General features: G+C 39.8%; 7 protein-coding genes and 5 non-coding genes across 21 annotated transcripts; 8 read left to right on the top strand and 4 right to left on the bottom strand.

The window, feature by feature from the left end:
• Positions 1–45,075: 45,075 nt before the first annotated feature.
• On the bottom strand, positions 45,076–49,038 carry LOC119886529 (zinc finger protein 436-like). The gene is made up of 2 exons (XM_038697334.1): positions 48,785–49,038; positions 45,076–47,576 (listed from the first exon to the last, which is right to left on the bottom strand). Exons 1-2 carry the CDS (start codon positions 48,963–48,965, stop codon positions 46,657–46,659), a joined length of 1,101 nt encoding a protein of 366 aa, XP_038553262.1. The 5' UTR covers positions 48,966–49,038; the 3' UTR covers positions 45,076–46,656.
• Positions 49,039–50,403: 1,365 nt separating this feature from the next.
• Positions 50,404–58,802, top strand: gnl3 (guanine nucleotide binding protein-like 3 (nucleolar)). Its single transcript, XM_038695743.1, has 14 exons — positions 50,404–50,498; positions 50,702–50,760; positions 50,917–51,057; positions 51,187–51,306; positions 51,403–51,483; positions 51,575–51,710; positions 51,850–51,953; positions 52,431–52,581; positions 52,798–52,885; positions 53,055–53,232; positions 53,333–53,475; positions 53,688–53,824; positions 57,802–57,950; positions 58,181–58,802. Exons 1-14 carry the CDS (start codon positions 50,486–50,488, stop codon positions 58,337–58,339), a joined length of 1,659 nt encoding a protein of 552 aa, XP_038551671.1. The 5' UTR covers positions 50,404–50,485; the 3' UTR covers positions 58,340–58,802.
• On the top strand, positions 52,166–52,300 carry LOC119887026. Its single transcript, XR_005441606.1, has one exon. It is a non-coding gene; the product is annotated as a small nucleolar RNA SNORA47 (small nucleolar RNA).
• On the top strand, positions 53,523–53,597 carry LOC119887024. Its single transcript, XR_005441604.1, has one exon. It is a non-coding gene; the product is annotated as a small nucleolar RNA SNORD19 (small nucleolar RNA).
• A 237-nt stretch (positions 58,803–59,039) lies between the features above and the next one.
• Positions 59,040–63,177, bottom strand: glt8d1 (glycosyltransferase 8 domain containing 1). 2 transcript variants are annotated; one of them, XM_038695745.1, is made up of 10 exons: positions 63,134–63,177; positions 62,783–62,829; positions 62,449–62,547; positions 62,054–62,264; positions 61,809–61,926; positions 61,620–61,704; positions 61,326–61,438; positions 61,041–61,207; positions 60,784–60,896; positions 59,040–60,236 (listed from the first exon to the last, which is right to left on the bottom strand). In XM_038695745.1, exons 1-10 carry the CDS (start codon positions 63,160–63,162, stop codon positions 60,052–60,054), a joined length of 1,167 nt encoding a protein of 388 aa, XP_038551673.1. In that variant the 5' UTR covers positions 63,163–63,177; the 3' UTR covers positions 59,040–60,051. The 2 variants fall into 2 exon arrangements, with proteins under 2 accessions (XP_038551673.1, XP_038551672.1); XM_038695744.1 differs by lacking the exon at positions 63,134–63,177 and adding an exon at positions 63,062–63,127.
• Positions 63,178–63,476: 299 nt separating this feature from the next.
• spcs1 (signal peptidase complex subunit 1) lies at positions 63,477–64,903 on the top strand. The gene is made up of 4 exons (XM_038695746.1): positions 63,477–63,632; positions 64,111–64,170; positions 64,281–64,367; positions 64,582–64,903. Exons 1-4 carry the CDS (start codon positions 63,597–63,599, stop codon positions 64,705–64,707), a joined length of 309 nt encoding a protein of 102 aa, XP_038551674.1. The 5' UTR covers positions 63,477–63,596; the 3' UTR covers positions 64,708–64,903.
• Positions 64,904–65,030: 127 nt separating this feature from the next.
• nek4 (NIMA-related kinase 4) lies at positions 65,031–73,331 on the bottom strand. Of its 5 annotated transcripts, XM_038695741.1 has the most exons (18): positions 73,058–73,329; positions 72,019–72,285; positions 71,728–71,925; positions 71,517–71,624; positions 70,740–70,894; positions 70,383–70,512; positions 69,222–69,444; positions 68,764–69,008; positions 68,629–68,679; positions 68,375–68,524; positions 67,880–68,044; positions 67,510–67,576; positions 67,317–67,352; positions 67,108–67,214; positions 66,826–66,917; positions 66,460–66,680; positions 66,253–66,386; positions 65,031–65,776 (listed from the first exon to the last, which is right to left on the bottom strand). In XM_038695741.1, exons 1-18 carry the CDS (start codon positions 73,145–73,147, stop codon positions 65,678–65,680), a joined length of 2,538 nt encoding a protein of 845 aa, XP_038551669.1. In that variant the 5' UTR covers positions 73,148–73,329; the 3' UTR covers positions 65,031–65,677. The 5 variants fall into 5 exon arrangements, with proteins under 5 accessions (XP_038551669.1, XP_038551666.1, XP_038551665.1 ...); XM_038695738.1 differs by having other exon boundaries at positions 66,826–66,914; positions 68,764–69,444; positions 73,058–73,331; XM_038695737.1 differs by having other exon boundaries at positions 68,764–69,444; positions 73,058–73,330.
• A 1,301-nt stretch (positions 73,332–74,632) lies between these two features.
• On the top strand, positions 74,633–112,818 carry camk1b (calcium/calmodulin-dependent protein kinase Ib). Of its 5 annotated transcripts, none has more exons than XM_038696321.1 (12): positions 74,633–74,774; positions 80,855–80,968; positions 97,754–97,885; positions 105,153–105,227; positions 106,362–106,500; positions 106,810–106,936; positions 107,321–107,396; positions 107,551–107,663; positions 108,902–108,980; positions 109,095–109,182; positions 109,728–109,857; positions 109,993–112,818. In XM_038696321.1, exons 2-12 carry the CDS (start codon positions 80,883–80,885, stop codon positions 110,088–110,090), a joined length of 1,143 nt encoding a protein of 380 aa, XP_038552249.1. In that variant the 5' UTR covers positions 74,633–74,774; positions 80,855–80,882; the 3' UTR covers positions 110,091–112,818. The 5 variants fall into 5 exon arrangements, with proteins under 5 accessions (XP_038552249.1, XP_038552248.1, XP_038552247.1 ...); XM_038696320.1 differs by lacking the exon at positions 74,633–74,774 and adding an exon at positions 76,881–76,966 and having other exon boundaries at positions 109,996–112,818; XM_038696319.1 differs by lacking the exon at positions 74,633–74,774 and adding an exon at positions 76,885–76,966.
• Positions 112,819–126,299: 13,481 nt separating this feature from the next.
• ccdc3b (coiled-coil domain containing 3b) lies at positions 126,300–140,628 on the bottom strand. Its single transcript, XM_038697736.1, has 3 exons — positions 139,743–140,628; positions 133,819–133,993; positions 126,300–128,912 (listed from the first exon to the last, which is right to left on the bottom strand). Exons 1-3 carry the CDS (start codon positions 140,102–140,104, stop codon positions 128,619–128,621), a joined length of 831 nt encoding a protein of 276 aa, XP_038553664.1. The 5' UTR covers positions 140,105–140,628; the 3' UTR covers positions 126,300–128,618.
• Positions 140,629–140,833: 205 nt separating this feature from the next.
• On the top strand, positions 140,834–140,906 carry trnar-acg. The gene has a single exon. It is a non-coding gene; the product is annotated as a tRNA-Arg (tRNA).
• Positions 140,907–141,472: 566 nt separating this feature from the next.
• Positions 141,473–141,545, top strand: trnar-acg. The gene has a single exon. It is a non-coding gene; the product is annotated as a tRNA-Arg (tRNA).
• Positions 141,546–143,231: 1,686 nt separating this feature from the next.
• On the top strand, positions 143,232–143,304 carry trnar-acg. The gene has a single exon. It is a non-coding gene; the product is annotated as a tRNA-Arg (tRNA).
• Positions 143,305–144,179: the final 875 nt, after the last annotated feature.

The raw sequence follows: 144,179 nt of genomic DNA, 5'->3' as shown, positions 1-144,179 counted from the left end.
TTAACCACAGGTTCCTGAAACTGCCAGAAAGTGAGGTTTTCTAGTTTCAGTAACCACTATCATACAGTTTCTCTGTCTATGATCATCCAAAGGTCAGGCTATTATAACTACTAGCTTTGAATTTAACTTGTTTTTTTATAAGAAAAGGCCACATTTCCTAATGACATAGTGTGTACGCCCAAATGTTGCAACATGTTTTAGACTGTATCGCTCTTGGTCAGATACTCTGAGCACAGAGCTGTGATCAGAACTCTGTCCCTTTAGCTGAGGCACTTGCTTTGCATATCTCATGTGTTATCACAACAGATTTTTTGCTTTTTGCATGTCATTTTCAGTGCATTTAGTCTGTACTGAAGTCATTTTACGCGTTAATGTCAGAGAGAAAAAAAATGTCAGGTGATATTTTACAGAGCAACAAAGTTCAAAGCACAGGGAGGAGGTCGGGGTGGATGGACATGTTATTCAACCAGGACACCGCCGTTTGTGTGAAACCAAAAGTCAACGTTGGCTTATTGTAACTTACTACTAAAGTAATGTATAACATAATTTATAACGTAATGTATTTAACATAATGTGACATAACCAAATTTCACTTTACCATACTATGGTGGGCATCAGTAAAGATGTTTTCACATTCACAGACAACAAATTTTTATTGATGTTACTCAATATCATGATAGGTACATAAAAAAGTCTAATTAAATTAATTTAAAATCACAAAGATTGCCTAGATCTACTGCTGCTTATTCAGCTTCCAAACACACGTTCTCTTACTATTCTCTGCCCTGCTGCTCTTGTGCAGTCTCTGCTCTCCTCTCCTGTCCAACATCAACAAACACGTGGTCAAATTAAGATTAATGTTACATTAACTAGACTAGATATGTCAAAGACACCACCAATGTTTGAGGAAATTAGAAAGCGAACCGCCACCATCGATTCTGATGAGCCCAACTTAAATGACCGGCTGTGGGAACCTGATACAATGTGTGTTTTTTGATAAATTGTAGTGTAAAACTCATGTTTAGGGATGGGTATAGTTAGGATTTTATCAATACTACTCTGGTTCATTACTCTTATTGGTTCTTTTTCATTACCGAAAGTGCTCTTTAAAAAATAAATTATTTAATAAAGAATACATTCAGAACAGGATTAGAATTTAATACACAGCTCAAAAAACTGAGGGAACACTTAATCATCACTGTATAACGTCAAGTCAATTAAACTTCAGGGATATCAATCTGTCCAGTTAGGAAGCATAAGAGATTGTGAATCAATGTCACTTGTTTTAGTGCAAATGAAAGTGACATCAGGTGCACAGGAAAAGCATCAGCAAGACATCCCCCTAAAAGGAAATGGTTTTGCAGGTGGTGGCTACAAAGAATTGCTCTCACCTTATCCTTCCTGACTGATAGTTCTCTAGTTTTGCGTTTTGCTAGTGTTCTTGTCACTACCGGTAGAATGAGGTGGTACCTGCAGCACATTCAGGTTGCACAGGTCCCCCGGTCCTCCAGGATGGCACATCCACACATTTCTGGGAGACACAGCAAACCTTGTTGTGACGGCACAAGAAGTTTTGCTGTGTCTCCCAGCACAGAGCAGGTTCACACTGAGCACATGTGACAGATGTGAAAGAGTCTGGAGACACCATAGTGAACTTAATGCTGCCTGCAACCTCATCCAGCATTACTGGTTTGACAAAAAGAAAACCAAAATGCTATTTTATCTTGTTCCTTATACTAGAGACAGTAGGACACATACCAGATAAGTTCCTTGGAAGATCATAACAAAAATACAAAATACCACTTTGTTCCAACTATCTGTGAGAACAGGAGGAGTGGTTTACTGCACTGCTAAGTATAAAAGTTTTTCTTCCATCGTGATCAAAGCATGGTGTTTTCCAGAGGGACACATTGCAGTCTCTTGCGGCTCTGTTAACATACTGTCATGTTTCCACCCCCTCATTGTTCGGGATTTTATTGGAAGTGACCTTGTTTTGGTTTGACAGCTAGCTCTGTACCAATCCATTACAACGTGTCCAGTTAAAAGACAAATAGATACAGTATGTATTCAACATCAAAACAGATTTACTTTACGTTTTGTGACCGGCAAGAATCGTGCCATTTACCAACCTTGAGAAATTGAATCTGTTTTCACGCAGCAGCCAATAAATGTTGAACAAATGTACATGAGCAATATATAAACCAACACATATAGCCTGATAACACAAGATGTAACATTCACCTTTTCCACTCTGCGGGAAGCTGACACACACTATTATAAAGATGAATATATACTGCATCGACTCTGTTGCACTTCCTCTGGTGGGAAACTTTAAAATAAATTTGTCAAGTGCCACTGTGTGACCTTGACTGTTCCACAGATGATTATAGACAGAAGACGAAGAGAAGACTGAACATGTCAGTGATGGAATTAGCAAATTAGTTCAGGGGAGTCGGTGAGCGTAGGGATGATCAACAACAGATGCCTCATAATGCATATACTGTAGTGCTGCAAGAATTAAATAGATTCTTTACTCACATACAAAGACTTTTTCATTACAGTTGCAGTACATAAAACACAGAAGGTGCATGCTTAAGTGAAGCATGAGTGTTTGAGGCCAGGGAGGCTTGATAATCCTTGATAAGAAGAGGAATGTCTGCTACTGAAGAAAAGAAGTTATTAAGATATCAAAGCATGCCCTTACAGAAAAACCACATTAATTTCACATGTGTAAAATCACATGTGATCACATGTGACACATGGACATGTGATTTTGCACATGTGCACATGTGAAATATGTGGAACACATGTTCTTTGCACATGTGTAAGGTAATTTACACATGGGAAACATGTGGTTTTGGAACATTGACATGGTGTAATGTGTGAACCCCATGTATATTCCCATGTGAAACCCATGGGATTACATGTGAAACTTGTGTAAACCATAGAAAGACCCATGTGAAACCATGGGATTACATGTGAAACCCATGGGATTACATGTGAAATTTGTGTAAATTCTGATGTTAAAACCATAGAAATACCCATGTGAAACCCATGTAAACTCTCATGTGAAAACAACAGAAACCCAGGTGAAACCTATGGGATACATGTGAAGCCCTTGTGAAATCCCACGTGAAACCTATGGGATTACATGTGAAACATATGTAAACCTAGAACTTCATGTGAATAATGTTACTTACATTTTCTTACCAACAAAACACAAATGTAAATTAGGACTCCATGAACCCCTGGACTCAAACTCTGAAACTAAGGGCAATTAACTTTTTTAGGTATGTGTTGATGGTATGAAGAGGTCCTAGCTGTGACTGAGCATCCAGCAGGAATATTATCTGTCCATACAAAGGGGGATTTCAACCCAGTGTCCTATATTCTTTTTATAAGATGCAACATGCAGATGTGTTATGATTATTTGTATTTTATAGAACTATGGAATGCTCTATGAGCGAATAGCTTATCTTTATCTATTTTCCATCGACTAAAATGGCTTTATAAAAGCACAATTCAAAGAAAATCAATTACATTTTTTTTACATGAAGATTGGACATCGAGCAAGCAGAAGTCCACTGCAAAATGGCACCATGTTCTTCTATAAGGAAGGCCTTGTGCCATGTGTCTCGCAATAAAGAAGCTAAAACAAAGTTATAAATATGGAGTGTTTATTTGCAAACAATGCAAGTATTCATTAAACTGTCCATTAAAAGGATCAACATTCCCCTAAATAAATTAAAACAAATATACAAATTCAGTGTTTATTTGCCAACTGCCAAAACTGTCCATAAAATGGGCCAAAAATCAAATAAAGGGGGCAAAACATTTATTCTGGGGAAAGAAACTTTATCTAATTGTGTGTGTGTGTGTGTGTGTGTGTGTGTTGTCTCAGTCCTCTTGGTTTTCCGCGGCAGGACTCCTGTTTGGGGAGTGAAAGACAAAATCAAAGATTAGGGCAATACCAACACCAGTCTATTCTGTCAAAGTAAAGGTTCATTTCTTTTCTATGTGGATTCTAGGATTGGTTCTATTGTGATGCCTGGTCTATGTATTCAGAATAGTCAAATATGTAAATAAGCACAGATCCTTTAGCACCAATTCATTACAGAAGTTATCAGGCCACTTGTCAGATAGAGCAGGTATATATATATATACTCTATAATACAGTGTGCCCTCTAAAAATCAATCAAAAATACATTCTATGAATAACACAATCATCAGTATCTTGGCATATACAGTATAAATAGTTTACCATGTTTCCCTCTCTGCTCGTCTCCGGGTATCTTTTAATTTTTGTGCCATGCAGGCCTTGATCTCAGTGTCTCCGATTCCTCTGTGAACTTTTTTAACATGGTCTGTAAGAAATGAAATGAAATTCTATTAAATTTACTTCAGTACTCACCAAACAAATTTGGGGTCAAAGGGCCTAATTAATTCATACCGTGTAAAATCAGAATGGGTGATCCAAGAGTGCATTATTTACACTGGCTTATGACCATTTGCACTGGAAATGGTAATGACAACAAAGCTAATACAACAGCATTTTGCCCAACAATTCTGACATCCTTACCAATTACTAGCTTCACTTTGCCTTTGTCAAGGCTCTGTCTTTTCTCTCCGACAATGCCTTTTTTTCCTGTGACGGAGCACGTTGTCATCTCTTCCACAGTAAAGATGGAGTCCATCACAGTCCTGGTGAGTTTTTTATAGCCTTCACACCTTTGGGCATATTCCATAGCGGTTGGATTCATTAAGGCAGTGACAGACTCATTCTGCAAAGATGAACAAATATTAGAATATATCCATGTAATCATAGAATGCCCAAAAAGTCCAATTCTCAGAGGTGTGGCAATAATAAACAGGTCATAATTTTGTACATGAAGTCCAATTTTTTTAAACCTCAAGTTCTCTTCAAGTTCCTAGTGACAGGCTTGTTGTTTACTGCAGCAGTGTTTCCATTTGATGTAATGTGCTGTGAGCACACAACCTGTTTGTGTGTTTTGTGGGAGGTCAGAGCGGGCATTAATAGTGGAAAACTAGAATAGCATCACTAACATTCATTTTGGACAAATAAAAGGGCAACATACATGCAAGATATGTATAATATAATATATATAATAAATATAATGAATGTAAATAAAATTACTTCTCCTGAATATGTAAGAGATACCTTTATCTCTGCTGATTGGTTAGGAAGAGGGGCTTGGTGGCTGGGTACAGGCTTAGTGGCCTGTATAGCATCTTTGACAGTTTGTGTGATAGTATCTGCCAGCCCTACAATCAAATTAATAGAAGAAATGAACATATCTTCAAAATTGCCAATTGCCAGTTGTGTTTTTTTGCTTTATTATTATCATTATCATTGTCAGAATATTATCATTGATAAAGGTCAAAGGTTTCCGCAAGGAGTCTCTTCTTCTTACCTTCTTGCAGTTGAAGATTCAATCTTCTCAACCGCCTGATCTCCTTTTCCTTGTCTTTTACTCTTAGTTTGAGCTCCTCTATCATGTCATCCTTGTCATCTGTCTATCATGACAGAGAGAGGGAGAGTGTGCACAGGAAAGAAAGAGAAAATTGAGAAAGAAGGAATGGTGGGTGAATATGTTTTTCATATATATTGCCCCAACTGCTTTTGTCTTTTGGATAATAATACATGTAAGACCTGCCATCAGGCATTTGACAAAAACGAACTAACTTACCTTGCCTCTTATTGGCCAACTAAAACATGTCCTAGAGACTTTAAATCTTGGAGAGTCGTTGAACTACAGAAAGACTAGGCCAACAAACCCGGACGCAATTTCAGACATTATGGATGGGAAACTGTATGAACAGATGTGCAAAGACTCCAATTTAAAGAAAGATTACTCTTTTAGCTTCACTTTTAACTCTGATGGTGTACCTATCTTCAAATCCTCCTCTTTTTCTATTTGGCCCTTGCTATGTTACATAAATGAGCTCCCACCTAATATAAGGAAAAAGAACATGTTTTTAGCAGGACTTTGGTTTGGTGTAAAAAAAACCATCCATTTCCATGTTTTTTAAACAATTTATCAGTGAAATGAAAACTCTTGGTTCAGCAGGTTTTGAGTGGTGTTTAAAGGGTAAGATTGTTAAATCTTACGTATATGCTATAATTTGTTCATGTGATAGTGTAGCACGGGCTGCATTACAAAATGTCAAGCAATTCAATGGCAAATTTGGCTGCAACTGGTGTCTACATCCAGGGGATAGAGTCGAGAAAGGTAAGGGATATGTTCAAGTATACCCTTATCAGGAAGAAGTAGCAGAACGCTGCCACACAGACATGATTGAATGGGGACAAAACGGAGTGGTTGGTCAAAACTTTGGGGTGAAGGGGCCCACACCTTTGATGTCACTGCCTTTTTTTGATGTTGTCTCTGGATTTATTGTTGACTCCATGCATTGCATTGATTTAGGGGTGATGAGACAACTGTCTACCTTGTGGTTTGATAGTTCTTACCATAGTGAGCCTTGGTATATAGGAACCAGAATCAATGAGATAGATAGGAAAATGAAACATTTTCAACCTCCATCCAACATCACAAGATTGCCTAGATCTATCTTAACCAGAGCCTACTGGAAAGCCTCAGAATGGCGTGCTTTTCTCTTATTTTATGCTCCAATTGTTTTGAAATCCATTCTTCCAAGTAGATTTCTTAAGCACTTCCTCCTTTTGTGCCAAGCAGTGTATGTCTTGCAAACAACATCCATTACACAGCTGGAGCTTTTCTATGCATCTCAACACCTGAATGAGTTTGTGTGTGATTTTGAGACCTTGTATGGTAGATCCCACATGACATACAATGTTCATATTCTACTTCATCTTGGTGACAGTGTCAGAAACTGGGGGCCCTTATGGTGTTACAGTGCATACAGTTTCGAAGGGTGTAATGGCTTTCTGTTGAAACTATACAATGGCACTCAATCTGTACCCTTACAGATAGTAACATCTTTTCTCTTACTAAAACAAGTAGAGAGCACTGGCAATATGGTGATGATAAATGTTCCACCTAAAGTAAGGCAGTTGTTTGACACAATGCTAGATGGCTATAATACAACTAAAAATGCAAGAAGAGTGAACGGCACTGTGCTTTTTGGAAGGGGTTACTTCAGAGCTCTCAATCTATATGAAAGGGAGGCTGTTGAACAACAAATTGGATACCCTGTCAAAGATCAAGCTATGTTTTACCACAAAGCAGTAGTTAACTCACAGATATTTCTAAGCATTAATTACAGAAGAAAACTTAAGAGGGATAACACTCTGGTTAGGATATCTGATGGCAGTGTTTGCCAGATAGTGTCTTTTGCCAATGTTAGGAGTCACGCTGGCTGTGAACATGCATTATGTCTAGCCAGAAAGTGTGTGACAAAACCTAGATTGTTTCTTCAAGGCTGCTATGGTGAATCTAGGTGCCAGATCAAGCATGTGATGTCAATACCATTTGAATTTAGTGATTTGATTGCTCTAGACATCTGCCAACTGTCCGAAAAATGTGTAGTATATAGAAAAGATAATGGTTGTTTAATTTCCTTAATGCCTAACAATTTAGAGCGAGATTAAAGTCTGAGCGGGTTACTCAGATTACAGAGCAGGTTACCAAGTGCTCCACATGGCACAAGCCAAATGTAACACATTCATTTTAGTGATTCAAAATGTTTGTTGTTTTTTCATTGTGTTTGTGAAACGTGTACCACAGACACATTCTTGTCTTCCTAGCTTCTTTGGAAAATGTAGAGTCCAACCAACATGACTTTCAATGTATATTGTACTGCTATTTTAAATTATTTACACTTTTTTGCAACTACTATAGGCAAGCTTTTATGAACCTTTGTGCACATGTTGTTGAGTGATGTCCAAGTTGATCCATGCAATTTGGTAATTATTATTTTCAGATCCACTGCTTCAGGACCATGTACCCATTTTGTTTAAATGAAGTATTTGATTTAACACGTTTCCTATATATGGGTGGCAAAATGTTTACTTTTAATTGTTTTATTATGCTATTTGATCACTTTAGGGCACATGTGCCATTATGAGAGTCTACTGAACTTCTTATGGAATTGTGTAATAGAGGATTGTTTCTTGAGCTAATATTAGTTTGTGCCATAGTATGTGATGTTGCAATCCTGTGAGTAATTCTTTTTCAATACACACTGCATTGCTTTAAAGACTCTGCATCTGGTGTCATTTCTTCATACTTTGCTAGTCCGGCTTCACTAGCACATTCTCTCAAAATAAGAGACTTTTAAAAACCTATACCCAATCAATAAAAAGTTAATGGAAAAAGCCTATACACACCTTTGTGGTGCACGTACGTATTGCCTTTAAACAGATTCCATATGTATTTATCATTTGTCAAAGATTGTCATACCCTTGTGCCATCAGTACGCAAATTAGTTCAATTGTTGAAATTGTAATGCTGAAACTTTGAAAATGTACCAGTATTTGTTACATGTTGTGGTAACATGTTTTCCACGTGTGCTCCACATGTGATTCCATATTACAACGTGTGGAAACATTTTCCACATGTGTTTGACATGGTATGTCCTGTGGTTCCATGTTTTCCACATGTGATCCACATGTTATTCCATATTACAACATGTGGAAACATTTTCCACATGTTACCACATGTAACAAATATGTAGTAACATGTTTGTTACATGTGATCACATGTAACAAACATGGGCAAATCATGTGGTTTTTCTGTAAGGGTGAAACATTCTTGGAAGGTGATACCTCACAGTAAAGCTGTCTTTTACATTTTGCATGTTTCTATTCATTTCCACTCATTTTACAGTGAATATTTCACAGCCTGTACAACATTTGTATAATATAGACTCAGTGGACAATTTAAGGTACACCTGTACAATGTCATGCAATCCACAAACTGTTTTGCAATAAACTCTCCTTTTGTGATGCCTATGGCCTTCACCTTTGGAGACCACAAACAGGAAGTCTGCATTATAAACTGGAGCCTCAGAATTTGAAATATGCGGCTCTTTTTCCAGTCAGGGAGGGTCTGGTGAAGGTGGCAGTTGCATTATGGGAAGTGCAGGATCACAAACTTTTATAATTGTCCCCTCTAGCTTAATGGAAATGCAATATCTACAGTTAACAATGCTGAAATAAGATTTAGTTCTGCACTGACACAAAGTGTTAACTGCTTTGCAAAAATGTTTGTTTTTCAACTGAATCAATTGTTAAGAAAAGATGAGGGAATTCATGGTGTTTACTTGAACTGCAGCATCATGAGAGCTCACTGTTCACTGTTTTGAAACAAAGTCCCAACCACACGTTCTACTCTCCCGCTATAATCATTTATATTCACGGCGAGGGAGGATAGAGGCTATGTTTGCATTTAGAAACAATAATTTGACAATTCGATGTGTATACATGAAAGCAATTACACAGTATTTTCTCCTTTGAGGTTTGCTGATGCTAAGACATTCTTTCTTTGTAAGGCTGAGTGAAAGTATTACTGAGATGATTTGACCTTCTTTCAAGTTTGAGTGTTCAATTTGAGAGACATCAGAGAGAATCATATGAGCGCTTGATGTCTTCACCTCCAATGAAGCTTTCAAGAAATGTCTGGCAAGATGTCCAGAACTCCACTACGATTTTATTTTTGTAGGTTTTTATTTTTTTAACTTGTAAATGTTTGGCAAACATAATAAGAAACAGTTACAACATCATGTATTACACAATCAGTGGATTCTTGAGATTACATACGGAAGGCTTTTGAATAGTTTGGGGTTGAATTTTATCATATTTTCCTAGAACTCCAGTTCATAGTTGCAACACAACCTTGACAATCTAATAATTTTTTTTATCTATTTTATTTATCCACATGGAATCAATCCTGCAGTGATGTCTCAGAGGAAATGTGTTTTGTGTTCTGCCTCTGGAAAAAACTACTTCATGCTTATTCCAGTAATTACTTACTAGAAAGGACTAGGGGTGTGCATCTTCTCTGGTCTCATGATGCGATCACGATTATCAACGATTCAATTCCTCGATGCATCACAATGCATCACCTCAAGGGTGGGAATATCTAGGCACCTCAGTTGCTACAACGCGACTGTAAAATTAATAGGATAAAGATGTATTTTTCTCACTGTTTGTTAGGTTAGGTTAACTTTATTGTCACCAAAGGGAAATTCTGCTTGGGCACAGTGCAGAGTTGCTTCATAAAAAATATCACAAAAGACATCACACATCACAAAAGACATCAACAAGAACCTGAGAAGCATCGACATGTTGTACTTCACAAGAGGAAAATATAAACACAGAAGAAAAAAGTGTTATTGTGGTTGTTGCACATTGGTCCATTGAACTGAAGTTTGTGAAGTGCATATGCTAAGGTGCTAGTATGTTTATTGCACGTTGCCCTAGTTTGACTATCCTACTTTTAAAGCAAAGTATTTAACAACAATCCAAAGAAGTAGGTAGTAGTGAAATGCAGAGTAAATCATTAACATTAGTTGCGCAGTGATTTTATTGATCATGTGTTAAGTTTAGTAGCGGCAGTTCAATCAACAGCTGCCTGTCTGTGCCAGACAGGGAGAACCACACGTCTCCGATGTGTCTGTGCCTGTCTGTTACAGTCCTCTAGATTGACATTTGTGAATCGATGAAGTCCACATCGCGATGCATATAAAAATCAATTATTTTCCACACCCCTAGAAATTACACAATTTGACTTTGCAGTTCAGCTTCCTACGACGCAACAATAACACAGCAAGCAACTTTCTCACGTCCAGTAGTGGTTAATACATTTCAGACAAAACTATAATCAGTCTCACCAGCAGGACACACATAACACCAGAGCTTGCAAATAATAATGTGGTTATTGCAATTGATGTACTATGTATTTTATACTCTTATTGTTTTACATGTTTATGATTGTGTTTGTGAAACGTGTCTTTTAGCTAAGAACACAGGGTGACACTGAAAGTGATAAAACTACTACTACTAACAGACCTCTGCCCGAGGATCTCAAGGTACGTGCCGGTGCGTATGGGACTAGAAGGTCAGAAATATAACAAGGTGAGAGGCCATGAAGAGCCTTAAAAGTGATCAATAAAATTTTAAAGTCAATTCTAAAACATACTGGGAGCCAGTTTAATGAAGCTAAAATAGGAGTAATGTGGTCATATTTCTTTGTTCTGGTTAAAAGCCTGGCAGCTGAGTTCTGGACAGTCTGGAGTCGATCAATAAATTTTTGGGTTAAACAGGTGAAAAGGCAGTTGCAATAATCCAGGCGTGATGAGATGAAGGCGTGTAAAATGGTTTCAGCGTCCTTAAAAGTTAACATAGATCGTATTTTAGATATATTTTCTAAGCTGGTGATGTTTCTAAACATGATTGCACAAGCTTTGTGGTGTGCTGCTCAAAATTTTAATTACTATCAAACCAAACACCAAGGTTCTTTGCAACAGGCTTAACATGATTCACTAGGGAACCAGCAGATGGCAGTATTTTCTTTGCCATCTGCTGAGACCCAATTACTAGGATCTCAGTTTTGTCAGTTGGAGGAAATTATTTGACATCCAATTTTTGACTTCACAAAGGCAGTTGTTAAGTGAACTCAGCATGCCAGGGTCTGTGGATCTGACCGGCAAATACATTTGTGTGCCATCAGCGTAAATATGAAAAGAAACACAAAGTCTATGTATAATGTATCCAAGGAGAAGCAGATACAAGGAAAACAAAATGGGTCCTAAGGCCGACCCCTGAGGCACACCATATTTAACTGGACAGAATGAAGAGACATAGTTGTTCACAGACACACAGAACTTCCTCTTTGACAGGTAGGATGAAAACCATTTTAGGGCAGTACCAGAGATCCCCACCCAGTGCCTCAGTCTGTCTAACATGATGTTGTGATCAATGGTGTCAAAAGCAGCACTAAGGTCCAGGAGTACCAGGACTGAGCACATGCCATCATCAGCGGACATTAAAAGGTCACAGGTGACTTTAAGGAGGGCAGTCAGCTGTGGTACTTCCTGAAACCAGATTGAAACTCATCAAATATTTTGTTATTTTCCAGTACAAAGAGCAGCTGTTTAGACACAATTCTTTCTAAAATTTTTGCTATAAAAGGTAGTTTTGAAATGGGTCTAAAATTTTGATGGAGGGATGGATCTAAAACAGGTTTTTTTAAAAGTGGGTTCACACAGGCAGTTTTATAATAATAATCAGGGACACAACCAGTAGATAGGGAGCTGTTAAAAACAGAGATCAAATGGGGCCCAACAGAATCCATTACTTTCAATAAGAACTTTGTAGGTATTACATCAAGTGGGCTGGAGGACACTCTCATTTGTGATACTGTTTTTAAAAGCTCAGACAAGTCAATGGGATAAAACTGGTTAAAACTCTCTTGTTGCCGGTGAGGGACCTCAGGGTAAGAGGAAGAGGGGGTAATATAGGCTCTGATTGACACCACCTTATCATTAAAATAAGATAAAAACAATTCACAATCATCATTACTTCCAGCTGAGGCACAAGGAGGGGCTGGGTTTACCTGCAGATCCACAGTCTTAAATAAAAACCTAGGATTATGTTGATGTGTAGAAATGAGTTCAGAAAAATAGTGTGTTGTCGCATCCTTAACCATGTTATTGTAGTTAGATAATACATCCTTCAGACTGAGGTAATGGACATGGAGACTGTTTTTTGCTCTGTTTTCCTGCATTCCCTTTTTTGGCTGCGACTGCTGTTGTTTATCCAGGGTTGCTTACGAGCTGTAGGTTTATGTCTAACCTTTAGAGGAGAAATAGTATTTAGGGATGACAAGCAAATTTGATTGAAGCGATCTGTTGTGGTGACAGCCCGGCTGACGGTGAGTGTCCTGGTTTTTTTTCTCCTTTTTATCAGTTATTCTGCTTTTTCCTTGGTTTTCTGTTCCCTGCCTGCCTTCCTGTGTTTTCTCCCCTGTATGTGCTCTCTCTCCCTCTGCTCCTGAGCCCAGCCAACGACCTGCACCTGCACCTCATCAGCCACCTCGTCAGCCTGCCACACCTGCCAGTAATCAACCTCATCCCTGCCTGTATTTCAACCCCGGTTCTCCACACCACTCTTGCTTGGTCGTCGTTGCTCCATACCCGGTGCCACCTCCACGTTCAGGCTCTCGTGTTTCTTGTTTTCTCACATTTTCCCTGTGCTTTGTCTCAGTTATCTCTAACCCTGTCTCTCCGTCTGTTTCCTTCCCAGGTTCACTCACCCTCGTCCTCCGTTCAGTCGGCTGGGCTCGTCCTCTGGACCTCTCCTCTTCGGGCTCCCCCCACGGTATCCTCCCAGTTCTCCCTTGCATCCTCCCTTCCTCGGCCCCAGTGTTCCCCGGCTCCCTTGTCCCAGTCTCCTCGGTTCCCCGTGCCAGTGTTTCCCCGGCATCCTCCTCTCCCTCCACTTAGTCCCTCAACCCCCTTTTCCCCTAAATAAACCTCCTTCGCTCAGAGTGCTGTGTTTGGGACCTCTCTGTCCCCGCACCACACCACCCTCGTAACATGATCAGTCAAGTCGTTGGTGTTGGAATCAGTCGTGGTCAGATATGTCAAGTCTACTAATTCCACAGAGGAAATGCTAACACCCAGGGTAAAAACCAAGTCCAGTGTATGACCACAGTTATGTGTTTGCCCATAGACATGTTGTTTTAAGTTAAAAGAAGTGGTTATATTTAAAAAGTCAGTTGCATAAACATTTGTGAGGTCATCAACATGAATATTAAAATCGCCACAGAACAATTTTGTCATAATTTAAAACCAGAGTAGATAAAAATTCTGGAAGTTCTGATAAAAATCCTCTAGGTGGTTTTGGGGGGTGATAAATTATGACAAATATGATAGGTTGCTGGCCACCAACTTTAAAAGAGAGAGCTACAAAGGAGGCAAATTCATTACAGCGTACTTGATGACATTTAAAATTTTTCCTGTGCATGCTCACTAGCCCACCACCACGACCACTGACCCTGGGTTGACTAAAACAAACATATTGAGGCGGACACAGTTCAGCTGTAAACTGTAAATGTCAGCCGTGGTGGCACCAGGGAAGCAGTGAGTGGTAGCGTTAGCGTTAAAGAAACGGATGTTTCTGATTATGGAGTCACCAATTATTAGTGTGGTTGGAGAGAAAAGAGGACAAGGAGATGCAGTTTGTGTGGTTCCAGAGCAGGACTGAGCAGAATCTTCTTCAACACTGCGTGCAGACTGAGGATGGAGTGTGTGAGCTGCCGAGTGTTGTGTTGGAGTAGCAGTAACAGGGTAGAGACGGCCTCCTTCAGGATCCTACGACGGGAAGCGGAGCTGACGGCTGCCGATCAGGCCCAGCGGCAGACCGGCGGCCCAGCCGATCACCGTTAGCCGCCAGTGCAGGAGATGTAGCCGGTGGAGGAGATGCAACAGTGTCGGCAGGCACTTTCTGCCAAAAGGGATCCGTGTCAGGGACACTCGAAGCCGCAGGTGCATCCGCTGGATGGACCGGAGTATCGTCAGACAGGGCTGCATAGCGGCTGGAGAGGCCGATGTGCGGAGGAGAGGCAACCCCATCCGAGCCTCTCTTGCAGCCACGGACCACCACTTCAGCCCAGGTTGACTGATGCTTCGGAGTCGAGCAGGAGGAAAGCCTTGGAAGGGTAGAGGGGTCCCATAGCACGGTGTCCTGGATGTTAGCGGTTGTGCTAAGAGAAACAATCTGTTTGGCTTGTACTGAAGCCACATCCATAAAGCCAGTCAGCAGGGAATCTTTCTCTTTGAGTTCCTCTGAAAGTTGTCATATGTCTTCCTAAGGTCAGCAATCTTTTTGTTCGCTTTTTTAAGGAGTGAGCAGTCCACAGAGTTATCTCAGCTAGCATAGTTGCCGGAGCTTTGTTGTGGTCAGTAGCGCTGATATCGTTTTTACGGTCATCTAGCTTAAAATCCATGTCAGATGACTAAAATCCTTAACCCACATAAAACTTAAGTTAAAAACTTAAGTTAAATAAAAATTATCTAAAAAATGTAACATAAAAGTGTGGATTAAAATTGGATAAAAGTCAGGTTTAGACAGAGCCTCCGACAGGTAGCTACAGACGCCAATGCTTTACGTGCAACTTTAACACAGAATGTAGAAGCATGAAATAATAATGATTGTAGCTATGTGGGGCAGAGTGTGTTCATCACTGCTTTTCTCACTTTTGTTCATTACACCCTTTTGAGCTATACACAAAGGCACTCTGACTGCACTGTCTTATTATGGATGCGAATGTATTTAGTTGCAGAGTATTATTCATCACCACATTTCATTCTCATTATACCCACTCAGGAAACAGGTTGTTTCATGTCTCAGGTTCTGGTAAACAACATGCTAATTATGCATCTTGCAGTGTTTACAGTATCTCCTTTAGCAGATCCCACATGGACCACAATAATGAACAAACACTAGCTTTGCACTTGCACAATTTTTTTTTTACATTAAAGGAGTAAATTGTGTGTGTCTCACGTCTTCATTCACCTCAGGCCCTATTTGTCAACCCTGTATCAGTTTATATACTACTAATAGTGGATGGGTGGGTGTGGAAAATAATTGATTTTTAAGTGCATTGCGATGCGGACTTGGACGATTATGAATCGATTCACAAATGTCAATAATCGATTATCTAGAGGTTAATTGATAACTTAATGTTGACGGAACGAAAAAGGTGGAAGTGCAGCTCCAGACTGTCTGTGGTGTGCACACAACGGAGACGTGTGGTTCTCCCTGTTTGGCCCAGACAGGCAGCTGTTGAGTGAACTGTCGCTACTAAACTTGATCAATGAAATCAATGCGCAACTAACGTTAATGATTTTCTCCCTCAAACTATGCAGCGCTGTAGCGCTTAGCTACTGTCCTCCGCTCATTCTTCAAAGGACAGCTACATGACAGGCAACAGTAGGTGACGGTGAAAGCCAGCGGCCAGAGGACAACATGAGCACTACGTTTCACTACTTTAGGTCACAGCGTGTCCGTTAATTAAAGTCTGTCTTTTGTTTTCCAACTGCTGATAAGCAGTTAGCGCTAACGTTAGCTAACATCTCCTCTTCAGACTGCAGTCTGGAAGCTGAGCAGGACGCTTTTGGCTGCTAATTCAAGTTTGTTTGTTGTCATTCATCCACATATTGAGTACACAATGAACGAAATGCCGTTTCTCAAGGCCCAATACAAGATTACAATAATCAACTTATAAGACAAGAAACAAACATGTAACTACACTAGACAAGACAACAAAAAAGGAACAGATATATTAAAGAGGTGGTATTATGCTCATTTTCAGGTTCAAAATCTTATTTAGGGGTTGTACCAGAGCAGATTAACATGGTTTAATTTTCAAAAAACACCATATTTTTTTGCCATACTGCACATTGCTGCAGCTCCTCTTTTCACCCTGTGTTGAAGGCTTCGTTTTAGCTATGGAGTGATGCATCTTGTCTCTAAATGATCTTTGTTGGGAGTTGCACATGCGCAGTTCCTAGTTAAGGACTACTAGCCAATCAGAAGCAGAGAAGGGCAGGTCAGCGAAAAGATGGTAAACAGCTTTGATTCAGCTGTAGGCTACATGTTGCCGACCAGGTTGGCAACATGGACTAAAGCGAGAGTTTCAGAGTGGTGAGTTATTAATCTGTAACAAAAGTATCTTTCATCCATAAAGTTTTAATTGAGCTCTGTCTCTACATCACAGTAACAACTTTATGTCCATTGACTGCTTGGAGGGTAGTTAGTGTTTGGAGAGGAGAGGTGTGCTGCAGCTCAGTGTTTTTCCACCGGTGTGTTTGAGGGCGTGTCGGAGTAGTCGCTCAGTGAGCATTATGACAAGTATTTTCATTGTGACCTCACAAGAAAGGGAAGGACTGCAAACAAGCTGTTTTCAGGCAGTTCAGAGCAGTGTTTTCTGTGGGAGATGGGAACTCACTTTGGGGTGGACTTTGCAAACCTAGTATATGCACAAAAAAGGTATATAACTCAATAAAGGAGAGGGGAAAAGCCTAAAACCATAATACCACATTTTTAAGGTGGAGTGAACATGGTTTGGCTGGAGCATTGTAAAGTGCGTAGTTCATCCCCCATCTGACTGTATACTGCAACAGCAGAGGTCAGTAATGCTGTAATAATGTAGCAATGCTATACACTTATATGAAGTAACATTAAATCTCTGCATTTCATCACTACCTACTTCTTTGGATTATTACAGATACTTTGCTTTAAAAGTACCAAGTAGGATTGTCAAACATTGAGAAAAATACATCTTTATCCTATTTGTTTTTGTTACAGGCACCAGACCTAGGGTTAATCTGGACCGGCAGCAAAGGTTACACAGGCTAGGGAGCACTGTGTAGCCACTGTGGATTAATAGAGTGATGACCAAAGTTAGCTTCTTGCTCAAGCCAGAGCTCCTTTATTTCTGAGCTGCGCATGAGCGAGCTTGTAGCTGCAGTCTCCCTAATTGATCCACAGCAGTATCAGAGCACCATCTACTGCCGAGTAATTACATTACCTTTATGTTATGACTTAGTGTATTAGGATAGATCAATTGTAACAAAAAAAATGGGGGTGTCTGTTTACATAAAACTAAACATGTAGCATTTCCAACCTACTAAATTTTACAATCCCATTGTAGCACTCATAATCGTAATTAGGTGCCTAGAAATTCCCACCCTTGAGGTGATGCATCGAGATGTCGAATTGAATCGTTGACCAGTTAATCGTAATCGAATCGTGAGACCAGTGAAGATGCACACCCCTACTAATTTGTTATTTACAATATGTTTTGAGGAGACAGGGCGGCATTGGTGGAGGCAGTGGTACTGTAACATTATAAGATAGGTTGTTGTTGATTTAGAACAGAGAAGCTGGCCAGCTGCCAGGAGCTGGGACTGAACTATTAAGAGCAGAAGCATCAAGCTTCACAGCTACTTGTTTGTCAGTGTATTTGAAATAGATATTCACAAATTACAAAAAAATAAATAAACGTAAATGTTGTAACCAAGACTGACGTCATTCATTTCAGGAGATATGAAAACACTGAGCTCTGAGCCAAGTTGGTGTTCTGTGTGACTTATTATTGACATTCACCAGGGTTCTCTGGACCATGAAGCTAATGCCTTGGATCAACGGTCTGTAAATATGGGGATCTTTAAAATCCCTCTAAATTTGGTTTCACCTTGTGGATACCTCCTGAGAAGACAAAAAACACATATCAGCTCATTTTATTACCACAGAAACATTTCCACATTAGATATTTATTACAGTTATTTTATTACATCTTTATTTCAGCATCCAGATCCTAATTGTCTATTGAAATATGTCCTTATAACTGTTCTGTATTCTTTACTGTTACTTGTTTGTTGAGACTATCATGAGTATAGTACTCGTGTCTCCTCATTGCTTTTTCCAGTGTCTTTAATTTCTTTTCCTATTTGACATTTTTAAACAAATGTATATAGCTACATTTATTGTGTGTGTTATTTCCATTAGAAGTTAGGCAGATTTGCTTACAATATAGAAATGATCCCATGTGTATATGTTGCCCAGAACCTAATATTTGCCTTTGTTTTTTCAGCCAGCCACTCTGACAGAACTGAACATCAGTGGGATACAGACTGCCAGCTGAGCCCTCACCTGTCAGCTCCTCTCCTGGTGAGAGTGAGGGGGTGAGTGTACTTTCTTCGTTGTTTGTCTTCTGAGCACAGTGCTCCTCTGGTGACCCGTCCATCAGTCTACACTGTCTCAGTCCCACATGGCATTTTAACAACAACCCAACAAACATGTGGAAGTAATACACCTCTGACTGAGGAAGCGGTCTAGATAATCAGACTCTCTACTCTCAGCAGGACCTGGCAGATTATTTGCAGCCTGTATTGGACATATTTTTTGTAATGTCTAACAGCAGTTGGGATATCACATCATCACCATCAATGTGATGAGAGAGTTTGTTACTAAGCCAGAGATTTCACAGGCTGCATACAAAAAAGTACGTGGCCCAGTCTACAGGGAGTCCCAGCACTAGATCTCGTGCCCGGGTGCGCGTTGTGCAGGTGAAGAGACAAGAGTTAACTGCTGCATCTGTGAGTCACACACAGTTGCTGTCACAGATCCATCAGATATTTAGCCCGACCAAAATGTGAACTGTGCACCACATGTCTTGGTTTGTTGTGTACAGCACTGGAAAAATTGTAGTGTGGGATGTATTATGCACTGCGTAAATTTGTGTAAGTATCAATACTCCTGCTAGTGTTAGACAACAAATTCTAGTTTTGTTATAGGCAGAGATGTGATATTTTTTTAATACTGTGATGATATTGTTTGGAGGACGCCTGTCCAATTCTCCACTGGTTTTCTCACCACAACTCAATTTCTCTCCTATGGCAATTATTTATTTCTAATCCTGGTTTGTTCCTGGTCTCTTGGACTCTTAACAGGCTCATAATTACTTGCGGCTATGGTCTGTCATATGTATATGAAACTAACGTGGCCGCTCTCCATTCTGTTACATCACGTGACGTATAACTCAAAGTAAAACTCTTTACTCCAGAAGTTACTGCAGTATATATGAACATTTTTAAAACTAATTCTAGAGAAATGTATCAAGTATCTAATAACCCATAGCTAGCATTAGCTTAAGACACATGTACCTTCTTTTTCTCCCTAGCTCTCTTTGATCAAATTAGCTTATTCCGCTTAACTAAATGGAGCAGTAGCTAAACCATCAGGATGACAAAAAAGTCTGGCTAAAAGGTATCTAGCTTATCCAACGAAGGTTAAAATGAAGGGCAACTGGACTTGGTTGAAGCTACTGGACAGTTGCCCTTCATTTTAACCTTCGTTGGATAACTATGACCTGGATGACTGAGAATCTTCATAGACATCCGGTATCTAGCTTAGTTTACCAGAGTAGTAGCTACTGCCATCTCAGACTGAAGATTGAAAACACAATTCTGTCTGATGTCCTGCAATGAAATATCTGGAGGCACATAATATTACATAAGCCCATAGCTATTATTGTCGGTATAAGTGTGATAAACCAGCGACTTGCCCAGCATATGTCTCTGTACCCCAATTAAGTAAATGGCGCTATTACAATGCTGGTTTTGATGGTGCCCATTACATCATCTGTGTTTGGCTCATTGGGAAGGGAAAGTGGCCTTGGCCAATCAGGGCTTTGTAAAGACTCTCTGGCACCTGCCAGCCTGTTTCTTGTTTGTAGTTGTCTGCTCCTGTGCTGTGTCCTGGAAAATTGAATGGCTTCAGCATCTGCTTCTGGACACAAGTATCTGTGATTTTTACGCTTAGTTTTTTTTTTTTTTTTTGCAATCCAGGACCTGGGGTTAAGAGCAATGTTTGGATTGCAGATGGATTTATTCTCCACGGCTGCTAGTGGATAGGCAGATGATGTTTGTTCTGGTGCATATGGTTAATATTATATAAGTTAAACATTTACAACATTTATTGCAAAACGGTGAAACTTACAGGTGAGGTTGTGTGAGCAAGGGGGAATAAATCCTTAGTCCAACAGAAAACAAATCCCCTAAATCCAAAGGGAATAAAAACACACAGAGGCACGAGAAACACTGGAGAAGTCAGGCATGGAAAACAATGAACTGGCACAGCGTGAAGGGGCAAACCACTTAACATCAGTGCCTTACTGACAAAACCTACCAGAGCAAAGAACACAGACACAGTAAAACAAGACCAGAACAGTAGTAAAGGAACCCAGGAACTACATAGAAACACTGGAAATAACTGAAAAACCAATTAACCAACCAAAAACCATTGACATTTTATCCTTCATAGTTTTAGTTCATCAAAAGCATTGCTATTTTAGTCTCCTTTTATGTAATAAAGTGTGTGTGTGTGTGTGTGTGTGTGTGTGTGTGTGTGTGTGTGTATATAGATATATATAGATATATATAGATATCTATATATATAGATATATATAGATATATAGATATAGATATAGATAGATATAGATGAATGCTTGTCCAAATATGAAGTTCATTTGTTAACTTAGCGGGGCCACGCCTCAACCTCACCTTTAATCATCTGTCAAGCCTATCTTTACCCGTGCTACTCAGCCAGCCCCGTTTGTCTCAGATTGCTCGACCCACCCTCCCTTTCCCTCCCCTTCCATCCATCCATTCACCTTCATCCTTCCCTCCATTTATCGCTACAGACATCCTCGTCTCCCTATCCCTTCATCGCCTCTTCTCTCATCCCCTCACCCCTTCGTCTCTTCATCCCTTCATCTCTTCCAATTCAACCCGATGCACACGTCTCTCATGTCACATCTAGATATTGTCTGGAGGGCCAGTAAGTTGCTTTCCGAGATGGAACCCCCACTCTGAGTCTCCTCTGCCCGGTCTTCATAAATCCTCAAAGACCAGCCTATCAGACAGCATCCTACTTCCACCACCACCCTTCCCCTTTACATCCATTTATTTGTCCATTTGAATTCAGAATATTCAAAACCTTTAAATGGCGTAGTCCTTGCTAGTAAAATATAAATAAATAAACTTGCAGGCTATAAACGTTACAGCAACAAGACTGTTTGGGGTACAGGTTATGTTTCACTCGAACGATAGGACAACATGATGAAGCGTTTCACTTGTCAGACCAAAATGTTTACTTATCCCAGACAAGTTACAACGTTAATTGTCAAGCTCTGCACCTTTCTCTCATAAGCTAACACATTAACCAAGCCAATGTTAACCTGGAAGCCAGGCTCATTAGCTCATTTGCAAATGCATAAATTACAAACTGAAAGTTTTTTTGTGAGGAAAACTTGGCTTCCAGCCAGGCTAAGCCACAAGCTGACATAGTGGACAGCCCGGTAACATTTGCTTAAAGTTAGCAAATGCTTAGTTAACATTAGAACTTACAGTTAGCTATGTTACTGTGGCATAAACAGCTGGGTCGTGCGCCTTCAAGTTTCTCTTACAGCCTGTTCTCATTCCAGGGCGTCAAATACCGATGCTTTCAGAAAGGGTGACAAAGCGTTGTTGTTTGACACAAAAGGTACCCTTCAGCGTCTGTGTGAGACGTCTCATACAGACTGGAAGCGCTAGCTGGCTAGATAGCTATGTTTGTGTTAAAGGCTTTGACAGCCCCCAAAGCCCCTTACCCAACCCTAACCATCACAGGGGTTTGTGCCTAAGTTTGTGACAGCAAATTGCGTACTTCATACGGACACTGAAGGGTACCTTTAGTCAAATAACTACGCTGTGATTCAGGGAATCTGCACATCCTACATCATCTGCACACATCAGTATATGACAGGGATGCATTGTTTATATTTTGACCGAGATGCACAACTAGGGGATAATGTCACACACTTTTTAAATGTCAGAGAGCCCACCACTAATGTTTTAGTCCCATCTTGTCAACAAAAACTACACATTTCATCATCATTTGTATTATCAAAATCTATTCTTTGCATCGATCAGCATGCTTAATTGGGGTATAACTCATCAGGACAAGTAGCCTACACTGTGATATTTTATAAGCTTCAAATCACACAGCACTTTCTTTTTTCCTCAACAGCCTCCGATGCCTAGTAGTTTTGTGATATTTCCTTTTTGGCTCTTGTGCTGAATTGTTTTTGGTAATGAAGGGGTGTTGTTAGGAATTGGATTCCATGGCATGTGCCTTTATTACTGACTAATCTTAGCGTCGTAACATCATAGCTGAGTGATTCCATGCTTATAATAAAACACAATAAATGCATTATCAAAGCATCGGGATTTAAAATCTTGAGTCCCATGAGCGTGTGCTCATAAAACTCCAAGCTCTTATTGGAGCCTGAATACAGCTAATAAGGCGAAAGCAAGCCTTTATGTGTGAAAACATTGCTATAAAACAAGACATATTCCCTGCCGGGCTGAGTTTATGCTTTTGCATTCCTTGAATAGATTTAAGATTTCTGGGTGAATTCTGTACCACTCTGTCCTCTCTCTCACACCCACAGTGAACTATGAGTCTGTGGTTTACCTTGGCATGTCCATCTATCATACAGATGAGTCCCCAGGAAAATGAGTTTGCCCACAATAAAGGATGTTGGGCATTAGTGGTAAGATGTAAATCGATTTATATTGAGATAGATTTTGTCTCATTTCTTCACTGAGCTCTCCAAAGTCTTAATCTCACAAGTTCCAGTCCAAGACATCTGCCAACAAGACAGTTTGAAGTGTGGGCATTCATATGAAAATGATGTGTTTGCCCTTTTCCAAGAATTAGATGATTTGCACACAGTTAGGCAAATTTACACAGTCTACATTGTAATTTGTGTCAGAGTTTCAAATGAACATGAACACTGTGTCAAAGTTGAGGCATTTATAAGGTCGAGCAGGCAGATTTATCCACGGAAAAAACAAACAAATAAGTAATTCAGATACTTGAAGGATAAATTCAAAGATTTCTTCGCCACCTAATCCGTACGTCACGTAGTTTTTCACTGTGAAATAACGAGAGATGAGAAAGCAAGCGTTCTTTTCTCATGCTGCTGTTCAATTCAGTCAAGGCTAAAAATAGCTGTTCTCCCTTATGACCAAATCACAAAATCATTCCCTCTCAGTGGTGTACTTTTATAGCCTTGCTGCTGCACCAGCATATTGCCTCCTGGCTTAGTGTGAAACCCTACTGCGACCCTCATGTCACGTCTCTCCCCCCTCTATGAAAAAACCCCATAAAGTCAAGCTTGTATTTCTCGACGATGCTGAAGTATATTAAACTGAGCAAATGACTGAAACACTGTAACATCTGCTTGTGAATTCACAAAGAACCTCTTGTACATAAAATAAGACAACAGACACGATTACTGAGAAAAAACACTAGACAGTTAAATGTTAAAATTCTCTGAGAAACGGGTTGATTGGAGAGTGATTCAAGAATGCTGCCATTGTAATTTGTGGCCTGGAGAGAGTCTCAAGAAGGCAAGAAAAACAACTTCACCAGATTGTTGCGAATAGGTGTTGAAGTGTCCAAAGAGAAGATAATACAAGCATTATTTTAAATGAAAAAATAAAATGGACACTTACAAGCATCTGATTCACCCAGACTATTCTTCTGCTGCTTAAACTGATTTCACAGACTTTGTATTTTAATCTGAAAAGTATGCAAATCAAGATGTAGCACAAACAAAGAATCTTGCTCTGCATGACAATATATCTACTCAATCACACCTCACAAGGTCATTCTGTGCACAGCATCTGATCTGGCCAGAACATGAAGGAATGAGGCATCCACCAAAAAGGCCTTTGACATTATATTGCCCTCTAAAAAATATTGCAGGATGGACTAAATTCATAGAACCATGTATGTTTTAATTCTTTCACTTTTAAGAAGCTCATCCTCACTTTATTAAGCATTTTCAGTACACAATGTGACATTCACTTTGATCATTGTAAAGGCTGCGCTCCGATCCAAAACTTTTACTGGTTGGGGCTTTGAATTGTCCCTGTTCCTTCTTTCTGACTGTATGTGAGGAAAACACATTTTATAGCCCCAAAAGATACCACAAATCTTCTGGGTTAAATATACTGCAATAAATCAAGCTGTCATTAACAGAAACTCTTTGACTTTAAACGGGACATGTGGGGAAAGTGAGCCATTGTGAAAAAAATAGGATTAGAGTTTTAGAGGCCGGTTTAGAGGCTTTGGAAATGCATTGTAAGTTCAATGTGAAACTAGCTGTACATTATTCATCAAAAGGGAACTTGATAAAACTTTTTTTGTGTGTGTGACTTTGTAAGAATAGTTTGACATTTTGGAATCCACCCACTTGCCGTTTTCAAACACAATGGCATCTGCAACAAGGCCTGCTATTAGAAGTTGAAATCTGTGAGTTTTAATACACCAATTTATTACCATTCAAAAAATTACAACTCCAATGAAAATGTACCGGTGCTGCAGTACTTACTTACTTACATCATCGTAACTTGGTTACATCTGTATCCATAACATCCATCAACACTGTCTTCTAAAGTCATTAGTCAGGTATTTATCCAAATGGAGAGCAAATCTTAACCAAATTTCTAGAAAATCGGCAAAAGAAAATAAAAAAAATATAGAATAAACAGCAATTTTATTTATTTTTATTTTAATTGAACAGGGAAAACAAACTGAGACCTGAGTATCTTTTTAGGCTATGACCCTGCACATGTTAACATGTACAGTAGACACACAAACAAGTGAATATACACTCACCGGCCACTTTATTTGGTACACAAGTTCAATTGCTTGTTAATTCAAATAGCTAATCAGCCAATCACATGGCAGCAACTGACTGCATTTAGGCATGTAGATGTGGTCAACTTGCTGAAGTTCAAACTGAGCATCAGAATGTGCCTTGTTGATGTCAGAGGTCAGAGGAGAATGGGCAGACTGGTTCGAGATGATAGAAAGGCAACAGTAACTCAAATAACCACTCACTACAACCAAAGTATGCAGAAAACCAACTCTGAACGCACAACACGTTGATCCTTGAAGCGGATGGGCTTCAGCAGCAGAAGACCACACCGGGTGCCACTCCAGCTAAGAACAGGGAAATTAGGCTACAATTCACACAGGCTCACCAAACTGGACAATAGAAGACTGGAAAAACTTTGCCTGGTCTGATGAGTCTCGATTTCAGCTGCGACATTCAGATGGTAGGGTCAGAATTTGGCATAAACAACATGAAAGCATGGCTCCATCCTGCCTTGTATCAACGTTTCATGCTGCTGGTGGTGGTGTAATGGTGTGGGGGATATTTTCTTCGCACACTTTGGGCCCCTTGGTACCAACTGAGCATCTTTTGAACGCGACAGCCTGCCTAAGTATGGTTGCTGACCATGTCCATCACTTTACGTACACAGTGTACCCATCTTCTGATGGCTACTTCCAGCAGGAAAATGCGCCATGTCTCAAAGCTCAAGTCATCTCAAACTGATTTCTTGAACATGACAATGAGTTCACTGTACTCTAATGGCCTCCACAGTCACCAGATCTCAATCCAATAGTGCACCTTTAGGATGTGGAGGAACAGGAGATTCACATCATGGACGTGCAGCCGACAAATCTGCGCTGCGTGATGCTATCATGGTAAAGGTTGGTCCAACCTGGTACTAGCTTTTGTTGACAAAATGACCTAAAACATCCCAAACCAAGATGGATAATTCAAGATAAACAGTTGCATACAACATCATCTCTAAAGTAAAGTAAAATAAAGTTTATATTTATTTATAGTGGAAATTAAGGAGGATATGTAGAGAGGTGCTTTAATAAATAAAAGAGCGTGTGGCTCACACTTTACAGAGAGAGAGTCCCATCCCCCATGCTGATATAAGATACAGTGATGTGTTACATAATAGTCACCTGTGATAAGCCTGAGCACACTATGGTAAATAGCAACCAGTAGTTTTAATGTGGTAGCTGAAGCATCTATATATATAATATCCCCAAAGTCTGAGACTGATATAAAAGTTGCCTTTTATTAAACATTTTTTTCTGTTTCCTGATGACAGACATGTCCTGTTTCTATAAAGGAAGCCTAACTTGATTTTTAATATATTCCACTGTATTTATATGCAGAAACCTGTTCAATTTCTCCACCATACAATTTGGTAATAGCACATTTATTACTAACTGGCAGTCTGGACCTAGAAAAAAACATCAGCTTAATTTTCTTACCATTTCAAACAAGTTTTAACAAAAAATGACCGTCCTTATGTAAACACATGGAGTGAACCAAATGATATTGCGAAGGTTCGGCCATGAGGCTGTTTTTATTTATTTATTTACATTTTTACAAATGTCAGTGTAATTTTGAATGACGTTTAATAACTTCCAGAAATATGTTCTGTTTTCACCTAAGCTCTTTATTACCATTATATACATTATAACTAGTTTGTTGAATCTGTATAAAAACTGGAAGCCAAAATGACTTGTTGTAGTTTTACAGGGCATTATGTGAGTTGTCACCGTGAGGTTTACCCTTTAATTGTTTTACAGATTAAACAAACACTTTCCCAAAATGTCAAACTATTAATTTAAAACCACATAGTAATAAAAATAATTTAGCTCATCCAGAGGAAACAGTGGCATTTGCCAATGTAGCAATTTTGCTGAAGGTCAATTTCATGAAGAAAACTGCTTAACTAAGACAACTGCATCAACACACTGTCTTGGCTCACCATGTTATGGCAGACTGATGTGAGATTAATTGTAAATTGCCAACGTCTTCCATGCTCAGACTTAGCCCACACAAGTCCTTGCTGTCAGCAGATGGTTTAGAGGCTTTGTTATGGCTGTTCACTAAAACAATTGTTGTCCAACATGTGCTTCACTCTCCGGCAGTATTCATCCACCATCAAGACCCTGTCACGGCTGGTGGGACACATGTATCAGGGAAGCCCAAAGAGTGAGACAGTCAGTGAACCGAAACAAGTGTTAGGGCAATTAATGAAAATATTATTTTTGAAAAAGAAGAAAGTGTATCCAACCTAACAAATGATTTATTCGGTTTATTTTCGATTGTATTTCTGTCAGTAGAAAATAGAGAATATTCTCCTTTTCCCCAGTATGCTATGACCTTTTTGCTTTGTTTTTATCCTCTCTGTTGCTCAGAAAATACCTGATAGAGGGCTAAAAGAACCCCATGAAACAATCACAAATCACTTTCTGCTTTCTTTACTCAGCATTTTCAGTCACTCCCAATTTACTTTTCTTCTCTTACCTGACCACTCACCTCTTCTGTTTCCTTCTATTTCTTCTCCTCCAGAATCAACTCAGACAGACTGAGAGCCGAAGCTCATTGTAATGCTGCACACAGCTGCACTGGAACAGAACACTGTCTCCCCTAACTGAACTGACCTCCATGTACATCTGCGGTATATGTGGATGTCATTTATTGTTTTTATCCTTTACTTTTGGGTTCAAACACCAACAGAGTCACAGCTTTGTGAGTTCTTGTAGACAAAAAAAGCCTGACAACAGGATGTATTATTTCAAATAAGTTGTTACAATGTTTATATTAGTTTGACGTGGCCTAGTTTAAACATTAAAGTGAAGAATCACACAGAAAAATCGTATCCTCTTAAATGATTAAATATATGTCTCTTGTCACTCACTAATGGGAACTTTGCTGACAGCATACCATCACTTATGTATGTTGGTGGTAGTTGAAAAGCCTTTTGTAATTTTTATACTATATATAGGACACTCTTACATGTCATTATATGCTCAGGCCAGTGGAAGTGGATTTTTGGCATTTTGACATTCTGCTGCCATGATGTCTCCAGCAACATGCCACAGATAAGTTGCAAAAACAGTCAGAATTAACATTAAAGGAAAGGTGGAAAGGGAAAATGCACTTATTGTCTTTCTTTGCAAGAGTTAAGGCAAATTTATACTTTTGTGTCAAATATATGGCGTAGGGACCCATAGTCTGCGTAGCCACATACCATACGCCGTACCGTACACAATCACCTACATCCTTAACCGACGCCGTAGCCTGATGCGCACCTACCCTACGCAGACCACAAAAACTGTGATTGGTCGGCTTGGTAGTATCGCATTTCCTCCTACACATTTGAGGCTTGTCCTTCATCCATCCAGCCTTCTCTTGTTTCTGAATTTTAGGCATTTCACAAAGAGTAACTGCTGTTCAACATCGATCAGCTCCAACTTCAAGTCTGGCTTTAGTGGCCATTGCTTCTAGTAGCCTACACCAACAACAACAGTGGCTCAACTCAAAACAGCAGCGAAGAAAGTCAATCCCACCAACTAGCATTTTTGCGGTGTTATTGCCACGCAGACACCAACGCAAGTATAAATGCTGACGATGAGAAGTATAAACTGGCCTTTAGATGGGAAGATCAATACCACTCACGTGTGTACGCTACATATGAAGCTATAGTCAGCTTAGCACAAAGACTGGAAATAAGAGTAGACGGCTAGCCCGGCTCTTTACGGTGTAAAAAATACTAATTATGTGGGAATGTTTTTTTTAACCTTTGCACAGAGCTGGGCTGGCTGTTTTGCCATTTACAGTCATTAAGCTAAGCTAAACATCTTCTGGCTAAAGCCTCATATTTAGCATGCAGACACAAGAGTGGTATTGACCTTTTTAAACGTTTTGCTTAAAATACCAAACTATTAATTTAAAAGGATGGATTTGTCCTTAAATAATTAGTTTATGATGTAAGCTCTGTTAGTTGAGCTTCCCTTCACTTTTTTCAGCCTCCAGCTGCTTTGCTTCATTCCCATTATCCAGAGAGGCTTTCTACTGTGAACGTCATTTTGCTCTTAGTGTGTTTTTTTATGTTGTGTAAAACCATCAGGAAGCTCTATATCTGTTTTACTCTGCTCTGTATGCAGCCATGGGGGGTTAGTGTTTGTTTTCATTGCTGAATATTTGGATACTTGGGCAGCTGAATTCCATAAATGATGTTTGCTGCATTTCACTGTTTAACAATATATGGCAGTGAAACAAAATGTCTTCAAATTATCTGTGTCCTTCTCTCCCCAGGTAGGTCATTGTGTCGGTGATGCATACAAAAACACTTTTACAGCGGCATTGTCAGCACTGCAGGGTTTCAGACACCATGTTGGTTATAGATTGCAGACTAGGAAAACATGCAGGACAGGAAGAGGTCAAAGTGCATGTAACATCCATCCAGGTGACCTTTAGAAATGAAAAGGTTGATTGGAGGAAGACAGAAAACCCGTCTTTTGAATCCCGTGTTAATTTACTTTGACAAAAAAAGGGATTACCTCAAGCAAAGATTAGGAGAAGATAAGCATTTCACCAAATTCAAAGTTATATTTCACACCAGGTGCTTGTAAATTATAAAGTAATGGTAAGCACTACTTCACTCTTCGGACTGTGTCTATCGAGAGCTCTATATTTCACCATACGTAGTTCGGAGCACATGAAAGGGAAATGGGATATTATACAGAGAAAAGAGAGAGCTGAAATCTTGTCGGTTTGGACAGCTGTGGGCTCCAGCAGTGTTAGCGCTGGATATGTGGTGGGCAGTGCTCTGACATTTGCTTGATATGTCACTGCCTCACAGAACAGTCGAACCACTCATGCAGAAACACACAGCCATGACTGACTGCCCCTCTCTGAGGAGCCGAGCTGAGACGCTCACAGACTGAAAGGCGTCTGTGTCTCTGCTTCAGGTCTCTCCTGTGTTTCCCTCTGACATTTTGATTGACCCACCTCGGTGACTGACTGGACTAAATGTAGAATTGCAGAGGATACGCTGAGGGATATTTGTATCGATGTGGCCAAAATGTACACTGTTAACCAGATTGTTTTTACGGTTTTAGCCTGTCACGTTTTGGCTGTGTGCTCTTTAAAAAAAATGCTAATTTCTAAATATTATATAAGTTTATAATGTAACGTGCTAAGACATGATGAAGATTTTTGCTAAAGCGCAATAATAAAATTAAAATAAACAATAATAAATATTAATCTGACAGTTTCATCTGTTTCCCTGAGGTACTGTCATTGCTAAACTGTCTGTTTATTGAATAAACTAGCAAATTGTAAACATATCTGTCATGTTTAATGAAAATGTATCTTGTAAGGGGTCGTAGACAAAATAAATGTATCTTAAGCAATGAGAAAAGATCCCTTGTACCAGCTGAACAATTAAAAATACATACAAATATCATGAATCACATACCCAATTTCCAATTATATGCCAACGCTGCACAAAATAAATGCCCACATAACGTGATAAAAGGGTAGCTGTAGGGTGTAGTTATTATGTTTCAGCCATGTAGCAGATGTAAAAATAAGAAGAGGGATACCAAAGAGGTAATAGGAAGACTGAATGCACGTAGCAAACCAAGCTTAATTATGTCCACTGAGGTTGTCTGAGGACCCCGTCCTGAACAAGGTCACTATAAACTTGTTGTGGGGGAGTTTATCATTTCGATATAAATCTCACCAGAGCCCTTACAGCATAATAATGTATAAGGCATCTGAGTACCAGGAAATGATGCAGCATATCTCAAAATTGCATAGATTTGAGGATGAAAGAGAGATGGTTGTTTTAATGGGGAGTGGAAGGGGTAGTGCATTACATTTACATTCACTCATTTGGTAGACGCTTTTATCCAAAGTTCCGTCATCGTGCAAGTTTGATTAAAGGCGTCTCATCAGTGGAAAAGCAGCAGTCTCTAAGAAAATGCAAGTTAACTTTTACCATTGTGGCTTTACAGTAGAGCTTCTTGATCTTATCAGTTGTTTGACATAGTTTTCTAAACCGCCTCTAATTGCATTCATGCTCCACAAATTTATGACTTTTATGCAAGTTTGATTAAAGGAGTTAGCTTTTACCTCCATTTCAAAAGGTAGATGAGCCCATCTTCTAAAAGACTGGCATTTCCCTGACAAAGTTAGATAGTTAGTATCCTCAATTTCTGTTCAATTTTATTTTATGGTGGCAAAATGAATCAAGCAGCTTTATGTACAGAATGGTTGTCTTTTTTTGGCTTGAAACTATTGAAGTTATACTCATTTGATATAGAGTCTATGGTTATACTGTATGTGTTGTCTCCAAATCATCATGCGGCTGTCAATAGTGTTTAAGAACCCAGCTTTTGGCAGGATGCTGGAGCTAAAGTGCAGTAAATCACTTCCATCACATATTGTGTGACTGAAATCCTTTATCCTTTCGTGGATCTCAGCCAGTTCATTTAATGGGTTAGTCTATTAATGTTATTGATTTTCAGGGTGGCTCTTTCATCGAGATAAATAACAACAGAGGGGCCCAACTGAGTGGGGCACCCCTAATCCTGATGTATTCATCCAAGTCTGTCCTCTCTGAACCTCATTGCCCTACTTGGGTCAAAGCACTGGGGTTGTTAGAGAGTATCTTCCATTATGAAGCTTCATCTCTAATGAGGCCCACTAAACCCAGTGCCCAGTGAACCAAGACTCCCTCGCCCCATCATATGATTTTTCTCTCTTTCTCTTGCCCCTTTTCTCTCCCTCTTGTACTGTCGATACAAAGTACTAGCCAGAGTAAAGGTAGGTAGTATTACAGTCATGTATCTACCAACAGTAACTTTAGAATATTTTGCCATGGGAGAATTACCTTATTTATAGTTTTGATTCACACAAAAAAGCTTGTTATTAAGTTGCATAACTTGCCCAGATGTTGCTTGCGACTGAAATTGATAACCATCTAAAATTAAACAATGTGGAAGAAGCCAAATTCAATATTGTTGGGAAAGTTGACACATGACTTTGCTTGATAAATTACATCCATTATCCAAATAGGAATAATGGCTTGAAGGGATACCAAACCTAGACAAGCAGACATTTAGAGAAAGGGGCAGACCAAGACTAGCTTCTGTGTATGACTCAGATATGTTTCATGTCACCAGCCCATTCTTCGCTGACTTAAACTGTCTAGTGAAGCAGAAAGGCCAGAAGAAAAACATCTTGTAAAACAGCATGTGATGCAGTGTATGACTACATGATGATTTTAAGTGTCTCTCTTTCACTGAAATAATTGTCTTGCTCACTCACGGTAAAACCAAACCTAAAACTCACATTCCAGCAATCATCAGCTCTGGTTTGGTCAAAATTAACCCTTAATTCATATTGTTAGGTTGTGAAAATATTTTAGATCTACACACTGTCGCTGCCTATCTAATGCCCAAGCTCCCTCTCGCTCTCCTCCTGCTTGATGCCTCTCCTGTCCCCACCTGAACTCGCTGTGTCTTTGTCAAAATAAGGATTATTATTTGTCGTCCCTGGAGTCAGACTCCCAGTCAGAGCAGCTGTAAATCACCTTCATCTGAGGGAAACTTCCCGAAACCAAATAAAGAGCAGGATGGAGCCGCTTTCGTCACATTAAACTGTGCATGTTCTAGTCTTTACACATGAATTCATAACTTCGTACAATGTTATGTAACCTGGAACCTCACAAAATAATGAAACTGTATACTCCTTGGCTTTTGCCTTTACTAAAGACAACCTAATGTAATAGAGCAGATAAGCACACTGTTTAATCCATTCCTGTCACTTTTGCTCATGTTTTTGGTTGTGAAAATGCAAATTAAAAAATCCCTGCAGCCTCAAAAAATTTAATGGTGCGTTCCATTTACCTCGAAAGTCGGAGGTCAGAGCTGGGAACGACGTCACACCCGAGTTTCAGTTAATAAGTCGGAAAACCTTGCTCGGCCAGCTGTTGTTTACAACTAGCCAGGTTAGCTATTGTTACACCGGTTGATTAAAAAAAATGCACTGTGCGTTATTTACACATTCTAAATACTGTAGCAACATGTCCACACACAGCAGTTGGACAGCACATTGTTTACAAAAATTTCTCTGAGACAGAAGTACACAGTGCTAATAAACAGTATAAACTACAGCTTTCACTAACTAACTAATAATCAGAGCAGCCATCTTGGATCACAAAGTCGGGGTAGTGCGGTTCTCCCGACTTCCCAAGTCGGAAATCCGACCTAAGAAGGCTTTCCCTTTGAAATTTCCGACTTTGGACTCGGAAATTCTAACTTCCCATATAAAATGGAACGCACCATAACACTCGCCATGCCTGGTTGCAATGATTGGACAAGCCTCTATTCGGGTAGGGTTTAGCATTACCCAAAGGTTCTCCAGTTTATTTGCTTTGTGAAATATACTGTGTCATATATGAAAATAGAACCTTATAGAATTTACTTTTCAGATATAACCAGCAAACCCCTGGAGTGCATGATCTGTTTGTCAAACTGCAGGTGGGGACACACATGTTGTTGATCTAATGCTAATCTGATACATCTAATGCGTATTTTTGTCACTGCCTGTTGATTTTCTATCTCTAACAGCATCATTAAACTCTGATGCTGGGTGATGTATTTTGCCACTTACAGGTGAGAACGGCCAGTAGGTCGAAAAATACACAAATTTCCCAGATTGCCTGGATAGGGGGATCATAAATATCACTGCGTTTGTAATGCTGGAGACTTATGGCCTTAGACACTGCATGTACATGTAAGCTGACATCAACATTAAAAGGCCGCTGTGAAATATGATGGATAAAAGGATGAGGCCTAGATGTGAAATCGGCCTTAGTTTTATTAGCTGTGCACTGAGAAAGTTTCATTATTGGTTGTCTTAAAGTATTACTTTCTGTGCATCAGTGGATCTGATCTGTTGGTTCATGATCTAAAAAAATAGATGCTTGACTGTGCAGATGAGCAATGCATTTTGATCATGCATTCCTCTCTTGAAACCCTGATGTGGTGAACTTGACTTGTTCTAGATATTTTTCTTGAATTCAGAGTAACTCTGCTGTGGGATGAACAAATGTGAGTAAGACAGAAGACAGAATCATCAGTCCTGTGTTTGTTTTTCTATGTTTTTTTCTCTTAGTCTCTCCTGCACAACAGTGGTTCTCCAAATAACTCTTAACACTGAGACTTGTTTTCATACATATTCTCCAATTTACATTCTTGTTTCACTATTATGTGTTTCACCCTGTGAGCCTCTGAACAACTGAATTTCTGGTACATCTTATATCCAAGGGTTTCCCTCCTGTTCTTTCCTAAAGCTGGCAGTAAGAGGAAGAAACATAAGTGAAGTGGGTACTGTGCTGTCAATGGTATTTGTGACTGACGTCTTTAATCTTATTATGAACAAATTCATTTCTTGCAATGCTTATTATGGATTTTCAGAGAGATTATTTATAGTAATTAGTCCACATGGCAGATCATATTAGTGTAAAGCGGCAGCCCTTTATAGCATGAGAGCCTCAGTAACGTATGAGGCCAAACTGGATAGGGAAGGACTACTTAATAATTAGTCCTTGAGTTTTAATCTGTTGGCTTCAAGAACTAATTTTATACACTTGCATACCTTTAAAAGTCTCTGATCCTTAGATCATGCATGTTCACTGTGCCAGTTCAAGGGAGACAAGTAATAAAATCAGTCATGTGAACAGTCTATTTTTGTCACCTTAATCTTAATTTCTAGTTACTGTGAAGGATTTACTGGTATGTACAGTCTCAACAGCTGGTACATATTTGCCTTCAATATACGTCAACAATACTTTGACGTGTGACCTTTGTTTAACCTGCACCTTATTAAAACAGAATGAAGATCTTTTCTACAGAAGGATTTTGCAGTAATCTTAAACAAATACAAATGAACCGGTTTTCTTGTGATAGAATATTTGTCATAAGGCATTGTATTGTTGAGGTATTCGCAATAAAAATTTAAGAAAAGGCACAGGTCAGACAGGTCACAGCAGGTGACGTAGTTGAAGCGATCAATATTTTGAGCAATATTTTTTATAATAATAGTGATGAAGCCACATGAAAAACCCACTGTACACTACCTGCTCAGCACCAAACAGCAGACAGACATAGTTGCTGGTGAACATAGTGGCGCATTTAGCAGCTAAAGAGCCAGACATTTCTGACATTTTCACTTAGGGGTTTAGACATTAATGTCTGTGTGATGTGTTATTTTGAGGGGACACCAAATTTACAGTGTACAAGCACACTCACTACTTTATATTGTAGCAAAGTGTCATTTCTTCATTGTTGTCACATGAAAATATATAATCAAATATTTACTCAAATATGAGGGGTGGACTCACTGTTGCGAGATACTGTAAATCCAATATCATGGATATTTTACACCATTTTTATACTTTTAAACAGAGATGCATCAATACAACTTTTTCTCTTGTGATATCAGGACTCCCATTCCCAAATATAAAATCTATATACTTCACTGTAGGAAACTCATTGGGATCATTTTCGTGTAAAGTAGCATTAGCCCCGGGATTGCTCGGACACATAGTTTTCAATGTTAGTTTTAGGGTAACACTGAAAGGGCAATCTAAATCCATATACCCAACATACATTTTCCTCTATATTGAAATGATTACATAAAGTTTAAATTATAATCATCTGTTTAATTATCTCTCACAGTATGTAAAAAAAAAAAAATACTGAGTTACTGAGTCAATTGACAACACATTACTGACTACACATTAGTAGTTACTGAGGAAAGCATTATTGATTGATTGATTGATTCATTCATTTTCTGGCCAGTCCTGAAATAATTTAAGCTCCTGCCAGCATACAATATATGCTTTCATTTCCCCAGTCCTCCCAGAGACGTTGTTGTAGCTTGAGATAAAACCAGGATCATACAGATACAGCCATAATCCTGCCATCTCCTCTCTGTGAGGAAAAGATCGATCTGTCAGAAAGCAGACAGACAGAAGCTGCAGGATATGTGAGGTGTGAGAAACTAATCATTATTATTATTATAACATATCATTCATTTTTTTCAGCTGGCATGTGTATGTGTGTGAGTGTCTGTGGTAGGACCAGAGACAGCTGGAAAATGAAAACATCCCCAGATATATCATGTTTGCCTTTAGCACTTTTGGATCGATTGACTGTCTAGAGTTTAAAGTTATTTATTTGTACCCCAAAATAGAGAACTCTAATCTGTGACACTGGATTTCTGTCGATTTTTGTTCAACATGTGGTGATTGGTGGTGTTACAGTGTAATGTTGAAACCCAGTTCCATTTCAGGATTAGTTACAGTTACCGCAAAACTAATACATAGATAAATAAAGCATCCTAACTTGATCATTTTCTATCATGGAGTTACAGATACAGGTTTGAGATTATTTTCATGCTTGCTAAACAATAATATAGTGATGAATATTTCTGATTAAAAAGGGCAACATTGAGGCACTTTTCCATGTCTATCCCACCTACTCAGGTAAAGAGTTTTCAAGGTTACCCCGAATCATCGGCTCATCGGTAAAAACTCTGAGTCAGTCATGGTTTGGGCCAAAATCATAACCAGCATAAAAAACATATCTAGTTCATCTGGCTCCTCCTACTGATCTTAATGCTAGTCAAAACAACAAATCACAGCCAGGAGCAGTCTCTTACGCAGCGTCAACCACTGCTCGTGCACACGCTGCGCAGCCCTTCCTCGCACATGCTCTCACTCAGTCACGCTCAATATCTTCTGCACATGGCTTCAGAAGTTTTGCAAACACAATGGGTGAGAAACAACCACCAGTAATTAAAGAGCTGCCCATCCCTCCTTTGTTAGTAACAGTGTATAGTACAAAACATGTGTGTGAACATGTCCCAGCTCCAAACCGAGTTTGGGCTCATTATGTTTGTTTCCATGGCAAGTGGCAAAGAGGCATGACAAACAATGGAGAATAACTTTTGAGGGAAGGCAGTGGCGTACTAGCCTCTCATCCCACTGTTAGATGTTGTCACAGCGGCCACTGAAGCCTCGGGCGCTTTGCCCTGGGCTACGAAGCGCTGGTGGAGCGTCTTTGATAAGACAGGTCAAAGCGAGAGGGGTCTTGGCAAGACTCTAGCCGTGGAGAGCGAGCCTTATGTGGGATGGGGTTTCGCAGGGCAACTGGCTCCTTCTGCTGCCGTCCGAACATGTGAGTTTGGTGGGAGGGGCTTAGCAGAGTGATACGAGCAGCAGAGAGACGCAGAAGGTTTTGCATTGCATGTGCAATTGTTACCAACTGTTGCTTTAAGCAAGCATGAGAAGAATCTCCAAACTGTGTCTTGTCTTTTCTGCAAATAACAAATAATCAATATTACAAGATATCATTCTCTTGCGATACATTATAGATACATTGCCACCAGGATGGTTATAATACTGAAACAGGTCTTTTCATCATGTGAACTGTAAGCGCTTTTTCGTTTCTTTGCTGAGAGTTAGACGAGTAGATTGATAACATCAAGTTCACACGAGAAGATGTCCACAACAACAGTTTGGCCATCTCGGACTGTGCTGTACACGTTGAAGAGGACAGGGGCCTGCAAATTGGTGTTTACAGAAAACCCACACACACAGACCAGTACCTACTCTTTGATTCCCACCACCCACTGGAGCATAAGCGGGTCATGACAACACTGCACCACAGAGCGGAAAACATACCAACAAGCGCCCAAACCAGATAGAAGGAACAGAACCACCTGAAGGGGGCACTTACAGCCTGTGGATACCCTAAATGGACCTTTGTGAAAACAGCCACAAGATCCAGGAAGAAAACTACAGGGGATGAAGAAAAGAAGGTCAAACGCAACAACATTGTGATTCCATACGTGTCTGGAGTGTCAGAGAAACTATGGAAGGATTTTCAACAAACACAACATCCCTGTGTTTTTTAAACCCAAGAACACGCTAAGGCTGGTACACCCAAAAGACCGCACCCCCAAGCACAAGAAAAGCAATCTAGTGTATGCAGTCCAATGCAGTGAGGAATGCACAGACCTGTATATTGCGGAGACTAAACAACCATAACACAGAAGGGCCAACTCCTCAGGTCAAGACTCTACAGTTTACTTACATATGAAGGACAGAGGACACTTGTTTGAGAACCACCAGGTGCACATTTTAGACAAAGAAGATGGATGGTTTGAAAGAGCTTTCAAGGAAGCCATCTACACCAGTGTCGAGAAGCCGTTGCTGAACACAGGATTCCCCACTTACAATGCTGTCCTTTCATCACTTCCCTGGACACTCAACTAACGTAACCTATTGGCCTCAGGTGAAGATGCCAACGATGGTCGTTCAGTCTTGGCTACAGGTAGTCCTAACGACTGTAATGACTGTTGTTACAACAGTCAGGAACAATAAGGAACCAGCAGTATCGACGATCCTGGCAAACGACCCCACTGAGGTTAAATAGCTGAGTTTCCCTACCGGTCAGTCAGAACTGAAGAAGTCCTTTGGATGAGGGACGAAACGTCTTCTAGTATCTTCAACCAAGTCCAGTTGCCCTTGACTTAAACCTTCTTTGGATTAGTACTAAGTATTAACCAACTACCAATGTAGAATATTTTTCTTGGATTTGATGAAACCAAAATTAGAAATGTTGGTTGATTAACTACTGTCTTGTGTTAATACACTCATTTATACTAGTTACACTCCCAGGCTGTGGATCTGCTGTGGACAGAAGTGGATTGAACCAGAGTCAGGATGCCATTGTGCCAAAATGTGCTGCTTCTAGACAGAATCCTTCTAAGAGAAACACCTTCCCCTTGTTCTATTTATTTACATCTATTTTATTAAAATTACTGTTGTAATATAAATATTGTGTGTTCCCTCACACAATATTGTAAAGGCGGATTAAGTATTTTAGTTCTCATAATAAATTATGATGTTTTTACATACAGAGTGTTGTCCAGAAAATAACAGCATAGACTGGGCTAACAGAAACTCTGCCTCTCTGTCTCCGGATAGGTGTGGAGTGGCTGCCTGCAGTGCCACAGCTTACAGGCTCCCCTGTCTAGTCTGAAGAGATGAAAGCTGCTCCCCTGGAGTGAAAGAAAAGTCAGCAGTTGTCTAGAAAACATGTGTATCTGACACATAAAGCTGACTAGCAAAAACAGGGACAGACCACCACATTCAGGTACAAGCAAAGCAACAAGTGCACATACAACATACACTGCACTACACATTATGTGTATGTGTTGCATAATGTCAAGGCCTCAGATTTCTCTTTCACATTACGCTGTTTTATACCCTTTAGCTGATATTCATCTCCAATGCCCTCTGATTCTAGCCTGACCACAAATCATATTTTTGAGATTTAATATTTATGTCAGCCTCATTGGCTATGCGCTGCCATCTCTTCGCTGAGTGCTTAAACTGGAGACCCTCAACATTTGAATGCGATCCCTGGAGAATACTCATCTCACCATTCGCTCTATCAGTCAGCAGCTGTCAGGCATTGAAACCTCATGAAAGCTCATAAAATATTGATGCTCTCTGCTATTTTCTTTTGCATATGAAAGGAATGGTAATTAATGTCCCCTTAATGGAAAGTTAGGAAACCACTGTCTGTTCCTAGAATTATTTTGGATAAAAGTGTCTGACAAACATAGGCTACAGTGGCCTTTTTAAGAATGTAATTGCAAAGGTGTACCAACAGACATGAGCTATGGTGTAAAAAATCAGCTCAATAGCTGCACGGTAATTAAATTCTTTTATGCCTGTTGGTATTGTTGTTGCTGTGCTGTACTCCATTCAGTGCTTGGTATTCTTACGAGTTATCTTGAAAGATCATTAAAGGTCAAAGCAAGAGAGGTTGCTTTTAAATTTATAAACGTTTTCATGCAATCTTTTTCATACAGGACAACAATCTTCCACTCAAATTTCATTTTTTGGGGGGGAGGGTTGGAGGCAGATACCTTCAGATATATCAGTAATGTATAGCTCAAAACATACGCAAATAAAGCCAAACCCCTCTGCTTGGCCAGATACCACCGGAGGCACAGTAAGCAAAAACATATATTTTTCATACATTTGAAAATGTTTCACATACTTTATGCATCAGTTACATGACTGAGTTTAGAATTACTCTCTAACGACCCTCCAGGTGAAGCTCATTGTGAAATATAATTGAATTCTTTGTCACACAGAGACACATGGATGAGTAGATTTTATTAATGAAATGCTGAAGTGGGCAAGCTTTTATGGTAACAGTTAACAGTTTTTTTGCTTTGAGTATAATGTACATTTCTGTGTTAGCAGCAAAAAGAAACGTATTCATTCAGTGGTGGGAGCTAACACTGGCATCCTCTCATGAATCCCTTTACATGGGCCATCATCTGATTTTGATGGCTGATTTGCACTGCAGGGTTCTGATTTGCCTGTGATTGGGTAATGTGTTCATGCACTAAAAAAGTAGATAGCTTATTGTCTTGGATTGTCTTGTACAACCAGACTGATTTGCCTAAAAGGGAAGTTTACCCCCATGACTTCTGTTTGGCAGCTATTGAAATTTGATATGAGCAAATGAAATGTAGTACATCAACTGCATCTCTCTCAGTCTCCTGGCTTCTTTGCACTGGACCTCCTGGCCCTTCCTGCTGCGTGCATCCACCATTTCCTGCATGCCTGCGCCCAGAGGAGACGTGGCACCTTATTGCAAATCAAAGTTTGATCTGCTAATTCGCCTTGATTTTGTAATCAGTCTCAACATTCAGGGCTGCTGGCTGACATGTCTTTAATGTCAACATAGAAGCAGATTAAATTGTTATGGCTGTGATGAATTTCACAGCAATAAGTGAGTATTCCATCGCATGTCAAGAGGCATATATCATGAAGGTGTCACAGGGGCGCCGCTAGGAATTTTGGGCCCCATGACAAAAAAATCAGATTGGGCCCCCTTTGCGCAGCTGTTGTCACCACATCTCTAGGACCCAACTGTCCCATCAAAAGCTTTACATAACTAATAATAATAATAATAATAATGCTAACTCTAATTAAAGGCTTGCAACTGTCTTGCTTCTTGAAGTTCAATACTAGTACTAGCACAATATTTACTGCTGGTGATTTGTACATGCAAGTCTGCATACAGTATGCAGTTCACTATTATATATAAAGCCACCATAAAAAATGTCCTTAAGGCAATCTTTTACTCTCTCAATGCTTTTTTATTGTAAAATTAAGAGATAAAATTCTCTTAACATTAACACCTATCTATAGATGTCATTTAAGAGCCATAATTCTATCTAAATGAATGTATCAAACTGGATTATTTTAATATTGTCTGTAACTAGGCTGAGGTAAACTACTCACTGTAGGTTGTTTAGTTTTTTTATTTATTTCATAATGATCATTGTGTGAGAAAATAATTTGTGCTTGAATTTCTGTCATTAATAAATATTTGATTTTCTTTTTTGTAATGGTAAAAAGAGCTAGAGAGGCAGAGAAATCCCCACAGACTCCCTGTAATGATGCTAACTGGAAAGTCATTAACACCATGCTGCTCACCTTCTTCACCGGGACAGGGAGGGGTACAGTTATGGGGAGACTGGGGTGCTGCTGACTCATCTGTTAAGTCTGCTAAAAGGGGCAGGGACACTGAGTTAATATGAATATCTTGCTAAACGTTTCCCTGCACTGATTAAATGTTGATGAAATGTAGGCTAACAATAGTCTGTAGCTAGCTAAAGTTAGCTTATAGTGTAGATTTCAAATATCAGCAGTTTTACAAAAATTGACGGCAAATTGAAAATGTGATCAAACGTTTTCGGAGTTGAGAAGCTGCAGTTAACGTTAACGGAGGCTACACGGCAACACAATGGAGATTTAACCCTATCTGCTAGCACGTCGGCCAATGTGCGCCACTGTAGGGTTAATCGGTCGACATGCATACAATCAATAACTTTTGGCACACACACTGTGATGGTTGTACTAAGAGTAATATACTTCGGGGGGCTGTCAGGAATAGTTAGCTAGCTAGCTCTGATTAGCTCCCCCAGGCCCAGTCACACAGACCACTGCAACCAACACAGCAGACGTGTCCAGCAACAGCTGATAATGTTCATACCTCTGTTATGCTATCATTAAATTCTCAGTAATGTTGTAAAGTTTTAACCTAAATCAAGATACATCTGGCTCGTGATGTAACTTTACAGAATATTCTTGGTTCATGAAACTTAAAATATACAACAACATTGGTATGAATTGAAACATTGCTTTATTATTATCATTAGGCTATTATAAATAAATATTTGCAGGAATTATAGTATTAATATACTATATTAATAATATATAATTATGGTATAGTAAATATTAATGCATAATGGTCACTGATTACTACATTGACAGTTGACATCTCTTTAGTAATGGTTCTTTTTTTTATTTAACAGCTATGCGTGGGCCGAGCAGCCGAAATAAACGTCATCACGTTTTGCGCACTGTGGCTTCTGCGACAAACCATATATGGAAGTTCAACTTCCGTCATGTTTGTCTGCAGGCTGCAGCTGGACCCTTCTTGATAAGCGCGCTAAGGCAGGACCAAACCATTTCATGCAGATACAGGGGGGTGGTCAAATTAATTTTATTATTATATTTGAAATACATATATACTCAATGATAATGGTTTATATAATGTATAATATAATATAATTTTATATTAGTTTTTACAAAAAAATTGGAATTGTCATAACTTTTCCCCCCTATAAGACACCCCTGAAAACATATTGTAGCACTTTTGTGAAATGACTAACTGGTGCATAAAGTTTTCAGTGACTGTCTCTCTTACTGATGTCCTCTCTTCAAGGATCTTAAGCTTGTAGGCTTCCAAGTATAAATACATCATCCACCACAACATTGCATACAACCAAATATATTTAAATAGCAGTTCAGTCAGTAAATTCATAATGTGTAGACAACAGTGAACATACAAGCTACACTCATCAGGCATAACATTATGACCACCTGCCTAAAATTGTGTAGGTCCTCTTTTTACTGTCAAAACAGCCCTGACCCGTCGAGTCATGGACTCCACAAGACCTCTGAAGGTGTGCTGTGGTATCTGGCACCAAGACGTTAGCAGCAGATCCTTTATGCCCTATAAGTTTTGAGTGGGAGCCTCCATGGATCGGACTTTTTGTCCACAGATTAGATTGAGATCTTGGAGGCCAAGTCAACATCTTGAACTAGTCCTCAAAACATTCCTGAACTGTTTTTGCTTTGTGGCAGGGCACGTTATCCTGCTGAAAGAGGCCACTGCCATCAGAGAATACTGTTTCCATGACAGGGTGTCCATGATCTGCAACAATGTTTGGGTAGGTGGTGCGTGTCAAATATCTCCAAGAATGGCAGGACCCAAGGATTCCTGCAGAACACTGCCCAAAGCATCACACTGCCTCACCCAGCTTGCCTTCTTCGTGGTGCCATGTGTCCCCCAGGTAAGCGAAGCACAAGCACCCGACTATCTAAGTAATATAAAAGAAAATGCCATTCATCAGACCAGGCCACCTTCTTCCATTGCTCTGTGGTCCAGTTCTGATGCTCACATGCCCATTGTAAGGTCTTTCAGCAGTGGACAGGGGTCCAAATGGGCACCCTGACTGGTCTACCTCTAAGCAGGCCCGTATGCAACAAACTGTGATCCCCTGTGTGTTCTGACACCTTTCTACCAGAACCTGAATTTACTTTTTCAGCAGTTTGACCTACAGTATCTCGTTTGTTGGATTGGACCACATGAGCCAGCCTTTGTTCCCCACGTGTTCTTTTAATAAACAATTCTTTATTTGCTTTTCATTTTAGTATAAATGTAGTTGGGGAGTAGTTGATTGCATTTAGCCAATCACTTAAGTAAAAAATTAAAATCTAGAAAGTTTGCCCTGGCAAATAGCAATATATTGTCAAGAACACTTGCACAAAACACTGAAATGGAAAGTACCCCACCAGGTGTTGAATATATGTTACTACACAATAAAACAAAGAGTGAATGCTTTATTATGAACCAATCTTATTTTCTATTTTTTTTTTACACATTGCTTGTCAAAATACTTCCACAGCAGTAGTAAAGTTAAAATTACATTGCTGCAGTTGAGAAAATATTTATGGTCCCCAACAGGCCTCTTCATATTAGACACAACACAGGTGTTAACATTAACCATGGCTCTGTATTCAACTGTCCTCCCCTGTGACATGTCAATATCTCATCATTGTATAGGTGCCCATGTCTCCAAAATATTTATCAGGTGATAAATAGTAAACATTTTGTGTATATTCCTGTTGAACCAGTTTGCTTAATTAACCTCTCTTGGAATAATTTAACTTGTCAAACAGGTGTTATTATTAATAACATTGTCTGCATTCTGTTTAGGAGTTTAGCAACCTGATGCATGCCGGTTCACCAAGACCAATACCGATGCTTTGTTAATGTTTTTAGCAGCACGTGTGCTTTTCCTTCAATGACAGAGAGAAAGGTCTATTCTCAGTTTTGGTAGGTACTCCAACTCAGCTGAAATAAAGCAAATCTGATTTTGAGTTAAAATTAATTCTTTAAAAGACCATTAGTCCCTTAAAACTGGTTTTATTAGTAATATTTCTAACTTTTGTAATGTCTGTATAAAGAGAATTGCCCCAGAAGCAACTGGAGGTTAGCCTCTGTACTTTTCAGAACAGCAGCATGTAGCACTGATCATCAGCACCATTTCATGTTTGATTCTTAAAGTTTGCTTTGATCACATATTATACAAGAGAATTACAATAGATACTCAATTACTACTTTATTAAAAAATAACATTTAATACGCAATGATACAACACTGTACAGTAGAGTGTGTGTGCAGGAGGCGCAAAGCTGCCCCAGTGAAGACTGTGAGTGAAGGGTTGCTGGTCAGCTGCGAGGACGTGCTGTAGTTGTCTCGTGCTGCATTCATCACACATGCAGGGTTCGCTGGTGTTCATCCAAAAGCAACAACTGAGCTTTGACACACTCTGAAGGTATATTTTATTCAGTTTATCGTTTTGCAGGACATGCATATGCAAATTGGTATTATTATTTTTTTTTTTAATCATATTTATTCCTGCAACCAGCAGGGTCAAATTCCACGGGAAACCTGAGTTTCTGACTTTTATAATAGCAGTTTCAAGTCAGACATTAGTATTTCTGGTATGCCCTCGTGTAATGAATGCAGCATTGGTCCTGAGAGGTTAAAGGTAACTGTAGAGTCTACTGTTCAGGGGGGTCAGTCAGAGATGGGCAGAGGAAGTATGTATATGACTCCATGAGAAATCAACCATCGCTTCTGAAAATCAACCACAACTGAGGCCACTCAGGAAACACCTCACATGTGAATGACTACTGTGGTGGAAAGTAAAGCACACACAAATCTTTGCAGACTGAGACCCCTGAAAAAGCAGACAGGTTCAGATAATACTGTACGGCCCTATTTTTGAGTGAATTTCTGCATCATCTTAGACAGAAGCCATAGTGCATGTCATAAATAAAAAAAATTTGAAAAGACACCACACAATTCCTATACGCATGGTAGAGTGAGACTAGTGGTATTTTACAGATTATCACATTATTTCACAAAATAGTGGCGCAGTCTCACAATAGATTTGTCCATATTTCAAACGGACAACATGAAGCACTGACATGTGAGATGGCAGTATTTAGCTAGGCAACAATGTAACAGCACTCAGAAGAAAAAGGAGGTTTAAATAAAGACTAAAATGGAAATAAGTGCCAGGTCAGACTTCTGTTTACGGGGCATTTCAGTAGCTTTTTGTTTGATGATGATGACGAACAGGCTTCATTTGTCAGACCGTCAATTCTCTAAATAACTGAGAAAATGTCACGCTTACACAGACTCTTCTTTACAAGATAATTGTCATGTCTGCAGAAGTGTAAACTTATGGATATGACGTGACTGGATACCGTGACCGTGCTGAACATTGTTGCATTTTCTTAATGCACCTCAGTTTCAAGGCATGTGTGGAAGACTTTATCATGCTATTAATATGACTAAGGAAAGGCTAGATAATTCAGAAAGGCTAACAACTCAAGGCTAATAACTCAAATTGTGTCTTTGAGATTTAATACTCGGTGTACAAGTCAAGTACAAAATTAGGTAAATGACATACTAAGCTGGCTAATACAAATTCTATTGAAGGACTATGGCGTGAAGTAGTATTAGGTTAGATAAGAAACTTTCACCAAGAGTTGCAGAAACCCTAGTTCTTGGAAAGTAGAAAAAAAGTGTCCTAATGGCAGCAATTGTAGCTTTTGTAGGAAAGTTTCCCCACATCAATAAGATTCACAAACTGGGTTGTTTAAAAACTTGCATCATTGCCCTGAGAAATATGTTCCCTCGCGGCTATGTGTCTGGAGATGCCTTTTGATTTTGTCAGAACGGCTGAAGCATTTGCCACACACAGGGCAACTGTATGGCTTCTCTCCAGTATGGATCCTCATGTGTACCTTCAGGTGAGCCATCTGTGTGAAGCCCTTTCCACAAATCTGGCAGCGGAAGGGTTTTTCTCCCGTGTGGCTACGCTGGTGCTCCTGGAGTCTGCCAGAGGAGCTGCAGCACTTCCCGCATACTCCGCAGCGGTAAGGTTTTTCTCGAGTGTGCACTTGTACATGCACATGCAGGTGGCCAATGTGACTAAACGCCTCACCGCAGACCTTGCAGCAAAAGGATGACATGTGGCCTTGTAGGGGTGATTTTTGATGGGGGCAGTCCACGGCATTGGCTCCTTGGTTGCGCATGTGTGAGGCCTGTCCTCTGTTAGCTCCGGTTCCAGTTCCCTTAGCACCAACCATCTGTCCTCCATTCTCAACCCCAATAATGTCAATGTTGTTCTCATTTGAGCAGTTTGGGTTGACAGGCGCGAGGGGCTGAGCGCCGCTGTTGGAAGAAGTAGAGCCTCTGTGGCCTCCCCCACTCTCCACCTTCACATGCCTTGAGGAGCCTCGAGAACCAGGATCCCTCTCCCTGTTCTCCACACCTTGACTCTGGGGGAGGTTGGATGTGTGGGGACCGTCCTGGGGATATTCATTTGCAACACGCGGGGGAGTGAACATGTTCTCTGGTGTGCTGCAAGAGCCGTGACTGCGAAGCTGATCATCTCCTTGGTTGGGCCGGAGATCTCTTTTATCCTTAATCTGAATAGGGATACGTTCTTCGTGCCCCATGCTGGGACTCCACTCACGTCGTGGATGCTCACCATCCTCCTCGTCCAACAGCGCCATGGATGGACGATCTGAGAACACAACAGGAGGAAGAGGTTCTAATGAAAATATTAACTACATTGCTGCAGACAGCTGTGTTCATGGCACAGTGAAAACGAAAACTTAGTTGTAGTTGAACACAAGGGGAAGTGACTATAACGCTATGGCAGAGCAACCACAGCTCATGGAAATGGCAACGCCAGCGTTCTTCTGTAAAACACCCCTATACCACACAACTTTTCCCATCAAAAATACCAAGAGCTGAACTTGACAGACTTTTACATTTTAATAGAAATGTCTAAATTGTAACGGTGTTGGTCAATGTACAATACCAGTTTACTGGGGGGTTAAATGGTACTGTACAATGAACAGTGCATCACCACAGTTTAGCAGAGGCGGTAATTCACCAAAATCCTGACACATCTTGTTTCACGATCAATGCAGGTACAAACTAATGGCCAAAACAAGACGCCCTAATTTAATGTATTTTGCTCCACTATAAAACAGTCTGGGAAACCCTGAGTACCTACATATTAGACAGTAAAACTGTATGTGATGCATACATAAAGTTTTCAACCCCTTGAACTTTTAAGAGTTGTTTAACATTAATTAAAAGTTGATGTAACTGAGACATGTGACAACATGCTAACAGAAAAAGACAATGTCAAATCTACGTAAAACACTACTACTCTACAAATTATAAATAAGAGCGCATGACATATTTACATTCATAACTTAAATAATAGCACATTTGGCAACAGTTTATCACAGTTTCAGGCCAGTTTCTTAACATTATGTGGATAAGTAACTTAGTTTACATAACGGAATAAACACACTGTGAAACAACAGGTGAATAGTGTGTATTTATTTGGTCAGTATTCACTTCAATCGGCCCCTGTCAAATAAATAATTAATTTTTTAATTAGCAGGTGAAAATGCACTTAAGTATCCATATATAGCTAAAAGGGCTAGTCGGCTAACCTAGCTGGTTAGCTAACAAACAAAGGTTGCTAACGCGTTAGCCGCTCCACAACAACAGCTGCTAACGTCAGCTAGCTCGCTAAATGCTAAGTTAACTTCATCAGAAGTGGGATAACGTCGTTTTTATGTTATTTACTGTGTTGTTACATTGGTCCTGCACGCAGGCATTTACGTTTCACCACCCCAATACAACCTCACAAACTCGGCTGAGTGGACATAAAGGGGCGCAACTGCACCGTTAGCTTTCAGCCGAGCTAACCTGGCCATATTTCAATCCCAGCGTCTCGCAGCCTGCGTCTCAGATGGTCGTTCTCCCGCTCTCTGATCGCTATCTCCTCCTGGTACTCCAAAATCGTGTCCTCGACAGATTTGTAGATCTCCTGCGCAGCAAGCATGAGACGCTCAGTCAAAAATACGTTTAAAAACTGCAGCTTGGTCATTTTCTTGGGTTGCACGGAGCTCTTGCTATCATCCAAAATGGACCAAAAAAAGATGCTCGACCCAATCACGTGACCCGGAGTTGTTTCTTCTTCTTCGTATTCTTATTCTGTTCTTTCTTTCCCCCATGATACATGATATCCTGTTTCAGTCTTGACAATATCCCTTTATGGTAGGTTATATTCCTACCTTTTAGGTTAAAATGGGTTAACACTTATCAGGTCACAGAATGTCACGGGTCACAAAATATAATGTCACACCTGCTGCTATGTGGCAGAACAAGGTGCCCTAAGAGGTGTAAGGCATAAGGTATTATTTATTTTACAAAAAAGGGTTGTATAATGTAAAATGTGTGTTATTTAGGGATGTAAACTATCTACAAAAAATTATCTATAGCTTCAAGTGCAAGTCTACATGATTTTGCACTTTCATATACAGGTATTTTTTCATTAATCAATATTTATATCAATGGCTTTATTTGTTGTTAAATTTGATATTGCATATTTGGTAGTTTTATGTTGTTATTTTTGATGAAACCTTATTGGTGATGCAACTGTAATTTTGTTGTCCAGGATAACAATCTCTATTGAACTCTAGTATACTGCATTGTTGGTGGTATAAAGTAAAATCCGTGCACTGTATACACACACATTAGAAATGTAGACCACACATGTAGGGTTGTATACATTTGGGACTTCTACAGACTACAAAGTTTGGGCTTCATGCACTGATGTCAGAGCTGGTTGGTAGTAGGTGCTTGCCCTGGGTGCCTCTATCGCTTTGTGACCACTTTCTCTATGTGTGCTTAAAATACTTTTATTTCAGCTATTCAGCTGGGTGCCACACTGTGTCCAATGTACTTCTTATGTCTCAACATCTTTTAATGTGTCTAATGCATTTGAATTATCTAACCAATAAACAATTTTGACACAGTAAATAATAGCACAACCTTGAAGTAAATCATATAAAAACTGAATGTTATACTTAAGATGTGTGGTTACTGGTGCAGGAATGTACTTCTAGACTTTGACAATGGTACTGACAAAGATACTGATCGTATTTTTGTATGCAAGTATGCTTCATTTGTGTGAGATTTTTACTTCAGTGTCAGGAAATGGTAAGAAAACGGTTAACCTTTATATTTGTATGAGCTGAGCATCATTGATTTCTTGTTCAAAAATTTAACCATGAAACCACAGTTTAATTCCATTAATAATATAATACCGTTGCAGCCATGACAAAAATAGCTGATAGAGTTCCCATAAATAGGACAGTCTTGATTCAGTGTTAAGTTAATTAAGAAAATTACATGCGTTTATGTTGACAAACACAACAAATCAACAGCGTCATCACAAAACTGACGCACTGGAGGTCTCGCAGCATGAGCTGAAAGTAACGTTACTCCAGCTCGGCAGGTGGCGAAACACGCGCAGACAAGAGCGGAAGTGACAAAACATCAAACTTGCGCACTCCTCCACGTGCGAGAGCAGTACAGTCACATTGGCAGGTCCGCAGCTGCACGATGAAACGACCAAGTAAGTGAATCCGGACAGCGACGTCCTATTAATATGTTCGCTTTTTTAAAACAGCTCTATAAAGCTAAATTATTCGGTTAATCCACCTAGTTAATAAGCTGACTGTATGATTGGCTAACGGCCACATTTAGTTTGTCTGTATTAGCTTCGTTTTTAGCTAAATGTTGAACCAACGTTAAATTTTTTTTATCTCTTTTCTTCAGAGTTAAAGAAAGCCAGTAAGCGGGTTTCATGTTCCAAGCGTTATAAAATACAGAAAAAGGTAAGTGCCCGACTTTATAACCCACTACTTTAAAGATAAAACTGTTGGATGAGGCCTGTGAGCGAGACGAGTTTGCTAACGTTGCTCATAATTTCTAACTTGTTTGGCTGAGTTTTAATGCCCACAAAGAGTTGAATTCTGGTGTTCTGTGTGTAGGTCCGGGAGCACAACAGAAAACTAAAAAAAGAGGCAAAGAAGAAAGGAGTGAGCAAACGAGTGAAGAAGGATCCTGGTGTGCCCAACAGTGCTCCCTTCAAAGAGGAGGTCCTCAGGGAGGCCGAGCAGAGGAGGCTACAGGTTAGCAGTCATTTGCTTTTCCAGTGCAGCTACCGCATCTGATGTGGATCCTGTCACCTGAAAGTGGCTAACATGATGACAGAATTTCTGCTGTTGTACTCATTGAACTTTTTTTATTTTGTCTTGTAGATTGAAGAAGAAAAAGAGAGAAAGAAGCAAGCCAAAAAGGAGGAGCGAGCCCAGAAGAGGAAAAAGGAGGAGACAGCTGTAAGCAAAAAAGCAGAACCCAAGGCCAAGAAGGCTCGGCAGGTAAAAGGCAAACACTTGTATAATCATCCATCGATTCAGAATTGAATCACTCTATTGTTGATTTACTTTTATCATCTTTTGGTCTTGTTTCCGTAGGATGGGGTTGGAAAGCGTTCAGAGAAACAGGCTGCCCCAGACAAGAACTCAAAACAGTATCTTTGCTCTGAATTAAACAAGGTAACTCCCCAATCAAAGTAAGTGTTTTACTATAGAAGGAAATGTTTTTCATGCTATTTAGAAACCGTCTGCCTTATCTCTACTTCTTCAGGTGATCGATGCATCTGATGTAGTGATTGAAGTCCTTGATGCTCGTGACCCACTGGGCTGCAGGTGTCCACAGCTGGAGGAGGCAGTACTGCAGAGGGAAAGCAACAAGAAACTGATTTTGGTATTAAACAAAATAGGTAAATGGACACGAGAGGCTACCATTTTATTTTGTAGTTAAGTACACACAGAGAGATGATGTTGATGATCTGTTGTGAATTAGAATGAAAAATGTGATGTTAAGTAAGTTTGTGTGTGTTTTTGATTTTCTATTTTTAGATCTAGTACCAAAAGAAAATGTGGAGAGGTGGATTCAGTGTTTACAACTGGAGTTTCCAGTTGTGGCGTTCAAAGCATCAACACAGATCCAGGACAAAACAGTGGTACGCGGTGCATTGTACAACAGTGTTTTTCAGTCGTGTAGAATCGCATCAGTTTTTGGATGCATTTATGAGCGAAAGGCTTCTAAACCCTATTTCAACAAATACAAGTTCGTTCTAATTCAGCTTTTTTAAATATAATGTCAAAATCAATTTAATTAATTGCAGTGCAAATATGTGATGGGCCATCTACCTGTCTGTACCTCATTGTAATATGGAGGACTGAGAAGGTTGAGCAGCTTGTGTTGTGCTGCTGTAACTGGTTATAACCTCCAAGAGTAACTCACAAACCACACCTCCTAATTGGCTCTGTCACAAGCAGAGCTGATGTGAGTGTTTGTGAACAAAACAAATTGTGTTTTTAAAATTTCAATATGTGCATGCTGTATTACTCAGACAGTGGGAGGGAGCTTCAGTCACTTCAAATGCAATGATGGTATATGAAAAGTAAATCTATATGTCTGGTTCTGTCTTCACCAGCAAGCCAAGAAGAGCAGGATAACGGCCTCTAATGAAGTCCTGGACAAATCCAGAGGAGCAGCCTGCTTTGGAAATGGTTGTCTCACTGAGCTCCTTACACGTTTTGCTGTAAACACAAAGAATGAAGCTTCACTCAGAGTGGGCATAGTTGGTAAGCACAGCTTTTTAGCTATATAGTGACTTCCTCTTTGTCAGTTGTGGATTTAGATGAAGCACTGAGTTCTATGAAGACTGTAAATCCTTTACTGTCAGTTGCAGCTCTGTGGTATAGATATACTGTACTGATTCTGGTTGTGAAGTTCTTTGAATTTGTTCATAGTACGTAGTCCAAATGTTGATGATTGATGCAATCTCCTTTTAACCTCAGGTTTTCCTAATGTGGGGAAGAGCAGTCTCATCAACACTATGAAGGGGATCCTGGCGTGCAATGCTGGCATCACGAGAGGCATCACAAAGTGAGTGATAAATAAGCATAAAACACTAGACTTACCTGTTACAAATTGGAAGCATTATGCGCATTACTGTCAGATTAAGTTTTATGACGTTGTAATTAACATATTTCTTAGCCCCTCTTATTTGTAGCTTATCCCCATAGTCAAATGTTACCTGTTACTGCCCCCTCAGATCCATGCAGGAGGTGCACATCTCAAAGAATGTGAAGCTAATTGACAGCCCCGGAGTCGTGGCATCGCCGTCCAACCCGCCAGTCTCTATGGCTCTGAGGAGCTTGCAGATGGAGGAGGGCCAGGAGAGTGTGCTGGAGGCTGTCAAGACTCTGCTCAAACAGTGTGACAAGACCCAGGTAGGAGGAGGAGAGATGTGTGACTGGTTTGATGGATTTGGGTGGTGGCGTTCTTGCAAGTTAGTGTTAATTATTCTGTCTTCTGCTCTGAATGTTTCAGGTCATGCTTCAGTACAATGTCCCCAACTTCAGAAACTCTCTGGAGTTTTTAACGTTGTTATCCAAAAAGCGTGGGTATCTGCAGAAGGGTGGAGTCCCCAATACTGAGCAGGCAGCCAGAGCTTTCCTTGCTGATTGGACAGGGTGAGTCTTTTGTATTTTCCTAAAAGATTAGGTCGGCAGCATCAGTGTGGAAATGAGGACAAAAACGCAATTCTGGATTTCATTTTGAAGACTTCAAATCCAACTCTGATCCCAACACGGTGCCAGGATAACTGCAAATATGTAATAAAGTAGAGTAGGGAGTGCTGTGTCTTGACATGATTTCACAAAAACTGGTGTTTGGTTTCCATCAGAGCCAAGCTGAGCTACTTCTGTAAGGCACAGGAGAACCACAGCCTCCCGGCCTACATGACCGATGCAGTGGTCGCTGAGATGTGGAACGGCTGGGATCTAAACCAACTGAAAACAGGCAACGAGGAAACTCTGAAAGGTAATCGTGTTTTAATTTGACTCATTAAACAACAGATATTCTGTTTCATTAGGGAGTAGGGGTGTGATGAGATCTCGCGAGATTAAATTGTGACAGTTAACATAAATTACATTTTTCACATGCTGTCAAGCCACAAATAAATTTTCTCACACAGTGAAATACAAATGTATAGCTCATAAGATTCACAGCGAATCTGCTCCGCGCTGTGAGTCAAGACAGTTTTGACCAGTGGAAATGTAGCTGTAAGAGGTTTGCAAAATAAACTTGAAGTGCAAAAACTGAAGTGCCTCCTTGCTCTGTTCGTGACTGTGAGCTGCACTTTATCTGAGCTGCTGAAGTTAATGTGTGTGGATCTGTGTTCAGATTACTGCCTGAACAAAAGTGTTTAATTTACTTATGGTTTCATATGCAACATGCAGTCGCAAACTGTGCCGGTCAAATGGTCTGAAGGGGATGATGTTAGCGGATCAATAACATAACGCACAGCAGACTAAAGGGCAGGTAGACTTCTCATCAAATGATGACGTTAGTCTCATAATATTCTGTCTTTTTGCTGGACATGAACACTGGTCAGAGAGCACATATGTGGGAGAGATTCCACAAGCAGAAAAGTTGCTGAAACACAAGGTATTTAAAGTCCAGGAGTTTCTATCTAACTTAAAATTTAATAATTTATCATTGAGGTGACTAAATCATGACGCAGGAGGGATGATATTACATTTGAAAGTCTGAAAGCAGCACAGAATGACTGAGAGCTGCACTGACTTATATTCTGTTATAGTTAGGCTATACAGTTTTGTCACCGGCCACCTGAATTTTGTGTTTTTATTTATATAATTTAAAAAATCACCATAAACGATTTCAGAGAAATTCATCAGAATGCAGGAAATAAAGTGTTTAATGCTAAAAATCTAAATATAATTCAGCATTGAAGATTTCTTTTAAAAAGTGCTAAAGTCCCGTATCAATCTCGTCGGTTAAGTGTCTCGTCACACCCCTATTAAGCTTGATTTATACTCCTGCGTAGGGTCTATGTGCTTAGCTACGCCGTAGGCTACGCACGTAGCCGTGCATTTATACTTGTGCGTCGGTGTCCCCGTCATTCTGCAATTACACCCCCAAACACTAGTCGGCAGTAGCGCTACAGCGTCCACGGTGTTGACTTTTGCCGGCCAAGCAGGCTAACTTCCGGTTTAGCGCTCCGCTAACGTGAATGGGGTTAAAATTGTAAACGTCCGGCTGGTGTAGCCTTTTCAAATGTTATCGACCGAATGGATCACATTCTGAAACAAGTCATTTCGCTCGGGTTGTGACAGTCAAATATATTGATCCACGGTGTTACAGCCGCCGTTTTGGCTGCTAGTTAGTTACTACAAAGCACGGGGTACTTCCGGTCGGCTCGGAGGCATTGCGAGGCTACCCAGCCAACCAATAATAATATCTTAATCTTTATCACAGTGCTTACGGTCCGCGTCGACGTGTAGTTACATTTTTGAGGAGGTGCACGTCAGGCTATGGTGTAGGTGACGGTGTAGAGTAGGGGGCTACGCCGTTGATTCAATGCAGAAGTATAAATTGCACTTTAGGGAGTGTGGGTGAAGGGATACCTGTCAACACTGTCTCTGTTAATTCAATGTTTTGTGGGGGGTTTTTTGTTGTTGTTTTTTTTTTTTTTTTGTATATTTCGTCTCTCATATTAGTGTTCCAGTTAACAAGTCGGAAACCTTGCTCGGCCAACTAGTTTACAACTAGCCAGGTTAGCTGTTAGCTGTTACGCCGGTCCTTCTTCTCTGACATCATCACCAAAAACGATAATAATGCATGTGCCCTGTTAGCTACTGTTGACAGGCTAACCAACCCTCCTGTGTCTGTAGCCTCTGAACTTCTATCCACCAGGGCCTGCAATGAATTTGCTTCCTTCACAGGCAAAATTCAAACAATTAGACAAGCAATCAGTGCCTCCATGTCAGTAACAGGATATGTCTTGTCCCTGTGTCCACTTAAAAACAATTCATATAGCATGACACAATTTTAACCATAAACACCTGGAGGACATAATACAACATCTGAAATCCTCCTCATGCTGCCTTGATATTCTGCCAACAGGTTTTTTCAAAAATGTGTCTAAATGCATGGCCTCAGATTTACTACAAATTGTCAACATGTCTCTCCTCTCAGGTTTTTTCCCACAGGCCCTGAAAACTGCAGTCATTAAGCCACTCTTAAAAAAGAGCAATCTAGACAGTTCACTGAGCAATTATAGGCCCATATCAAATCTCCCATTTTTAAGTAAAATCACTGAAAAGGCTGTTTTTCAACAGCTTAGTGCTTTCTTGGCACTAAATAACTGTTTTGATGTCTTCCAATCAGGTTTTCGACCACACCACAGCACTGAGACAGCTCTTGTTAAGGTCTTCAATGACATCCATTTAAACACTGACAGTGGCAGAATTTCAGTCTTAGTATTATTGGATCTAAGTGCTGCATTTGACACGGTCAACCACAACATATTACTAGACAGACTTGAAAACTGGGTTGGACTTTCTGGCACAGTACTAAACTGGTTTGAATCCTACTTAAAGGACAGGGACTACTTTGTACTACTATAGGTAATCACACATCTGAGCTGACAAAAATGACATGTGGAGTTCCCCAAGGCTCCATTCTGGGACCTCTTTTGTTTAACATTTACATGCTTCCACTGGCTCAGATTATGAAAAACAATATGTTACCATAATTATGCAGATGACACACAGATTTACATAACCATTTCACCAGGGGCTCACTGTATTGAGCAGGTCAACGATTGGATGTGCCAGAATATTCTTCAATTAAACAAGGATAAAACTGAAGTTATTGTTTTTGGAGCCAGGGAGGAACGATTGAAAGTCAGTGCTCGACTTCAATCTGTAATGTTAAGAACCACAAATCAAGCCAGAAATCTTGGTGTAGTTATGGACTCAGACCTGAATTTGAGGAGCCATATTAACACAATTACAAAGTCAGCCTACTATCACCTGAAGAATATATCAAGGATTAAAGGACTTATGTCTCAGCAGGACCTGGAAAAGCTTATCCATGCATTTATCTTCAGTCGACTTGACTACTGTAACAGTGTCCTTATAGGGCTCCCTAAGAAATCCATCAGACAGCTGCAGCTGATTCAGAACGCTGCTGCTAGAGTCCTCACTAAGACCAAAAAGGTGGATCACATCACTCCAGTTCTGAGGTCTTTACATTGGCTTCCTGTATGTCAAAGAATTGATTTCAAAATCCTGCTGTTAGTTTATAAAGCACTAAATGGTTTAGGGTCAAAATACATTTCCGATCTTCTGCTTCGTTACGAACCATCCAGACCTCTCAGGTTGTCTGGGGCAGGTCTGCTTTCTGTCCCCAGAGTCAAAACTAAACAAGGCGAAGCAGCGTTCAGTTATTATGCTCCGTATATTTGGAACAAATTCCCAGATAACTGCAGGTCAGCTGAAACAGTCGGTTCTTTTAAATTAAGACTGAAGACTTTTCTTTTTACCATTGCTTTAAATTAAATATTTAAGAATTTTCTTTTTACTGATAACTTACACTGCACTGTAACTTTTATTGTCCCGTTTTCTTTGTTTTTAGCTCTTTATTATTTTCTATTTAACTCTTTTAACCCTGATTGTAACACTGTAACTTTTATTATATTTTCTGTTTTTAAAATTTTACATATTTCCCTGTTGCTTTTGTGTTATGTAAAGCACTTTGAATTACCTTATTGTAAAATTGTGCTATACAAATAAACTTGCCTTGCCTTTGAAACTTACGACTTTGAACACGGAAATTCCAACTTCCATATCAAATGGAACGCACCATGACTTTAACATTGGGTGTAAAGAGTTAAATGGCCTCTTGGGGCCACTAGTGGGCTTTTAGACTCCAGATGTGTCAATGTACTGTAGTCTCTGTGTTGCTGAAAACAACCTGTTGCTTTTTTTTAGGTGTTAAATTCCCAAACCAGGCCAGCAGTATAGGCTTCACCTCTAAAGGCCCAACTGCAGGCCTGCTGAGTGTCAGCGATATCTCTGAAGAAAAACCCAGTGCTGCAGCCGCAAAGACAGATGCAGAGCAGAATGATGAGAAGAATGAGGTAACTAGATGGAAATGTGTTTTTTTTTGTTTGGTTTTTTTGGAAAACTGCCAGACAATACAGCTGCTGCAAATAATGCTGGAAATGAGGACAAAAATGAATGTCTTAATTTGTTTATGAAGACTTCTAATCCAACTCTGATCCAGCTGGCTGGACCCTTCTTTATTTAAAACACTGTGGATCTTAAGGATTACTGGACTTAATATTTGAAACATCTGCTCTTCTTGCAGCCTGAACAAACTGCTGTGGAAGTAAATAAAACAGAAGAACCGGAGGAACCACAGACGGCGCCACTCAGAAGCGTGCGGTTCCAGGTTGTCCCCATTGACACCAGCCTCTCTGTAGCTGCAGAGGACGACGCCTATGACTTCAACACAGATTTTAAATGAGCTTTGCCCTTCACACTGTTTCTTAACTCGTGCCTGTGGTCTGGTGGATATGGCAGACCCAGATTTGTCAGCATACATGAACATGCTGACAAAGAATCAGTGTCAGGGTGTCTTTGACCATCTCATGACCGGTTGATTGGTTGCTTCAGAATCTGTTTGAAAGGCACTGGCCAGTTGAGTGGTTTCAGGCTCGTCGTTGCGTGTTTGTGGTCCTCCTTCAAACTTTGAATCAGGACAGGGACAGTTTCCAGTAAAGGACTAACCATTTATCCTAGACTACATTTTTCAGAATTTTTGTCTAGGACTTAATCCCTGCACAGGAAACGGATTTATCTATTTAGTGGATATCCACTAACTTCTCCGAGAAGACTGCCGATTTTAAATGTGCAGAGGTAATTTGTAATATTTTGTGTTCATGCAGAATACTGTATATAAATGTAATAAACCCTCTACAAAGCCTAAATCTGTTTATTTTTTTTGCCCCTCTACTAACTACCTGTATTTTACCAAAACCATGAATTGACATTACAACTAATAGTTTCATGCAGTAGTGACATTTAAACTGCATTGCCTTTGGCTCGTAATTATTTCACACCCCTTTTACAGTAGGTAAGTATTACAGAAAACTAGACACAATCCTGACAATGTCAAATCTGGAGAGAAGAAAAACTGTTCATTGCAGACAAATAAAAAAATAAAATTTGATTGATAAAAATGTACATTTTATTTCATGTACTATACAAAACATGACATACTTGCACCAGCAAGGTGACTGCTTTTTGAGGTTTTAAAAAACAAAAATATCCTGATGGGGATGAAATGTGAGAATTTTGTGCATTTCTGCAGAGGTGCTGTTTGTTTAGTGGTCTGTATATAAAGTCATTAAAAAAACAGTTGAGCATCAGAGGCAGTACAACACTGAATTAGTGTTCATTTATGGCATAGTTAATTCATACTTGGGATAAATCAAAATGATAGTGTCCTATTAGCTTGACTGTAGTTGCACTGGATTAACAATTGAGAATAACAGAACAGAGTTAAACAGCATTTTGTGTCTGATTGTGATGGAAATGCTGCCCTAAGCACAGCTTTAACAAGATGTTAATACAAAGATCTGACAAATAAACCAATGAGCCATTAAGCATAAAAAATTAATTACTTTTCCACAGGAAGTATTGAATTGAGGTAACGAAATGAGGCATGTGCACGGCTAATATGTTCACAATTCAGACAGAAGTGAGAACTCTGAGGGGAACGTGTTTGAACAAGCTATAAACTGTGGGGTCGACTGCTTCACTGTCATGGCTGAGGTAACTACACACTCATTTAGTATGCAAACAGCGTAAATTGTCACAAGGTATCTCATTACTGCTGACTGGGACTGATGCATACGTATGTCTAATCATTTCATCAGGATGAAACACTGCTCTTACACAAGCGACTGTCAAAGCAATCTTAAGGGCGCAGAGTTTCTGAACTAAAAATATTTGTGCACTCCAAGCAGTAATAGAGATTCACTGGGTATATAAAAAATGTCTTGTGTGTTTAAGGGATTGTGAGACTGCACAGGTCTACGTGTGCGGAGGAGGACCGAACTCAAGTACAGAGCTGGGAAAAGGCCTAACTTAGTTCCTGAGATATTGCGAGGTGTGGTCCTGCTGGGACTCGGCTGGCTTGGGTGGTCGAAAGTTCCTGAAACAAAATTTTCCCGTCTAGTTGTCCCCTGTGTGTCTTCGCACTGGATGAAATTTTCCTGTGGGGTCTGGAATGAACCACTTGTCCCACACGTCAGAAAAGGATGACGTTCTCCCCCAGGGCTTATAGTGCCCGTTCCAGTGGAGGAGTTTGGCAGCTTTCACAAACTGTGGGGAGTAGCGGTTTCCGGCGCCTGTAGTACCTGGAAAAACAATGTTTTGCCATCATGTGATCATTCAAATGTCTGACACTGTTCATTGTATTTGGCTTCAAAAACATGCAAACCAAGCAAACATTCTGAAATTCTAATTAAAGAAATATGACACCAAAAAGTTTAACCAATACTTGCATCCTTCACAGACCACAGAAGAAAGTCGGTTATAACTTCTGGTACAATTAAAGCAACAGAAAAAGTACCTCAGAAGGTCTGCTAAAGGAATAGTTCAACATTTTGGGAAGTAAGCGTTACACGAGAAGATCAATACCACTCTCATATCTGTCCATTAAATGTGAAGCTAGAGAGCCAGGAGACAGTTAGCTTAGCATAATCACTTTGGAGCAGGGGGAAATATTGAACCATTCCTTTAAAATCTCTTCTCAAAATACTCACGCAGCACAAGTCTGGGCTATATACGCCCAGTACACGTGGATAAGTATGTGTGGAAGTATCGCACAAACCTCCCAGAGAAACTTGTCCACATGGAAAGCTTGATCTCTTAATGTGTTGCAGTTCCCAATCAGCAACTTACCAAGATGCCTGACGTGCCACATGGGGTCGATGGTGGAGTGACGTTTGTAGAAAACAATGAGGAGTGGGGGGGCTGTGATACTCTCTGCCAGTGTCTTACTGTACAGATCCTCCCTGAGGAAATTAACACATTCAGCTTAATGTGAACAAAAAGCATCCATGATATTAGAGTTCTGTTCAACTGATGTAAAATTCCAGACTTTTGCCTTCAGACTGCCTCATATTCACCCATCTTGTCACCAGTGTGAGTAAACGTACCGCGTGTTCAGTTCCATCCAGTGCTCCAGCTGCCGCGTGATGTTCTGGTTCCTCCACTCGGTCAGGTTAACGATGATGACCCCGGGGTTGAAGGAGCACGTGTTGGCCCTCATCCCCTGCTTCTTGATAGCCTCCTTCTTGAAGTCCAGGAAACCTATATAGTTCTTCTATTTTAAAAAAAAATCATGGTGTAATCAAAATGTTGCCACATTCACCAAGAACCTCCACATTATGATGCTCTTTATTTTTTTACATAATTGAAAAAAGTCAGCTCATGATGCCCACCTGATTTCCAGCCCCTCGAACGATGCCCTTAGCAGATGCTGAATCACAGTCATCTGAAAAGGCAGCTGCATGTCCTGGTTTGAGGTTGGTTTCATAAAGCTCCTGAATGTCCCCTGAGATCCAACAGAACAGGCATCAATTCCCTTCCTGATAATCTTTTCTCCTACTGCTCTTACATGTATATTTTTGAGAGTGTAATGGTGCTCGGAAAACACATTTTCTGAATGACAAGCAGCTGGAAAATACTACGTTTATGGCCAAGTTAATTATCTTCCTTTCATGGTGGTGTCTTACCTTGTACAATGATATCGTCATCCAAATAGATAGCTTTCTCTGCCTCGGGTATGAATGCAGGTAGATAAAACCTGGCAAAAGACAACTGAAAAATAGATAATTAAAACAATGTTTGCAAGGGATGAAGAAAGGTAAACGGTATTATGAAAACTTATTCTGGCACATTGAGAAAACACTCAGTTGTCTCACCGGTTTTGCAGCCTCCAGCGTCTGAGGATCTTTAGATATCTTCCCATTGAGGATCTCAGGCTTGAAAATAACCAACTTATACTTTATATTTTTCAGGTTTGTCTTGCTAAGCCACACTCTGTTGGTAAAACAAACAAAAAAAATCCTCTTAGCTTTGGTAAAAACAATGAGACCTGCATTAATATGCCCAAGGCAACATAATGGTATGCATGATGAAGCAAGAGAGACCTGCTTTATTGTCTTACTTTAGGTGATCCACTGTGTCATTCAGGGTCACTATTGTGAAGACGACGTTGGCTTTACTGTTCTGGTAGACACTGTTCATGGCAGCAACCACAGCACCGAGTCTTTCCTCAGCAGCTGTGATGAGGACGGGGATCTCCTCTCCTTTCCTCACCGACTCTAGTCTGAGGTCTGGAGACAACTCCGATTCAAAGGGAAGAATCATCTCCGCACCTGGATAAAGACATTTTGGGGGGTTTCACAAACTGCTTGAATTATTTAATTTTATGCACTGAATTTGTCTGATGGGATGTTGACAACACGCAAGATATTCTGATTTAAAAAGTGTACCCCACACATGTAGGTAACAGAATAGCGGACACACAGTATACTTCCCCCAGCACAAAGATAAGCACACCTGGATGTTCCTTGTGTAAGAAGTCCCTGAGGTTTAGGAGATTTCGTTGAACTATGATCAGGAAGGCCACGGCCAGCAGCACAAGGATGACCACGTTTACTACAAGATATGACAAGAGCTTATGTTTGTAATAGCAGTGGTAAAGTGTCAGTATCCACAAATCTGTAATAAGTAATGTTTTATGTAATGTAAATGGCAGCCATTGTGCCTCAGCACTGGCCTACCAGAATCTATTAAACTACTGTTTCCACACTGTGCTACAGTAACGTTTTCTAGACATAATTACACATTTCTGAGGCGCAAATAAGAAGTCACTTCATGTAACCTGACTCACCTCTCCTCAATGTCATGGCAGCGGCCGCATCCGTCCCTTCAGTACCCCTGATAAAAATATAAATTGTTACAAAAATAATAATAATAATAATAATCAGTGCAGCCCAATCTCTATTATCTGCTTAGCTAATGAGGACTGAGGTGAACCCGAGTCGCTGCTGCACCCCTGCGTGGCGACACACAACTGGACCGTTCGCAAACTACAGGCTTTTAACTGTGTGTTAATATGATTCAGTTTAAAATGTATACAGCGCAGGTAAAAGCAGCTCTTAACACAAACCAGACAGGACAGTGGAAATAATTCACGCCAGAGCCAAACTGCCAACTCAACATCAACAAGTTTATCCCTTACCACAATTGCACGTAGTAATAGATGCCCATGCGTTTGCCTGATTGTAAAATTACATTAACTTGCTGTTTCCAGTTTGTATAAAACAATTATTGTTTTTTTAATAATATGTATACATGACTTAATGACGAGAGATACCGGGTAAAAACTGTATGCTTAAAATATAATAGCTAAACGTAGTTAGATATTTTGACGTAAAGTCATTTAGGGAGGCGAACTAACACAAACCAAATGGATCATCAACATGAAGCATCCACAAGCACTTTGCTCAATTCATATTGTTTATAGATCTGTGAAACTGCGCGGCGCAGCAAACGCAACGTTAAGTTATAACACGCAGGAGTGGCTGGATGGGTCCTTCACAACACGACGTATCGGTTTGGTACCGGAAGTCAAATCGCTTCGGCTCGTTATACCGTTTGAACCAAACTCTTCCCGTGTATGCGTGTTTATTTTAAGTGAAAAGATGCTGTCCATATTCAAGTCTATTCCCACTCACATGGTAAGAGATAATTTGAGCTGCACGCTAGTCGTTCATTCTTGCTTTTCTGTCAAGCTAACATTAATTCTTAGCTAGCCAGTGCAGTTGTTAAGTTAACCTTAACGTTACATCGGTAACAGCTGCTATGCTAGCTATTGTTATAACATCGTTCAAAGTTACAATAAACATCGTTTTCTGATCAGTTGTGGCTTTAACAGAGCCACATATCAAGTGAATATGCATGTATTGTGAATGAACCTAAGTCGCCAGTTGTTGCTTGATCTTGTGGCGCACACCTGTGACTTCACTACATTGGACCTTGTTTAAGAACCGTTAGCTTGGTATTGCCAATAAATTTGTGTAACGTTAAACAACGCTATCAGACAACACCAATTTCTCACCCGCTATTTATTTTGCAGACACACTACCCTCTTTACCTCAGCCTGTACGGAGTTTGTGTTATTAAAGTTGCCTAAACGATGTCCCCCTTGTGTTACAGGATTATAAAGGCCAGAAGCTGGCTGAACAGATTTTTCAAGGAATAATACTCATCTCAGCGGTAACTAACCATGACTTCTACAAACTAGCAACTCAAAATAGGTCTACAGAATGATACTGCGTTGTTAGCCGTTATCAGGATCACTGATATCATTTGTATCGTCTCTCCAGGTCATTGGATTCGTCTACGGTCTGATCATTGAACAGTTTGGGTGGACGGTGTACATAGTATTGGCTGGTTTTGTTGTGTCCTGTGTGGTAAGTTTCTATCTGCATTGTCTGCTTCATTTGTGAAGATTTGATATAGATTTAGATGTTGTGTAGCCACAATAATTAACTCTGCTAATTTTTGTTTCTGCTAATCCATACCTCTCTGCTGCACATTGTTGGCTGTACACCATATGAAGGCTTCTTACAGTGGGCCTTCAACAGCCAAAATCATAATTTCTTCTGTTTCTGCCCTTGACTTCAGCTGACCCTGCCGCCATGGCCTATGTTCAGACAGAATCCTCTCTCCTGGCAGCCAGTTGTACCAGAGACCAGCAGCGAATCCAGCCAAAAGCCTCAGGAAAGTCTCAAGAAGAAGAAGCACAAATAACTCTGAGCTACTGTGAATTATCCCTACCTGGCTGTTAATACATCGTTTTATATTGGAAATTATTTTGAATTCTGTCTCTCAGTTTCCATTATTAGAAGCATTTGGGGGGGAAACGTTGTTACAGTGTTTATCAGTCAATAATGAAAAACATATGTGTCCAAATAATAAACATCTGATACTGCCTTTGTTTTATAAATGGGATGAGGGATTTTTTTTCTGCAGGACTTGCTGAGTATGTTACTGTGATGCATTTCTTCTTCTTTCAGTTGTCGCTGTCAATGAAATTGTTTTATTGTGGTTCTCAACATTATGGAAAACGGATATAAACAAAACAATACATTTAGGATTTATTAGAAATCATTGAAATGTTAATATCTACAATGCATCTACATTACATTATTTTGTGTTTAAGAAAATACAATACAGCAACAGAAGTGAGATCTAGTGTCTTCAAAGATACAGCATAGGTAAAAACAATTGTTCAAATTCTGTCCTGCATTATAAATAGAGTATCCACTACAAAAAGTAGAAAGAGTGCTTTAACATAACTCAAGCTTTGCATAGGAATCCTGAAAATTACAAGAATAATTCACAAATCCTGTTTGAAGAATAAGGTGGGAAAAAAACAACTTAAAAACAGTAATTTAACTTTTACTGCTCACACAAGGGCAGACATTGTGGCAATTCTGTGACAAAACCTGCAAGCATAAATGATCAATGCATGCAAGCAGGAGGAAGAAAGTAGCAACGCCACACAAACAGGGTGGTCTTTTGGCAGGAAACAAATGAACCTTCTTGTTCACAGTATAGACAGGTTTTCACTTGAGTACAAGTTTCTATTTGAGGACTGAGACGTTTCTCTCAAAGACAAAGTTTCTTGTTAAACGAGACCTGTCAAGATTCTTGCCTCTCGTGAACATGTTCTCACAAGTGGTGTTTTGGAAACGCAAATGTGTATGCAGCATTTTCTCTAAACCTTGAAGGCGTTGTCCTCAAAGAATTTCAGCTGCCTCACCATTACAGCATAAGCGTGGTACTTGTCATCCCCCATCTGATTACGAAGGCACAGCTGCAGTGAGAAAAAGGGATGCCAACTGTGATCATTTTGGAAACAAAGGACAGGTGAATTATAGTTCTTAAAGTTTGCAGATAAACTGGCTGCACTGTGCAAGGACATGTTAATCTATTTCACAGGTGTGATTAGAAGTTAGTGTTAAGTTAGTTTCTTTAGTTAAAGGGGTCCATTTAATTGTGAACAAGCAGTTTCCATATGTCTGACATACAAATTGATGAGTGCATTTGAAAATCACAGCCATTTCTGGATGTAACTTGTATCTTTATGACATATTATACTTATGGTATAGAGGTGCACAATATATTTCACTTAAGGAAACCATAATATCTCTAAGCATTGTGCACAGATGGACATAATATATTTAGTTGCTCCTACTGTACATTTTATGTTATTGACAGATTTTAGCAGTTACACCGTGGGTGCAGTATAAATGATTTGGTGTGATGTGTTTTACTTGTTAAAAATCTTACTTCTCGTTTGTTGTCATCCTCCTCCTCCATGATATCCAGGACTCTGTCCAGCAGCTTGACCCCCAGGCCCTTCACTAGATCTGTTCTCAGGTGTTCTATGGCTCTCCTTATCTTGGCTGGGCCAGACGTGGAGCCTTTAGGAGATACAAGCTGGTTAAACACAAGGAGGCTCCAGAATGGCAACAGAGTTTGACTGAAGTGTCTAACCTTTTGGTATTTCACCAAGCAACAGGTTCTCTGCTCCCTCTCGAGCCTTCCCGTGAAGCACCAGGGTGTCCCTGTACTTCTTGTTGAGTTTAAATTCCGGCAGTGCCGTAGAGCCAAATTTGCTGCTCTTTCCCACCTCGCTCACACCGTCTCCAATATCCATTCTCAGGGTTTGGGTCATCATATGGACTAAATCCTGCATGTCGCTGGATTCGGTCTTCCTGCAGATGACCCATAAATCGTGGTTTATACAGCATATATGTTAACAGAGACTTTCCAGAGCTAAAAATATAAATAGCAAAGCAATAGCGTGACTGTAGTTCAGTTGCACTTTATGTTATTTTCTGCTGTCGTCGACGCTCTCACCTTTCCCTGCAGTCTGCCTCTGAACGTTCTGTGGAACTTGTGGACGAGCTGCACTCATCTTCATCTGACCTTTGCTCCGGCAGCTTATCCTGCTGTAATGAAACATATCCCACTGCTGTGTCACAATAGTTTGACAGAGACTTCTGTTTTACATTCATTATAACATAAGTTTAGTGGCACAAGGCATATCTAGCCTTTACTGTCTTGCTTTCAAAAAGTGCAGTTCCCTTTTAACAACTGTACAAAGTACAACTGAATGTCACGGTGATGAGGTGTCAGTACCTTACTATTGGTCTCAGTGTCTGAAACGGATCTGGTAACTGGGGTGTTGTAGTGCTCATCCTTGGTGGAAGTGACATCATAAGACGCCCTTCTTACCACACTAACGCCTGTGTAAAGAGCAGAAAATTAAATCAAGAAAATCAGTCACCTACCAACTGCTACTTTTTTTGTTTTTTAATCGAGCTGTAATAATGTATAGAATATCTCACCAACAATGTGCATGTGTATGTTTGTTTCCTGGTGTCCTGAAGTATAAAAAAAATATGTGTGTATGGAAGTACATTTTCTAGGATTACTGTTTTTGATTTTTCCTTCCTTTCCCAGCTTCTACAACTTAAGTTTTACTGTTTTTTCGTTATTGGTCCAACTATAATGTTTTAGTTAGGAGAAGATAGTAAGTACCTGGTTGGCCGGCACTCTCCTGTGACTGCCTCAGTCTTCTCCTCTCTCTGGCAGATAGAGGACGATCCTGAAAATAAAATCGGCCCACATTATTTGTGATTGAAAAACTGCATCTGCTGATTTCAGCAAGAACCGACCGAGACCATCAGCCACAAGCACAAAAAGAATTAGGACAGAAACAAAGCTTTTGATATTGTCTCGTATTACATTCAAACCATGGTCTCAAATGATTTACACCTACTGAAAGAAAACTTTTAAATCATTTTTCATATTGCAGAAATGTTATGACACAGCTTATTAGGCAAAATAGATATTCAGTCTTTGCAGTAATGTGGCTGTATGCTCTGTGTGAGTGGAGGAGCACTCTCACCTGTGGCAGTGGTAAGAATCCGTCCTTACAGGAAATAACTGATGTGGAGGTTGCGGCTACACTAGCTTTCTTGCCCTCTGTACTCCTCCTGCTCCTCTTCCTCCCCTCCACGGCTGTGCTCTCAACAGGAGGTGGAGGTAAAGGTCTAGAAGCAGACACCTTGGACTAACAGAAAGCATAAAAGTCTCACATTTGTCAAATTTATTGTCTGGCCGGAGCAGAAAAATGTACTTGAAAGAGGATATTTTCAACAATCATATCTTGACTTTATCTTAGATCTGAAAATACATTTTGACAGTTCACAGCATTTAATAAGCTTGCATGATTTTCTGGGAAAAATGTTTTCCATGTTGTCCTATGAGGCAATAGCATTTAGGATAAATAAACTGAACTGCTTTCCTTTTTTTATATATTTTGATTCAGAGCCCAACAATCTTTGCACTTCCGGTTGCTAAAGCTAAGATATCTAACAGTAGCTCCTGTATCTGCCTTTACCTTGTCTTGATCGCCATGTGTCCATCTTGTGTCCCTCCCTCTGTGCTGCTGGGATACAGAAGGTTCTGATGAAAAGTACAGCGGAGTTTTGCATGGAGTGCTCAGACCCGGGTTACTGACTGGTAAGGGTGAGTCCTCCTCAACAGGATCCTAGACAGACACCAATACATTTAAACTGGCAGAAAATCTTCCCACAATTTAATTTATTCTGGCAGGAGCTGCCACAGAATGAGTACAAGAATTTTAATGCTCACCAGTGTTGGAGGAAACGGCTCCAACAGCTTTTCAGTAGATTCTAGGTTTTCCTACAAACACATCAATTAACGCATGCAAACAAATTCTTCACAAGAAAACAGCAGAAATACCGCTCTACTACTAAGAGCACTTACTTGGATTTTGGAGGTATGGTGTTGTGTCAGCGCTCCTTTGAGAAGGGTAACAGTGTCATTGTTATTGTCTACATTAGCTTCCACAACCACTCCAGTATTTCCTATATTAGATTTGTGTGCAGGTCTCCTCTCAGGGATAGAAAAAGCAGCCTCGTTCTCCACTTCTACCTTTGGGTTCTGCATGTCAGCCTCTTTCAGTAACTCCATGGTGTCATTCTTATCATCCACATCTGACATCTGTTTCTCTGCAGAGACAGAAAATGTATCCCCAGGGTTTGACATGGCCTGGGGATGAATGTCTAACAATCCATTGGATGCCCTCCTCTCATCTCCTCCCCTGCCGCAAACACCTGATACAGACTTCAGAGTGGGCTTAAGAGGGGAAGGAGGGGGAGAAGGATCGGGTTTCCCTCTTCCCTTGCTGTCTTTGTGAACAGTGTGAGCCACAGGTTCATTACCTGCCAGGTGGTGAGACACAACTGTCTGGGGCCCCTGCGCCTGTCTCTTCAGCAGGTCCTTGTCCCCTTGGAGTTGGATATCAATATTAATGTTGCTGATGGTTGCCAGGGATGTGATGCTGGCTTTGAGAGCATCAGGTGAAGAGGGTTTGGGTGGCAGAGGTGTTTGGACTGGAGTGCACTCGGTCGCGCCATTCCAGACTTTATGTTGTGTCTCTTCTTTCTGATGAAGAGAAAAAACAGAAACTATAATAAACACTGATGGTTCCCGGCATGACGACAGCTGTACAGTAATCTGAGCAATCCACTGGACTGTTTTATCTTACTACTTTGATAAACCTACACACACACACACACACACACACACACACACACACATTGAGAAAAAATATACAATAATAGAACTTATTTAGGATTGGTCATGACAACTTGGAAAGCCTTAATGCGATGTCATGTACTGTATGTTATGAATCTAAAGATATGAACATTATACATGTGTACTGATTCTGTCTCAAAATAAAAAGTTCTGAAAGGTATTTACACAATGTTACTTGAATCCAACAACACTTGCTCGCTGGCTTTACTGTAATAGAGTAAAGAAATGTGCCAGTAATATGTTTTCTACCTGCTTACTGTGACCAAGTAAAGTGCTTTCATTGAAAAAGTCAATTAATTCAGTGTCCCAATTAAACTAATTAAGCTTAGAAATATGAATGTCAGTCGTCCTTATTGCTGGCTATTTACAAAGCACAGTAGCCCACCGTTAATTAATTAATTATAAAAGACATTGTTCATCTTGGCCAATGCATTACTGTCCATGACAGCCATGTCCAAGTGACAAACCAATACTTTCAACTTAGATGATTAGGTGGGCACTTTATTTGAACTAGCAGGACTGAGTTAACCGATGACATGCTACCATTCAAATCAAAAAGTTCCTATTCATAATGAAGCTTAATTGTTGAGTATAACAGAAAGTACCTGTATGTTACTATTAGTCTATTTTAAGATCTATTATGAGAAATAAAAGAAAATCCCAGAATACATTTTCAATATGTGACAACGCAGTAATTCACCACTGAGTGATGGACATCATGAGGTACTATGGGAATATTCTAAAATATTGTGTTAAACCAGCCTCGTTATTCTGTATTCACTCACCCGTTTCACCCTGGCTAAAGGTTCAGGCTGGGCACTTCTCTCAGGTTTTAGCTGAGATGACACAACAGGTGATTTGGCCCTACAATCACCAGTGCCACCCACAGCTTTCTTTCTTGACTTGGCAGTTTTTCTGGTAAAAAACAAAAACACCTGAGTAAAGTTTAATCATTTTATCGACTGCTAGCAGCTCACTGTGACAGAGGAGCAACAACAAAGGAGGGATGGAAATCAGCATTCATATAGAGATCTATACAAAGAAAACAAACAAAAAGCATTGATTGAGGTTTTTGCATGAAACTAAAAGCTTCGAAGAAATGAAAAATAACAGCAAGCCAGTCTGCTCTCTGTGCCACCTACTCTTTAGTGGCCTCAAGGAACATGGCAATTTGTCTTTTGATGTAGGGCTGCCGGAGGACAAGTTTGACATCAGGTCTGTCTTCAGGTCTCTTGCACAGCATGCTCTTGATCAGTTCTCCCAGCTGTGGATCATACTTACTGGGCATCTGTGGCAGCTGATGAGAAAACCAGAGGAAAATATTACACACCATTGTGAAACTTTTTTGCCATAAAATTCAGAAATAATGTACTGGATTAACTAGTAGATAAACAATTATTTAACTCCTGCTCAAGATGGCTAAAACTACCGATCAATAAACCCACAGCTCTGTCTTATGTGGTTACTCGGGAAAGGACAAGACTATTTCCAACTTCAGTCTGTTCAGGGAGCTGAAAAGCAAACTTCAGAATCAGATTAATAGCTGATTTATATATCTGTTGCAAAACGATGGTTTCTGTCACCTGGAAAAGCATAAATAATTTATTAAAAATAAAACCATTCAAACCTCTCTAGTGGTGTCTTTAAAGCCAGTTCTCCCCTACTATCTCTCTCCCCACCTGACCACTGCTTCACTTCACACGGACTTTGGGGCTATCACAACTACGTCCAGATGCGCCCTCTTTCATGGGAAGCTGTCCAACACAAATCTGCTAGACTCTCCTGGACATTGCAGATGTAAAATCCCTATTTCAACTGTCATCTGGTGTGAAGCGTGTCTAGTGGAAGTGAGTGAGAGTTTAGAATAGTTTTCATCATCGTAGCATATATAGATAGCATAAAAAAAAGACAAAACCCACCTTTCCTCCTACGATGCGATAGACCAGTGAGTTCATGTCCTTGGCATTGAAGGCATGTTTCAGTGTGGACATTTCATACACACAGCAACCCAGGGCCCATACATCTGACTAAAAAAAACACAACACCCATTTATAAAGCAGCGCCTATCACCATTCATGAATAGACAGTAAGAGCAGACAACTCAATACCACAATCCAATCTATCAATTACCTTGTAGTTATAGGGTTTATTAGAGAAGAGCTCTGGACTCATGTAGTAAGGGGTCCCTATGAGCGTGCTGGCCATATCATTCTGATTCTCCAATACTCGTGCGATGCCAAGGTCCCCGACTTTGATGATGTTGGTCTTCGTCAGGAAGATGTTCTGTGTTTTAAGGTCCCGGTGAAGAATGTTCCTCTCATGCAGGTACTGCAGAGCAAAATCACAACAGTGAGTTCAGATGTTCTGTACTCGTTTAAAGAAAAATAAATTTAGGCCTCCACTTTCAATCTCACAACATACCTGGAGTGCCATGGCTATCTGGACAAACCACTCCACCACCTGCTTCTCAGGTAAGAGTTCTCCCTTTTGCTGTTTGAGTCGATGATAAAGGTCCCCGCCTTCACAGAAACCCATCACAATGTACAGCTGGCAGTCATCTCCTTCCCAAGACTCCCTGTATGTCACAATGTTGGGATGTCGTAGCTGGGACAGAAGCTGCGCCTCCTGCTCTGCAGCACGCCGTTCCCGCTTGGAGGAGGTGGTTAAATTCAGCTTCTTAATAACATACTGGGGGGGGGGGGGGGGGGGGCGCATACACACACACACACACACACACACACAATGCATCAGTCTCCTGAATTGGAAGTTAAGGAAAACATACAATGTTTGTCACCACAAAGTGAAGAAACTGAGGCATTTTCAACCAGACTGCAAAGAACTGGACCCAGTTTAAGGTTACATTTACATAATTACATTATTTTAGCTAAAGTTAATGACTGTTATGGACCAGAGATTCACAATTCCCTTCAATTTTAGTGATCCACACATGAATGATTACTTTTCAAGCTATGCAATGCTGACATTGGAACCATGAACCAGAAAAACATTTTGTTGTTTGGTGGCTTAAGTTAACTACAAATCTTCCTCTCTAAAGAAGGTGGATGACAGTCACCATGATGGTCAGTAATAATCATGCAGCTACAGCTTTTTAAGGTTATATAGGTTCAATTCAACTACTTTTAGCAACTGTCAAACTGAGTGTTATTACCGTGCAACTAAATAAAATGTTCTTCTCTAACATATGACTTTGTTGTGTTTTCCAGCGCACTGGATGCGTTAACATTATTGTGTTCGCTTCACAACATAATGTGAAAGAGCGTAACAAACCGACTTCAGCTAACTTTAAGCTATTTATCCCTTAGCGGGGTCTTTGTAGTCAAGCCTGGTGATTATAAAACTTCAAGTGAATATAACGCTAACGTTATAACGTTACGTTGCTTATTTAACGTTAAACTTTGGTGGGCTGTACTGAACTGCACAAACACTTTCCGTTTCTCACCTGTTTTCGGTCTGTTTTGTGTTTCACCAAGTGCACCTCCCCGTAACTCCCTTTACCAACGACCCTGATGAAAGTGTAATTATTCATCATTCTCCGGCCTGAAACGCTGAAACGTTACTCGACACTCCCAGCAACAAAAGCGGGTTTATTTCGTCCCATCCTTCAGCTGTACAGACGGGATGTACGTGTATGTTCGGGGAACCTTCGCTCTCAGTGTCACAGATGTGATTTTGAAAACGCAGGAAATTTGCAGCAGTCGATAAGTTTTTTCCTCACTAGGCAACCGGGAGTTCAGTGCCGACGACGCTGAGAGGGTCCAATCAGACCGAAACTCTGCTCCGTCTGCATCACAGCGCCACCAGGCGTCCGCATCTAGACACCGGACAGCCATCACACCAACCGTGCCTCACAAATACCCTGCATTCACTTGAGATAGCATTTATTTAGAAGTTTAAAAATTAATTCTCTCTTTTTGATAAACCCTGGAAGCAGTCTCCCCTCCTTTTTTTGGTGTACCTTGATTGTATCACATTGCTGTAGGATAAAGCGATCTCATTTTTTTTTTTTTTTGTTAAATATACAAGTGTAACAAATCATTTTTATCATACCCCGTTTCATTTACCCAGCAACTAAAATATCAGGCCCTGTAATTGGTAGCTTACTTGTAAATGAGATGCGTCCTGCCATGTCATATGTCAGTAATGTGTCATCAAAAAGCCAAAAAATCTTAAGCACTTGGGACAAACGAGCAAGTGGTCACTATAAACAATGACTAACTTATTATAATTGCATGGCACGAGTATTTCAACGTTATAATATATAAAAATGATCAAAAGGTCTGGTTGCCTCATATTGCATCCACTACAGATTTTTATTTTATTTCGGGCAGACCGTTTCTGTGGACTTCACCTTGCCTGTTTGGGGCCATGCAACCCCACTAGGTGGAGCACTAGACCACCACAAACTGAGAGCGCACGAATTCAGTGAAGCAAAGTGGTGCAGAGTGAAAAGACATGGGGAAGTCAGTTGTGTGGGCTTTATTTTAGGTCACAAATAAATAGATTTAATTGGTTTGGTGTTGGTTTTATTTATTTATAAGTATCTATTAAGTTTACTTAACTTACTACTACCACGAGTAGCCTGCTAATGTAATAGGCTGAGTAGGCTATTAATAGTTCTATAGCTTCTCTCTGTGTGTTTGTACACTTTGCCACTGGATCAAATCTACAGTATAGCTTAAGTAAGGGATTATGTGGTCCAGAGTTTGAGATAATACCTAGCCGCAAGTAGGCCATGATCACAATGGCTGTCATCACCATAATGTTTATTCAATATGTATTAATTAGCATATTTGTATGTGGTTACAATGCTTTGTTGTCCGTGTATATAGCTGTATCTCTATTTTTAAATTCCTATTAGTGCAGGGGCCATTTATGACAACCACCGTCAAACCACCTACTCACCTCCAAGCCCTCTATCCGAAGTACAGCAGGGAGGGTCACGTGTGGAGAGATGCGACCAATAGCTTGGCAGAGATGTTTACCTGTGCGCCGCTGCTTTGGACGGTGATTGGTCCTTTTCCTGCCCTGAGGTGACGTCAGGAGGAGCGCTGCTGGTGAGGTTGCCAAGTACAGATTCCGTGTGACAGCTCTACGAGTTAGACAGACGGGCGGACCCTGAGCACCACTGTTGGACCTCACTGACTGCTGAATTTCAGGTAGAGACCACTTCTGCTACGCTGTCATGACACAAACTTTCATTATGTCTCTTCCTCAAAGGCTAGATGGAAAGTTGAAGCGCGGTTTCATGTCAGGGGGGGTTTGATAGTCCGTTTTCAAGCAACGTTTATCAGTGAGAAACGTTAGCTAACCTTACGGGCGCTTTACATTCACTCCGTGTTATGACTTTTCGCTCAGAGGAACTTAGATTTAATTACTTTAAAGCTATAACTATGTTTACTCTTCTATAGGGGGAGACTGCTGAAGTTAACAGCAGCTGCCAGTCGCGCTATGCATACTATCATTCACATCAAGAGGACCTCAGTGTAACTGAAGCTGCAGTTTCAAGATCAGATACTGACATGAGGATTGACCGAAGTGATAGCTTACTTGTCCTCTTCCATAGAAACCAGTATAACAAGACTGCTCTCTGAATTAATACGATAAAATGAAGTCAAGTTTATACAGTCTGATCATCTATAAATAACTGGCTAATAATAACAGGCTATGTTTTGACAGAGCCCTGGTGGTGTTATTATTAATCTTTACTGCAGAAATGGCGCGAAGGTTTTCTCAGTAAACATGACATGATGCAGTATTTTTAGTGTTGACCCCTTCGCTTATTTCTCATTTCTTCTTCCCTCTTTCAGTTTCCCTCTCCCTTTCTCTGTCAACACACTCTCTCCCTCTCACAAACACACACACACACACACACACACACACACACACACACACACACACACACACACACACACACACCCCCTTCACTTCTTCATGGCGTCTTGTAAGAAGAAGTCTGCTTATCAATGAATAAGCTCATTTACAGAGGAGATTTGTTGTGGGTCATTTACACCAGCTGACCAATGAGACTGCTCTTCATAAACCTCTCTGTTTGTCAGTCAGCCAGAGGGTTCATTGGGGCCATGCAGTTTTGGGTAGGCCCCATGGCAAGCAGTTGACATCTGTTGAGGGATGGATGGTATAGATTGGATAGTTTTCTGTTTTCTGCAATAGTTGATAGACATTACAAGTTAAGAAAACAGGGAATCACAAACTGCCTTTTCACTGCTGTCTCTGTGCTCATGCTTTTAAACATATTGCTCTAGTTGCCACACAGGAAAAAGCACTCACCCACCACAGCAGAGACTTTCGATCTTTTGTCAGTTCAACCATTTGATCTAATGAATCATTTTTATTTGTGCTAAATATGTGAATGGAGTTGTGTTGGCTCCAGCTTCTTTGAGCTGCTGTATTTCACCCTGGGCAATGTGCATATCTCTTTTTATCTACAAAATTCCTGGAAAACCCCAGATTCCAAAGAGACAATAAAGCCATTAAGGTAAACCATTACAAGTGTTGGGACTTAGAAAAAGGGTTACCGTTCTGAATGCACTATACTGTATGAAAGGTGATTCATATTGTGGTTCAAATTTTAGCAAGAGCCTTGTCTTCTGTAGCTCTGAAAGTAGGGCTGAATGATAGAAACATTTTAGTTTTTGATATTGTGATTGCGCTATGAGTGGCGATTGGTGTGGGAATGGTTATTTTTGTATTTAATTTTCACTGAACAAAATAGTAAGATTTTATTTTAGTTGCAGTCTGTAAAGTCTGAAGAAAATGATTTGTAATGGTATGTTGTGATTCATATTACCTTTCTCAAAAAATTATAGCTCCTGCAATATGGATATTGCACTTGGCCTTATTGCGATTTCGATAAATTGTTCCCCATCTGAAAGCCTTAAAAGATCATAGATGTAGCTAGCTATGCACCTGACCTAACCAAGCCCTGAAAAGAAATCAAATCATTTCAAAAAGTATTTGTCTTCTTGTGTAGTGAATCTGCTTTAACAGGAATGCAGGAATTGTGTGAGTTAAGTCTTTGTTTATGAGGCGCCAACTGTGAGAAGAAAATCTCAAAAAAACAGCAATTCAATCTCTCATGCACTATAACATAGTCTTTCCCGTACATTATAACATGTGTGTGTGTGTGTGTGTGTGTGTGTGTGTGTGTGTGTGTGTGTGTTTTGTAAGCACTAAAGTGTTGTCAGACGTCACACCATTGCAAATTTGAATTTCATGTTCAAAGAACACACCCTAACTACACATCAGTTTGTTACATTTAACTGTGGTTATGCGTACGTGTGTGTGTGTGTTTCTTCTGTCTACTGCACATCACAGGAATGGGAAACCAGTGAGTACAGCAACTCTCTTCTGTAAACCTTGAACAAGTGTGAATGCTGCATGTAACATACTACTCAGGGAATGTGGTTATGGTATTGTGCATCTCCCTATCTCAAGCCTCTTCTGTCCTGTTGCCTCTTAGGTTTTGAGCAGCTTATCTTTACCCACTGGTCAAAACTGAGCTGGTTTTGCCCTCTAGCCTTCATGGTCTTACGATACCTGCATGTGTCTTTCCTCTACCACCTTTTATAAAACTTACCTATCTGCCCCTGCGTGTCTCAAACTTGAACCTTGTTTTGCCTGTTTGAAAATCAGACCCCTTCCTGATTTTGACAATGTCCTTCCTGATTTTGACAATGTCCTTAAAGCTCCACTTACTTGAAATGTGTTATTTAAAATCTAATATGATGTTGCATAATGTTAAACATATACAGATATTTGTGTCACTGAAATGAAGTGTTAAGAAGTAGATTTAGATGCATGTTGGTATTTCCTGGGTACGCAGTTTCTGCCTGTATATTTCTAAAATGAACACAACCAGTGACAAGCAAGGCTTGATGCATTCATAGATAGTGTTTAAATGTCTTTGATGTTTAAATGACTTTGATGTTCAATGCCACCCATTCTCAGTGTGTGAATTAACATGAATCTCCATGAATATCCATAAGAGCAAGGTGGGATGCTACAAACAAGCAGTATGTGAGAGGCATTTTCACTCTTTCTGGGGTTTCAGTTTCCGTCAAACTATTGCAGTTATTTTTAGCTCTTTAAACAGTGCAATTAATAAATGCTGGTCAGAAAGTGAAGATAAGTTTAGAGCTCCCACTATTATTTTCATTTTTTTAATTTGTTCATGTTTACATCTTTTCAATGTAAAATAAAAATAAAAGCTAACTCCTTCACAGTTTACTAGAGCCTAAAGTAATTGTTGAAATTGCTCTTTCTGACCAGTAGTCAAAAAGTATTTTCGGTTAAATCAATACGAAATAGGGATAAGTAAGCAGATATTCACATTCATCTCAGCAAGTGATTGTTTTTTTTACTTAGTAAATTATACAAATTGTTTCCGTATTGACCAGCCAATCAGTTACTTTCAGCACTACAAGCTCAAAATCCTATCTTTGCAAACAGACATGGGAAAGACTAAAGAATCCCAAGATGCCAGAGCATACAAAAATCTTTGCACAGAAACGGTTCTATTGTATTTTCACACAGTGATTAGTACGCCTTGACCTATTCCAGATCATTTTTTTTGAAAGCATTGGAAATAAATCATGCCTGGTTATGATCCTCAATTTCTGCAGAAAGAGACTGGTGTGAAGTTGAAAAATGGACTCAGAAATAGCCTTACAGTCATTATGTATTGTTTGATTGTCCCCAGTAAGGCAGAATTGACTGGACTTCCTCTTACTGCTTCCCCTAAGCACATTGCTTTGCATGCTGCTTTTTCATGCCTTATTTAGAGATACTTCCTTTTACTTCTGTTGCTTAAATAGCATGTAAAATGCAGTGGAGGAAATGACGAATGACTCAGATGTCAATTTAAATGTTTAACAGAAAGCTTTGTATTTTTTGTTACATTGTTCAGTAAGTTTATTTCAGATGGACACACAAATACACTGTCTGTGAATTAATACGGTATTTAAAAACAGACACAGAGTACCTCCTCAGTGGTCATGTGGGTGCATAACTAATGAATTGTACTGTATGTAGTGTATACCTGATCAGGTTGGATCATTTTTCACTGCTTCTTGGGTGTGTCCTTCTAAACCATATCCAATAACCACACACCAGATTCTTTTTTTTGTTGTTTAAAAAAACCCTTAGCTGCCACTTTCCATTAGTCACCGAAGAAACTTAGACTTTCAGTTACCAAAGCAGCTCTTTGGGGTTTCCATGACGACAGGTATGAAGCCGGATTCTGATTAGTGAAGGCGACGAGAGGGCCACCGTGTGTGTGTGTGTGTGTGTGTGTGTGTGTGTGTGTGTGCGCATGGCAGGACATGGCACATGGGAGGCTCTATGAATCCATGCCAGTGTGTGCATCAATCAGTGACTGCACCTCAATGCAGCTAGAGGTGTCCTATTAATGATAATTTATTCTGAGAAAACAGCAGCGTTAAGCCTTCCTCTGTCTATCGCTTGATTGCACTCATAAAATAATAATTCGGCAAATGAAATGGGTTGACTCTGAACTGACAGGCAAATGATAAACTGTGCTATTATATTGTCTTTTAACAAAATGGCTCCCGTGCAACCCAGAACAATATGTTAGATTGTCTCATATAGACAGACTGTGAAGTTGCCAGGCAGGCAGCAGGAACAGTGGAGGAGTGAGGTGTGCTGATATGAACAGGGCTATTTTAGTCTTCCAGGTCTCGCAATATACGCCACTTTGTGGGTTTCATGATGATAGCTGTGACAGCACGGTCCTCTGTGATCAGTCCCGCTTTTGAGAGTATGGTAAGGGCAAACACGTGAATGTAAACTTCTCCTGAAAAATGTGAAACAAAATTGAAAATGAAAGACAACCGAAGAATTAACATTGTTTGTGTCTTTTCCTAACTCTTAAAGGCTGGAGCATTTTTATAGTAATTCGTCATATCACCTTACCTAAACTTGAGCATTACACAAGCTCAGTAAAGTTACCCACACATGTGCTTCTCTTTAGACAGATCTTAAAGTTTCAGTTTGACAACAACAGTGTTACACCAAAGTAAACACCAGGGGAAAATCTTTATTTGCTGCTGTGCTTATTAATTTGTCAACTTGACCTGGGTCCGCACACATGGCCGGTATAAAAAGATGAACCTACTTCTACAGCAACAATTGGGTTACTAGAGTGAAACTGTAGTTTACTTAACCTAGTAGATATCGGTCATGCCTTTTAGCCCTCCTGACCATAAATTCCACTCTTGTTGGTTTTAAAATTACTTGAATATGACTGCAGGAAATAAATATTGCTCACATGTCCATATAAATAATCTATACATCTAGAACAGATCCTCTGCTCTGTGTGCCACGTTGAACTCCCAAAGTAACCACAACATTGCAACAGCCACGATGAAATAACCTGAGCCACATCCTTGCAGACTCGGGAGTCCGATAAACAGCAGTGAGTCAGTGTTTACATGTGACAAGTATCAGTATCAGAGTATAATGGGTGAATTGTTCAATAGCAGGTGTCATAGGAAATGTTTTTTGCGTGTGAAGAAACAGGATTTATCTGAGACACATGCAACTGTCTGTATGTAACAGACTGACCACATTTTTGCAACAATCCATTTGTAAAGTTTGTTTTAACCAATGGCAAGTTTAGGACAGTTCCTCAACTGAACTTGCAGAATAAAGGTTATTCTTTTGGCATCATGCAATTCCTTACGAAAGTTGAACAAACAATAATTCAACTTCATTATGTGACTTTGTATGAAGTGCTCTTCTCTGATACACATCCACAAGGCAAAAAAAATCAACGCCTCAACAGCTAAACCCAAGCTGTCAAGACCAAAAATTTAAATATTCCAAACACAACATAATTAAGCTCACATGGGCCCGCCTTTAACAAGTGATTCTGTTTTTGTTTTGTTTTTTTTACACTTGGTTAATGTAAAGTGCTTTGAATTGCCTCTGTGTTTGAAAAATGCTTTACGAATAAAGCTTTTTTTCCTTATAATGTCAGATGTTTTTTGGACACTGTGTCAGCACAAGTGGCAAACTCTGTAATAGATCCAATGATGTCAGTAATCCAAGTTATAAAACAACAATAATCATCATCATCATAATAATCAACCATTTAAGAAAGGTGAGCAGTATTGTATTTACTGCAGGTGGCGGATGGAGGGAGTTAAACTGTTGGTATTAACAAGCATTTCCTCCTTATCCTCTTTTTCTTCACTAGTATTGTTTCTGACCGTAACAACAAGAAGATGCCACTGGGTGACGATTGCCATCCCTGGAAAAAGAAGACTACAGATGTGAAGGATCAGTATGACTTCAAAGAGATCCTGGGAACGTAAGTGTGTCAGTGCCAGCGGCAAAAAACCCTTGTGTTTCAGCTTTCTATGGTGGCTTTTTCACACTCTGGGAAACATTGGCACAATTTGAATAAAGGGTTTGTTTTCCATTTTAAGTTATGCAATATGCATATAATGTTTAACTGTTCTCTCGGATGGACAAAATAAGAAAATTTGCATTTATTTTGTTTCTGATCCCAACACTTTTTTACGGATTTAATGTTTTTTAATTATGCAAGCATTTGCACAGGGAATTATTGCTGTGTAATGACCAGATAGGCTCGACTTGGTAAGGAGTGATTGGCCGTGAATTTATTTCTGTGCAACTAGCCTCCTGACAATGTTTTGCTCTATTTTGTAAATGTGTCACTGCTCCTGTCAGTGTCCCTAGATAAACAACTTGATGCTTAATTCGGAACACAACAGGCTCTAATATGAACCTGATGTGGTGCGAGCAGCATGTGTGTGTGTGACCTGTGTTAGAGCAAAGCCAGCAGTTGCAGCAATGCTGTTTTTCTCAGACCTTTTGGTATTTTCATGGCTCAAAACAAATGTGCTTACGCTAAGGTAGGTGGAGTGGCACAGATGAGTTTGTTGTAATGCAGATCAGGTGGTGCAGCGCTGTTTGGGGGTTTTTTTGGACTAACATTGCACCTGCATTTTCAGCTGCTCAGTCCACCTCATATTGCAATGTTAGCACAAACAGCTATTTTTGTGCTTTAGTTGAAACTCACTACAAAATATTATAAAACACATTAAAACACTGTATTTAAAGCAATTAAGACAGTCTATCCAGACTGTCCTGAGCACTATTACAGATCTTGTGACATTTTTCTTTGGGCAAAACTCTGAATACCATTTGGCCAGGTAATTAAAAGGATAGTGTCAGTCAAGTAAACAAGATTATTTGGGAGCGATCAGTCTGTATAGTCTAATGCAATTTAATACAATAATCCTGCAGTAGATTTTAAATAATAGAAGTTTATAATGTTCCCTTTTGTTGACACTGTTATCAAGAAACTTGTGGATTTGACCTATCTGACACAGTGTCAACAAACCAGCCACAAAGCATCATATTGAGAGGCTGATATTCTCCCTGCACGTAAATGATTGTAGACAGAATATTAGAAAGCTTCTCTTAAGATAAATGCAGTTCGCTGTGAAACAGCACCACTAAATATACAACCTCATAAATTACCACAGAGTTGAGTCAATACCTCTGACACAGTGTCAACAAAAACTGAACACGATACACTTCCCAAAGATAGGAGTTATTGCTGGGCTGTCGTATTGGATTACATTAGATTGTACAGGTGTGTTTAATAAACTGGTAACTCCTAAGGATCTCCCAACAGACTTTACAGACACAAGACAGCTAGACCTAACTGATCAACAATAATTTCAGATTCACAACTTTAGAAAACGTGCGAATGGACGAAACATAAGAAAATGTGTGCTATGGTTCTTAAAAATACTTTTTAGTTGAATATCTGCATTTTTCCTTATTTCCAACACTTATTGATTGACACAGTAAAGATTAACCACATGTAAAAAGTAGTAATTTACAGGACTGAGTTTTACTCAATACCAGTTCCAACCTTGGAATCTAGCCTCTCTGTCTTCCACCGTGTGTTTATGTCTGCATAGCTGTATGAGACATTTGGGGAGAAGGGGGGCTGCATTTTTACTGCGGGGTTTGAGTTTAATTTTCATTTTGAGGGCAAGATTCTTTGCTCTAAGGATTTCCCATCTAGGTGACAATGCATGAACAAAGGCCCCTTATCCCGCAGCATCCTGGGAAGTAGCTTCGTACAGTGACACATTAGACGCATTCAGTCCCATGTGTGTGCGTTGGGATCAGTCACGCTGCAGGCCCACATTTGTTGTACAGTAGAGCCGCCACAAACAAGATCTTTGCATATATATTTGTTTTTCTTTATGCTTTTGGATTTGAACAGGCATGGGTCCATTTGAATGTTGTGAAAGTGATTTTAATCAGATTTGTTTTCTAAATGTTGATTTTTAGCTTTCCGCCCTATTTCAGTATTTTTGAAAATGAAAAATGGATGACAGCGTATGACAGCGCTTGCCTTGTTGCAAGATATTGCCAGGTTATTATATATATATGCCCATATTAGCAGTACTTTCTGAGAGGAGTGTTATACGGTAGAATACTGTTGGGATATTTTACCCTGAGTTCTGTTGGACGTGTCTGTTCTGTGTCTCCTTATTTGCTGTTCTGATTTTCTTGGTGCCTTGGAATCTCTCTTAAACCTCTTAACTTTTGAGGACATTGTGTGCTGTGCGTGCGTATGTGTGGGATATCCATTTGTCTCAAAATGGTCATGCTTGGTTTATGGAGTGCATGATGGCATGCCCGCTGCTTATCACTTGTAGCCGTAACTCGTTTTCTGCATCTCTCAAGCCCAACTTATATGGCAGGAACACCGTTCTGGTAGCTATACAGTACACTTGTCCAAACCCAAATGTAGTTTGGAACCTGATACAATAGAGCATATTTCATCACCAGGACAGGACCATTTCTTTCCTCTCGAGTTCCTCCTGAGGTTGACTTGGTCCTCCTGTCTAAATGGTCCTGCTATCCATCCCACAGTGAAATGTTTCCCCAACTTTACCAAATGGGCAGACGCAATTTGGACCCTAGTTTGTTCTCAAAGAACAAATTGATCTTGAGAGTGCATGGCAGTTAAATGTAAATTTTAATCCCACTACTCTTTGTTTTATAATCCTTAAGCATGGATGCTGAGAGTCATAAGACAGGATGTTTATCCAAGGTGTCTTACTTGAAGCACCATTTAGATACACCCACATCCTTGTTAGTCCAGGATTAAGTTGTGTGAACACTAGTACAAGATGAAACCTAAGCTTGTTTTGTGAGTTTATGAAACCATCCTTATGCTCTTTAGTCACTGATGCACAGAGGGTAGAACAAATATTGTAAGCACTTAATGAAAATGAGTTAAAATCTAATGTAACTTAACCACAGTTATAAATATGTCATACCAGCTTGATGACCGCTAACCCTCTTTCCTGTCTGTATTTCTACTGTAAACTCTCTAATAAAGGCAAAATGTTAGTTACGTTTAGTCTGATGCATGAAACAATAAAAAAAATCATATAATTCGATATCGATAATTATTACGATAAATGTCAAATCCATATTTCTTTCAAGTTTAAAGGCTGAGTGAAAGTTAAGAAACCAGATGGTTAATTGTGATTGTGAACTTTTCTTTATGGTCAGAACATGACAAACACGTGATGCCAAACAGTGGATCTGAGATAGAACATTCAAAACTATTGTGATAAAAGAAAAATCAACAAATACGCATGAGTAAAATTAAGTAAAATCTTTTTTTCAGTGTCTTTTCCTTAATAAAATAAATAGGTGCTAATTCATTCATGATTCAAATGAATTAAATCAAACACTTATTGGACATGTGATATATTGTTATTGAGGAAAATCGTATTGTGATAATCATCATTATTGTTTTATTGCGCCGTCTTTACATCCTATAGTGAAAAGTGGGATATTATGTGCAGGTAAATATAGCAATATCAAGCCAAACTTGGGTTGTTTAAGTGTATACAACAACTGATGGGTGCATATGTAAAAATGTTTTCACATCCTTTAAGCCCTCTCATTGTCATACCTCCAGTCCTCCACATGCCCCCTGGTTTGGTGCTGAGCTTGTTTATGGAGAGATCACCGGCTCACCGCATGTCACTGTGAGCCGCATTCATTTGCCATTGCTGGATTGTTGTCTTGGTAACAACAGGAAACACTTTCCATAATGGACTCAAACAGTCACTATGGAAACAAAGTTTTTGATTTGCTATTAATAATCCACCACCGGGTGCATATGTGTGCTTTGTGCAAGAGATAAACTTGCTCTCTCTTTTACAAGAAAACTGAGGAAAAGAATGACACATACAGACGTTTTTCTGTAAATGTATTTCAGCCTCCATCACTCATATTTTTTTCCCATAAATGGGCTGCACTGTAGGAGCTACAAATCACCTCATAATCTAATGAAATGTTCATCATATCTCAAACAAAAAAGCCCATACGTTTCAATTTTTCAATACAGAATAATGTACAGTATATTTAAAACTGGTTCTTGTATACTTTACACTATATTCTTTGTGGCAAACCAGTGAACATCATAAAAAACATAATCACTCATTGGCCTCTGCATACAAAACCAAACAATTGTTATCCTGTTTCTATGTTTAGAAGCAATACATTTTCAGGGCACATTAACATATGTCAAATACACCATCACAAACAAATGGTCCTTCAAATGTCTGTCTTTAGTGACAAATGATAATGATAGGGGGAGTTTGAACTGTGTACCAAGGGGATGTTTGGGTTTGTGCTGTGAATCCCCAGCTGCTGCCACATGTTTTTGTAATCAAAACAGATGGGCATTAATAATGCACACACAGGCAACAGCACTTTCACCGCAATCAACTCAAATCCTCTTTGGCCGTCCCTCTTTTTTTCCATCTCTGTCTGTTACGTATGTTAATCTACCCCCCCCCCCCCCCCCCCTCTCCCTCTCTCTCTCTCTCTCTCTCTCTCTCTCTCTCTCTCTCTCTCTCTCTCTCTCTCTCTCTCTCTCTCTCTCTCTCTCTCTCTCTCTCTGTCTTTCTTTTTGTGTCTATCTCTGTCCAATCCAACCCAAAACCACATCCCTGCTGTCAGAAATCCAGCTCCATTTTGGCTCCTCAGCCCCGTCACCTGCTCTCTTAACTGTTTGCTGGCTTCACACTGTGTTCGCTGTGGAACCGGGATCCCGGTGTTTCCTTCCGCCCTTTGATTTTCAGCTGAAATTAAAGCTCTCATTATACAGGGACCAGGACACAGACAACCAAGCATATAAAGAGAACCATTGATCCTTATTGTCAATAAGACATTGTATACAGTCAAATAACAACCTACTCTTACAGTTAAATTGTTGGTAACATTAAAAACCTCTGTCACAATTATCTGCATTACAGAACACTAGCTATTTCTCAAAACATTTAAAGAAATTTCATGCATACACACACAAACCCACCCATCCAGATCTTCTTGCTTAGTAGAAAGTGTGGATTCCCTTAGCTTCCGCGGCGCTTCCCATGACTGTATTTAAAATACTGACTACACTGCACTCTCCAGCCTGTGTTGTTCAGTATGTTATCATTCAAATCTGGCTGGTTATTGATCCACAGGTCGTGTATTTGGAAATTTGATATTGATATTTTCTGTAAAAATAACTCTTTTATGTAACGGCAGAAACTATTTTTAGCATTGCACCAATTCTACTTTCTATCTCGAACAGCTCACACATCTGTGACAGGTACAGAAGGTGCATTAAGAATAAATTTTATTCTGCATCTGTATGTTCTGTAATATTAATGTAATATTTGGAATACAGTATTATAAAGATGATTTAATTCAATACAGCAAACAGCAGCTCTGTGTTGTTTTCTGCCAGCTTTAATGGTTCCCTACTGATGACAAACTGCACAAACAGGCCATGTTGCCCTTTCTGGCATTTCAATGGCTGCACTTGTTCTCATGCCGAGATCAGCAAGGGGAAATTCTCTGCATTTTCAGCCCAGAATACATTGCAAAACACAGAGACGGGGCAGGGGAGGAAGTGGAGGCTAAGCGTATGGGAGCCTGGCGTAATCATCTAAAATCATTAGGGGTGATGGATTGACCCTTGCCTGTTTCTGTCACTCATGTCGAACGGTGACCCAGCAGCCCCTGCCAGCGCTGGTCGTATGATCAGCTATTGGCCACTATTGATTTGGGAAGAGTAATATGTGTTTATGTGTGGGTGAGGGAGACAACACTTGTTCCTCTGCACTGTTGTGTACGTTCATAGAGCGCATATGTTTGTAATTGATGGTTCAGAGTAGTTCCGTGTGTCTGTCCTCTCTGTGTTTCCTTTACGAAGACCTTTGCCTCCTGTGTTCCCATCTCTCTCTCTCTCTCTCTCTCCCCACCTCTCTGAATGAACACATAGCACCCATTCATCACACAACCTCTCTTTTTACAAAGCAAGGAGCCATCTTGCCCACGGCCTGTTATTTTTGATTTAACAGACTGAAGATCTCTCATTAAAACCGTTCACGGGGATTTTTTGTGCATCACAACTTCAGAGTGAGCTTATATTCCACGTTGCCTTTTTATCCATATTCAGTGGATAAAAGACCACAAAGACAAAATACCTATGGTTTTAGTGCTTGGTATTTTCATTAGATAAGTATGCTCACAGTAGATGATGATGCTTTAAAAACAAAAAAACAGGAACCTTCTGCTCCACTAGTTCCCTCTCGCTCGTGCCTCATCAGCTTTTAACACCGATTTGCCACTCTGTCTGAGGGCTATCTGCTTCTGAGTGGAAAGGTTCAATAACTCAACACTCATTTGGGTGTATGTGTGCGACAAGAGGTGAGGCTGTGACTCGGCCTTAGTGTCAAATGCACTTGAATTAAATTGTGATAGTCCTAAGTAAATTACAAATCTCCCGGTGTTGTGAAACTTAATTGAAGGTGTGGGACCCAGCTCCAGGTTATGTGCTGTATGTACTGTATTTCTTAAAGCCATTTCATCTCAGCTTTGTGGTTCAGACCTGTGAGGTGAAACAAAATGTCAGTTCACTCAAATCATTAGGGTATAATAAAATGCAAATTCTGTATTTAATTGCCCATGTTTTGTCCTCCTCCTGGACCTCTCCGTATGTTGGAACTATTCAGAGGAAGTATAATAAACAAAATAGTTCTTTAATACTGGTCTGAGTACAGTATGTCTATGAAGTGTATGTGCAGGGGGTACAACCAGCCAAGTGCTAGATGTTACTATTAATAAACTGAGGTGCAAGACGCACTAGCATTTGCAGTGAGTCACCTAATCTAACTTATATATTTTGGACAAATGTATATTTTTTGTACTTTATTTACTTTAATAATATCTGCCCACTGTACTGTTGTAGTCAGTGCAGGTGATCAGTGAGTCAGGGTGCTACCCATTTTTTGTTTTTGTCTGCAACTTTTTTAGTTAGTTCTTAACTAGGGATGAAACGGTATGAAAATTTAATATATCACAATTATAGTGACGTGAAAATGATCACGGTTATCAGTATTATCACAGTAGTGTAAAAATGTGCCAGAAATATTACATGATAACAAATAGGTCTGTAGAAGACAGTGACAGTGAACTGCAATAAGCCCAAAAACTGACATGAATACAGAGGAGTCTGTAGCGTTTCTAAATATGCTGGTTGGTTGAATAAACTGCGTAACGTGTTATCATGTGCAGTGGACGAATAGACACGACGACGCACACAGCAACAGAACAACGTGTAGCGTTTTTATAAAGAGCAGCAACACTGAGAGCTTCAGTTTACACGCTGTTAGCAAGTCAGAGAGACAAACCAAAGCTAAAAGTTAACTCACCCTGCGTTCACTATAACATTGTTTTCTTCAATCAAGTTTCCCTCAGCACTCTCATAAAAACTCAAATACGACCGGACTTAAGAGTGACTGAAAAATCTCTGCAGCGTTGTCCTCCGCCGTGCTGTCATTGACCCAAACAAACCCACGTTGCATTCTGCGCATGCGCGCCTGCTTCTGGGAGACGATGGACAGTGTTTGCCGTGAGATTATAATAGCGCGGTTAACCGTATTATCATGGTAATTAAAATGTGTACGGTAATAATAACCGTCGGGAATTTTACCATGGTTTACCGTTAAACCGGTAATCGTTCCTATCGTTCCTAAGCATCCCTATTCTTAACTCTTTACAGTCAGTTATTAGGAGTGTACTGAAGGTTGTATATGAACCTCGTCCATTCAGAACTGAGTTAGTTATTATCACATTTAAACAGAAACAGCTTATTATAGCCAAACATAATGAAAATGCATATTTAGTACAGCAAATTGTGAATTGTTTTGAATCAATCTTCATACCAATAACATTATAAGTAACTATTGCCTGATACTAATAAGTTATAGACCTTTACATTAAATACTTACTCTGAATCTCTATTATCAGACTTCATTCGCTTCGATTGCTGTGATGTCTATCTTCCTGATTTCCATATCATGAAGAGGCAAAGCAGCCCATGACCCCCCGTCGCCATACTTTAATGTGATTCTAAAATTTAGCTTAGGTGGAGACACGGCGAGGAGCCCAGAAACTGGGTTTAGAGGGAATTTTAGCCCAGACCGACTATTCGGGTGCTATTTTTGTCGCTTCTTCATTATTCAGTGTTTGTATGCTGAGTCAGAATCAAATGAATTCAAAATGATGATTAACAAAGTAGTTCAGACAAAAGGAAGCAGTCACCTTTTATGGAGCAGATAAATCTCCCAGCAGGAGAGCTGTCCCACTTCATTTATTTTTCATATCTGTCTTTCTTTCTTTCCATGCTTCTCTTTTGTCTCTGTCCTAACGCTCCCTCTCTCCCCATCATTTACCACTAATCATATTTATCCCTTTGTATTCCCGTGATATCTCTTATTGTCTTTATCTTCCCCTGATCGTGTCTGTTTCTCTACGTAGGTGCCCCATATGCACACCACTGGCCTTTCTAGAAAAAAAAGTGAATTCTTTTTCTTTTTCCTGGCTTTGCTTATCGTTTATTACAAGGTTTGATCGTGCCTAAGCTGTAGGATGAGAGAGCGCTAAGACCGTCCTTCATTACACAATGCCCTGCTCCTGTACTGGACCTCAAAGCACAGGACAACATGTTACTGTGACTGCCGTTGTAATTCTGTCTCAGCCACTGATAAGACCAAACAGGAGTTATGAGTAAGGCTTGTGGCACGCTACTCTGTCTCTCTGTCTCAGTCTCTCTCTCTCTCTCTTTCATCTGTCTCCTCTTCATCTGTCTCCTCTTCTCTCTGCGTCTTTTTTTGCTCCAGTGCTCACACATTATTTGTGCTGAAAATGTGTGCAGACACCATCCTGGTCACCTCTAAGCTAAGCTACCTAGCATAGTAAGATCACTACAGAAATAAATGTCAAGTCCATTGTTGATTCACCCTGACAATAAATGCAGAGAGATTAACCTTTCTTTTGAAAAATTACATCTTGGAACCATTGCCAACTTCATCCCAGTCCTGAAAATCCATCCCTGCTTATGGCACCCTCAGCCCTTCAGCCCTGCCCTGACCTAATTCAAAGAGAAGCCTGTGTCTCAGCATAGCACAGCTCAGCATGGCATAGCCTGCTGTTCCTGGAATACATACACACACACACGCGCACACACACGCGCGCACACACACACACACACACACACACACACACACACACACACACACACACACACACACACACACACACACATACATACAGTATATGCCCACTGTCTGTCCCACTTATGCATCTCCATCTGCTCACAGCAATATATCCCCCTAACAATTTTAAGTACTCGTGCAGGCTTGTCATGTACATCTTCCCACAGTCTTTCTCCATTGTTGTAATCCCTTATTGCCCATATAGCCCCACATGACAAGCTGTCCGCATACTATTAGCAAACTGGCTTGAAAAGACTTGCTCTTTTTATCTCTGGTCAGAGAAACCCTTAGGGAAGCATGTTCTTTGCCTTGCAGCTTAATTACAATCCTCTATACAATTTGGTTACGGATTACTGTTTTTTCATGTGTGCGTTTTAAAGCAATTCTTTTCAGTAAGTGGACTTGAAACAGTGGAAGAGTTGGATCTATTCTTCTCTGCCATGGAGAATAAAGCACTTGAAGTCTCATTAAATGAGTTTAGGTCCACTAGGCCCACAGCTAATGTGTTAGCAGATTGCCCACATCCACCACATTATCCTTCCATTCGAGTCCTGACAAATCCTCCTGACAAAATTTAAGGCCACCTTTCGCTCTGCTTTTAGCTGCATTTTGTCTCCACCAACTCCTGAGCTAAATATTTGTGCTCGCTAGATGTTCGACATTCTTTCAGCCCCTTGCTAAGTTTATCAGAGCTTTTGTGACTGGCCTACTGCTGCGGGAAACTGTATTGTGTGAGGTGAGAGACTGAATCTAGTAAATGCACAGACAGACCAGAAAACCAAAACAATGAGCTAAACATGGCTTAGAATCTGTTTAGAGATGCAGAGTGAATTATAATTCTCTGTGTACTAGAAACTTCGGCAATCAGGACGCATCAAACGTAATTTTGCAACGGCCATTAACAAAGTCAAAACATTGTTCTACACTTGTGTAGTTTTACAGTTGTTGATGGTATTAGATAATGTTATCTGATGTACACACCAGTTGTCTAAATGTAAATTGTTAGTTGTTCCCACATTCAGATTTACAGATGACAGATGATATGTTTGTGAAGTATGTGGGAGTGGGAGGAGTGGTGGAAATCACGGTGTCCCTGTCGGACTCTCCACTGGCACTGATACACAAGGGGCAATATTTGTCTTTACGTATTTGATTGATCACTGAACTCCTGTCAATGCATCTCTTTATTGCTCCTATTTCTATTTCTTGGAGTGCACTGAGGTCGTCAGCCAAAGGACAAAGTAACTGGCAGTGAGTCAAGTCAAACATACCAGCACCATGGCAACACTCATATTTAGGAATTATTAAAACGAGAGAGAACAAAACATGATGATACCAGCAGATTATATTTTATATCAGTTAAAATTAAACTAAATTAATCCCTATCTTATTACAGTTGCGATATTTGGGGTGTAACGGTACATGTATTCATCATGAAAGATTTTCAGGTCAGAACTCAGAGATTGCAGATATATGACTTTAAACACAGGATTTAAGCAAATGCTTAGAGTGCTTCAGTACCAGTATAATTTGCTCATAGCACATAGATTTATAGGTGAATTAAAGCAAGGTTGACATATTGACTTTTTTATTTCTGACTGACCTGACACAAATGTTCGAATGGCTGGATTTTTAGAAAATAATTATGTCCCACCAGCCACTGTTAAGTGTTATATTTTTCTAAATAAATGACAAGAAATTTATCTTCTTGCTTGCCACACTGTAACAAAAAACATACTGAACCATGACTCCCACACCACAGGATATATGTTAAGAATTAGACAAATAGATTAATAATTAGAATGACTCAGTAGATAAGTGTTGTTCATATAAAAAAATATGTTTATAGCAGCTTCAAGGTCTCACGTTTCCCTAAGGGATCCAAAGAGAATTATTATGCTCCTACAATTATGTATTTCCCTTCAATTTATTTTAGATTAAAGTAAATTAAATTATATATTGCATTGGAACACTACATCTAGCTAATAGTGATTGCTTAAGTTGTTATTTATTGTGTTGGTTCACAGAGGGATTGTGGTTTGGTTTTGCAGGTCTTTGTGTTTGGAAGGCCCACAGAGCAAAGATGGTCTTTTTATGTTTCAGGGCCAGTATCACAGTTGGGTATCGCTCAGCTCTGATTGGACCAGATGGTCCTTCCCTATGTCTCTTTGACCTTTCCACAGTTACCATTTTGTCATCTGCTTACATACCTTCTTGACCAACTTCTCAGCAGGACAGATGGCGCAATTGGTTGGACATTGAGAAACGGGGGGAAAAAATACATGGCAGATTGTCAAGGAGAATGTCTGTATTCTCAAAACACTACAGCATGCGAGGAACACTCCCTATTTTTTTCAAATTTATTTTATATCAAAATCAACATCGAAATTATAATATGAAATAAAGCATGTACATGTATTTGAGATTACTTTAATTTGGCATATGTACTGTAAATATCTGCATTTGGCACAGACACATATGTGACAAAGCAGATGGTAACAAAGAAAGAAAACTGTTTTCATAAAAAGAGAAGGAACAGAGATTGAACTTCTGTTAAATCCAAGAAGAAATTACAGCTGTTACAAGAACATGACAGTGATTGCACACAGAGAGTGGGCCTCACTTGTGTGTGTCAGTAATGCTTCAAAAGTATGTTAATAGTCTTTGTTGTTGTTGTTTTTGAGCTTATCTGGTTTTATCTGTGTGGATGTAACCGCAGCCTCTTTTAAGGGTCTGTTAGTGCATGTGTGTTATGTGCCTCTGTGTGCTTTTTGTTTGCACGGGAGTGAGCCAGAATGCGTGCATGATGGCATGTGAGATCCTAATTCCTTGATTTTAAATCCCTTTGATGCACCGAGTGAGGCGTCGTGGGATACGCACATGAAAAGGTTGCTTGTAGCGACAGAAACTAAGCAACACCGAGTCTATATTTTAAGCGAGCGGCTTACTCAAAGACAGAAGAGAGTGATGTAATAAAGAGATCAAGTGAGTGAAAGAACTATGCTAATGTTTGAACTTTTTGAGCAGTGAAAGTAAAAAGGTTGCCTTTTGTCCACTGTTAGGGCAGGATAGAAAGTGTTTGGATTACAGGATTTGTGCACAATGTTGATCACTGGAAAATCTACAGTATTTTTTATTATAGGGATGCAAATATTTACTCTGAGGCGCCACACATTTAAATTGTGCTACTGTTTGTCCATATTTAAACTTTTGTGTAAAGTATTTGCACAGTGAATTTCTGAGAACATGCCCTACTGTTTGGATAGTGGCAGAAAGCGTGTCCTAGTATTGAGTGTTTACTGGCTAATAGGTGTGTGTGTGTGTGTGTGTGTGTGTGTGTGTGTGTGTGTGTGTGTGTGTGTGTGTGTGTGTGTGTGCATCCTCTTCCTGGACTCGGGTCCCTTGGTGGTGATAAGAATGTCCTGTTAGGACCAGGAACAGCTCAGTAAACACAGTTGTTTACCTTATAATCCAGATTCCAGTTGAAACCTTTGCTAGGATTAAGCTTTCAGCAAACTCACCACACTACTTAGCTGCCATCAAATATTCATCACAATTATGCTCTTCATGTTTTCTAATCCTGCACTGTGTCAGTAGCAGGGTAAACTTTGACTTTTATTGTTTTTCTCCACTAGAATGTATTTTCTGCCCTGTCTCTGTGAATTCAGGGGTAATGTTATCATTGTGGGTTGGCAATTTTATAGAGATATCAAGTAATCAACTGTAATGTCTGTCCCACAGCTGGTTCTCAGAAGATCTTCTTCTGTTCCATCCTTGCAGTAGAAACAGTATAGTCTGTAGAAAGGTTGAGCCTATGCTGCCTCTCCATCAGTGCTTGTGAAGTCGTTCTATCTATTCTATCAGATAATACAGTGGTGAGTTGTTATTGTAAGCAAATGTCTTTGGCAGTAGAACTAAGCAGACCATCGCCAGCGATTATAATTAGTGTTCTCATGCCCAGAATAAACATCCTCATTGGCAAAAAGAGATTGTTGCCCAACACAATGACAACATTACCCTGCAGTTCTCAGACATTCAGAAAGAAGGAAGTATTTTCTGGTATTATATGAAAGCAATGTCCAGGTTACAGGAAGTAAGAGGTAAAAGGCTTCTGTTTCTGACAAACAATGCACAGGCATTATCTGCAGTCCAGCCAAACTGGGCTGAGTTGGTGTTTCACTTAATTTGCAACTGCAAGCACCAATGCGCCAGAGGTACAGCCAACTTAATAAATTGTAATGTCACTTATAAATATGATAGAAAATGGGACACATTTACTGCATTATGTCATTATTTCATTATGTGCCACTGGAAGGTGTTTTCTTGAAAAATGACGACCAGACAATGGGCCATTTCCATAGCCACAGACACATTACTGTTCTCAGATTTTCCCAATGTTTGTGTGAACCACTGTTTGACACTTCCCCAGAGCCCCTTTGTCTGTCAGTGGGAGCATGGAGAATGTCAACTCAATCCTCCAGATGCTACAGAGGAATTTGCAGCACTGACAACCTCCTCCACGCAGCAGGATTTCTGTCAAAGCTAATGGCCTTTCTGTGGCAGTTTTACATTCTTGTTGAGATGTGACCACAAGGCCTCACTCCCTGGATAATTGTTACTTTGATCAGGAAATGGGTTCCGTGTTGTGTTGGCTTTGAGGTTAACAGCGGCAGGGAAGCTGTACGTAGGCCACTCTGGATAAAGGCTGTTACGGAACTAGTGATTAGATAAACATTTTGAATACTGTAAGTTAGATAGTAGTAATTACTGCTCATTTATCATTTACCCAGAGATTCTGCCTGAGGAGAAGAGATCATTTTCCAGTTCAGAGCTGACTAATGTAGTAGTAGTAGTAGTAGAATAAATATAGTTTGCCTATAAGTAGTCAAACACACTTTGGATCAAAACATCAAAATGTTCCAATATCCAGGTTCACATTGTAATTGTAAAGATAATAATAAAAACACATTTGAATTCATTCAGATCCACATTCAGTCAAGCATTAAGTTATAGTCCACTACTACTGAGCAACTACAGGGTCAAGCTACTTTATGAAGCACCTGTAAAGTACGGAAGTAAGTACCCTGCATTGTTTCTGACACATTTTGAACCAAGGAGAGGGTTCTGCTTTGTTGTCTTTTTTGTTGTAAGCATGCTTTTTTCTAAACAGCAGCTCCCTTACACTAAAGACATTGTTCATAGAGGAGTTGTGGTCTGTAGGTCATGCTCTTTCTTTTCTGGTCACATTGGCATGGAGCCATCTAGGCCTTCTTTGTTTGTAGAGCTGATAAAGCATCTGCAAACCTAGTTGTCGGGCAGTTATGGTTCCTCTCTGCTCACACATACAGCTATATGTGGCGGAAGAGATACTGTAAGACACAAGACTGAGAGCTGACAGTCACCCTATGCCACATATACAGTACATACAGTATACACACATAAAATTTTTTAACGACAAAATTTCTGGGGACATTTTTACACTTTACCAGCAGGTAGTAGTGTGAGGTTGTGTTTATAAATGATTCCCAACAGTGATGGAAGAGATTCACATGAATTTATTTTTTAAAGTTAAGTACATTTCAGAAGAACCAGAGATCTAATAATACTTCTCTTCTGATTAATCCAGTGCAGCACATTCATATCACAAGGCTTCACTATGAATTAATAAACTCAAAGAGATGTTATTGGCGTTGTAGCACTTGTTCAGTCAGACAGTCAACTGTTAAGCAAGAGAAGGCAGCCAGACTTCTTGTCAGCTACTGAAAAAGTGTTAATTAGTAACCTAATTTTGGTGAATGTTTGTGATTTAAAATAGAAATATATAAGATTGGTTTCTTGATATGTTGATCAGTCTTGAGCTCTCCGGTGAAACGAACAGGTTGCAGAAACGAGAATCTCTGCTATCTTCACAATCCATCCCATATGACGTGTTTGTGGGATACACAGATGTTTTCCATTTGGGCTAACTACTGCCTTCTTTCATTCTCTTTTTGCCCCAAGAAGGTCTTTGACCATAAGTGTATGGAATAAAATAGAGTAAGTAGATCTCATTGTGTGAAAGCTCTTCTTATTGTTTATTGTAGTAACATTTGAAATATAGCCAAATGAACAGAAAACCAGCCGTACAAATTAATATCATATCACATCACAGTAAAAGCATATGATTGACTCTCCCAGTGTAGTTAGAGCATGATATTTAGCTTCATTAATGCAGCCACATAAACATTAATAACCACTACAATGTGATTTTTAAAAAGGAAATCAACAACATTTTCAACACTTCAAAGTTTTTAATCAAATGTCATCACAAGGCATGACAATTTAAAGCAGCATAGACACTATGCTGCCTTTTCCACCAGGGAATTTATTCATATAATAAATTCGGAGGCCGCTGTAGACCTTTTTTTTTTACCATTAAATCAATTATTTTGTCACACAAAAGACGTAAAACATTAGGCGATATGGAATTTACTGTTGGGGATTTTTTATGTAATTCACACTCTGTTCGCACTTGACTAAATAAGTATTCATGTAAGAAAGTTAATTTCCTTCCTGTACCATGTCTCATTGCATATGTACTATTAATCGTATCAGTGTAATGTTCAGTGTAAACCGATAATTATGCATCAGGATTCCTTGTAGTTATTGTACAGCTTTGGATCTGAGCCTAAAATCTCTGGACCTCGGCCAAAACACACGAGTTCCTAAGAAATGTCTGCCTCCTACTGTCAAATGGGTCATGGGAAAATTATAAACATTTTTTTTTTTTTGCCAGTTTGAGTTCTGTTGCTTTACTTGTTTCCATTATTGTTTTTAGTTGGTAGGGAGACACAAAGAAAGCAATGTTGTATTTTACTGTAGAAGGCATCAGGCCAGAACTAGTAGCTGTGCATACTTCTGCTTGTTAAAACAGAGCATAAAACTATTGGTGTGTGCACTTATCTGGTTAAATATGTTTTTAAGAAATTCCTGGTGTATCAAAGATAAAGTGCAGTATTATTAGTAACTTTAGTAATGTTTAGTAAAACATGTTGAAAGAAAATGAAAGAAACCAGTTACTCTACAGTATATTCCACAGGATGATAATAATTCAGTGTGCATCACAAGGGTGAAACATTAAATTTAAGACTGTTTTGGGCCAGTATCAAAATGTGTCACCAAGACGAAACTCCGCATTTGATACTGGTGCTTCCAAATCATCCCACCAAGATGCTCCCTCTCCAAAACTTGACTCAGCAGCGACCCAAAGACTTCAGGAGGAGGTTGACGTTAAAAATAAATCCAATCTGGCATCAACAGGCTAGAACTTCTACCAGCACTTAGATGTAAGTAGCCAGGTTATCACAAAAGCCAGTTTAACATCAAAGGAGGAGTTTCCTCTTTCCAGATGCATGTGAAGAGGTCTGTCTGAACCCCCGAAGATAAATGGACTGCGGTCTGACTAACTGCCCTGTTTGTTTGTGTTTCAGGGGAGCTTTCTCTGAGGTGGTCCTGGCTGAGGAAAAGAGGACCCAGAAATTGGTAGCTATCAAGTGTATCCCCAAGAAGGCATTAGAAGGCAAAGAAAACAGCATTGAGAATGAAATAGCTGTCCTGCACAAGTAAGTGGAATGATCTGAGAAATTAGCAACAGTAGACCCTGATTTCTTTATTAGTTAATATAACATGATGTATAGTAATATATCGAATAAAACTGCATGTATTTATTAAGCCAGTCTGGATTGTAACCACAAACCTTGAGACGTTTGTGCAGCATTAGCCTGCATCTGAAAAACTAGCCACAAGGTTCAAGATGGTTTAATTGTTATCACCGTTATCTCCATCACTGCATCATGTAAGTTGTATCACATTACAAGATATCGATATATGATATTGTATCTTGTGGTAATGTGATCAACTGTAATGCATGTAGTACGCACCATATTGAACTTTATCTACTCTTCACATGGTCCCTGTGAGACTTGGATACATATATTATTCAGCAAAGAACCATCCCTTTCTCTGTAAGGGGAATTAAAAGTCCAGTTCATCCACATTACTGACAAAAAAACGTATTTTCTCACTCACCTCTATTGGTATCTAGCTAATCTGGATAGTTCCGGTTTTATTTTCACAAGTACGGTACACTAAAGGTGAATAAATAATTAATAATAATTTGTGGTGCTCAAATGACACTAATGCTGGCCGCACACTTGAGCATAATTGGGCAGATTTTGGGTCCGGTCCACCCCTCCTGACAATCGTGGGGGTGTTCCCAATACAAGGCTGGTTGGACCAGGCTTAAGTTTTCATTGGAACTACTTCCTATTGAAGACATTGTCTCTTTGAAGCCTGATGACAACATGTCATGAGGGTTAACCTTACCAGCAGCTACAGGAAAAGAGATACTGCAGTTGTTGGGTTTTTAACTTGAGCACGCACAACAATGAAAGCAAAGCACATATCAGTCAACTTGTTTAGTATAATAAACGTTAAGCTCTTGAAGATCACAGTGCTGTACAAATTGTACTGTGATCTGACCTAAACACAATTCATGTACCATAACCATTTCTAGACTTATCATGTTGAAAATATAAGTGGTTTTGCTTGTAAGATGGAGTCATATGACCAAAAACTATTGCACATGATTGTTCTATACCCAGCTCATGCTCATGTTTTCTTTCTACCTGTGCAAGAGATAAAATGTTGTATCAGAGGGGTTTTCAAAGTCTGAGACTGCGGGCCTCCTCTCAGACAAAGCTTGAGAAATGGCACCCCCACCACCACATCTTTAGTTTACTTGGTAAGTTTCGCTCAATTCCGGGATGCTTATGGGATCATAATTATAGTATTTGACATAGACACTCAACATTTGAGCCAAAATAGCCTAATATTGCTGTTTGACATAACTTCTGACTACACCAAATAGTTTTAATAAGGTCTGTCCTATGGCAGTCATTAGTTTCTCACTCTAATGTAAGGAAAACAGTTCCCAAAAACTGCTGTATCTCTGAATTCTCACACATGTAGGCTATTCTATGTGATCTCTTTTTGAACTAACGCAATAAGTAATATTGTTTCACTTCCGTTCACTGAGCCTCCCCTGAAGCTGTTTGGGGCCCCCCTTGGGAGGCCCGCCCACACACTTTGAAAATCCCTGTTGTATCATATAAAGACAAAGGCAAGAGACAGTAACACTACTTGTTATTGTGGAGTGGTTCAAACATACTTCTCTTTGAATGTGGGGAATTGCAGGCCACGGTGAAAATGGCTGATCTACATTGGGCCCCAAGTTATTTTTAGAGCTCTTGTTGCCTGGGTTACAGTAGATACAACTCCAGCCGATATACAGCTATGATCCCTCCTGAGGTGAGGACGATGGAATGAACACAGTGGGGGTTAGTTAGCATCAGGTATGGTGTAAACTGAGGTAAACTTGGCCTGAAAAATCACAGTTTGCTCTGTCTGAACTTTGGTGTCATGACTTAACACATCATCCCCACACAGAGCATTTGGTCTGACTGAGTGGTATATAAAGGCAAAGCTGCAATAATCAATATTTTTATATTAACAATAGATCAAATGAGTACATGTAACGTGACTCATAGTGATGAACCCACAGAGAGTTCTGCTCAGCTCTGCAGTCTGTCAGATCATTAGTTTGTTTTTTATTGTTCGAGATGTTACTGTTTAGATTAAGTGAGTCTCACCGCCCTCATCGGTCTCATTCAGTTGTAATTTTAAGCAAAACTGTCAATATCCTAACATTTGCTGATTTCCATTGGGAAGTCATGAAATCATCAGATTATACATATCATCGTTTTAGATTATTCAGTCCAGTTAAAGGTGTCATCATAGCCAGTTGTATTGGATACAATACCCACACCCAACCAACAACCAGTCTGATTAATAACACAAAATTGATCAAGTGTCTGTGTAAATGCTGAAAATCTAATCCCACCATCAATATACTACTCCCATAAAATTAAATTTACTGTCACTGTCTACTTTTGTCTTATCTATTCCTAAATAAATAATTTAATTGTAAGGTGGCACAAGACAAGAAGATTTACAGTGAAGTAAACCTGCACCTGTTTTTGACCGCAGGAGACACAGGAGCTCCACACAAAATGTTAATCTGTAATAAGCATTCTGAGACAGAAAGGGTGGCAGAACATTTTATGGCTTTTCTTGAATGACTCTCTTGCTGTAAATTTATCGGTGGTTATTTAATGTTTCCAACCTTGGTAAAGCAGTTGTAACAGTCTATATACAAAGAAGTCAATCAATTTAGTGTCTGATCCCCAATGGATAAACTCATCTCAGTTCTAATCACTCAGTTTGTAAGATGGCTGTCCAGCCTAATGGTAGTTTGATGTACCACTAATGTAGTTATTTGGGGTTTAGTTTAGTTATTTCCTGTTTTATTTTGAAATTCTCACCCCTTCTTATGTTTCATGTTTAACTTCACTAACTTTGTGTGTTTTCCTGCCTGTGTGATTGTCTTATTTATTTCACCTGTGTCTAGTTTTCCTCCCCTAACCCGTGTATTTAGTCTGTGTATTCCCTTTGTCCCTTGTGTTTATATTTGGCATGGACTTTTACTTTGTATTTCCTGAACCTTGCCTGTTTTGTGGATTTTGCCTGTCCCCTATTGGATTTGTTTGCCTTTGTTTGGACCACTGCTCTTGACCTACGCCTGCCTCATTATCCCTGAAAGCTTTGTTGAGTACTTGTGCCATTAAATCATTGAACTGTACCAAATCTACCTCTGAGTCTGGATTTGGGTCCTACTCCTCGTGTTACTGGGTACCCTGTTTGCACGCACTGTGACAAATGTAGCGATATGAAATAATCACATCAGTCAGAGGGCTGTTCATCCTCTTCCCATTTTATCTAGACTAAATATTTACTTAAAGACAGACATGTGCAAATACAGTGACTAAGTCACTTGTAGCCGTGCCAATCAGAGGAGTTGGTGTGAAGTTGTGTGCCGTGGATGTACTTGTTGTTAACATGGCTAACTGTACAGCAGACCTGAAACATCTGTTTGAGCTACAAATGTCAAGTGGATCCATCTCAGTTAATGTTGGACTCCAAATAATTGTGAGTTTCTGACCCCAATTTTTTGGGCCTGAAAACACTAAATGTCCCTTTTTACAAACTGTCTCACACTGTTTAAAAGTGCATGTGTGAAAAAAGCTGCTCAGCAAGTAGTGTGATTATACACTCTGTTCAATGTCAAACAGGACTTTCTGGCCCGAAGTTCTCAGGAAAGCATGATGTGGAACACAGGGCATTCATTAATCAATATCCTGAAAATGTTAACCAATGTTAGTATCTTTATGTACATTTACACAAACCTAAGGAATCATATTACAGCTTTCTGAAGTGACCTGAATTTTTAACATGTAAACCAGAAACTCAGTTCCTAATAAGGGAATATTTCTGTTCTCTTCACTTTAATGAATGAATTCCTCCTGACCAGAGAAATGAACTATCTCTGTTATTGTTGTAATAGAGGAAAAATCCTGCAAATACTCTACAGAAACCACAAGACATTTTAGAAAACACTCCTCCCACCACAGGAACTTTAAGATCCTGCACATATTGTGAGAGGCATCCATTCATTCATGGCTAGCACTGAGTGAAAAAATAAAATACAAAAGCAAGTGTGTAAAAAAGAGTGATGCCAGAGTACCAGAAGCTGTGTTTAGACTCACGGCTGTTAAACATTCAGAGATTTAGCGAGCAATAAAAAAAAATAATCTAAAAGCCTCCCTAAATAAATCAATAAACTTTGTATTTTTTGAGAAACTATCAGAACATGATTCAAGAATCAGTAGATCTGCCACTATCACCCAGGTGTCAGATGAAATCGTTACTGGCTGCAGAGCTGGCAACTCTATTCTCTAATTTGCTGACTTCTATGTTCTGCGCGATGCCCTGCGAGACCCACAGATGCTGACATATGACTCACCAGCCCTCAATAGACGTTTCGGCTCTCTGACAAGCACAACAAACAGTGTTCACCATAAGGTCTTCACCAAAACACAAACACACTTGCACAGAGATTCAAGGTAAATGCTGCACCTTTACTGCTTGGATTTGACCTTCTGTAATTGTGCACGTTCAAGCTCATGCGCATTCACACGTGTCTGCTCACTCGGCAGGTTTAATCCAGCATTCATCCCTCACTGGGTCCCTATCTCTCCGTCCACACTGAGCTAAGCAGATGAATGAAGGTGTCCATGCATTGTTACAATCTGGATCAGAGTCATTGCTGTAATCCAGCATGAGTTTAGGCCAACGCATACACAGTTACCTCCAGTACAGCTCAGACACATGGCTTTGTGTTGTTCTTTGTCTTCCTACGTTCAAGCCAGCGCAATAATCCTCAAATACACACTGAAAAAAGTATGAAAAGTTAGTCTAGTTTTTGACCATAAGTAGTGCTATGGAGCAATATTTTTGTGCGTCGGTCCCCGTTTTCTTTGTATCGTACATGCGCACGAGGACAAACATGCAGTACGCAAGTGGCATGTTTGACATCCTGACCTCGGTTTAATGCTATTCCACTGGTCCACAGTTGGTGACGTAACGTGTCAACAAACACAGCAGTGCGCCATCAAAAGAGACTGGGAGGAAATAAACATGGATATAAACAATGCAATATTTTAGATGTATTTATGATAAAGGAAATTCACTCAAGGGTACACACTATTGACTGTATATAAAGATGGACGACATGACAGTTCGCCCCAAAATTGAAGCCAAAGCATGTCACTTCATTATTTACCACCTAATCCAGTCCAAAACAATAGCTCTGCCATAAAGTTAACTTTCACAAGGAACAAACTAGATTTATTTATCATTTTAAATGCATGGTTGTATAACAAAATTAAGTTGTAGTTCCCTTTATGCTACTCTCAAAAAGCAGTACAAGGTTGTTTATTAGTCATTATACAGCACAAGGCTGCATAACAAAACGAAATTTGTAGTTCCTTGATGCTACACACACAACATACGATTAAGTGTAGGCCTATATTAAATTATGGTAACATGTAAAATAAAATAAAACAATATATACAGTTTTTAAAATACATATACATACACGTATACACCCCGAACATTCCACAGTGCATTTTTTGAATTTGCATCTGGGGTGAATATAAACAGCAGTAACCAGATGATAATATGGTTTCATACAAACATTATATACAGTAGATGGGTGGATAGATAATAAGTCATAAAAAAAGTATTTTACATGGTGCAGTGTTGTGGATGAATTAAGGAGTCTCTCAGCCTGGGGGAAGAATCTGCTCTGCAGTCTGGTGGTGCAACAGCAGATACTTCTGTATCTCTTGCCAGTTGGCAGCAGGGTGAACAGGCTGTGACTGGGTGGGGACTGTCTTTTGGTATCCTTTGGGCTCTGCAGGCACCTCACCTCACCGATATCACTGATGCTTGTTAGATGGGTACCAATGATCTTCTGAGCTGTTTTAATCACCCGCTGCAGAGCCCTCCTGTCCTGGGCCCGGACACATCCCATGCCAGTTAGTGATGTTTTCAGTTTTCAGGATGCTTTCTATTGCTTCTCTGTAAAAGTTAAGAAGAATTTGGCACGGGAATTTCACTTAAGTTCTCTTACGAAATACAGTTGTTTACATTTATTCATTTAGCTGACACTTTTATCCAAAGCGACTTACAATTGCTATACATGTCAGAGGTCGCACGCCCCTGGAACAACTTGGTGTTAAGTGTCTTGCTCAGGGACACAATGGTGGATGTCTCACAGTGATAATCGAACCCAGGTCTCCAACACTAAAGGCAAGCATCTTATCTATTAGCCATCACCACCCCAGTTGTTGTTGTTTGTGAGCTTTCCTCGCCAGCCTGGGGATGTGTGTTTAAATGCTTATAATGTTCAGTTTTTGTTGACTCTGCCATAGAGGCATTAATTCAGTCATACAGGTTCATCTAAAAGAAATTGAATATCGTGGAAAACTTTATTTTCTTCAGAAATTTAATTTAAAAAGTGAAACTTTCATATATTCTAGATTCATTACACAAAAATTAAAATATTTCAAGCCTTTTTTGTTATAATCTTGATGATTACGGCTTACAGCTCATGGAAATCAAAAATCCAGTATCTCAAAATGCATTAGAATTTTAGAATAAATAATAAAGAACAGACTGTCGACTGAGAAGAGCTCTAATCAGCTAATTAACTCAAAACACCTGCAAAGACTTCCTGAGCCTATAATCTCTCGGTCTGGTTCTGGTGCTCATAATGAACTTTCCCACGAGATGCAACTGTGTGTTTCAGCGTTGAGATTTCCGTTCAGTTTGTTGGTATTGTACTGGACTGCAAGGTCTTTTTAATGTTCTGCTCCCACCTCCCCTCCTTAACCCCAATTCATGTATATTAACACATTTAACTATGACCTCGGTTGTAAACAGAGCTGTTGTTTTGAATTGCATTAGATTGTAAAGGTGTTTCAAATAAAGTAGCCATTGAGTGTAATACAGTACATAGATGTAGTGAATCATCTTCTCACGCATGTCACTGCACCTACGGGTCTCTGGGGGAGCAGAGCACAGAGTTCAGCCAATTTGGGAGCTATGTGCCACCACACAGTGTAGCCTCCTCTGCGGTCAGCAAGAAGTACATGTGACTGGATGAAGCTGTGTGGCAGGTACATACACTGACTGTCCCAACCCCCTAGTGGGAAAGATTTTAAACTGCAGACGAGGAATTGTCATAGCACACAGTAAGATTTTTGCCACCTGCTGGCAAAATCTTGTGAAATACTAAATAAAAATGACTAGCAAAGTATTAGAAGAATAATTTCTTGCTTTTTCTTATTTCTTGTCTCTCCTTCACAGGATTAAACATGCCAATATTGTATCTCTGGAAGAGATATTTGAAAGTAAATCACACCTCTACCTTGTCATGCAACTGTGAGTATCCACGTGTGGGTTTGTGTGGTTCGTTTTTGTGTGACGTGAGTTTCAAACTCCCTACTTGTGCAATCTCCAACACACTACATGTCACCTGCCATTAATTGCACTCTGTAACACACTCACATGTGCATGAACACACACACATAAGCAAACACTGTACTCTGCCTACTCACGGACACCAGTGGGGAGTTTGCCCTCACACCTGCAGCCTGTCAGCCTCCCACCCACCTGAACTACTGAAATGTCAGGGAGAGAGAATGAGAGAAGAGAAAAGATCGGGATCAACGAGAGACTCCAGAAAATATTAATCATTTATGCATTAATCACAGTCAACAGTAAATCAGAGGGATAAAAGGCAGAGACAGAGAGGGATGGTGTACATTTGTCAAGAGAAGGACTAATGGGAAATTCTTTTCTTGAGCATGTGTTTGTGTTAGCAGTAGTAATCGCATTCCCCGGCAATATATGTGTTCCCTCATAATGGTTTTTGTATGTCCTTGCAATGTGTTTTGTGTTCCCACTGATTCATGATTCTTTCATGTAACAGCCAGTGCTTCACCACAGCAATTGATCTACGTATTTAGTTTTATTGTTTACTTGGCCTAACAACAACAAATGTTTTAAAACTGATGTAAAAACCTATAAGGGAATGGTAATGTATCGCAGGTGAGCAAAGTGACACTACAAGTCAGTTTTCCTTTACAGACTTAGACTCCCATAATTTTGACCAAAAATTTCACTTGTCTCATTTCTTCTTCATTGTGCGTGTGTCTGTGTGTGTTATTGGAGGCTCAAACAAACTGCTGCAGATTTTCTGTGGACAGAGCGAGGTCTCCATCTAGTGGCTTTTAATTATAATATCAAGCAGACTTCCTCCTGTATGTGGTCTCATTCATGCCACTGATTAACTGCCACAATAAAAAATTTCTTGGTCAAAAATAGTTTCATAGTTTCAGACTTTATCTCACTGTCCCTCTGTTGCAACCATCAACAAGTAAAATCTTTAGCTGTCCATTATTTCCAGAAACTTCAGTCCAGTCTGATTTTGGTGGTTGTTGTCTCCATTCTGTACTTTATATTTCACAAGCTTCTATTCACTTTAATGAATGTGAAACTCTCCTGTTTATCCAGGGTGTCTGGTGGGGAACTCTTTGATCGTATCATAGAGAAGGGCTTCTACACAGAGAAAGATGCCAGTAAGCTCATTCAGCAGATTCTGGATGCTGTCAAATACCTCCACGACATGGGCATCGTGCACCGTGACCTCAAGGTCAGTCCGGGGTCAAAGATGTTGAAAAGTTAGCCTGCAGTTTCACACTGTCCATTTACTGACCATGCATGAATAACCAAAATGATGCCAGGACCCCCAAACTGAAAACATGTCTTCTAAGCATCTGTCATTTTCGATTATAACATGGCTTTGTTGTTTTTGTAATCCCTTCTGTACGAGCATATAATCCTTTTATAGAGGTCAGTTATTACTATGTGCATGTGGTGCTGTTGTGTGTGCATTTGCATGATTTGTGTGATGGTAGTTTTTTAACATTTCTGGCTTTGGTTTTGTCCCTCCTCGTCGCAGCCAGAGAATCTGCTGTACTACAGCATGGATGAAGACTCCAAGATCATGATAAGTGACTTTGGTCTGTCTAAAATTGAGGGCTCTGATAGTGTGATGTCGACAGCATGTGGAACACCTGGATATGTTGGTAAAGACGTCAGACCCTGCCTTGAATTAGATAAATCTGCTTCAACTTAACAAGTTTTACATGGACGTGAACGCTGTACCTCACAATATGAGCACAGTGCCAATATTAACTACTGGCACTGTGTGTGTCTAATGTAAACTCTTTGTCTTTATTAAACACCATCTACAGCTGATCAGAGGCTCATAAAGCTTTTTAAAGACATTACTCAATTTAACGCAGTAAAAACAACAACACACGGATGCTGGTTAGTTTGTACAGTTTGTACAACTACAAAATTAACAACTTAGATATTTATAGTTAATGTACTAATTGTGCTAAACATCAAATATCAAACAGTGTTAAACAACTATCTCACCTGTATAGTTGTATATCCTGTTCTTTTAGCTCCTGAAGTGTTGGCTCAGAAACCCTACAGTAAAGCAGTGGACTGCTGGTCTATTGGAGTCATAGCGTATATTCTGTGAGTACATTTTTTAAGATTAATGCATTTATTTATAGAAAGATTTTGTTTCGAAACTGAATATGAAAAGTTACCCGCCTGGGGTGCTCCTACTAGGAAAGGTCCTTACGGTCTCTGAGGAAACATGACGTGTGTGCTCTCCTGTGTGTCGCAGCTTGTGTGGTTACCCTCCGTTCTATGACGAGAATGATGCCAAACTGTTTGAACAGATCCTGAAGGCAGAATACGAGTTTGATTCCCCTTACTGGGACGATATATCTGATTCAGGTACAGTACATGTATCAAGCTATTTTCTGCAGGCATGAGATTTTTAGCATGTCTGCCCTGTATTTTCCTTGTAGTTCGTATTGTCCAATAGCCCTAGAGGAAACCAACCTACTGAATTCCTACACATCTACTTGAGCATTGGTCTATTACCATTATCCTCCCTCCTTTCTGAACTTCGTACTTTCTCACACAGAGTGGGGGGGGGCACCATGTTATCTCTAGATTAACTACAGCGGCCACAGTGCACCATGCACTCTAAATGGGCACTAATCTAACTGTTACATACTGTGCCAAGCAAATTAATGCAGTACATTTTTTCACTCATCACTCATCACTTTGAAATATGTTTATCAAGTAAATTTATACACCAGTGAGGATCACGGAGAGTGGGTGCCTGTATAACGACGCTAGCTGCTATGTATATATATATTTATTCCACAAAAAGCACCCTAACAACTGTCACTAGCATTTAACATTTATCGTTATTTAGTTGACTTCAGATGAGGCTTAACGTTCACACAGTTTCTCTTGACTGTCCCTCAGTGTTACAACATTAGTCCAACATCGCCCCCAGCCTGTGGGAGTCACATTAAGTGCGCAGCATAATGCCAAGTTGCCAAATGTCAATGCCAAAATATATTTGAATATTATTTGTATTCATAATCAATGTTATTTCTAACACAATATAGCCTCATTCAAAAATAAAATGCAGCAGAGTTAATATGTCTCTCCCTCCCCTAAAAATAGAGAGCCTCAGAAGGTGAAGATCCTATATGTTTGTTGCTTATGTATCTGTGATGTCATTCTTTCAGTCACAACCCATAGCTTGTGATCAGATGTGAGGTTTGAAATGTAGATTCCAGACCCCGCATGTGTCCTGGAAAATCTCAAAAACTTATCCAAGAGTTTGTTTCCAGAGCCAGCCAAGCTCTTCCTTATACAGAGAGGGTGATGTCTCTGAAGTCTTGCAGGTGTTGAGCCCACAAGTCAAGGCAATGATCCCATGTTGATTTTTTCCCCAAGTCCTGGCTCTTGGACTGGGTCCCTGTTTCCCTGCTCCGGGCGAATTTTTGTTGGCATATGGGAATTACCTCAAGATTTGTTTTCTCTTGTTTACTGCTGTTGTTACATCAGCTTCCAGTTTTAAACTGACGAGCCTACAAAAACTGACTGCAACATATTTCTGCAACTGGTGACTTTTGTAATATTGACTTTTTAACCTTTCTTTTTCATTATAGCTAAAGACTTCATAGTCCACCTGATGGAGAAAGACCCTAACATACGTTACACCTGTGAGCAGGCTCTGCAGCACCCCTGGTACTGGTCCTACACGCCTCTATCAAGTTCTGATTATGACTGTGACTGGACATGTGACCTCTATCCACTGCACACAGACATACTCTTATGTTTCCTTACTCCTCTGTTTGTCAGGATTGCCGGGGATACAGCCCTAGACAAGAACATCCATGAGTCTGTCAGTGCTCAGATCAAGAAGAATTTTGCTAAGAGCAAGTGGAAGGTAAGTTATTTACCTATTTACCTTCCACTTTATCTTGGATGCACTTTGATTTTCTTATATGTATGATTTATGCTATACGGTTATTTTAATGTAGTTTAGCTACAATACAAAGTCTGAACTCCAGGAATCACTCCAAAGTTCTGCCTCTTTTTAATTAAACTTTTTTAGGGAATGGATCTTGTTTTAATTGTTAGACACGTCCAAGATTCAGATTTGGTTTCAAGCCTGCAGGTCAGGCAGGGAAATAAGAAAAAAACAAAACACTGCTTCGCTAAATAGTTTATTTTTCAAGCTTTTATTTTATCTTTTCTCTTTTCTAACCAAATACTGTACAGTTTAACACTTCAGGCCTAAACTCTCATCTGCACGCTTTAACTTCTGTTGTGACGAACTACAAGTAGAGATTGCCTGATATTAAGCAAAACATGCCAGAACCACAGGTTTAGGCTGTTTTTTTGGGTCCCACCTGGTCAACTTTTAATTTAAGATAAATGAGATTCAGCAGTTTTTTGGGTTATATTGCATTTGGGTCTTTTCCTCTGCAGCAAGCATTCAACGCCACAGCAGTGGTTCGTCACATGAGGCGCCTCCAGCTGGGCACCAGTCACGAGGGACCCAACCCCACCCTGCCCAGTCCGTGCCGAACTCATCTGCTACTACCAGAGGAAGATGCAGGTACAGTAGGCAAACATTTAGCCACTGAAGAGGGGGGAAATGTGTGGATTGCAGATTTTTTCATTTATAGTGGAACCTATTTACTGCCTTTAATGACAAACAGTACTGATGGTATGTCCCCTCTCTCTCTCCCAGAAGCTTGTTGTGAGGGAGGATGCTCCCAGAATGTGGACGGAGGAGCTGACGCCCTGTCCAACTGCACCTACCGCTGCCACCCGACCAGCAGGGTGTGATCCCGGCACCTGCTCCACTTACCTGTCTAATCAATCCCAGTGACTTTCCAATTTTAACCCCCTCGGTGGAACCAGAGGCACCATCTCCCCCTTTATCTGGTTGGGAATACAGCGTCATTCCAACCTCTCGCCTGCAGGGGGAGCAAGCCTGTCCAGCCTGAGAAGGAAGACATAAAATGGGATGAAAGCAGGAGGAGGGAGACTTGATGATAATGATGATAATAATAATGATGATGATGATGATGATGATGCACCAGAGAGGATCACTTTTAAAGACTGGGCTGGTAGTTTGGGTTGAAATGGGGAGAAGATACAGAGGAAGGAGAGGAAGATAACCTCCTCCACCAGCATGTCAGGGGGATTGTTTTTGCCGACGCAGGACAGAGCTTGTTGGACACTGTTTTTACTCATGATTTTTTAATCAACTTGTCTCTTTGTTTGTTTTATCATTTCATGTTTTATCTATTTTCGTGGTGTCTTTTGAACCTCCTACTGTTTAGACTTTGGAGCGTAAATCCAGAAACAATATGTACATGATCAGGAGAGAGTTTCCCCCGACGCATGTTTTGTTATCTTAGAAATATAAATCTACTGCAGAAATGCAGCATCGCAGTACGATGCAAATGATGGAGTGTTGTGTGCAACGTATTTTGATATGTTGCCGTATTTGAAATGAAATTGATCTTGTCATTTTACAGATCTGCATTCTATGTCTTTAAGTCGTGCTTTTAGACAATCAGTAACAGAATAGTTTATGCAATGAAAACTCTTATCTATGTAGCCTTTCTCGTGGCGATATAGTGTTTCCATGCAGTGGTTAGGCTTTTTGAGAGGAAAAGGCTTCTCCCTGCTCTTTTTTTTAACCCCAAACCTCTTTAACCACTCGAGCACAGGGATATATCTTTGTCTAAGGTGCCTTTAGCATTTACAGTATGATGGGTTTATTTTCGGGTAGCTTCTGAAATGTTTTGAATTATTGCAGCACAGATTCTTGCTCTAACTTCATATTTTGTATTTATCACATTTTCAGCTTTAAAATGCAGTTCTGTGCTTTTTGTGTCAAAGTTAAATACTGTAATCTCGGAAGGGAGGCCTGCACATAAACTGTACACAGCCACTATGGTCAAGAGTGTGTTGTTATCCACTGAATCTACTCTATATGGATATACCATCAATTACAATAAACATTGAATTTTACACATTTACCATTCTGGAAGGCTTCACCATGAGCCTGGTTTATATAAAACAATGCTTTATGTAAATGTTTTTCAAATATATTTTCTAGTATCTTGCCAGCTCCCTAAAAGCCACACATTTAAAAACTGCATTCATGTTTTTCAATACAAATCCTACAGTACTTTTTGTGCAAAAAAATATAATGTATTGCAAACTTGAAAAAGGATTGATCATTGTGCTTGGCCATCCTTTAATACCAGGCTGACTTAGCGGGGTCAAGTAGGTTGTGTGAATGCAAAAAAAATAAATTAAACTGCAACCAACATTTGATATGCATCTGTCACCATGTACTGTAATCATCATTACAATTGTTTTCTTCTTACATTCTTCTACAGGCACATTTCCTCCATGTGCAACCGGTTTAGAAAGACCATGGATTAAAGAATGTGAATATGCATCAGAATGACTCACTTCATTTTTGCTCTACATCATCAGTGCTTTTTAGGTTTGTGTGTGCGTGAACAGTGCGTACTCCGTATTCATTTTTCTTTCATCTGACTCACATGCACTGACAAACACATAGTGGTGTTGGATCTTTTATTGGATTTTTATAAAGAATCCTACATTGTAAATTATTCAGAAGAGAATAGTTTTGAGTATTGGATGTAGAGGAGTATAATGCAAATTTGTTCAAATCCTCTGTACTTTATTCTTTACTTTATTACAGTCAGAAAGGAGGGACTGTCCTGAATGGATCACAGTGAAAGTGATGCTGAGAGCTTCCTCTGATTACTTCATACCAGTTTCTTTTCAAATGTTTCATTCTCTCTGTGATATAACAGTATAGGCATTTGGTACTGATTATGTTTGCATGATGTGACCAACAATGAATAGTGGTGTACACTACTTGTGATATTGTAATAGTTGCCATGAGATGAGGGAGGTGCTGGTAAAAGGAGAGAGTGTGTCATGCAGATGAGAAAAGAGCAACAAAAGCTGTGATGACGTTTCAACGGGTTAAAGCAAGTTCAGTGTGCTGCTTCAAAAAAGTATTTTTGAGCTTTGTTTTTACATTTGTATTGGGTAGGCATTGCTGTGTATCTGGACAGTAATATAACTGGTGCCTCCAAACAGTAAAGCGTATTTAAAAGACTAATTATTTTGTTCTGGGATTTTCAGTGTGAATTGTTTGTACCTTATGAATTAATGTGACAGTGGAAGACCCAAACAAAGCACATGAAAGCTGACAGATGGAGGCAGTCTTCATCCACATTCTTGTTATTGATGGCAGACTGACAATATCATTGTTAATCTCCCGATCTCTTCTCATTTGATGTACTGCCACAAACGCTGTCATTAAACTCCTGCAGTCTCATTTAGCTCCTCTAATTTTCCTACTGATGGTGATTAATTTTGTAGTATCTATATACACAATTTGGGTTTGGTTGTTTGTTTTTTTCCATACATTATTTTGTTTTTGTTTTTTTCCATACTTACTTCTTTTGGTTCAGCACAGCGGTACTCTGTGAAATGTTTCCTACAAACCCTAAAAGAAAAAAAAATGTTCAAGGCAAACGACGTATAGTAAGAATAGTTTGTTATAACTCAGTTTGTTATAACTCAGCTAACAGTTAGGGAAAATACGCGATGCTGAACTTGCGTGATCTTAAGCAGTTTTTACAGCCCATGCATTTCATTCATGGATTTTTCAGCGCAGAATCAACCTAAAGGAAAGAGGTTATTCATTTGAAGATTTCTGCTGTGATTGCTCTTCAACCACTTGTAAAGGATGACCGGTTTGAGATTTAATTGTACAAATTAGTACTTCTACCATAAATGTGCTGTCTTTTAAGATATGCTGTGTTTGTGGCAACGGTACCTACTGATGCACAGATGCAATGCATCATGGTTTGTTGACTACTGCTCAGTGTGAAAGCCAGTGACCTGTGCTTGGGACAGATTTGTAAGTGAAACAAACATTAAAATCCCTGTCTATGCATTATGAATCCGTCTAAGTCCGTTTGTAAAAGAAAAAAAAGATATTGTTTGATCTTATACACGTCACGTGCACATTTAGTACTACATGCCAAAAAATGTTCTGAAAAAACAAACAATTTAAAGCTAATGTAATTTTATTTGCAGCGCCATCAATACTGCCATGCCAAATGGTTTGAAATGTCTGTTTGTATAACTAAATGTTTCTCCTTTTTTTTATTTTTACAATAAAATAGATCTTTACAAAAAAAATGGGTATATGGGGAAAAACAAATTATATCAAACAACATGTGTCCTTTCAGTCTTCTACTAGTGTAATAAATGAACTTCCAAATAAATACATTTAAATAGCTTAACCATGACAAATAATGAACTCCACTTGAGTCAAAAGCTAAGATGGCTGCTTTACCCTGCAAAGCTAGGCTAGGCTAGTTACCTTGTTAGCAGGACTACTTCAGCCGTTTTTAACAATTAAGTACCAAGACTTTAGTTCACCAAAATATCTATAATTCAGTAACAGGAATCTGCTAACTATAGGGGAAAAGTCAATAGATTTTGCTTTAGACTGTGCTAGCTGTGGCTAAATCCAGTTAGCTAATTTAACTTAGCTGTGTTTTGTTGTAACTGCACATTAGCATGACGTTTTCTTCTAAATTTTATATTTATATGACATAAAAACATTTTGGTAAAGTAAATCAAGTCATACGTTGTACCTAAATTTTGACTAAATGTGTTGTTACTGCATTTTGGCTTTGTAGGTCAAATAGTATTTTTTTTCTTTCAAAAGTTACTCTCATCCTTTGTCAGAAAACAGAACACTGCATGAACCTAGAATAATAATAAAATAGAAGTGATACTCTTCTCAATGATGAAATCCTGCAACTGCTGCTCTCATGAAATAGTTTTGTGGCTTGAGAGGTTTGTCATGAATGTTAATTTCATAGTCTGCTACATGAGGCCTCTCTAGTCCTCTCCAAGGAATGCTGGGTAATTGAGGCTTGTGGTTTGGCTGCTGGAGCCTGGAGGAGACCGGAGAGCAGAGCGAGAGTGAGAGACTGGTGGTCGACCCCATTCAGCAAACAGAAGACAGGGTAAAAATTATGTGGTCAAACCAGGAACAAGAGACTGATTCAAAATAATGGGAGAGAAATTGCAAGGATCACAAGGTAAAGAGTGTAGAAAGATGCAGTCGGTGTTTCAGTGTGGGAGAGTGGAAAAAACAAATTGAAACATGGCTATGGATTAAGCTTGGCATTGTGTAGAACAGTACCACTAAAGGATAGGACCAGAAGTGGGCCTACATTTTTAAATCTAATATTTTTATGCCTGGGTTTACTGTAATTTCTCCTTTAATATGAAAGTGGAAGCGCATTGATGAAGACTGTGCACATCTTCCCGGCATGACTTTGGAGCGCTGCTGTTGCCCATGCTTGCATGGAATGTGAAACAGAGACTTGACACAGTGATGAGCCAGAAGTAACCACACTGCTATGACTCAACTTCATCATTTGCATGTTGATTTATCTGAGCTGTGTCAGTAATTTAAACCTTGAAAGAGAATTGAAAACAAATTGCTGATTTGGCTGATTTGGTTGGTGTCATTTTAACAAGGCACCAAATCACTCACGCACCCGCTTTGAATGCTGGATGCAAACAGTGCTACAGAGGAAGGTTTACATATTTACTTACACATTTCACATCCATATTATTGGCAGAGATGGTATGACCATAATGATTATCCAGAAAATCCCTAAAGTCGTTCAAATATGTGCTAGCAGCTCTAAGGCTGGACTTATGCTAATGTCAGCATGCTAGCATCCTCAAAATGGTAACATGGTGTTAACATCGGCATGTTAGCATATTGTTATACTTGACAGGAATCTTAACTATCTTCACCACCTTAGTTTAGCATGTTAGTATGCTAACATTTGCACTACACGTAAAGTAGGCTACAGCTGAGGCTGATGGGATGTCATTCGTTTTGCGAGTATTCAGTCAAAAGTATTGGACAAATTGAAATTTTGACCTGTTGGTGGTGCTAGATGAAAAGTTAAGGTTATTAAAAATCATACTGGGGAACTTTATTTTATCCAATAGCTGTTGAGACATTTTACATAAAACCTCAAATATTAACCAGATGGTGGCGATAAAGAAAAAAAATCAGGTGATCACCAAACTCAATAGGATTCATCTTCTGGCGACCGTGAATGCTTGTGCCAAAGTTTTATCTCAGTCCAACCAATAGTTGCTGAGATATTTCAGTCTGAACCAAAGATCATCAGGTTCGACCAATGGACAGACCAACATTGCCATTCAATCCCCAAGAAGCCAAACGCACTATTTACATCAGTGAGTTTCTGAGCAACTCTGCCAAGTCACTCCCATCCAAGGTGACCTACTGTACCTGGCATAAAGTTATACTCCAATAATTATGAAGATAATTGATAAGATACTGCAGGTCACTGAAAATGACTGTAGTGGATTTATAATGGTGTCTTTTGGGAAAAAATATTCTCAACTCAATAAAGTCTTTACAACCCTTCATTATTCAAGGTTACCTGTTTCACGTTATGTCAAAGTGTTGAGTTAAGGTTTGAAATGTTGTGTGCACAGTGACAGAGCGAGCGCACACACTGCCCTCCTGTCTGTCAGCAGAAATCTATTGTGCTTCTATCTGTCAGTGCTCTCAGGAGGATTATGCACCCATTATGTCCTTCAACATGTGTGCTGTCATAGGTACAGAAAATTGCCACTAGTTGTTTGAGCTTTTCACTCTTTTTCCAGTCAAAAAGGATTCATTATTTAAGTAAATATCTCTTCTGAGTTAGACTGGTCTTCTGGAAGTTTTTAAGGGAATGGAAAACTGGCATTCGAAAAATTATTTCAAAGATTTAAAAGTATGGTTTGTACATTAAATCATTACATGAGTCAGATTCATGAGCAGTGAGCCATTTAAATTCAACAGTTGTGCAATAACAGCTATATGTAACATTTTGGACCATCTGTGATATGTCAACCCTGTCTCCTGAAAAACTGTGTACGTACTCTAATTTGTTTTGCTAATTATGTTTTAGAGGGAAATGTAATTGTTATATTGACTGGCTTCTTTTTTTAAAAATTAGTTTGTGCAATGCTACGCTTATGTACCACAGGAGTGCACAGTACCACAGTATGTGCATGGCTGCACATATGTTTGCAATTGCACAATGCGTTAAATAATTGAGGCACTTTATGTTAAATGATGCATAGAAGAATAGCCGCTATGGAATGTCAAATAACAAATGAATAATGTTTTTGTTATGTGCAATATGGTGACAACAAAAAAGGAATTCAGCTTCAGTTCAGGAGTTACGAGCAAATCCAAGTGCTTGATAGTGAAAAATGCCTAAATGGTTTACTTGACCACTTATTTATAAAGCATATGCACCAAAATAAAATCAGTTGTTCTTCGGCCCATGGCTGAACTTAACAGCACATTTCACCAAAAGCTGAGTAGAAACAGACAAATAGACAAGTGAAAACATAACAACCTCTTGGTGGGGGCAACAACAAATTCGATGACACGCCATGTTTAGTCAGATATGCTTATTTTCATGAGACACACAGGAGGACATCCAAAATTTAATCTGATCATGCAGTCACTGTACAAACTCTCTATAATGTCACGACATGTAGGCTACAGGTAAACAATAAGACGTGTGTGTTGTCTCTCTCTCACACACACAGACACGCACAAATACACATATATACCACAGCATGCAGCCTGGGAGCTTAACTAACAAATAGATGTGTTGATAGCTTTAGAGTGGCTTTATGAACAAATAACCCTATTTTGAACCCAAAATAACCCCAAATAAAGACAAACACACTAATTTTCCCTCTTTACCTAATCACTGAGATCTTTCCTTTGTATCACAGATGTGCATTTGTTTTGGGTTTAGCGTCATATAGCTCAGAGCATCTTGGCCGAATGTTTTCTTTGGACCAAAACACGGAAAAACAGACACAAATCATGAATGTAAAAAGATTTTCCCGTTCCATTTCTCCTCGGCCCCACATTGTTTAATGAGTGAAACCAGGTTGTTTGAGTTTGAGCAAGTCAAAGTCCCTGAGGTGGCTGGAGCCCAGCGGAGGGTGAGAGACTAAACTACACACAGCGAGATCACCCTCCTCCTCGTGCCCTGGAGATGAGTGACGTGCAGTTTATGAACAATGACTCATTTAAGCAGATCTGAGTGGGAGAGACGATGTGAAAGTGTTTTGCTAGAAACTTTCAAAGGCTAGTTCTTCAAACCTGAATCTGACCCAGTTTGTTCAAATCCAAAAAGATGTTTAGAGATCTCTTTCTGAAAAGTATGGACTGAATTTCTGAAGCCCTGCAGCTCCTGAAGCCAAAGCACTGCAGTTTATGAAAAGCTTCAGACCCTTAAAGTCCTGCATGACTGTGCAAACCACAGTTGGTAATGATAAACAGGATGGAGAGCAGGACGGAGAGTATCTGGCAGTATGAGGACAGCCACTAATTTTCCACTTTTGGGAAAATTCAGCCTGCAATTAGGGTCAAACATTGCCAGAAACTTGATATCAATGTTACTTGCTTTAGTAATCCATCTGAAACCGGTCTTAGCTGGGAGTTTACCCCAGCCCTGTCAATCAGACGACACAGTCCCTGACCATGCAGATGAAAAGAAAACACGCTGTTAGGAAGAAAACATGAAAAGAGCGGAGAGGAAAACCGTGAGTGTTGTTTCCACACCTTTCCATTTCTAAAACGGGAATGAATGGATCAAAGCAGACATCAGACGTGATACAGAGTGGAATTCTGGGCCATTGAGGTTGCACTGGGGGTCAAAGTCGCTGGGGATGCTGACAGAGAAATGTGGTAAATGTGTGTCATTCCCTAATTACCCAGTTTCATGCATTCATTCACCCTGGCCAGGTCACCTGTCCAACACAGCAGCTACTTTCATGAGTTTCTGTTCACATTTTCACTGACTATTACTTTTATTCTTCTTTACAACCTGAAAGCTTGAAGTGGCCCCTTCTTAATGTATTGGCCTCCAAACCCTTTATTAAAACTGGGATGCTTGTAAAAGAGCAGTCCTTTCAGTTTTACCACTTAACAAATTCTGCTTCCCATTCTCAACTACCATCTGGATCAAAACACCAAACACATATTTGACTTGCTGAAGTTGACTGAATTTACCAGTCCTTTACACACAAAAACACTCTCACTCTCTCTCTCTCTCTCTCTCTCTCACACACACACCCTTGTACTTATATAGTTGTAAGGACCCTTATTGACATAATGCATTCCCGGGAACCTTACCCTAACCTTAAACATCACAATTAAATGCCGACCCTAACCCTTAAAACCAAGTCTTAACCTTCAAACAGCCCTTTGATGTTGTGAGGACCTGCCAAAATGACCTCACTTTCCAAAAATGTCCTCATTCTGTTGGTTAAAGTCTTGTTCTGGTCCTCACTATATAGGAAGTACAAGTACATACACACACACACATACACTGTGCATTTTCAGACTGTAGGGCTGTGCTTTTGGAAACCTTTTCTCAGGCAGTAATTTAGGTTTATTATACAGGGTTGGTTTGCAAAGGGCAATGTTGATGGAGGGAGCCGCAAATGAAATCTCATACATGCTAATGAACAAATTATTTCTGGTTTTGACATTTACTCACACTTGATCTGATTCATCCAGTATAGATTCTCAACATTATATATCATATATATCATGGTTTATTACATTATACTACACATAACACCTGGTGGTGGCACAGTGGTGCAGTGGTTAGCACTGCTGCCTCGTAGCAAGAAACCTTTCCTCTGGGTACTCTGGTTTCTTTGTGAAATTGTTTGTAGGTGTGAATGATTGTCTGTCTTCGTGTCAGCCTTGTGCTAGAGTCTAGCAGCTAGACTAAATGCCTGTCCAGAGTGCAGTCTGTCTCTCGCCCAGTGTATGCTGGGATAGGCTCCAGCTACCTTCAATGAAAAATGAAGGCCTTTTAAGACATAAATTAAGGCAGTGGTTCTCAAAGAGGGGTACAGGTACCCCCAGCGGTCTTTGAGGGGGTTCCAGGGGGTCCCCGTCAAAAACAGGAATTATTTATTTTCACTATAATTCCATCCATAGGTAACACAGTGACAGGAGGTATGACTATTTTGGTCATGCCTTTCCCACACTTTTTTTAATAAATCATCTAAAAGTCAAAATTCTATCAGATAGATGATCCTGGGACAAAATCTTTTCAAATGGAGGTCCATGGTCTAATTTGTCAGTTTAGGGGTCCTTGACATGAAAAAGTTTGAGAGCCACTGAATTAAGGGGTCAATATTAAAGTGTTTAACCCCTCAAAAAAACCTTAGTGTTAATATTTAAATCTATTTAAAAATGTAAATTTATCAATTTACTAGCTCCTTAAAATCCCATTAAAATATGTTCCTTGTATTAAAATTAATGGGTAAATAAAACATTATGTAAGATTATTTATTTTGTGCAATTTGGAGCCCCTACCATTTCAGAATGTAATTCACCGCTTAATGTTGTTTGAAACTTGGATGGCAAGCTAGCCAACAAAGAGTACTGTGATGTTACAGATGTTAAAGGAGTTTGCTAACATCAACTTGAGATTTATAGCTAGCGGCAAAACAACACAAGAAATAGCAAGCCAGCTAATAAGTTATTACTTACAAGTCTAACAGGAAGGTCAGCTTGACATCTGCAACCTTTCAGCTCTTTTAGCTCACGCCAACGAGTAAAAGCAACATAATGTTGCTTTAATGGAATTCTAAGTTAAAATATCAAGGGGTTAAATTTCATAGTGAGATGGCCTGTAGTGAGCTTCCAACAGCTGATGTAGTTTTTAGCTAATGATAACTTTTATTATCTGGTTGTCCAAAAAGGGTTTTCTTTTTGTGTAACGTTTTTGCTTTGTCTGCTTTACAAGGAGGTATTAGCTTTCACTTGTTTAAAGAGGTGGTATTATGCTTTTTGTCTTTTTCCCTCTCCTTTACTGAGTTATATATCTTTTATGTGTATGTAACAGGTTTGCAAAGTGAAAAAGCCAAAAGTCCAGCCCAACACAGAAAGCTCTGCTCTGAACCGCTTGAAAACATCTCGTTTGTAGTCCAGCCCTTCACTTCCTTTACTTGTGACATCACAATGAAAACGCGTCATAAAGCTTGCCAAGCGGCTAGCGGGGTCAGGCACGCCCTCAAACCAAGCTAGTCTGAGCAGAGGCCCTTTGGCTCGACTCGCCTTCGTTTGGTTTTCCATTGTAGAAATGTTGTACCTGCTTCCAGGTACTTTTTTCCGTATCACCTCACCTCCCTCCAGGTTCCAAGCGAGCTGAGGGATACTAAAATGTAACGGGAAAACACGACAGACTGCTGACTGGTCAGAGAGAATATTCACTATTCACTGCATCATCATTGTGTGCGCCAGACAGAGGCCAGCCACAGAAAGTTTTATATTTTACAGTTTTCGTATGGAATTTCATCACTAAACCGACTTCTGAGAAGCTGAGGTGAGAAATCAGCTGTGTAGATTTCCAATATTGACAGTTTTACGAGAAGTGATGGTGGAACAAAAATGTGCTTGAATATTTTCGGAGTTGAGGAGCTCAGCAAGTGGCTGGGGGGGATGCCTGTGCCAACCCGCGGGAGGAGCGTGTGAGGCCGGCCAGCTGCCCGCTCACAGAGCCCTCTGCTCCCGCCGTCACACAGACCGCTGCAGCAACAACGGCAGAGGAAAACACAGCTGGAAGGTTTTCATACCACTTATCTGTCTTTACATTCTGAGTAATGTTGAAACGTTTTAACTTAAAAAAGAGAAAGCTGTGTGGATCGCTGGTGTGTGTGTCGCATTGAACATTACGTCGCGGCAGTTGTGTGTGGCGTCGCTATGAAGCTACGTACTATCTCTGGGTACTACCTGCAATGGAAAACGGAGCAGGGCCGAGTAGAGTCGAGTCTATCGATTTGCGCTATATTAGCTTTTTTCGGCAAGGCAGCATAGATCGTCAGAACACCGGCAACAGTTCAACGTTTAGTCCTGATGGTAAGATGTGGAGCAATGATGCTGTGTGGTTGTGGACTTGTGAGTAACTTATACCATCTGCTAGGTTACGGTCACAGTCTGAAGTGGCTTTGATTTGGATCACACTACCTTGTTTCTTACAACCCGCCCTTCTCTGCTTCTGATTGGCTAGTAGTCCTTACTTGGGAACTGCGCATGTGCAACCCCCAACAAAGATTTTGTACAAGTAAGATGCATCACTCTGTAGCTCAAGAGCGGAGCGTACAACACATAGGGTGAAAAGAGGAGCTGCAGCAATGTGCAGTATGAGAAAAATATGGTGTTTTTTGAAAATTAAATCATGTAAACCTGTTCTGGTACAACCCCTAATTAAGATTTTGAACCTGAAAATGAGCATAATACCACCACTTTAAAAATGATCAGTGGGACTTTGGTTTGTCAGAATTTGTGAGTGGGCTGCACAAACACATTTGGTTGAATCGGTTGGGTTGCTTAGTAGCTTAGCTTCATTAGTGGATCCACCAATAAACTGATACTGTACCTCAAACCTACAATTAAAGATTTCTTGGGCCCTGAATCCAATACAGATTTACATTTGAAAGATATTCTGACTCTCTATAAGCGGTCGAACAGCACTGATGGATTCCAAGACTGTTCATCATGACCATTCATCTCCACACTGCAGGGCGCATCCTGCTCCACCACCATCACACAGAAATCCAATCAGCGTCATCTCCAAATGTCATGTTCATTCAGCTTTGACTCAGCTAATGACACTCAGTAAGATCTGCAGCACTGACCAACTCACATCTGAGATGCACTGAGCACATCAGTGTTTATCTAAATAGTAACATGAATCAGCAGTAACCCATGACACTGGTGGATTTACAAAAAACAACAGTCAACCCACAGCAGGATACTCTTCTCTCAAAACTATGCAAAAACTCCACAAACAGTCCAGAATGAAACACAGAAAAGCCTCAAATCCTGAGCAATCACTCAAAAACGCGTTAAAAATGTGTGGTAGAATATATAGCAACATAAATCTAACATCCCTGAGTCTAACCATTAGATATAAAAACAGCTTGGCAGCGCTAACAACAAACACATGAAGTCAAGTTCCTCCTGCTTGTGATGTGGACTCCCAGACGAAGAGAGGCATAATTACAAGTGAATTATGGAGGGAGAGAGAAAGAGGGGGAGGACAGAGGAGGACTAGGGAGCGAAAGAAGTAGGTTGTTCGTGAAGGTAAAGACAGCAGTTTACCTTTAGCCAAATGGAAAAAAAAATGGAAGAAAGACAATGGAAGATCACAGCCTGAAATAAAGTTTGTGTGTCGTGGTCTTTAATCAGGAACTGTGGACAGTCAACAACAGTGAAATCCAAAGTCTCAGGTGCGAACAATGGCCCTTTTGCTTGCTGTCGAATTTAATCTGGTGTTACAGCCATTATTGTAGCCTTAAAGTAAAATACTGAGCTCACTCTTTCTGGCTCGCCAAGATACTTTTGTGGCATTTCCTTCTCCTGAGGCTAAAAGTACGGTATTGTGATTTTAGTTAGATTGGAACAGTAGAGGTCTCTGAGGGCAACACACACATCAGTCATCTTTATTGAAACAGACGTGGACAAGCAACAATGAAAAATCACCTCCTCCTTGGCAGAGTACAGCTTGTGAAGAGATGATGAGGAAACGTTTCCACTCAGAGCAAAGCCATGTTCACAGAGGTGCTGGGTAATGTTCACTTTGTGAAGCAAAAGATTGAATGACAGAGTTGTGAGGAAAGTGTAAAGTGACAAAGAGGACAGATATTGCTGACTTGCACTTGGGTGCAATATCATATCAAATTTCTTATAATGTTTGATCTGATTCGCAGAGTCTGGTGTTGTTACATGCATGTCTCTTTTTTAGCCTTTCTGGCAGCAGCGGCTCTAGTCTTGGTCTATCAGTCAGTCCATCACTGTGTTTCAGACTGAAATGTCTCAACAAGTATTACAGGAATGCCTTAAAATCTGTTCAGACATTCATGATGCCCAGAAGATGAATCATGCTTACTTTGATGAGCCCCTGACCTCTAACACCATCAACAGGCTGACATTTGTGGGTTTTAGTGAAATGTCTCGAAAACTCATGGATAAATTAAATTTGGGACAGACTTTTCATGTTCTCCCCAGAATTAACTTTGTCTTTGGTGGTCCCTTAACTTTTCTTCTAGCACCATCATCAGGTCAAAAATTTAAATTTGACCCAGTCTTTGGTTTATGACCAAAAACCTGCAAAAATAATGACATTCCAAACAGCCTCAGTTGCACTTTATTGTGTTTAGTGCTAATTAGAAAATGTTAGCATGCTAACATGCTAAACCATAATGGTGAACATGAATAACATTACCTCTCTGACAATATATCCTCCTGACGATGCTAACATGCCGATGTTAAAACTCACCATTGTCATTTTGAGTATGTTAGCATGCTGGTGTTAGAATTTAGCTCAAAGCACAGCTGATTACAACCTCACAGCTGCTTGCATGAAAGCTATAAACAACTTTAGGGATTTTCTGAATAATCATGACAGTCATACTATCTCTGTAAATAATATAGATGTGGAATGTGTAAGCAAGCCCGCTCAAACTTCTCTTTAGAAATTTGGTACATTTACATGTATGTCTTTCTCAGGATAAATCTAATGACTTTGTTGAACCTTTAACTTTTCATGTAGGGTCACCATCAAGTCAAAATTTAATTTACCCTTTGATTCATGACTAAATACCTGCAAAAAAAATCCCACCAGCCTCTGCCTCTATAGCTAATTTGAGTTTACTGCTAAAAAGTAAATGTTAGCATGCTAAACTAAGATGGTGAACATGGTAAACATGCTGCTAAACTTGTTAGCATTGTCTGTGTGAGCATGGAGTGTGCCAGCCGTCTATTCTCTCTTGGTTATGTGGAGCAAACCACAAAGCCCTTTTTGGCTCAGGCAAGCCGTCTATTCTGTTAACAACAGAATGATCTTAGGTCTCCCACAGCCAACATTGTGGTATCAAGCTCCAGAAAACACTAAAACAAAGAAAGAAATAAGAAAGAGTATGTAATAACATCATAGTAAAATATAAGAGAGACTCAAAATGCAAATGTAAGTGGAACCATTAACAATAGCTACATTAGCAATTAGCTCAAAGCTCCTCTGTGCAGCCTCACAGAGCCACCAGCATGGTTGTAGACTAGTAGTCTAAGTAGTCTTGTTTTAATGTAACGGGTGAATAATTCAAAACACAAAGGCAATTTATTTCAGCACTATTTGTGTTATATTTGTTGAAATTCATCAGACAACAATCAATAAATCAAATGCTTTGATGCAAAACTGGCGCGGGACTGTAATCAGCTGGCCTACATGCCTGTCTATCCATCTACCTGTGTGTACTCTGCCCGTGCACTCTTTGTGCATGAAAACATGTTTGTAAATTTTTCTTGATTGGATCCTTTCAAAATCTAGCTAGTTTCTCCAGCTTTGCCTCTCCTGGCTTTAAAAGGAAACACCAGGTTCTCCAGGTGCAGATTAATTACCTATAGAAACACCAGAGTTAAGGGCAGGTTAGAAAGCTCAAAGTTAGAAACATCTCTGGGTGGATTTCTTCATGTGGAGCGGTGAAAGACAGACAAAGAGAAAGATTAAATGTAGCTGCATGAGAAAATATTAAAACAGAAAGGGGGTAAAAAGGAAAAACAGATATACTGTATAAACCTTTCAGATGCTCTGAGATTACACATACAAAAAGAAAATGAAACCAACCCAAGACAGTAACAGCATTTAAAACACAAAACAAGGTAAATAAACCATGTCAGAGATAGCAAGGTCTTCTGGAAGGGACCACCACTGTACAGTCGTATTGCCTAACATCTGTTTTGCAGCTTGGCTGTGCACCATGGTTTATGTTGAGAAAGCAGTGTGTGTGTATATAATTTTTGGCCCAGGTCCATGGGATTTTGACAGTTGGCTGCAGGCAAGGTTGTCTGATACAAAGGAGAAGAAAGAGCTAATGAGGAGGCAAGATGAGGAGTACGGAGCTGTCCTCTTCAACACTTTCTCTCTTTGCTCAAGAGGTTAAATGATACGCGAGAAGAAAGCTTGTAAATTACTTTACTGCTGAACAAAGCTGCAGTAGAGTTCCAGACATGAAACAAGTTTAAAATGTGTCCATTTCTTGTTTCCTCTTGTCATGCAAACCCTGCCCCCTTTCCCTCATTTTTTATGCGACAGCACCATATGGAAGAAATTTTGTTCAGCTCTCCTGGAAATTGTGTTGAAAATGTCATCTGACGATTTCTGAAACGGCCCTGTGTTCTTTTTGACCGTGCACTAAATGTAAACTGGACAAAAGCTTGAGAGGAGGAGGTTAAAATAGGGTGAACTTATTTTTAGGATTTATGTTGCTCTTGAATTTGAAGTCCTTTGAAAACGTTTGATTTATTAGCACTGAATCACACTAAACATGATGTGCATGCCAAAACGAATTTATCATTTCTGACCTGATTACAAGCAAAGCAAGGAAACATTACAATTGAGGTTTGAAACGTTCAGCTCTCTCAGTCTAGACACATTTATTCTAAAATATGAACGTTGGAGATGAAAGTCGTTTTAGAGTATTAAATAATGTTACACTGTTGTGTCCACCTGTTCCAGGACTCAGCGAGCTTTACAAATATGTCAAAGTGAATGAGGCAGAAGATACGAATATAAAAACAAACCTTTTCCCTTGTTAGGGATTGTGGTGCTACATTAGGGAGCTACTTTTACAACTTTGAAATAATATTTTGTATTGTTTGATTTATATGTTGAAAGTTTTGTATATTTAGACTTTGACTGCATATTAGGAATTGTTTTGTAAATCTCAAGGGGGCTGTAAACTATGGATGTATGACCTGTATCAAAATTGTCAAATTCCACCAAAAAGTGTGCATGCTATGAAGTCAACTGTGACAAAAACAAAGACACAGGAAGTCCATTTATTTATGAAAAAACAAACAATAATTGTTACACAAATGATTATGCTATTGGCAAAGCAAACCAGATGTTTATAGTTCAGAGAAAAAAAACAATAAGTAAAGCAAATACAGAAAGTAAACTTTAATTTCTGACACAGAAAAGGCCAATCCTGTACCACGCCAGGCTCCCTGGCTGGTCTTCATGAATGCTCAGCACCCTGTCTTCAAATACAAAATTTACACTTTCGTTCAGAACAACTTGAAAAAATGCGATCTTGGGAAACAATTCACTTAATTTAAAGAATCACTACACTTTGGGATCGCTTCTTGGGTATAAATACAAACAACTAAATGAAAAGCAGGCAAAAGTAGAAAAGAGTGATGTGACATAACGTGAGGTCTTGCATCTTTTAAACTTTGGCACAGCTGATCCTCTGTAATGATAAGCTCAAATGGAGCTTTGTGTGTTTCCACACAAGATTTTGAATGCTCACAACTTGTATAATGCATACTTTATTGCACTCATTGTATTAATAACTGGTCATTTGTGTCATGTTCATATTTCCTTGTCCAAATGTGGGCTTGGTTTGGAGCATTTTGATGACATAATTAATTCTAATATTTATACAAAGCATAATGTGTCCAGCACAGAAAAAAGCAAGATATTCAATTTTCAATGCTTCACCATTGTCCACATATTGTTGTGCACTGTTCAATGTTTGTGAAATGTTTTATGCTGTCAGACAAAGATTAAAAGTGGGGGTTGAGACAGGCAACGGCGACAATTGTTCAGAGAGAATGATTATACTGGTAAAATAAGAGGTAAGGAGAATCAGATGAAGATCTCCTACTCCTGTGAAACCATTTAAATCCTTTATCCCAGAGGCAGCTAATCCGCCACTTTAGTTCATCTAGGGACACAAAATAGGTCAAGTGAAAGCCCTCCCCTCCCTACACATACTCGGTTTCTAGAAGTATACGGATAAGGATGTAAATAGGCATGAATGGTGTCTTTGTAGTTGACAGTCTCAATGGCACGGAGACCCCTAAAACAAACGAAATGCCAGCTTCTAGCACAACACAGACTAAAACACAAACTTCACGTAAGGATAAAAAATCATCAAAACAGTTTTATGTGCTGAAGCACGTCAGGCCAAACGAGAATCAGATTGACGTCGGGTGAAAACACAGTCAACATATGAAAAGCTTGAGTCACCGGGAGACCTCAACTTTGTTTGGATCAGACAAACCGACCCAGAGTTGGCTTTCATCCTATCGGATAGATAAACTAACATTACTGCAAAGCATGTGAAACATATTTTGATTTTGTGCTTTAGTTGGCTGAAGTTAAATAATGATATCTTGCCAGCTAACGCAGAGCAGTTTCTAATGTTAACCAGTACCAAATAACTTACTTCACCAACTAACGCGAAACATATTACTATCCTATGCACCAACAACCTGCAAGAAAGGATGTAACGGTACAAAGCAAATGTGGAGCGATTTGTTTATGCTAGCCTACAGTGATGCAAGGCAGGGGCAGCCAGCTAACGTTAGCACGGATCTGCTGATGTTTGCTTCATAACATTCAATTTAGATTTATTGTCATTTTACAGATACTTAGGTACACAGCTTCTTCACCTGTCTCTGTCACTGTGACCTACGTGACCCACGTAATATAAAATAATGCAACATAAAAGTGCAGGACAATAACAGAGTGGACTACAGTAAAGTTACTGCGGTCAACCGTATATAAAGTGTGGCAACAATCTCATTTATAGTATTCAGTCTAGCTCACTAACAGTTTTCGTTATCCAATATATTTAGCTGTGATCACACTGCTGAGCCTTCGGTGAAAGACACACGAATAGTTATTGGCAATAGAGCTAACGTGCATGGATTAGTTCAACGTAAAGCCGATAAAATATTACTGTAACGTTGAAGTGGGAGTTTACTTGAGTTTCCAGCATGGTGTGTGAAGCTGTCTTCCAATGTGTCAGTCTGTGTGTATCGGATTCTGCTTGCTCATGAGTTTGAGCGTGCACACCAGCACACACCTAGTTGCAGTTTAAAAACCGCACCGCTCGTGGCTGCTGAAAACTACAAATAGCCCCTTTAATTAAGTGTAAGACAGAGAACAAAATTAAGTTACATTTAAAGTCCATTCTTTTGCTCTAAATTGATCGCTTCTGTCAAAAGATGCTGCTGTTGCTGTCTCTTCCCCCAGCTTTTCACGCACAATCCTTTCAGTTTGCTCTGTTCTTGATGTTTCATAGGGAGCAAACATTTGGTTTACACACAACTAAAGAAAACACTCTAAAAAACTATTTTTTTAGCCTCTTGGAGAGGACCTTTTTAAGCGGCGCGTTCCTCTGGTCCCTGGTAGTGTCCTGATCGGGGTGAGTTCGAGGTGTCTTCGACTCGTAGAGCTGTTTGAGGCTCAGTGTCTGTTGCTCCTTGGTAGTTTCTCGTTGGGCCTGGCGTAGCTGACGTTTTATGGTCTTCACCTTTTCCCTCAGGTGGTCGTTGGCTTTCTCCAGGGAACGCACCTGCTGGGAGAGAGTCCTGACCCTCTCCTCCTCCTCAAACAGAGCCTTCTGCACTGCGGAGCACAACAACTGTGAAGAGAAGAGGAAAATATATAGACATTTGTTTATTCCCTTTTTTTTTACGCTTAATACATTTTAAATATTTGGAAATGTACTTGAGGCAAACATGACTGACTGTGACCCATTTAAACACTGAACTGTCAAATTATTCATCAATTACTTTCAGGTTACTTGCAAGTCCCTGCTCGCAGAAGGCCTATTATTCTGCAAGATTTCCAACAGACTTTCATCTTGCACTGCCTCTTGATTGAAATCATATTTGGGGTTTTATCCCATAGCGGCTTATACTAAATACTAGTGTCAGATTTTATATGTTTTTGTAACATTTATGACGTAGCACCTGACAGATCTGCTTTGTTTGATACTGGATTTCCTTTGGGTAAGTCAAATGAGAGAACACTTCTGGCATGCTCTTGCCAGACGAGCCATCTAGTGCCAACAGCTCGTAAGTCTTTCAGTATATTCCACTGTTTGTGTATGAGTGAGTCTAAAAAGAAACTGATTTTTGGCTGCTTGTAGCCTAAAAAACAGAAGAAGGAAGGAAAAAGTAAAGAAATTAATGAAGTATTTTTAAGATTATACCGTTCTCGCAATGAACAGTTCATGGAAATGTATCTACATTGCCACGTACTGTATGCACCGCTCTTTATGTACCAGCCAATTTATATGAGCCAAAAGCAACACTGTAGCTCCAGGTAGGGACCAAGATAAATCTAAAGGTAAAGAAAATGGTTACACAACATGTTCCGTCTGTTTCAGGGAAGCACCATTGCGAGATGAAACCTAATACGCATCCAAATCCACGACAGACGATCCAAAGGCCCAGACCTTTCCTACGTGAAAAAAATTAGATCCAGCTGCCTCTGACTGCATGCCTGTCTGACTGAGTGTGGATTTCCTTCACAGGCCCTAATGCTTCCACATGGGCCAGCGTGAAACATTGATGTATGTTCCCTGATGTATGTTCCCTGCCATCAGATAACAACCGCTGAGGGTTTTGAGGAAATGTTAAAAATGTCCTGCTGGTTGCCGGCCCACATCACTGGTTAGAACATTACTCCCTGTAATATTAGCTGTAGATTTTTTCTTCTACTTCATTTGGTTTCCTATGTCCATGTTTACTGTGTTGTTTCGGGCAAAGCTGCAGTATGGACAAATACCCTTGAAAATGTCTATGGTCGAGACTGAGATACAATCCTGCCTCTGAGTGGAAGACGTATTTTGTTAATGATAAGCTTTTGTTGTACTAATTGTACTAATCCCATGCAAAGTAAGGCGTAATAATAAACACTTTCTTGTACCAAATGTCTGGGATACAGCTCAATAAAGAAGGATACTGAGTAAAAGTGCTTGTTAAATAAGCTAATTACAGACCCAAACAAGACAGAATAACAGACAAAGAGGACACAGGCTCAATTAAAGCAGCTATAGGCAGGTAAATTATTATTATGGAGAATGGTTTCAAAGTTACAGAGAAGTATGAGAGTTGTGAACTTTAGATGACATTGCAAATTGCACAGAAAGCCCCTTGAGGCAAATGTGTGATATTGGGCTATATAAATAAGACTGGCTTGACTAAGGGGAAAAGCAGTCTTTCTTACATTAGTTCTGATACATTGTTTCATTAGCATTAACCAATCAGCAGGTTAAGTATGGGCCAGAGTGCGAGAGCAGCAGAGGTGAGATATGAGATGGCTTTGGGTTTTGTAGATTAATATGGTCCAGTGTTTATTACGTCTCTGCAATCAGGGAAGGAAAATTCATGTTATTTATCACATAAAATGCAGCAGTGAGTATTTAAAATACATCCAGTGATAAATCTTAACCATTAAAGTTTTCAACAGAGTCTATGGGCATATGAAAGGAAACATTAGTCATTGAATGATGCATAATTGATGCAAAACTGAGGGGAAAACTGTTTCAACAATCCTCTTCCTAAAACTCATGGGGAAGCTTGTTTTGTTAAAGTCAAGCTCAAGATATTTGTATTCTGTGGCACTCTTGATATTAAAGAGAGTGAAAGGGGATTATGTTATGAGTCTGCAGTTCTCCTCCCCGACCCCTTGTGTTTATGTTCTCTTCCCTCCCTGTGTCTCCTGTTAGTCTGTCTGTCTCTCTGTGTTGTCTGGGCGTGGCTTCTCACGCTGGGCCTGGCGCTCCACCTGCACACCTGATCCACATTCCACTAATCAGGACTCTGCAGTATATCAACCCGGTTCTTCACCTCACTTGTCAGCTTACGTTAGTGGTATTTGCGCTGTGGCCAACTAGTCTCGTGTTATATCTATTTTTTTCTTGTGAGATCACTTACCTTGTCTCCCTGTGCTCAGGATCGCTGCCTGCCTGGAAGTTTACTCGCTGGTCTCCATTCCCTGGTCTGCCCTCTGCTCTGCTCTCACCCCACTTTTCAATAAACTTTAAATTCCTGGATTTTAACCTGTCCTGAGTCTGCTTTTGAGTCCATTTGCCTAGTCTGCCATAACAGATTATGCAGGTTATTGTCATCTGTATGTCTGAATCTTGAACACAACATATATTGTTTTGTTTACTATACTAATGTTTTGAAAAGCAGTGTATAAAAACATAGCTGTTATTTTATAATGGCTGATTGAACAGAACCAGAAATTAAGTATTTTTTAAAATACTACCGCTACTAATAGTACTGGCATAAGGAGGAATTTTTCAACCAAACACAAAAGAGACTATATCGTGTGTGTGGTTAAGTTTTGAGTAGAGTTGGCTTTGTGTTGAAGATTTTTTGTTTCCAAGCCCAAACTAGATTACTTAAGTCATGTCACTAGAGTAAGACAATATACAACTGTTTTTACAGGTTGTGTTGTACCCCTCGTTGCTAAAAAATACTCTATTAGTATTACACCATAAGACAGTTTAAAAAAGAAGGGCGAAAACGGAAACAGCTGAGGCAGGGATATCCTGAATTTTAGAACCTAGCAAGCTGCAAACCTGCACTGGACCCTATATTCCCACAATACAACGCTCCCCACCAGGTAAACGCTTTCAAACTCTAGATGCCAAGTATTAGACAGGCCCCAAAATGGATCCATGTGGTGCACCGTCAGAACAAAGCAGGGTTTGATCAACTCTGATGTCATCCAAACTAAACTGCAACACGGACAAAACAAAAAGGGTTTGTTTTTTATGCAGGCCTTCTCTAAGTGTCATTTCCCGTCTCAGAGGAGGGTTTGAAACCTTCCTGAGGAAAAACACGCGGGTGTCTGCACATCCTGGGTATTAAAGGAAAGTTTAGTTAGACTGAAGCTGAAATCATGTGGGTCTTTTGTATTGACAGTGTTCGTAGCCTTCACAGCTAATATTTCAACATTAGTGTTGGAACCATAAAACTGTGGGAACAATCCTGCTTGTTAAAATGTTTTCATTGCTGATTCAGTTTGGTGTCAAATCTTAACATGACTACGTGCCATTTGATTTACTCTGGTTGACACTGGATTATAACATGTTATCTGTTCTGATGTGAGTTTGGGTCAGTTGTCCAAACAATGGTTGCGCAGTACCAGTGAAAACAAAGTCTGTTTTATTTTGTTAGGAGGAAATCTAATCATGAGAATGATGTAAGAAAGCAGTGCTGATATCGAAATGTCGCTCTGTAATTATAATCACAGGCCTGACCCAAAAGTTTGCTGTTCATGGAAATACAAACCATGTTTTCATTCTCTTTAGTCATGGCAGCTTTTTGCTTTTATGAGTAGTCAGCAAATGATTGGAAACAGACAGAAGAAGACTGACCTAAATCAGGGGGATTATGCCAAAGGTTTAGATTCATTAAAGGGGATAAAGCAGTGGAAAACCATTTATATACTGACACATGGACTCTGAGACGAGATGCAGGAAACTTACAGAATCCAGGAGCACCAGGTGTTAGCATTTGACAGTGTTGTTCAGGTAAAAATGTGCTTTCCTAAGTTAAACAGTGACATCAAGGCGTGCGCTAGACCTGAAGCTTATTACTGTAATTCGGCTCATTGTGCATCAATATTGTGTGAGTGTTATAAGCATTTGAAAGAGTAGTGATCTTTAGATACGCTGACACTATCATTAATCTGCCTTTTCCTGTGTAATCCAGGAGCTACTTTGTGATTAAGAGTTGTAATTTACTTTTATGATGTATCCACTTTCTCTGGTTTTACTTTGGTTAGAGATTTTCTACATTTCCATAAATTCTTTTCAGTATTCTCCCGAGGATACACGTGTTGTTACATTGGTTATATAAATAGGGGGAGAGTTAGTTTTTCCAGTCCAAACAACAGTGATCTAAGCCATCCTCTTAGTATTCATCATATCTTGTGGCTGCCCTGGTCTACAAATGTTACTGTTTCTCCTGTCATGAATTTCAACTCACTTGATTGCTGAACTTCCGCGTAAAACAGCACTTCGGACACCCAAACTTCACTTTTATGTTTTGTGAGCTATCAGCGCCCACTGTAATTGCACTTGACACTTCTCCTCATGTTGTCCCTTACTTCTACGTTAGAGCTCTCGTCTTTGAGAATAAGAAAATACTCAACAAAATGGTTTGCCAAAGAGCTGGCAGAACAATGTGTTATAAAGTAGATTTTTCCATACTGAGTTCTTTGTCTAGCCAAAACCTCAGGAAATGTGTGTTTGGTTTCCCATGCATTAAGAACATGCCTTCATGGTATTCCATTGAAAACAACAGTATCCTTGAATCTTGAATCCTTTATGTGTTCACCACAATACTTTGGGCTTTTGGGACTCACTCCACTCTTTTTTCCCAAAATCAGTTATGTTGCCAATTTGAATCAAGTGAATCAAAATAGATCCTTAATACATCCTTAGTCCTAAGTGAGTGTGAGAAACGCAAGTGTTTTATCAACACCGAACCGGTTTATGGTGGTGGTTCTGATTGGCAACATACCCGGCTGTCCTCCTGAGCCTCCCACTCTGGCGAGTAGCTGTGGACCTGAGTGCCAGGCGTGCAGTTGGAAAACTGGAAAAGGCTGGCGAACATGCGGTGGATCTCTGCAGTGTCCGGGAAGATGGGGTCCTGAAAGTTCACTCCATGAGGGACGAGATTGTAGTTCTCATCCATCCTGCAAGGCAGAGAAGGAAAAGATATACAGTTGGCAGAGCCAAAAATGAATATGAAGTGAAAAGTTGTGCATGTGTAAAAACACAAGCAGAAGCGCACACACATAAGAACAAGAAATTATGTAATATTTAATACTTAATGTCCCCACTTTCATATTTCAGATGGTTTGATAGGATAACAAAGACATGTATTTGGAATGGTAAGCACCCCTGATAACACCCCAGTAAACTACAAAGACCAGCTGATGGAGGAGGTCTGGGACAACCCAAGGTGTTGTTTTTACTGTGTTTTTAATGTAAGACACCTGGCTCACTGGTCACTTCATCCTGAGGGGGCCCTTCCCTGGTATTGTATCAATCAGTGTAATCTGTTCTTGCCTCATTGCCACCTCTGCAAAGTGTGTCTAGTAAACTGGCTAGAGAAACAAAAGCACATGCAATAATTGCTCACCTAAAATTAATGTGGACTCAACTTGTCTAAAATGTCTCTATGGGTATTTGGCTGAATCCAAAGTTATGTATTGGTAAATCCCCCTTTTGTTGAAAGGATTGGCTGCACGCGTAGTTACATTAGGACATCTATATCAACATGTGACATTGAAATCTTCTGAGGACTTTGTACAATAATTTGGATCTCCCAGTACTCAATTCTTCTGATATCCTCATTTGCTATCAAGTATCTTTGGATCTAGATCAGATTTAGTACACCAGCTCCCAAAGCTGTGGAGTTATAAGATAAAGTACTAGTAAGCTATGGGAAAGGTCATGGGGCATCTGTGTATTATCCCATGATGATTCAGAGCCTGGGTAATGGGGCCTAATCAGCTTTCAAGAAGACATGGGAAAGGGATTTGAACCTGACACTGGATGATGAGGAGTGGGAGAAGATTAGTAAGAACAGTAAAATAATGCCAAGGGATGCAAAAGTATGCCTTACACTGGACTCCCTCCAGATGGGTTGGGTTAAGAAAACATGCCAAAAACAGAGGAGGGTCACCTAATTCACGTTTCATGGTCCTTTAATGTTTTGAGAGACCCCAAATTCCGTTCAGCTCCAGATTATTTGTTTTAGGTGATGGATCAGTCTTAATGGGAGGAGACAAACACATACAGTAAGAAGATGGGGCCAAACCAGTATTATGATAGACAGATTCTTCTCAGAGGATGGAAGACAGACAGGGTGCCTTCAGTCCACGATTGGGCTGGTGAGATGGCAAGAGTGGCAGCATTCAAAACGGTTTGGAAGATTGGATGTATATATTAGAAAATGGGATGAGATCATTTAAAAAACTGTAATCAGAACAACTTAATATCAACAGGAGTCCATTAAGATAAAAGCAAATTGTTTTACGTATTTATTCTATAAAGCTGACAGACATTTGTCTTACTTAAAAAACATCACATCTATGCAAAGTTGTTTACAGACCCTGGTCTATTTTTATGCAAATTCAAGTATTATGTGGATGAGTCACGCCCGCAAATAACCAGCCAAAGGGATTTACTGTGTGTGTTTCATATCTTCTTCTATGATGTGAAGTGTGTGAGGGAGGAAGTCTTGAAGCAGCGTGTTCCATACATCTGGATTCCATCTTGCATCCCTTGAGGGACATCAAAAGTTTGCTTGTCCCTATCAGAGACCGTGTGTTTGTGTGTGTATGGGTATGTGTGCACGTTGAGACAGCGCAAAGAAAGCTTATGTTTTGCTTCAACAGACAAGGTCAAAAGTCAGATATAAGCACAGTGACCACGAGGTCAGAAGGGGTTGTGGATCCAGAGAAACCTGTCTGGACTCTACAATGATGGAAACATAACTAAACAAAACCCAAAAAGATTTATAAATTGAGCATAACAATAGTGACGTAACCCCCCCCCCCATCTCAACATATTATAAAAACTAAATTTTGAGTGACAGATTATGTTTCATCTCCTTAAAGGTTTGGTATTTGAGTGTTTTTACAGCAAATATATAACTCAGCCAGAACACTCAATCTGTTTCATTTAAAGGTCCTGAGGGAGATCCTCATGGTTGCATATTTCTCCATGCTAGGCCCTGATTTGTCCTGTCCTTGGAGCTTATCCTTATGATTGATTGGAAAGACTATTTTGGTCTGAGACAGTGGTGTTGGGGATTTTATAACAGGATATAGATGTGCACAGGAGACTGTGATGAGAACTTTTGAGTTCTGGCTGTTTTAAGTTTATGACGGGTAGTCGTTCACGTTAGCAAGAATGCCACAGCACAGGACATGCGAAGAAAATTAGTTTCGTCATATCTCATTTCCTTCAACCAACTGACATTTACTCTTTAATTTGGGTGTTGTGGTGACCACCAGCAAACAGCACTTTTACTATAAAAAGTACTACAGATCATAGAAAATGCTAAGGAATACTCATTTTGAGAAATACACTTTTTCGCTTCGTTGCTGAGAGTTAGATGAGAAGATCGATACCACTTACATGAAGCTAAAGCCAGTAGATGTTTAGCTTAGCTTAGCAAAAAGACTGGAAACAGGGGAACCAGCTAGCCTGTCTCTGTCCAAAGGCAACAAAATCTGCCTACCAACATGACTAAACCTCACTAATTAAGTCTTTATATCTCGTTTGTTTAAAACTGAAACGTGAAAGTGACAATTTGCAAGGAGCCAGGCGAGCTGTTTGCCTGATTCCAGTTTTTATGCTAAGCTAAGCACCTGCTGGCTGTAATTTTATATTTAACAGACAGATATGGGAGAGGTTTCAATCTTCTAATCTATCTCTCTGTAAAAAAGCCTCTGTGGTGATCAGGTCTCTGGCAATTAAAACTGGCTTCTGTCGATATCATTATTTTAGTAATAAATAGTATGTAATTAGTGCAGAGCCACTTATAGGCTATAGGGGAACTTAATATAGCAAATTATTGATAGCCAAAAGAGGATAATAAAAATCATTAATCATTAAACATCGTTTAATACCCAGCTGAACTATGTTTAGTTTCCCATAGGTCTTCATCCTTTGTGAGCTAAAGTCATCTGCAAACGGAAAATGTGGGTGAGCATCCATTATGTCCCGGGTAAACACTGACAAAAAAAATCACTGCTTTGGTTTCCTGCATTGCTTCTTAATTATGATCAGGTCTGCACTTAAACACAGCTCAGTTGTAACTATAGCTTCAGGAGGTTTACGATGGTGGTCGCCTGGCTGATTACAGGAATAACGTCCGGATGTTTCCACCTTCACAACAGGGGACAGTCATCTTAAAATTCTTTTAGCCGACATCAGACACAGCAAAAACGATTATATGCTATAAAGAATACTATTGTAGTTGGCCCTGCTGCAGACCCTCATGTGGGACAGCCAAACATTAAACTTCAGGAATGCTTTTCAAAGCCCCCCCTCTGAATATCTAACTTCATCTGTTTGAGAGAAAAAGCAGAATATGAGGGAAATACAACGTGTCAGCACAGGTTCTCTTCATCGAGTGGCAAACCGGTGCGTATCAGTAGGACAAAAGGTGGTCCCATCGACCGCTGGCATGCTGATAACTCTCCTGAGTGAAAAGTTCTTTGTAGCTTTACCTTCAAGCTGTTGGGAAATGTCTGGTTCAGTAATTACACTGACTGGAATGCAATACACATTTCCTGAGTAACAGTGTTGTTCCTGTGCAACACAGACTTTTAGGAATTAACCTGACGCATGCATTTTCCAAATCTGAGTGGAAAATTTGACATGGTCATTAAATGTATTATTAGCCTGAGATCATCGTCACATGGACAGATACTGATTAAAAGAGAATATGTGAGGATGGTATCACCGCTCTGCTTTTGACTGCAAATGTTTCCTCACTGAGCAGACGATTAAATCCTCCGAGAGTCTTCACTTCCTTTCATGACAGGTCTGGGGGTGAGGTTTAATCTATGGCTTTAAATAACCTAATAAGTAAAATATATTTAAATAAATACAGAAATAAAAGAATAAATAAATTAAACAGTGCATAAATATATGTCTTTCATTCTACGTTTTCCTTCACCTACATTTATTTATTTATTTATGTATTTCTGTGTATGTATGTTAATGAAGTAGGAGGTCCTCACCTCACTCTAAAGCAGGCAGAAGTAAACAATTCCTAGTGGGTCTTCCCTGTACACCATATAAGCTCTGCTTGTGTTCATACAATACAGATGAAATCAGCACTCAGCAATCAGCCTCATTAATTACTGTGACATTTAATATGTTTTAAATGATCACAAGTGTCTTTTTCTATGTGATGTGACTGCTGTAGAAGCAAGCAAAGACAAAGATGGTAATAAATGTCTCACAGGTTGCTAAACCACAAAAGGCCATTTTGTCCACAATGCAACACCCAAACATTGTCAAGTCATTGGCCTTTCTCTCACCACTTAAAAGACTAATTAACATCAAAAATCTATCAAAGGTCAACAGGTTGCAATGTTGGTCGCCGGCTGTCAGAAACTATTAAGCTTTACTGTCACGGGAAATTAATCCAAAAATAAAATATTATTTATTACACTCATAAATAAATGATTAGTGTGTGTCCTGGTGGACTCACTGCAATATACCGTGATGGCAATGTCATTCACCTCTCTCTGCTTATTTTCTGTCACCTGGAAAGTGTTCACAATTAAACAAAGACAATAAACCCTTCCAAAATATGGTGAAAATTTCTATAAAGACATTTTTAAAAACAAAACAAATCAAAAGTGGATTTTGCTCAAATGTTTGGCTTTTTGGACCACAAACTACTTAATACCAATCACAGACATTCTGCTCCTAATTGCCTTTTTAGAGATTCCCCACTGGTTATCTGATTCTCAGAACTTCTCTCCTCCAGTTCAAATATTCACCCCTCGTAGATGTGTACACTGTGACACATAGACACATAGTGAAGCCAACGATGATGTAAAGCAAGTGTCTCATAGTGAGACTTGGAGACAGACTGAGGTCCTTTAACACAGTCTTATATCTCGTCCAAAATCAATTAAACTACTGTAAAATGTACATTTGAGTTCATCGTCTTTCATGTTCACATTTAAAGTGCTTTACATTAAATTTCCAGTTTGGATGCATAGGGTGAATCTGCTATACTCACTGGAAATCTCAAGTGTGCAGCAGAAGGGACTGATAGTGGAGCCAAAACCATTTGTGTGTGAAATTAACATTTAGCTTTGCCAAAGACAACCTCACATCACATACTAAACATTACTTTACCCCTTTGTGTCACACGTATATAGAGATCGAAATATAGCATGTAGTTTCCTTTCCTTTCAACGGGTTATTGTCAAATCATCTCATTTATCATTTTGCCATTCATGGTAATGAATTCCAGTAAAAAGGGAGGCCGTCCTCTCGTCTGGGTGAGTTCATAAACTTCTTCACAAAACTTGACAAAGCTGACGCCTGATTCTCAAGCGCCCAGTGACACTTCTGCAATATGTCTCAAGCTGTATCTTTTCTCTTATGCAGAAAAAGTGTAATTTGCATGAACATGCTGATCTGGAACAGCAAAGAGAGGTTTCCTCTAGCTGCAAAGCACATCTGGACCAGAGGGTGCAAGTAGGCCATCCATGGCATGTACTCTCTGGGCAAAAGTCACACAGACTAAACTTTCAAAGAAGTACATTTATAACAGGGCGTTCACCTATTAGATGAATGGAATCGTAACTGATACAGCTTAAAAATAAAATAAAACTTAAAGCATCTGTAACAATAAATCACATTGATTAGATCAATATAGGGAATACCAGGGTTTCTCACCTTAGAAAGAAGTAGTAGTTGTTGTTTTTGGTGACACTGTAGGAGAAGCAGGGGAAGTAGCCCAGGCCAGTGACATTAAACCTGGAGCCGGCGGGGACCTCCAGCATGCTGCCCCACGCCTGATCGCACAGCAGCTCGATCTCGGCGGAGAAGAACAGGTTGGCGCCGGGCTCCCACTGCAGGTAGTTATACACGCTGTAAGACTCCTCGTGCAGGGCCAACACCTTGGCAAAGACTATGATCTGCGCCAGCTCGGCACGGCACGCTTCAGTCTGCGGTCTCCAGTCGTGGGGCAGCTGACATCCCCAACAGCTGCCATCAGGACCGGCCGCTGCCAGAATAAACGCCAAAATAATCCACATGATCCGACAGAGAGGAGACGACTGTGGGTGAGTGAGGCGCACTGAGGCGAGCGATGCTGCTGATGGAGGAAATCACAAAGAAGAAAAAAAAATTGCAGGGCTCTCACACCACGCACATACTTCCACCAGCGCTGACTTAAGTGGTGTTCACAGGAAATCAATTTAAACAAAGGTTTTCTAGCCCTACAACAGAACAACAGCCCCGGACACTAACTCTGCTCTCTGCTCCCTCCTCCAGCCGCGATACCTGCGATCAGACACTCAGTATCAATTCAGACCAGCATCCCCTGCAAACTTTGCCTCTCACAATAACAGCAAGAGGGAGCAAATAAGGAGTGTGCATTCAGACCTGCGTGTAAAAACTTCTTGCAAAATTACAACAAAACCTCCAGCCACATTACCGTGAGGTTAGCGCGACTGGCGCTTAACTCAACAAAAGCCGTCTTGGAGTCTCAGTAAACAGTAAGAGACTGAGGTTAGAATTAAAATTTGGGAAAGATCGGTGGCGCCCTCTACTGACAATATGTAGTGACACAAGGCCGGTAGTTGAGATAGTACTTGACTTCCCTTCAGAGATATTTTCCTGGTTTAAAGTTTTAAAATAGGCTTTTCCGGTGGCACACTGCAGGCGCATTATGTTCAGCTGGCGCTCAGGTAAGGTAGATAGATATTGAGTCGAGTCAAAGCCAGCCGACACACAGTTAAACAGATCACGTGGTATATGTTATGGGGCCAGTGGCGCAATGGATAACGCGTCTGACTACGGATCAGAAGATTCTAGGTTCGACTCCTGGCTGGCTCGACTTTTCATCATTGTTATCATGCAACAACTTTGGTGTCACATAAGGGAGCCTCCATTGAAGTGAATAAATACCGGAAATGATTTCCGTGTCTGTTTATTAATGGGGTACTAGTTTCTAACCCCACTCTAAAACAACATTAGGATTAGATTGATTTTATTGATCCCACACTGGGGAAATGTACTTGTTACAGCAGAATCCAGATACAACACAACAGATATGAAAAACATACATTTATTAAAAATAATAATATAATACAAAAGCCGTCTTGGAGTCTCAGTAAACAGTAAGAGACTGAGGTTAGAATTAAAATTTGGGAAAGATCGGTGGCGCCCTCTAGTGACAATATGTAGTGAGACAAGGCCGGTAGTTGAGATAGTACTTGACTTCCCTTCAGAGATATTTTCCTGGTTTAAAGTTTTAAAATAGGTTTTTCCGGTGGCGCTCAGGTAAGATAGATAGATATTGATTAATCAACTCACAGAAAACAACTTCGAGTCAAAACCATAGACTGTATATTCAAAACCTGCCGACACAGAGTTAAACAGATCACGTGGTATTCGTTGTGGGGCCAGTGGCGCAATGGATAACGCGTCTGACTACGGATCAGAAGATTCTAGGTTCGACTCCTGGCTGGCTCGACTTTTCATCATTGCATTTACAAAGACTTCCACTGACTTATCCTTTGGATAAGGGACGAAACGTCTTCCAGTAGCTTCAACCAAGTCCAGTTGCCCTTCATTTTAACCTTCGTTGGATAACTATGACCTGGATGACTGAGAATCTTCATAGACAACTTCCACTGACGTTAATAAATGATTTCTCTCTGTCTGTATGTTCATGAGGTACGAGGATCTTACCTCTCTCTAAAGCAACATTAAGATAAACTTTATTGATCCCACACTGGAGAAATTCAGTTCACAACAGATAAAACCACATTTAATAAAAATAGAACAGAAAATGACAACATATAAGAGAAATAGAAAACTAAGAATAAGAGATATGTGTAAACTAAAGTATGAACTACTTTACATACAGATCAGGCTGCACAGGTTGCAGCAGGAGGTAGTTGCACGGTGTGGAAATAAATATAATTGCACAGGACAAAATATATACAGCAGTATAGTTCAGAGGCAATATAAAGATAAGGCTATATACAGTATAGGTAATAAACATACAGTAGCACTGTGTTGGAGACTGCTCCCCGGCAGTAGGAGGTGATCATTTTTCCCCCTCGATTATCTGTCTCATGTACTACTGTCAGGATATAGTGACAGTTTTAGCCAATATGACAAAAAGTTATTTTTTAAAAGATTTCCCTACTGCTGCTTTAATGATGCATTACTAAATTGTTATGCAGGATCTTCTAGGAATTGCTCTTATACAACTGTCTTGTGTGATGTTGTGTTCATTCTTTACGTAGAGTATGTAACTTACAGCCTGATTAGGGCATGTTTTGACCTCTAACCTTAATGAGAGCAGAACAGAGACCCCATCCCTGGAAGTCGGAAGTATCTGACTGGAGGTTCGGAGCTGGGGTCCAAGGCTGGGATCAGATCCAGCAGCTCTCCCACTGTGTTCAGGAACTGGACGGGCAAACAGGGACAGCAGCTTTGTAAAGGACACCAGATCAACAGCTTGTCAGCATATTCAAATGAACAGTTATGCCTCTATAGTGAGACAGCCACAAATCCAAACACGTGTTTTACAAAACAATTAATAAACTATGAACTTTCTCAAACTTTTTTTAGCTAACTGAATCCAAATAAATAATGAAAAACATACTTCCACAAACTGTGGAATATGTCATTTCTATCTGGTACTAAGAATGAGGTAACATAAGCGTTATTGCCAAGTAACCATTACCACCACAGTCTGCTAGCATTCTGGCCTGCTAGAATGAACCACATATTTTAAATAACTGAGCTTCATATTATATTGTTAAAAATTCGAGAGAGTAAAGTGGCAGTGAACTTACCAAAAACTCACCAAAAGATGTCAAAATTGTGGATTAACATACTGCCTTCAGTTCTGGGAGGGGCGGCATCTGGCGCAATGCTTGTTAGTTTTAACGATTGTGATTGGTCAAATCGTGGAAGGCGCAACGAAAGGTGAAGTAGTGCTTCCCTCAGTCTTGACAGTCAGGATCGTTTTCTCAGAGGCGCAGTTAGATCCTGTCTCTTAGCGAAACACTAGAATGACACTATAACAAACTATCTGTGCCCCCTGAGCTTTTGTAGAGTAATGACTGCAATCAGACTGTACCACTGAGAAAACCTTCCTGAGAGTCAAAAATTAGGGACAAAATTACCTTACCGAGGTACGGAGGGCCAGTGGCGCAATGGATAACGCGTCTGACTACGGATCAGAAGATTCTAGGTTCGACTCCTGGCTGGCTCGACTTTTTCGCAGAGCATCAAGAGCTCTGCTTAATACTTACGGTAAGTAACGTATATTATCAATGAGGGATCAAATCTGGTTATAATTTAGGGTGACCAGATGAGAATGGGTAAAAATCGGGACGGGGGGTCGTGGCCACTGGTATATTGAATGTCAATGAACATTAACACACGTGAAAATCAAAACAGAACGCTAAAATTAATTAGTTTTGTTCATGAAATCACCTGTCTGTCAAAAACACAACTGTGGATTTAGGTAAATCATGATCTTTTACCTAATTGTTATATTTATTTTATTCATGTCATCAGTGTAGTGTCACATCTGTCTGTGCAACGCTGCCTGAAGCTACACTTTCCCCGTCCTCGCGACTGTAAATTCCACTAACCACAAGAAAACAAAAAGGGGAAAAGAGCACGATGAGTGTTACTTTGTGGCTATAACAAGGCTGTTGACACAATGTACAGATAACCCGCAACCCCTGCTGGAGCAAGAGAACTATACAACGATCAGTATTTAATGTTTAATTAGGCTATAATAAAACTCTTAGGTCTAATTTTCGGGACAAACCGGAAAGGGGTCGGGACAACTGCTCGTAATTTGGGATCGGATTTTTCGGGACGTCTGGTCACCCTATTATAATTAATAAAATAAAAATAGAAACGTTGTCCTTCGCAGCGTAAGCAACCAAACCTATGCACTTACAGCCAAATGAAAACACTGTGTCATTCAGTGATTCATGTGTTTTACTAATAGGCCTAATTACAGGCAATGAAATTGTAATTATCTCATAATTATGTAGGTTTCAGCTTTAATTTAGTTGTGTTTCTACATGTATTTATTAGAACACATGTATCATATTAAGTTATCATGGCATG

This window comes from Micropterus salmoides, unplaced genomic scaffold (assembly GCF_014851395.1).
Source record: "Micropterus salmoides isolate LMB-PRFRI ecotype aquatic unplaced genomic scaffold, ASM1485139v1 Ms_hic_scaffold_4, whole genome shotgun sequence".
Classification (NCBI taxonomy): domain Eukaryota; kingdom Metazoa; phylum Chordata; class Actinopteri; order Centrarchiformes; family Centrarchidae; genus Micropterus; species Micropterus salmoides.
This window is presented reverse-complemented; position numbering and strand designations above follow the sequence as displayed.

Bases quoted from the DNA above. Each gene is read 5' to 3' on its own strand.
- LOC119886529 (XM_038697334.1), bottom strand. From the start codon at position 48,965: ATGACCAAGCTGCAGTTTTTAAACGTATTTTTGACTGAGCGTCTCATG. The intron at 47,577-48,784 runs GTTAGCTCGGCT...TTGTGTTCTCAG, and splicing joins TGGGATTGAAATATGGCCAG to ATCGTCCATCCATGGCGCTG.
- gnl3 (XM_038695743.1), top strand. The intron at 51,711-51,849 runs GTAAATGGACAC...TTCTATTTTTAG, and splicing joins TTTGGTATTAAACAAAATAG to ATCTAGTACCAAAAGAAAAT. The intron at 52,886-53,054 runs GTGAGTGATAAA...CTGCCCCCTCAG, and splicing joins ATCACGAGAGGCATCACAAA to ATCCATGCAGGAGGTGCACA.
- glt8d1 (XM_038695744.1), bottom strand. From the start codon at position 63,114: ATGTTGAGTTGGCAGTTTGGCTCTGGCGTGAATTATTTCCACTGTCCT. The intron at 62,548-62,782 runs GTGAGTCAGGTT...CATATCTTGTAG, and splicing joins TGCCATGACATTGAGGAGAG to TAAACGTGGTCATCCTTGTG. The intron at 60,237-60,783 runs GTAAGTTGCTGA...TTGTTTTTCCAG, and splicing joins GTGGCACGTCAGGCATCTTG to GTACTACAGGCGCCGGAAAC.
- spcs1 (XM_038695746.1), top strand. From the start codon at position 63,597: ATGCTGTCCATATTCAAGTCTATTCCCACTCACATG. The intron at 64,171-64,280 runs GTAACTAACCAT...TCGTCTCTCCAG, and splicing joins GAATAATACTCATCTCAGCG to GTCATTGGATTCGTCTACGG. The intron at 64,368-64,581 runs GTAAGTTTCTAT...CCTTGACTTCAG, and splicing joins GTTTTGTTGTGTCCTGTGTG to CTGACCCTGCCGCCATGGCC.
- nek4 (XM_038695737.1), bottom strand. From the start codon at position 73,147: ATGATGAATAATTACACTTTCATCAGGGTCGTTGGTAAAGGGAGTTAC. The intron at 68,045-68,374 runs GTAAAGGCAGAT...GCTTTCTGTTAG, and splicing joins CACATGGCGATCAAGACAAG to TCCAAGGTGTCTGCTTCTAG. The intron at 65,777-66,252 runs GTAAGATTTTTA...TTCTCACTGCAG, and splicing joins AGGATGACAACAAACGAGAA to CTGTGCCTTCGTAATCAGAT.
- camk1b (XM_038696319.1), top strand. The intron at 80,969-97,753 runs GTAAGTGTGTCA...TTTGTGTTTCAG, and splicing joins TTCAAAGAGATCCTGGGAAC to GGGAGCTTTCTCTGAGGTGG. The intron at 106,937-107,320 runs GTAAAGACGTCA...CTGTTCTTTTAG, and splicing joins TGGAACACCTGGATATGTTG to CTCCTGAAGTGTTGGCTCAG.
- ccdc3b (XM_038697736.1), bottom strand. From the start codon at position 140,104: ATGTGGATTATTTTGGCGTTTATTCTGGCAGCGGCCGGTCCTGATGGC. The intron at 133,994-139,742 runs GTGAGAAACCCT...TCTGCCTTGCAG, and splicing joins AACTACTACTTCTTTCTAAG to GATGGATGAGAACTACAATC. The intron at 128,913-133,818 runs GTATGTTGCCAA...TTCTCTTCACAG, and splicing joins AGGCTCAGGAGGACAGCCGG to TTGTTGTGCTCCGCAGTGCA.